Source organism: Planococcus citri, chromosome 4 (assembly GCF_950023065.1).
Source record: "Planococcus citri chromosome 4, ihPlaCitr1.1, whole genome shotgun sequence".
NCBI classification, from domain to species: Eukaryota; Metazoa; Arthropoda; class Insecta; order Hemiptera; family Pseudococcidae; genus Planococcus; species Planococcus citri.
In genome coordinates this window covers 69065951-69210129 of record NC_088680.1, presented here as the reverse complement: position 1 = coordinate 69210129, position 144179 = coordinate 69065951, and the positions used below count along the sequence as shown (strand labels likewise).

The following is a 144179-nucleotide window of genomic DNA, read 5'->3' as shown; positions in this document are numbered from 1 at the left end:
CCAATTTTGATGATATTTTTGCCCTCAGATGAAATGGGGTCCCAGGAAGGGAGGGGCTAAACTAGAAATTTTGAACATTTTCGAGTGGAGTATCAAAATATATGTTTTTTGACCACCCAGAATTCAATTCATCTGATGATATTTTTGTTTTCAGATGAGAAGGAGCCCCCGAGGGGAGGAGTAAACTGAAATTTTTGAAAATTTTTGAATGGAGTATCAAATTATAATATGTTTTTTGACCACCTAAAAACTCAATTCTGATGACATTTTTGCTCTCAACTAAAAAGAGGTCCCAAGGGGAGGAGGTAAACCTAAAATTTTTAAAATATTTTTGAGGGAGGGGAATCGAAATCTAAGAATATTTTTTAAATATTACCTACTTCTAATTTTTGGTTCATAGGTCATCTGATGGGAAATTTTACGTTGAACAACTTTTATAGACCCCATTTTTGGGCTATAGGACTGCAATTTGGGGATGTATGGGTGAAGAACCCTGCGAAGCCTCATTTGGGAGGCTAAAGTCCACATTTAAGGGACAGTTAACTAGGGACAGGTGGGAACTCCACGGATTTATTGTGTTCAGGGTACTAAAATAGACCAGTATACCAAAATTCAGCTTCCCCTCATGCGCGCGCGTTTCAGATTCAATGCTATAAATTTCACTGTATGGACCCTATTTTTGGTCTAGGACGGTAATTTGAAGAAGTACAGGGGAATACCCCAGAAACCTCTCATTTGGGGGCCTAAAATCCGCAATTGGGGGAAAGCAAACTAGGGACAAGTGGGCACACCGAGGATTCGTGTTCAGGGTACCTATACATACAGTGTGACACAAAAGTAGTGCTCAGTGGCTTTTATTTCTAAGTGGAAAGAGCTGGCGAAATGAATGGAGCGGCGCGGCGTTGAGTAGGGAAAAAAATAAGGACATTCAAAAGCGACATTGAAAATTTCAGGCCCATGCACAGTGTGTTCCACAAATTGAAAAACCAGTGTGGTCAACAAATTTGAACTGGTTTTTATTGGCTCAATGTATTCTACACAGTAAGGCGATAAAAATATGATATGAATTTTTTGAAACATTTACAATAACTTGCAACCTGTTACCAAAAAATACCCAAAAATTGTAGATAATGAAAAAAGCTTGAGACAAAAGTTGTAGAGCGTGAAAAATTACACAATTCCGTCTAATCACATTTTGAAACTGGTTCATTGGTTTGCATTTAGCAACCAGTTTTCCACAATTTCCTAAAAATTGTAGATAGAGAAAAAAGCTTGAACAAAAGTTGTAGAGCGTAAAAAATCGAACAATTTTAGCTGATCAGATGTTGAAATCGGTTCATTAATTTGCAACCAGTTATCAGAAATAACCGAAAAATTGGATATCGCGAAAAAAGCTTGAAACAAGAGTTGTAGGGCGTGAAAAATTACACAATTCTGTTCAAACACATTTTGAAACCGGTTCATTGGTTCGCATTTAGCAACCAGTTTTTGACAATCAACTAAAACTTGGAGATGGAAAAAAAATCTTGAAACAAAAGTTGTAGGGCGTGAAAAATTACACAATTCTATTCAATCAGATTTTGAAACCGGTTCGTTAATTTGCAACCATTTATCAAAAATTACCTAAAAATTATAAATCGAGGAAAAAGCTTGAAACAAAAGCTGTAGGAAGTGAAAAATTACACAATTCTGTCTTACCACATTTTAAAACCGGTTCATTGGTTGCTTCGCATTTAGCAACCAGTTTTTGACAATCAACTAAAAGTTGGAGATGGAGAAAAAAGCTTGAAACAAAAGTTGTAGAGCGTGAAAAATTGAGCCATTTTCACTGATCAGATTTTGAAACCTTTTCATTGATTGACAACCAGTTATCAAAAATCACCTAAAAATTGAATACTGAGGGAAAAAGCTTGAAACAAGAGTTGTAGGGCGAAAAAAATTAGACAATTCTGTCTAACCACATTTTGAAACCGGTTCATTAGTTTGCATTTAGCAACCAGTTTTCGACAATTACCTAAAAATTGTAAATAGAGAAAAAAGCTTGAAACAAAAGTTGTAGAGCGTGAAAAATTGAACCATTTCACTGATCATATGTATTTTGAAACCGCTTCATTAATTTGCAACCAGTTTTCAAAAAATACCTAAAAATTGGATATCGAGAAAAAAGCTTCAAACAAGAGTTGTAGGGCGTGAAAAATTACACAATTCTGTCTAACCACATTTTGAAACCGGTTCATTGGTTCGCATATGGCAACCAGTTTTCAACAATTACCTAAAAATTGTAAACAGAGAAAAAAACTTGAAACAAAAGTTGTAGAGCGTGAAAAATTGAACCATTTTCACTGATCAGATTTTGAAACCGGTTCATTAATTTGCAACCAATTATCAAAATTCTTCTAAAAATTGGATATCGAGAAAAAAGCTTGAAACAAAAGTTGTAGGGCGTGAAAAATTACACAATTCTGTCTAACCACATTTTGAAACCAGTTCATTGGTTCGCATTTAGTCAATATTTCGAAAACATTCAAAAAAATCTACACAAACACAATACTTTGTGATGTAATTTTTATTGCGAGTTCAATAGATACAAAATACATTTGGCCAATTTTCTGCGTACATTAGTACCTACATATTTTTATCAATGATAGTCTATCCTATACACGCAGCAAACACACGAATAGGTTATAAACTTAACGATCGAATTAAAGTTCAATTTTGTCTTGCTTTTTTATTCTAGTTTGAAACAGTGCCCTACGAGGTTGCATTGTGCCTAAAGCTGGGTTATTTACCAAACCGTACATCACAACGAATTTAGTTTTTTCATGGTAAATATACACAGCGAACGGTCTGTTCACGTAGAACGGTTTATAATCGATCTTATTAAATTCCTGGTTTTCTTGAGCCGCCGTCGGCCAGTCGCAACTAATCGTATCGTCGACGTATATAGCAGTGCCATTTTCATTTACCGTCAGCTGCGTCAAATTCATGAACGGGATCGCGTAATCGATGTTTTCGTAATTTTCACTAACCAGTTGCAAAATTAGTTTATGTTCGTTTCCTGTGAATTCACTGATGAATTTTAACGACCGATCTTGGTTAGGTAACACTACCATCATGGCGAATTCGCCTTTTTTGAAAGGCAATCTGATGGCTTCGTATTTTTGTTCGACGTTTTTGTAATAACCAATTGTTTCCTTCGCGTTGAACGTCTCGATTTCGAATTCGTCGTTCGAGTTTTTGAATTTCAATCTGTGGGCAAACGAATGAATGATGATTAGAAATTGAGGAAATACCTACATATAATTAAAGTCAAATTTATGGGTAGATTTTTATCGAAAGCTTACAATTTGATAAAGTTTGTCCAGGTTTTCGGAGTATCCCAACAACTTGTGTAATTTAGGGAGGGTCTCCATTTTAGGTATTCGTCCTTTTGTAACATTACTAAACCGTCTGAAATTAATGCAAACTAATTGTAGGCTAAGTGCAATAATTTACCATATTCATTTTTAAATGCTAGTAAATTGATCTCAATACTTACTCGTTCATTACGGCCAAAATGGCTGCTTCCGAATTGAACGATACTTCGTAGGCTTCAGCGTGATAGTAGGTTTTCAAGTCGTTCAAAAGCTGCTTCGATGTTTTGCTTTGATCGTAAAATACAGAATTCACGAATTTCAGCTTCGCATTGGACGTTGAAGACATTTTATCGAGTATACCCGCCAATGCGTAGGCTTTTTTCAAAAAACTGCAAACAAGTTGGAAAAATAGCTACGATGAGACTCGAAAAGATATCAGAATTTTCGAGTGGCTAGTTTTTTTAAAAGTGTGTACTTTTTTTAGATGCCCACTCGAGTAAAAATTTACATTATTTGTATAACAACGTAGGTACATTGGAAATACTCGTAATTTATACTTACTCGTTTTTATAACTGAATTTTCCTGGAGGACTTCCGTAGTAATGTTGCATTAGCATCATTTGCCAGCCCGCTGCTATTGATAGTGGAAGGAACTCGATGTTTTGATCTGAGGGGGTTCCACTCCATAAAGCTTTTGTTTGCATCTGTACAATTCCGAATATCTCATCTCGAATCTAAGTGATAATAGTAAAGAAGAAAACACACCAATTAATGATTCTCGTAGGTGTGAATATTTTTTCGCGATTTTTTTCCTACTTCAACCCTAAAAAATTGCTGGTTTTTTGAAGAAAAAAAATCCTCAAAAATTTTAGCTTTTCATAAAAAATTAAGAAACATCGAAATAGGTAATTGAAATTTTTACGTTTTCACATTCTAATTCTCATACGAGATATTTGGTCTATTTTCATTAGAAAAGCACTATTATAATGGTTTTGACTCCAACTCTCCCCTCTAGTTAAGTCCTCCTTAAAAATCAAAAAATCGTAAATTTTGGCATTTTCACGTTCTAATTCTTTATTTGGACTATTTTTATGATAGAAAAGCGTTATTTTGATCATTTCAAACCCTCCCCATTTTTTACGCAGAAAAAAAGCGGAACTCGTCGAGCCTCCTCTGAATGAAAATTAGGATAGTAGAAAAAAAAACTGAAATCTTCGTATTTTTATATTCTAACCCGTGGATTTGGTCTATTTTTATGAGCCTTGACTCCTCCTTCTTCCTGAATGTCACCAATTTTTAAAAAATTTTCATTTTTTTCAACACGGAGATCTTCTTTTTGAAACGACCAAAATTGTTTAGGGAACCGAAGGAGGTTTTTACAGGGAAGGAATGAGTGGTTTATGCAGAAAATTTTTAGTGAGGAATGGATTTTTGAAATATTTTTAGGTACCTCATAGTTTTTCGTTTTTTTTTTTTCAGCTCTGGAAGCTTTCACGTTAACACGCAAACATTTTTTGGGAAATCTAAGGAGATTTTTCTCCGAGAAAATTTCACGTTTTTTCATCAACTTTAAATTTTGATTTATTTTACAATTTTGCCAGGCTTTGTAGCTTGAAGGACCGCAGATGGCTTTAAATTTTTTTTCAAAAATCTAAAAATCAATGGGCAGTTTTGCTTTTTCCATGGATCCTGGTTTAGTTCAAATTAGATGGGTAGGTGTACGTGAAAAAAATTTGGGTGAAATTAGAAGGCCTAAATTGACATCGAAACCTTGAATTAATTGATTAATTTCTAGTAGAAAAAATTATACGTACGAATAAATAAGTATAGTAGGTATACCTAGGTCTACCCATGTATTTAAATATTGATTTTTTAAGATGAAAATCATTTTACCCTTTCTTTCATAGATGGTTCCGCGATGTGGCTCTGCGATTTAACGAATACGAATTGTCCCACGACAAATAAGAACGTCGCTGTTCGAAACATCCCCATATTGTAGATTTTGTATGTATCTATTTTTTCACAAACTCGATGAATTAACAACAAAATATTCAATATTATTGTAAACTCCTAACATTTGGGAAACTGATCACGAAATGGTCATTTCACCAACGAATCGTTACGCTTATATTGAAATGTACCTGAACCAAGTATAGACATTTTGCGTATATTGTAGGAGTGGGGAAATTGAAACAAAAGGAACGAGGGTATTTTGAAAAAAATCAGGTTTAAGGAAATAGATCAGATAATGAAAGTAAGAATCGCGTTGAAAGTGAAGCAGATGGTGTACTGATAAATACATACAATACATATAAATAATCATAATAGGGACAGAGCTGTTAGTAAACAAAAGCACATCCGTGTCGAAGATAAAAAGACGTGACGTTGAGCGAGCACAAGAATTTTAAATAAAGAAATAAAAACATCGTTTAGTGTTGTTATAGACCCTATCGTGATTTAAAATGGCTGGAAATGGCGAAATTCGCCCTCGTGGGATTAGTTCATGATAAAATACTGCAATTCGCCCAAATTTAAAATTTTCTCGCAAACGGGAAATTTTTGATTTTTGAATTTTTATAACATTGATCAGTGCTTAATGGGCTTCTTCCGAACCATTTGAGGCGGTTTTTGAGGCATTCTACAGCCTCCAGCGATTATTGGATTTTCTCCAGGAATTTCGAATTGTTCTGGAAGGGTCAAAAATGAACTTAGGTCCCTATAAAATTGGCCATTACTTATTGCGCACTCTTTCGGCCGTGTTAGGTGGTTTTTGGACCATTCTGGAGGCTCCAGCAATTTTGGGATTTTCTCCAGGAATTTCGAATTATTCTAGAATGGTTAAAGGTGAACTTAGGCTCCTATAATATTGACCAATGCTTATTAAGACACCCTCTCGACCGTGTTAGGTGGTTTTTGCACCATTCTGGAGCTTCCAGAGATTTTTGGATTTTCTCCAGGAATTTCAAATCGTTCTAGAATGGTCAAAAATGAACTTAGACTTCTATAACATTGGCAAAGGCTTATCAAGGCACCCTCTCGACCTTGTTAGGTTTTTGGACCATTCTGGAGGCTCCAGAGATTTTTGGATTTTCTCCAGGAATTTCGAATTACTCAAGAATGGTTAAAAATGAACATAGACTCCTATAATATTGACCAATGCTTATTAAGACACCCTCTCGACCGTGTTAGGTGGGTTTTGCACCATTCTGGAGCCTCCAGCGATTTTTTGATCATCTCCAGAAATTTTGAACCGTTCAGGAATGGTCAAAAATACATTTCGGCACCCATAATTTGGATTGGTGCTGTTGGGTACCCTATCGACAGTTTTAGGTGTTTTTTTTTGGGCTATTTTGGTGCCTCCAGTAATTTTTTGGATTTTCTGCAGGAATTTCAAATCGACCGAGAAACGTTAAAAATGAACTTTATATATTTATAACATTGAGGTGCTAAATGGTCTCCCTCCGGACCATTTGAGGCGGTTTTTGAGGCATTCCACAGCCTCCAGCGATTATTGGTTTTTCTCCAGGAACTTCGAATTATTCTGGAAGAGCCAAAAATGAACTTAGGCTGCTATAACATTAACCAATGCTTATCAAGACACCCTCTCGACCGTGTTAGGTAGTTTATGAAATTTTGAACCATTCTGGAGCCTCTAGCGATTTTTTGGATTTTCTCCAGGAATTTCAAATTTTTCTGGAATGGTCAAAAATGAACTTAGGCCCCTATACTGGTCAAAAAACCACTCTTGAGGTGTCCCCTCCAGAATCGGCTCAAATGTGGATAAATTCGTTAAACAGGTCGAGTATAACACACAACTCGATTTTTAGCTGCCCAACTGCATATTCACGCCTTCTGAAGCAAATTGAAAATTCTGGAGTAATTGAAAAATCGCGCTGGAGGCTCCAAAATGACTGGAAATGGCGAAATTTGGATTTGGGGAATTAATACCAGTTTTAGGACTTATTTTGAACATTTTTACTGATCAAGTACGTACTTTTTTTTTGAAAAAGCATAAATCACCAAAATGGTCAATTTTAGATTTTCAAAAATTCGCCAAAAATCGAAAAATGAAGTTGAGCAGCTGAAAATTTGGATTTGGGGGTTTTAGACCATGTTCTTTCCAAAAATCGCGGTCCCGTTCAAATCGGAGGCGGACAGCTCAAGAGGTTCCCTTGTCAGAACAAAGCATTTTATAGGGCTCACCAACTGACTCGAGAGGTCGAAAATACTCGTACCTAGGTCAAACGCCAAATTTTAGCCTTTTATTTCAATTTTATGTTTTTTTTCATGAGAAATGTGCCTTTGAATTTTTAAAAATTTGATAAATATTGAAAAATGAGTTTCAGTGCTTGACATTTTTGCTAGTGGTGTATTTTGGGATCCTTTTTCGATTCCGTTTTATCCAATTTCGAAATATTTTATGTCGGTTAGGATGCTTAATTGTTTAAGCATATAGTACCTAGGTTTTTACTGCAAAACAGTGAAAAATTCACTGAATAGGTCAGTAAAAAATCTTTTTGACTGACCAGTTCAGTAGATTTTCTACTGTTTTTCAGTCAAAAACTACTGCTTTCAAAAAGGCAAAATGTCGTGACTGCTAAGCAGTGAAATTTCACTGTTTCAAATTTAGAGAGATAATCGGTCTGAAAATTTTTCATCCAGATCCGCCCTTTGTCACATGCCACTGTTTGACATGTAGAATCATACTGTATTTGTCTCTTTCAAAATTAGGTATCTTCTATGAGCCCGTAGCTTTTCAATCGAGTGTTGAGGTATTTTGTATGAGTGCTTATAGTCAAGTTTTGGCCTCGAAATTCTTCAAAACTGTTCAAAATAAGACGTTTCGATAGAAATTTTTTGATTTTCTGTCTAAATTGTAATCCATTTTGATGGGTCACGTGACACCTTTTCAAAGTTTTCAAAAATCATGACCCCATTTTGAGGCTCGAAAAATGCTCAAAATTAATTTTTGTCGAAATGATTCAATTTTTCGTGAAATTTTAATTAATTTCGATTAATCACGTGACACATTTTCAAAGTGATCCCAACAACCATGATCATATTTTGAGGCACAAATCGGTTTAAAAATGCTCAAAATGAATTTTTGTCAAAATACCTATTTGAAATTCTCGCGAAATTCTAATCCATTTTGATAGGTCACATGACCGTTTTCAAAAATCACAAAAATCATATTACCCAATTTTGAGGCTCAAAATGGCTCAAAAATGCCCAAAATACTTTTCTGTCGAAATATTTCAATTTCTCGCGAAATTTTAACACATTCTGATAGGTCACCTGACCGTTTTCAAAAAGCACGAAAATCATTATCTAGGTACCCAATTTTGAGCTTAATGAGATCAGCATTTTTTTATGATTGAGGTACAGTATAACTGCAGTCATATCGACTTTACTGGATCGTTAAAATCATTTTTGCAGTCACTATTATCGCAATGGGACAGCTGAGCTACAGCTGGCCAAATTTATGATTTATGTCAGTAAAGAGGTTTTTGAAGTCGCTGAATCCAATTTTGATGATATTTTTGCCCTCAGATGAAATGGGGTTCCAGGAGGGAAGGGGCTAAACTCAAAATTTTGAAAATTTCCGAGTGGAGTATTAGACTATATTCTAACCCTCAAAAAAGCGATTCTGTAAATCAAATCGGGAATGTGAAATGTTTTGGGCGGAAAATGGGCTTACGGACGAGCTCTTGCTAAAAATGCAATTTCCCCAGCGCTGGACCCGCTTATTTTCGAGATTGGGGCCCAAATGGGGCCAATTTTGGGTCCGTAAATCATTCGAGGAATGTGTGGGGAAATTGCATTTTTGGGTAGTGTTGGTATCGTAGATGAGAAATGTGCAATTTCCCCACCCCCCAGGCGCTTATTTTGGGCTCACCCCCCTTTCAAAATTTCGACTTTCCAATAAAAATTCATTGAAATACGAGAAATTTACACTTTCGGATGAAATTTTGTATACTAACTAAGGAAGGCATGAAGAAATCATATCTGGCGAGTTTTGGTTTTTGCAGGCCCCAATTGGGGTTGCAGGAGCACCCCCACCCCCAATTTTGAAGTTGGGGTAAAATGTCGATATTGGTGTCGTTTTCGTATGAAACGACCACGCCGATGACGAATATGAAGTCAGATTTGAGACTGCACCTCTCAGTACCCGCAATGAGTGGATATAATACTTGTGAAAATGTAATCGAGTCATTCGTCATTCCACATCAATTCGACCAAGAAGTTGGAAGGGGGGGTGGTCGGCGATTTTCTTGTAATTTTTCCTGATAATCGATTGTAATGTTCAAAATTGAAAATTTCTGAAAAAAGAAACGTAAAAATGTCAATTAATTGACTGTTGAATAATGAAAAATGACAGAAATGTGATTATTTCGGAGAAAATTTTGAAGTTACAGGATGAGTCAGTCAATATTTCATTTTTTACATTTTTAAAAATCATCCTAATATTCAATTGAAATCTACACAATTTGCCCTACATACTCGTATGTAAAAATAATTGATTATTCAAAAAAAAAACAATAATCGCCAAACGATTATTTTTCAGGCCGATTAATAACCGCCCATCACTAATACCTACAAAAATGGAACTTTTTCTAATAGTTTGGGGTTTTGAAAGGCTTTTTAGTGTTCAGGTGATATCATAAAAATCAGTGTTGCCACTTTTTTCATACGAAAAATTAGCTGGAAAAGTTTCAAAACGTAGTTTTCATATCGTTCCGACTCTCAAAAATTCAGAAAAAAATATATTATGGACATTTGGACAACTTTTCATGGTAAGCAACATATCAAAAAATGGGACGGCATCATTTGAAGTCGACTTATTTGACCCCTATTTTTACGTATCTGCTAAAAAAAATTGAAAAAATCCTTTCACTCAATGAAATGAACTCATCACAAAAAAATCAAAATTTGAAAAAATTCAATTTTCTGATAAAATAATATAATTGCACGTATGAAAGGTATGACGAATAAAGCAAGTTGGCATAAAATAAGTACTTACCCCAGCTCACCTACACAGTACCGAAAAGTACCTTACACACGACGAATATAATAAATTAACAAAGAGTACACGAATACGTGACGAAATTCGTTATATTTGAGTTTAATCACACAGAAATACACGTCAATAATCGATAATTATTCATAAAATGCACCACGAACTCGTGCGAAATAGGGAAAATATTGTACAAATTTGGAGGGATCACTTAAATACACTAATTAATTCTACGAAATAACTTTTAACTTGGACCCGGAGGACACAAAGACTAAAAGGCACATTAACTTGGCGATTCGCGGACAACCGTTGATGAACTGCGAATTGGTCCAGTCGCAAAAGATGCTGCTAAACCTCTTTCGCGACTGTACCAATCAGTGTTACCCGAAATAGAAGGGTTAAATACTCTAATATTACGAGTTTCCGGACATAGGCATAAGTCTCAGTCTAACATATGCCCCAGCGTGAGTTTACTTAGCGGTCGGTGAACCAGCTGAGCAAATCACGGTAGAACAAAGGCTCGACTATGCCTTACCGGTAACTCGTCCATAGTGGACAGCCAATTGTCCGCTACGGACCTATCAGCTGCCCCCCATGGTTTCTCGGGTGAGAACAAAAGGAGCAGAGTAAACTCACTAAAATTTCAATCCCACGAGCGTGGTAGGTATCCAGGTAGTCGAAACTGCGAACCACTGGATCACTGAACGACGGACGAGGTTCAATAAACCCAGTATGAATGTAGTTCAAAAACCTTTCTATCTACCAGCTAAAACAAATCCAAACATATGACGAATACTGAACTGGTACCTTTTTTGATTTCAGCAAATACCTCCCAACGGATCGAAACATGACCAAAACGCAAGTTCTTAAAGATATCTACGATACGTAGTCAAGATGAAGAATTGCCAAGCTAAATCGTGCACGAAAGGTAGGAAATTTGTTGAACTATTGCATATTATTATGTCGGTAGAAATATTGTCAGCATTATTCTATTTCATCTTATATTCGTATATTTGAAATTAATTCAATATTCTATTTCTTTGTTATGTTCTAGATACGTATACAGCTGATAACTTGAGAAGAATATTTGCATCGAGTTCGTGGTTTAATTATATGTCACTATAGTTAAGTAATATTACTTAAAGCTGGTTGTGAACTGTTAAAATTCAATAAATATTAGTCTATCTTGAACTGTCTTTTTTATTTTAGGTATGGCACAAATTCATTTATCATGATGGATTACATACAGTTTACACAAAATTATTGTCGAGTACATTTAACAAAAAATTCAAAAACTACATAACAGAGAAAAATCAGTTCACACATAACATAATGCGTAACGTATATACAGGGTATCGAATAGTTGGTCATTAAGACCAAAGAAGCGTAACAAATAACGTTCAAAATTCGTAATTAAACAATAAAAAACATGCCAAAATCGTTCGATACCAAAAAAAAAAAAAAAATTTTGATTATAAAATAAGTGAGTAAATACTCTTATAACGATAGAGATAAACTATAATTCGTACTGAATAATTCGAGAAAGCTCTGTAGAATACTTAAAAAAAAAAAATTCAGTCTTAACAATTAGGAACGCTTAACTAAGAGTAGTTTAATGAGTATCTCGATATAAAAATATGAAATCGGTACGATTATTTAACATAATTTGAGATCTTCGATATACATTAATATTTTCCTCAAATAAACAACATGTAACCGTATTTTTCCAATTCTAGGTGGTATATCGCGAGTAACGAACATTAGAATAATTTAATTTACGAATTTTTATCTGTAGCTAAATGAGCAGAATTGGAAAAAATAATTACTCACAGCGTTACTCCATAACGGTATCGTCGTCATTACGGTTGTCATCGCTATGCATACTCGCGTCGGAATTTAGTAATTCTTCTTCGGTGCGCGATGGCTGGCGAATGATCTCGTTATCGGGGATGCTGTGGTCCGTAGGGATTGGCGATGTCGATGATATTTGCTCAGGGATCGATGCAACGTTAGATGTTGACGCAGTGTCGGTCGGCAGTGGCGATACCGTTGCGATGGGGACGTATTTGGACAATGGTACAGTGCCAGCTGATGATTTCCGTTTAGGTTTCGTTGGAGTTGGTGGCTTTTCTTCCTTAGCTTTTTCAGTTTTTTCGGTTGGCGTATCGCTATCAGATTGTTGCGGATCGATAATCACAGGTGACAATATTGATAACAGAGAACGTATCGAAGGCTAAGAAAAACAACTAATGATGGTCGATGCTAAAACTCGGTGGTGAGTTGAGTTAGATTTAGTCAAAATTGCCCCACTCCTGCGTTTATATGGTCTTTGTTTCTTATCAGCTAGCCTGTCGGTATGCTGAAAAATTTCGTAGAAAAAGAAAGACGAAGCTGGCACATTATGCGCATAAAATTAAGCGACCAGTCTGCTAGTCTTTTTGAAATCTGACGCTGAGTGACTGTTTTATTGCTTTTTAGGCTTCTTTTATTTTACTCGTAGCGAGTTTTTGTCCCTTTGGACAAAGGTGGTTGGTCTTTTTTCATCGTTAAAACTTAACCTTGAATTTCTTTTTGTTTCTCAGGCATATTTTAACTGCCTTTGAAACGTTCTGCGACGTAGAAGTGTCGTATTTTACGAGTCGTAGACGAGTCTCAGCTTGCTTTAATCACCGAAACGATATTTTTATTTTTTGTTCAATTTTGAAACCATTTCGGTTTTTGTCCAGCTCGTAAAAATATCCCTTTAAGGGTCCTTTTCCAAGGTGACGAGTAAAATCGAGCGCGCAACTGATTTACAGATGGTGGTGCGCTGGATTTTTGTCAAAAGAATCGATAATTATACGACCGTCTCTAGAAAAAACACTTGCATGTGTACGCTTTTCTATTTGAAGTTGAAAATGTCGAAAAAAAAATACCCGTCCATATGCGGATGAATTATGTATGAGTACTAAGTGTACTTGAAAGCTGTAGGGGGTGTCGATTTGAAATCGATTTGAATGAAAATTTGGTGGTAAATTTATTGAACAGCATGTATGTCTAGTCAAATACATTGCAGGTGTCGATGTAGTTACTATGGGTTCGACGTGGAGATGTCGACATATCACGAGATATGAAAAAAGTATTAAAGAAAAAATCACTTACCTGGCTGATTTTCAGCTGTACGGTAATCTTTGTTTTCATCTTTACACCGGCCTGGCGTCGTATTTTTTTTTTGTTTACCTACCTATTTAATTGGTTACCAATAAATTTTCTTATTTTCTAGTCATTTTATGTTGTTTTTATTTATTTAAGCTTACCTGACTCGATTTTGAGTATGTTGATTTTAATTGTTTTAGTTACCATTTCTAGTCGAAAATTTTAGTATTGTTTGTCTTTTTGGTTTTATTTTTACCTAGCTCACTTGTATTCTTGCCTACCTAGTACTTACCAATCTAGGTAGGTCAAGTTTTAGTTCTTACCCGTCTACCTAGTACTTACCATTCTAGGTAGGTAGGGTTTCTATTGTTTACCTACTTACTTGTATATGTTTTTATTATATACCGTTTATGGTAAATAAAGTACACGAGGCATGTAGAGGAACGGTTTATTCTGATTGGTTTAACATCATACGGTCGTATTATTAGTTTACATTAAGTAATCTAAAATTAAAGTTAGCTTTAAAATCTACGTTTTTAGGGTACTATTGGTCGCGAAAAGACGACAAGCTATCGAAAATTTGTACATTGTTTTAATCCACTTCCATTGGTATCACGAAATCAAGTGGATTTACCTCAAAATCGCCGGGGTTGAACCGAAACTTACGTAGCATATCGTTGATGGTTTCTACCGGTACCATCGTATCACTCCATTCATTTTGGAGGCGGCGGGCAACGAGACGGCGGTTCGATTCATCGTACAGATCGTGGAGTTCCATGGTTAATCGTAGTCTGGCGTTTGCACGTAGGAGAGCTTTTGCCGGTTGGTGAAAGTGCCTTATGCAAAATTGATCGAAGTCGTCAGCTCGGAACGAGCGCTGGTGTTTGCGGCCAAGGGCTGTGCATTGAATGCGAATGAGGCGATGATTCGAGCTGGACAACGTACCGATGACGGAAAAATGGACCGGTATATGGCCAAAACGAAGATGATCGGGTCGGAAATCCATTATTACGATGCGTAAATTTGAAAAAATTGAAAAGTTTGAACGCTCAGCGTACACGCATTCGAAACTTATCCCGATTATCGGATCACTCGCGTCTTTATTTGCGATATTCTTCTTTGTGTACACGAAAATTTAGTATTAGAACGACGGTTCGGCGTAATACCCGGTATGGCTTATTTCGATACGAAAAATGTACGTTAACAGTACGAGTTATATAAGGTCATCTCGGAGATGAGATGATGTGAAAAACACCACGAGTCGAAAACACGTATTTTACATAGAAAAGCGGCTGTTTGTAGTGGATTATTCGAACGTGCGAGTTCAAGATGTTCTTGAGTAATTTGACAGGTAGAAAATTCGTATCGAATTATCGTGTTTAAAATTTGAAACTAAGCGCACGAAGTGAAAATTGAACGAAATTTTGGAGTAACTCGGTTGTGAGTATTTACCGCATTACCTTTTATGGTAAACAGACGTAAGCCGAAAAGTCGAACCAAATTGCAAACCGAGACGGATTAATCGTGGTGGTTAGTCTATCCTGTGAGAAAAAAAAAGAAGATCGCGATTGTGCTCAGTAATACGTATGAAGTTTGTATGTGGAAAAACCAGGAATGAGATGAATTTTTTCAAATTGATCATAAGCGAGGTTCAGTATTACAAAGTGTAAAATTTTTGCAGCAATGACTGATTAGTCTTTTTAAATACCGTTTTCAGTATCAATGTAATACGATCGTGTATTTCGCTGTTCGGTATCGATGTGTTATTCGTTACAAAGGTTGGGTATCTATGTGTGAAACTAAATACGATAGTAATCTTACGCAACGTATATTCGCCATATAGAAATACAATAGTATATAACAAGTACATAATTAGTCACAAATTATATTACATTCACAGGGTACTTAGATATTAAATAACGAAAGAAAATGGTAATAAATCGTTACAAACGATAAATATTCATACTCAAGGATTCACGAATAACGAAAAAGAAACAAAATTTACTTATGGAAAAAATAACAGTTAGAATAAATAGATAACAGAAATAACGTTACAAATATTTGCACGATGCGGGCCAAATTTGCATAGGAGTACGTACTCCGTACAAACCGTCGAGGTTTTTAGTAATTAATTTTATTTACGTTGCATGTTGAAAATCTTGTGGTCGATAACCAAACCTCTCCAGCGTATCGTTGATAATTGAATTGCGAACCAAAATTTGATATGCTTGTTTATCGATGTGAAGTACCATTAATCGGTGTTTATCCCAATATAAGTCGTGGAGCTCGACACGAAATGCTGTTTTAGGAGAGTAGGTAAAGTCTGTGATTGGATTTAGCTGCAAAAATTCGCGTACCCAGGACTCATACTCAAAGCGTGGGAATGTGCGTCGACGTACGCGGCGGCGGTGCGTCAATTGGACTTTCACCGCATCTTCATAGCCATCTGTGTCTTTACCTGGACCGTTAAATCGAAAGGAGAGAGTTGTATGCCCAAGACGAAGGTATGGTGGGCGTTGGTTGTAATTGTGAGGTACTCGAAACTCAGGATTCATGATCTCTGGAACACAGAACGCGTACTTTTGCGATTTGCTTATACTTTCGCACCGGAACGGCGATAACACACAAAGGCAGGGCGAAACACGCACAAATCACCGGTAATACGCACTATCTAGTCCTTTATGGGTATTTTAACGAGAAAAGAATGACATACGATGCGTAGAGTTCGACGGTTGTAGGTGGTATGAATATTTGGCGAAATAAATTTATCTTGATACCTGCAAAAATACCTCTTGTTATCGCCTATTTCTGATTGGTCGAGAGTACATGCATTTCCTGAATGTACTTGTACTCGTTCAATGAGTTTATCGTTATTCTTCTCCATTATTTGTGTGTATTTTAGGATTTTATTCTTATCTCAGCGATGCTGATAGATACGAGTGCGTTGTGATGGTTGATACGTAGGTAGGTACCTATTGTCGGTAAATTTGTAGGTAGGTTCGTCTTTTTATATTTCTTCCATTTGTCTTGTACTACATATTAATGTGTTGATGTACGTATTTACACACTGCCCTTAATTGGACTCATCGTACTTAAGTACTCGCTTCGAGAAATTTTTGTTCAAATAATGAAAGAAATGTTAGATAGATAACATGATATTTTATTCAATAGAATAGGAACACATATGACATTAAAAAATAGAAATATATCAAAAAGTTACACAAAAACGAAATTAAGTATAATATCAGCAAACGGAACTAAAAATGGGTTGGTAACAAAGGAAGTAACTAGGTAGGTCTATTGTTATGTATTTTTCGGGTTTGAATTTTTATTACGAATCGTATTTGTATTCGGTGTGAAGTATGTGAACAGAGTTGTAGAAATTTTTACGGTAGCATAATAATAAAAATGGAGTAGGAAATTGATTAATTATTGGCTATCTTAATTTGAGCAAAAACTTATATCTAAATTCACGAACGAATAATTGGCCGGTAAATGGCATACTTAGAATTTATACTTATTTCGATAGAAACATTGAAAAGTTTTGAGGATTAATACTAATCGTAACGTATTTACATGAAAGTTATATTAAAGCGTAGTCGATAGTATCTACGAGTCTGGAATTCGGAAATGAGTCACGATTCGTCATTTCAATTTCTCCATTGCAGAGTCGTAGGGTCGAAATCAAAGGCTAATAAAGTTTCATTGAAGATTGCCGTTTGAATAGGTACTTGAAAACTATTACCGTCAAAATGGAGTACCGTCAATTGATGCTGGTTCGTAATTACCGGATGTATTTCGATGCGTAGGGTTTTCTTCGGCGAGTACGTGAAGTCTTTTATTGGGTTTAATCGTAAAAATAATCGCACCCAGTTGTTAAAATCGCCTCGTGTATAGTTGATTGTTTTGGTTCGATGTTGAAAAAGTAACTGGACTTTTACCGAATCCATATTTCCTTCTTTATCTTTGCAAACTCCTTGTAGTTTAAAGGTGATCGTTTGGTGACCAAGCTGCAAGTATGGTGGACGTTGATTAAAGCGGCGAGGTACGAGTAATAGCTGGTTCATTATGTCGTTTGTTTGTCCAATAAATTATCACTTTTTTATAATTCGAAACGAATAGTTGTCACCGTATCGGTGTATATCTTCGTCATGTACGAATAATTACATTAAACGTCACTAAAAAGTTTTGGATAGTTGAACGCACCGCACCTTAACCCTTTTCGGGTACTCACTTGTTAAATTGGACTGTTCACTACGATATCATAGGATGTTATGAATTCGCAATCGAGTGTCGATCATCTTCGGGTGCAAAGAAAGGAGAATATAAAAAACAACAACAAAAAAAAAAAAAAAAAAAAATATGACAACACAGCCAGTGCTGTTTATCGGACGTTGGTGATTGGTTGAGCTCGGGTATGAGCAGCGTTGCTAAATTCCTGGAAACGGATGATCGAGAGAGTTTTTGTCTCGTATGCGAGTGTGTTTGTGTAAGTGAGGGTGTATGTAAATAAACCGCTGTATTCACTGTCGATGGAATGTTTTCTTCTTCGTAGCCCATCGAATCAGTTTTTGTAATTTATTCTTTTTTCCGAGTTTAGGTGTTGCAGTGATTGAAGTATTACTTGTCGTAATTATTCTCTGGGATTGAGTGTTCTCCTCATTACCAGTATTTGATTCAGTAGTTACACTCGAGTTTTCATTTTGTTGATGAATGGATGTTTTAGCAGTGTCACTGACGTCATCGTTATCGTATTCGGTACTAATATCGCTATCTTTACCATAATAATTTCGATAAAAAACTGCTTCGAAATCACGACCGTGAATTGAATTTACTTCAATTGCCTTCTGTTTTGATGCTGGGCTTTGCCCCATACGTAACAAAGTCGCCGCTAGGCGTTCAGAACGTCTGGTTTTCTTTGCATTTTGCTCGTCTCGAGCTATCGACGAAGTGGAGGGTATAGGGTTTTTGACTTCCTTTGGAATGGTAGGGTTTTCAGCATCCTTGGGTTTCTTCTTCTTTTTCTTCTCCTTATCCCGCGTCAGGTCAATGATTTCGGGTGTTTGCTCGGGTAAATTTGGTGAGCTGTCTATTTTGGTTTTTTGTTGTAAAATTTTATCACGTTTTTGTGCACGAAAAACTCTACGTTGTTCGCGAGCAATTTCTTGCAATTTAACGAGTACTGATCTGGCAGCTGCTTTGGTATTCTCATCCTGTATGTTAGAACGCGGTACGCGTATTTTCTGAATTTTTTCTACCGTTTGGAGTTCGTCTTCGTCAGACGTAATCTCGTTATCTTCGATGAGGTGTGTGTTTAAAAATTCAGAAATTTTTTCTTTGAATGAGCGTTTATCGAGCCATGAACGTAGGCAGGGGTCATTTTCCAATTCAGCAAGCTCAGCCTTCTTTAAAAATAAAGTCAGCTGTCGAACATTTGCTATTCTATTCGTTTGAGAGTTATCAGTCGGTTCGATTAAGTATGAATTTGTACCAGTACGTTTCAAAATTTTGAACGGTCCAATACGTTTCTGATACAATTTGGCCGCGGTCATTTTATCTGAACTAGATAATTTATGATTCGTCAGCAAAACCATGTCACCTTCTTTCAACGTATCGGGATCTTTGTGTTCTTTATTGAATTTGTACTCTTCTTCAATGCGTTTCAATCTGCGTCGCTCTCGAATATACGTTTCAATTATTTGTCAATCCGACATTTTTTCAACTTGGAATTTTGCTAATTCCAGCGTGTACACGGCCTTTTTGGCCAAATGGTCGGCGATTATATTCGTATATTCGTACTTGCGGGCGTATACGTGATGGAATTCAACATTGTCGAATGCTTTTCTTAATTCCAAAATTCGTTCGAATAGCGTACGATGATGGACGGGTTTTTTACGCGCATTGAGCCATTTATTCTTTAGCCAGTTATGTACAGTATGATTTAACGCTTTAACTACGTAATTTGAATCAGAGAAGATTTTCACTTTCTTGACGTTGTTGAATTTGAGAATTTCCAGCGCCTGGATTATTGCTGTCAATTCTGCAAAATTATTCGATAATTGGAATTCGTCGGTAGGTATTATCCTATCTGATACGTTTCGTATAGAATCTGGCGCAAAGCAGATGCCAATACCTGCAATAGCGTCTAAATCTCCGTTCTTGGAGCAAGCACCATCAGCAGTTACGCGCGCGTAATTATCCATGTCCAGAATTAAATCCTTGTTAGGGTCTAACTTTTCGGAAAAACTGTCGGCGAGTGTTACAGATGGAGCTTTGACCTTACTCAAATTTTCACGTAATTCGAGCAATTTAAATTGAAAATCAAATTTCTTTCTTCGGTGAGGCATCCCTGTGTTAATATCGTCTCGCTTGCCCCATGCCTCGTTGGGGGTAAAACCGAAGGAGGTAGGAGTATTATTAATTTCGGTCTGAATTTGTTGAATAAAATATTGCCATCCCGTATGAGGTTGATGAGGGTTGTGAATTTTATTCAATTTCACACGTAATTTGTCGCCAATTACTCGCATAGTTCGCTCTACCGAAGAGGATTGCGGGTTGTATGCGTTAGTATGAGCGACTTTTATATCGTTGTGTTCGAGTAATTTATACCAAGATTCACTTATGAATTGCGAACCATTATCGGTAATTACTTTCTTGACATTTATTTCGCTACGTTCGATGTCAGCCAACACCGTTTTCATAGCGTTACAAACGTCCATTTGTCGAATATGGTGCATCGTTTGCAACCATACACGCCCAGTAAAAATGTCTTTTACTACAAGTAGGTATTTTGGGTATCCCGTGATGGCGGGAATAGGACCATAAATGTCAACTGACAAAACGTCTCCTATTGCATAAGCTTCGATTTGCCCATATTCCAACACTTTATGATTCGTGTAATTTTTGTTAACCTTACACACGATACATGTGTTGCAGATTTCTCTTATATAGTGCATAGAGTTAGGGTGGTAATACATCCTACGAAACACCATTTCTAGTTTGGCCGCTCCTAGGTGGCCATATGCGTGATGCAAATAGTCGACGGTATCGTAAAAGAGCGAGTCAGGTAGGTATGGCACGAAAGAGCCATTTTCTAAACGCTTCATTAGCATAGGCTTTTTAATAGGTTTCATCGCTGCGATGTCCTCACCATCCATTTCCATTGGTTCAACTCGTTCTTCGAATACTTGTGTATCGTGTATTGCGAATTTCTTCGCACGGCGCATTTTTATTTCAATTTCCTTTTTCTCATCGTCGTTATAATGAGTAGTTAGGATTTTAAAAAGCGCTGCGCAAGTATCATCACCGTGTTGGTATTTAGGAATGTCATTGAGCTTGTTATATAGCAAGGAAATATTTTCTTCGACAAAATATACTTCATATGGTGGAATTTCGGTGGAAAAATTTTTAATTTCGAGCTCTTTAGCTTTTACATCGTATAAACGTTTATTTGATTTATCCATCGACCATTCGAGATCGAAACAATTAAGCCAAGTTATCCAACTCGCAGCTTTGCGATGAGATTGAGCCATATCGCGATATTTATTAACAATTGCCATTAAATTCTTACGTACGTGTATTTTTCGACCAATAACCCACATCTGAACTTTTTTCAAAACTTGAACGAGAGCCATTGTTTCGCGATCGAACAGCGTAAATTTCTTTTGATGTGGCTCGAATAAAATGGATATGAATAAACAGATTTGTTTTTCCTTTGTATCTTTATCTTTGTAGAATAATACTGCATTCATAGCATCTTCAGATACACTCGTGTCGAGGTATAAATCGCCTTCTTGAGGTGGTGGTTTCAATTTGAATTCTTTGCAGTATTCTGCTTTTAATAATTCAAAAGCTTTCGCCTGTTCGGCTCCCCAAGTGACCTTATCGGAGTTACCTTTGGTAAGGTCGTAGATGGGTCGTAGAATCTGCATATAATTCGGTATGAAATTTCGATAAAGACCAGTTAGGCCAACTAAGGTAAGTATTTCCTTGACCGTTTTAAGTTCGAACTTTCCTTTCTTCGTGTGTTTTTGAACAAATTCCAAAAACTTCGTTATTTTCTCGTTTTGCTTCGCGACTTCGTCTTTTGAAATTACAAAGCCAAGGTGCTCGGCGTATTCGCGAAAAAATTGAGTTTTATTCGGATTCAGTTTAAGTCCAGCTTTTCGAATCGCTTCAAAAACTTTCTTCAATCGATCCAAAGTTTCTCGGAACGTTGCGCCCGATACCTTTACATCATCGACGAATTTCGTGACACCTTTCATATCAGGTAGTACCTGATTTATCATATGCACGAATTCGCCACTCGATATTTTCAGGCCGTAGGGCAATCTGCAAAATTCGTAGACTTGCCCGCATACCTGAAAAGCGGTAAATTCCCGCGATGCTTCGTCTAAAACGAGCTGCCAAAAACCGGCAGTAAAATCCAACGTACAAAAAAGTTCATCGCCCTTATTCTCGAAAATTATCCATTCGACAGGATTCGGTTCGGTAAGTACTTGTTGAAGTTTTTTATTGAGTTCGTCGGCGTCTAGGCACAAACGTATATCGCCATTTTTCTTTATTACCGGTGCCATGGTATTTATGTATTTAGACCTAGACGGTCGTATAATCCCTTCGCGTAACATTTTAGCTATCGTTCGTCGTAAAGCCTCCATGATTTTTTGCGATGGGCGGAATTTCTCTCCTCGCCATGGTCCCAGTTTGGGATCGACGTCGAACTTAAAATTTACCTTTTCACCGATATAGCGTCCAGGGGAATTGCTGAATATGTCGCAATATTCTTCGACCTCTTTGAACGCATTTTCAGCCGTTTCGGCTGTAATTCGACCTTTAATTACCAAATTATTTAGATCATTTTTCATGTTCTTTTTGTACAATTCTTGCGCTAAAATTTGTTCATTCGCGAACTCTTGGTCAAAGTACCCAGTTTGTCGATGTAAATGATGAATCATCTCGTGTCGATAATTAGGGTCTTCTTCGATATGATAGACAGACAAAGCATCCCTATATTCGTCTTCACGTAGGTAGGGTATTTTAAAAGGTACCCCGTTGCGAGGTTTGCAATTTGCATAATCGTGCCCCTTTTCGAGCTTAGGCTCGATACCTAAATATCGCATCGATATTCTACCTAATATACACGATTTAGCAGGTGTATCTAGTATGAAGAATGGCGCATAGATTAAGTGTGTACCTATACGCATACATATCTCGACGATATGAGTCATTGTTTTGACTATAGAATTATCTGCCATTTTCAGCATCACTGGTCGTCGTAATTGTATGTATTTAATCCATTGTGGATGTTGACGTGTGATGTATTCGACTACTGGTTTCGAGATGACATTAGGTAGAGCACCGCTATCTAATTGAATAGCAAGTGGTTGTAACCCTATCATTACGGGTATTACGCATATTGGGTCTACGGTGGAATGATCGATAAATTGATCTTTTGTCATCGGTTGCATTTGAGTTTCATTCGTAGGTGGATCTTTCTTTGTATGCGCATAGTCGATCGAATCTACATAATTGACACCTAAAACTTTAGGCCCGATTTTGTCAATTGTTTCTGTAGTTTTGATTGTGTCCTCATCGGACTCGTCATCTGACATCGTTACGTCACCGTTAGTACCTTTTATATGTACACGTTTCTTGATTTGAATATTTTCCATATTCACAGGTTTTGATAATTTACCAGATTTCGCCGGTGGATCGTAGATTATTTTCACAAACAGTGAACTACCATCAGGGGAAACCATACGACGCGTATATTCACCTGTTACTTGATCACATTCGATTTTTTGCGATAAAATCTGGACCAATTTACGCATCATTAAGTTGCTGATAGGCATTTTCTCGTCCATTGGGTTTTCATGCAGTTTTAGATTCGTAGCGAATAACTTCTTCAATGGTCCTTTACTTTCTTCTCGATATAACGGTTTGTTAGCATTTTGATTATCGAGAGTAACTTTTTCATACTTATTGAGTGCCGCGGTCATCATTTCTAATAAATATGAATAAGTCGACATTTCAGGATAGTACCTATCAAATTCTTTCGCATAGTAGAATTTGTCGAGTCGAGGTATTATGTTATTTTTATCGTCGACCGCAGGTCTGGTAAAAACTACACCTGTGTCGGATGTAACCACTTCTTGCTTTAGAAATTCATACGCCGGCTGGCGCCAAAAAGTGATGCGTTTATCATCGAGAAGTCTAATGAACATATCGCGGTATGCAATGTACCGATTTAAGCTAACAGGCTTGTCGGTACGTTTACGTGGTTTTACTAAAGGCATTAGTAAAAAGATGTGTTCGACTTTTTTCGTGTCGAGTAAGAGATTAATGATGTTATCGATTTGGCGTGCGACGACCGCGTATGGTTTTTTAGAAAAATTTAGCTCCATCTGACCCATTGATAATACCACTTTTGTTCCTGGGTATATTCGAATAGGTTCTATACGTTTGTATAGTTCTTCTAAACTTAATTGATCGCGCAGATGTTCGTCCATTATCACTTTGTGTGAAATCGATCCTCGTTTAAGGTAATGAACTAAACTGTCTCCAAGCCAGGTATATTCGTCGAATATCGCACTGGGGGGTGAGACATTACTAGGTGACTCCCCCGCAGTCCCTAGCTTCGTTGGTTTCCCGCGGGCGTAGCGGCGGGTGGCGGGGTATTCGTAGAATTATTCGCCGCGTTCGGTGTGTTTGTTTGACTCGTTGATGGTTGGGTGGTGGACGCGGTAGCGGGGGGATTGTTTACATGCGAATCCACGTGTGTTGCGGTAGGTTGGGGAAATTGTAACGTAGCGTATTGAACTTGTAACGCATCATTTTGTTTTTGTGTTGATTCAGGTAATTCACTTATCGTAGCCGGTTGGCTATTTTGATTCGTCGCTAATTGTTGGTAATAGTTATATAGGTATTGACAGTATTCGTCGTAATATGGGCTAGTTGCATCGATGTTTAGATTATTATCTTCGTAGTATTGACCCGATGTTGGTACCTGAAAATTTTGAACGAGCTGAGTCGACCCGTCAGGGCCCATCGTTACAAATTGTGCAGGCATGATTGCCGGCGGTGGGGGTGGCAATGCTATGACTGCTGGAGGGGTAGATACGTTTTGCGTGTTATTATTATTGTTGTTATTGTTAGCCGCGTAATTATTCCGATTAGGGTGGTTCTGAAATCGAAAATTTGGCTGCAATCGTGCGTTTTGCGGGAATCTAGGTCTCTGTCCCTGTTGCTGATTTCCATTGTTTCCTTGGACGGATTGTCCTATAGCTTGGGGGGTTGGAAACGTCGGTGGTTGTTGTCCAGGGGGTGGCATTAGCATTGGTAATAATGGTCTTGTATGAACCAAGTTCGGTTGCATCCAGCGTGGTACTGGTCCTTGCATGAATATGTGTCGTTGCATTTGCCATTCTGGAAATGGTTTGGGTTTCGCTTGCATCGGTACGATACGTACACGTCGATGTTTCGCGAAATCGACTTTAATGCCAGCCAATTCACGTAGTTTTGCAATGAATTGCTCCAACGTTTGGTTTTGATCTTGTACCATCATTTGATAGGCGGGTGGTAGTTTTACCGAAATTGCGCGAATGATGTATTGCATGCCACGACGATCAGTGTGGCTCAATGCAATTGTAAACCGAATTAGTTGACCGATTAAATCTTGTAGACTTGTCGCACAGTCGTAATTATTACACGCCATTTCAAGTCTATCTTGAGCCCGTTCGTTCCAATAAAATTGGAGGAAACTCTTCTTCGTATTATCATACGAATCATTTGGGCAGAGAGTAGTCATCCACGCTTCGCGGTCATACGTAGTTACTACCGTTGTAAATACGTGTGCTTTATGCGCATCGGGCGCATTAGTTGCATCAGTGAAATGCTCAAAACGTTGTATGAAATCGTGAGGAAATAAACGGTTTTGTTCCGAGAATATGATATTCGATGCTTTGAGCAACATAACATCGATCTTATTCGGCTGACGACTACCTCCTGGCGCATTCGGTGCGTTGTTGACTCTTTGTTCGAGTGTATTGACCTTTTGCGCGACGTGTTCAGTGGTTTGCGTTTCTTCCGCGAGTACTTGCACGTGCTCAGCTAATTGGCCACGAATACCACGTACATCAGTTTCTAGTGTATCGATGTCTCTTTCATGATCATCCGTTTTTCTTCTTAGTGATCGAAACCGATTTTCGTTTCGGGTGGCCTGTTCGTCTTGCCGTGCCTTGATTGTTTGGATTTCATCATTGTTCGATTCGGCTCTACGCTGAGCTTTTCCTGCAATTTGTAATGCATTAGCTGCCATGTTATTGGCTTGTTGCGCTGATGCGTCGATGTCGTTGATTTTATCCTTCATCATTTCTTGATTTTTTAGGGTTTTCCTAAAATGGCCATCGATATATCGCCAGGTATATTTCAATCTTTCAGTAATGTGGTCGACTTCTACCTCGCTGGGTGGCATTGTGGGAGGGTCCATTAACTCTTCCTCACTCACAGGTAGATCGCTTCCATCGTCGGTGAACGGATCGTCCAATTCGTGAAGCGTACTTAAGTTTATTATCGAGGGTGCGGCAGTTACCTTTTTCTTGTTTTTGGTTTGCGGCTTCGAGCTACTAGGCGGTGGTCGTTGCAAATCCTTTTCATTTAGGCTACGCCGCGGCTGATTTCTCAAACGATCTTTTAGGGTCGACATGTCGTTAAATTCCAAAGAATTTACTTGACAAACGATTTTACGACTTTTTTAATTGCTCTAAACGAGCTACTGTAAGAAAAAATAAAGGGTTTGAATGGAATGTGCCGGCAAACTCCACTCGGTTCGCGAATGCGCGTTTTTACGACTTGTTCAAGGGCAAGTCTACCTCGTAGCAACCGCGAAGGGTTGGCAATCAAGCGTGACGAGGTGAATCGAGTTCAGACGAGCGGTTTCCCGCGCTTTTTCAAACTCGACGATTCGCGCCTTAAAATGCACAAAATTTACGCGAATTTCCGGGATTTGCCCTGAAATACACGTAGATAACAAATGCAACGTATTATAAAAAGCGCTTCGCGGATATAAGTTTAAAAATTAAACACTTTAACAGGCGCAAATTCCGTAATGGAAAGCACTTGAACTTTTTGCATGCAAGAAAAAATTCTCGTCAGGCGCCAATGATAAAATAATATAATTGCACGTATGAAAGGTATGACGAATAAAGCAAGTTGGCATAAAATAAGTACTTACCCCAGCTCACCTACACAGTACCGAAAAGTACCTTACACACGACGAATATAATAAATTAACAAAGAGTACACGAATACGTGACGAAATTCGTTATATTTGAGTTTAATCACACAGAAATACACGTCAATAATCGATAATTATTCATAAAATGCACCACGAACTCGTGCGAAATAGGGAAAATATTGTACAAATTTGGAGGGATCACTTAAATACACTAATTAATTCTACGAAATAACTTTTAACTTGGACCCGGAGGACACAAAGACTAAAAGGCACATTAACTTGGCGATTCGCGGACAACCGTTGATGAACTGCGAATTGGTCCAGTCGCAAAAGATGCTGCTAAACCTCTTTCGCGACTGTACCAATCAGTGTTACCCGAAATAGAAGGGTTAAATACTCTAATATTACGAGTTTCCGGACATAGGCATAAGTCTCAGTCTAACATTTCAATTCCAAACATCAAACAAAGTTTTTAAGTTAAAATTCATTTAGTTGTCTTATAGTGACCTCTTTCCGACGTATTTCATGAAAAATTTGATAAAAATTACACTCATAGCAAAAATAATGATTTTTTTAAATGGATGTGTAAATAAAGGTCAAATGGGTCCACTTCACCAATCAAAACTTTTTTTCATGTTTCAAATCAAAAAATCGATCGCATTTTTCACAAACTTTCAATTTTTTAAAATCGACTTTACGAAATAATGCCATCCCAATTTCTTAATATGTTGTTCAGCATGAAAAGTTGTCCATAATATATATTTTTTTCCCTAATTTTTGAGAGTCAGAACGATAAGAAAACTACGTTTTGAAACTTTTCGAGCTAATCTTTCGTATGAAAAAAATTGGCAACACTGATTTTTATGATATCACTCAAACACCAAAAAACCTTTCAAAACCTCTTAACTATTGGGAAAAGTTCCATTTTAGTAAGTATCGTGGTTACCTAGTAATCCACTGCTGAAATGGATGATATTTCAAGTTCACTGAAATTTTTTACACCCCCTAGCAGCCATTGAACAAGGGGTAGAGGGCTGCAATTTGCGCCATTGGTCATCCCTTCGGAAGGTATTTCCACAGGAACATTTTCAAAGAAATCGCCGACCCCCCCCCCTTTCAACTTCTTGGTCGAATTGATGTGGAATGACGAATGACTCGATTACATTTTCACAAGTATTATATCCACTCATTGCGGGTACTGAGAGGTGCAGTCTCAAATCTGACTTCATATTCGTCATCGGCGTGGTCGTTTCATACGAAAACGACACCAATATCGACATTTTACCCCAACTTCAAAATTGGGGGTGGGGGTGCTCCTGCAACCCCAATTGGGGCCTGCAAAAACCAAAACTCGCCAGATATGATTTCTTCATGCCTTCCTTAGTTAGTATACAAAATTTCATCCGAAAGTGTAAATTTCTCGTATTTCAATGAATTTTTATTGGAAAGTCGAAATTTTGAAAGGGGGGTGAGCCCAAAATAAGCGCCTGGGGGGTTGGGGAAATTGCACATTTCTCATCTACGATACCAACACTACCCAAAAATGCAATTTCCCCACACATTCCTCGAATGATTTACGGACCCAAAATTGGCCCCAAATCTCGAAAATAAGCGGGTCCAGCGCTGGGGAAATTGCATTTTTAGCAAGAGCTCGTCCGTAAGCCCATTTTCCGCCCAAAACATTTCACATTCCCGATTTGATTTACAGAATCGCTTTTTTGAGGGTTAGAATATAGTCTATATCAAAATATACCTATGTTTTTTGACCACCCAGAATTCAATTCTGATGATATTTTTGTTCTCAGATGAGAAGGGCCCCCCCGGGGGGAGGAGTAAACTGAAAATTTTGAAAGTTTTTGTATGGAGTATCAAATTATAATACTTACGTTTTTTGACCACCTAAACTCAATTCTGATGACATTTTTGCTCTCAAATAAAAAGAGGTCCCAAGTGGAGGACGTAAACCAAAAATTTTGAAAATTTCTGAGGGAGGGGAATTGAAAGCTAAGAATATTTTTAAAATATCATTTCTAATTTTTGGTTCATAGGTCATCTGATGGGAAATTTTACGTAGAACAACTTTCATGGACCCCATTTTTGGGCTATAGGATTGCAATTTGGGGAGGTATGGGTGAAGAACCCTACGAAGCCTCATTGGGAGGCTAAAATCCACATTTAGGGGACAGTTAACTGGGGACAGGTGGGAACTCCACGGATTTATTGTGTTCAGGGTACTAAAATAGACCAGCATACAAAAATTCAGCTTCCCCTCATGCGCGCGCGTTTCAGATTCAATTCTAATTTCACTGTAGGTCCATCCCTCTAAGGGGGACGAAGTTGGTTCATGGGTCATTTGATGGGAAATTTGACATAGAACAACTTATGGACCCTATTTTTGGTCTGGGACCGTAATTTGGAGAAGTACAGGGGAATACCCCAGAAACCTCTAATTTGGAGTTCTAAAATCCGCAATTAGGGGAACACCGAGGATTCGTGTTCAGGGTATACATACCTACAGTGTGACACAAAAGTAGTGCTCAGTGGCTTTTATTTCTAAGTGGAAAGAGCTGGCGAAATGAATGGAGCGGCGTTGAGTAGGGAAAAATAAAGGCATTCAAAAGGGAAATTGGAAATTTCAGGCCCATGCACAGTGTGTTCCACAAATTGAAAAACCAGTTTGGCCAAAAAAATTAGAACCGGTTTTTATTGGCGCAATGTATTCTACACACTAAGCCGACAAAAATTTGATATGAATTTTTTGAAACAAGTTCAATAATTTGCAACCAGTTACCAAAAAATGCCCAAAAATTGTATATAATGAAAAAAGCTTTGAACAAAAGTTGTATGAGCGTGAAAAATCGAACCTTTTTGCTTTGAAACCGGTTCATTAATTTGCAACCAGTTATCAAAAATTACTTAAAAATTGGAGATCGAGAAAAAAGCTTGAAACAAAAGTTGTGGGGCATGAAAAATTACACAATTCTGTTCAATCACATTTTGAAAATGGTTCATTGGTTCGCATTTAGCAACCAGTTTTTGACAATCAAATAAAAGTTGAAGATGGAGAAAAAAGTTAGAAGTCAAAAGTTGTAGAGCGTGAAAAATTGAACCATTTTCACTGATCAGATTTTGAAACCGGTTCATTAATTTTCAACCAGTTATCAAAAATCACGCAGAAATAGGATATCGAGAAAAAAGCTTGAAACAAGAGTTGTAGGGCATGAAAAATTACACAATTCTGTCTTACCACATTTTGAAACCGGTTCATTGGTTTGCATTTAGCAACCAGTTTTCGACAATTTCATAAAAATTGTAAATAGAGAAAAAACTTGAAACAAAAGTTGTAGAGCGTGAAAAATTGAACCATTTTCACTGATCAGATTTTGAAACTGGTTCATTGGTACGCATTCAGCAACCAGTTTTTGACAATTACCTAAAAGTTTGAGATGGAGAAAAAAAGTTTGAAACATGAGTTTTAGAGCGAACCTTTTCGCTGATTGGATTTTGAAACCGGTTCATTAATTTGCAACCAGTTGACAAAAATTAGCTGAAAATTGGAGATCGAGAAAAAAGCTTGAAACGAAAGTTGTGGAGCATGAAAAATTGCAAAATTCTGTCTAACCACATTTTGAAACCGGTTCATTTGTTTGCATTTATAGCAACCAGTTTTCAACAATTACCTAAAAATTGTAGATAGCGAAAAAAGCTGGAAACAACAGTTGTAGAGTGTGAAAAACTCAAACCTTTTCAGAGATCGCATTTTGAAACTGGTTCATTAATTTGCAACCAGTTAGCAAAAATTAGCTAAAAATTAAAAATTGAGAAAAAGCTTGAAACGAAAGTTGTAGAGCGTGAAAAATTACACAATTCTGTCTAACCACATTTTGAAACCGGTTCATTGGTTTACATTTAGCAACCAGTTTTTGACAATTACTTAAAAATTGTAGATAGAGAAAAAAGCTTGAAACAAAAGTTGTAGAGCGTAAAAATTGTACCATTTTAGCTGATCTGATTTTGAAACCGGTTCATTGGTTCCTTCGCGTTTAGCAACCAGTTTTTGACAATGAACTAAAAGTTGGAGATGGAGAAAAAATCTTGAAACAAAAGTTGTAGAGTGTGAAAAATCAAGCCATTTTCACTGATCAGATTTTGAAACCGGTTCATTAAATGGCAACCAGTTATCAAAAATTACCCAAAAATAGGATATCGAGGAAAAAGCTTGAAACAAAAGTTGTATTAGAGCGTGAAAAATTACACAATTCTGTCTAACCACATTTTGAAACCGGTTCATTGGTTTGCATTTAGCAACCAGTTTTTGACAATTACCTATGTAGCGTATTCAGTGAGAGTACAAAGTAGGAATGATGTATTTGAGATAAGATACATACATGTACGATACATTACCTATAGGTAGGTAAGCAGTGTTGCCACACTCCTCCCCTCTAATTACAAAATTAAATTTTACAATACTATACAATTACATTTTACATTACATACATCAATTTAATACAATTAACAATACATTACATTCGTTGAATCGTTTATACGTAATCATTGTATTTGGCAGGTTTCTGCCTAGTTCTATTAGGTAAAACTTTTGCAGAAGAATTATTCGGAACATTACTAGTACTAGGACTCGTTACAGGATTAGACACGATCGGTTTAATTACAATAGTTTTTCGTTTACAACGAGCTTGGCTCGGTTTATCTTCGATACTTGGTGATTTTACGTTTACATTAACATTCGATTCAGCTTCGTTTTTATCTAACTCTTGGGTACATTTTTTTATCTGATTTACGTGGCGAGTTACGTTAATGCCATTCTTGTCTCTTATTGCAAAAATAAATCTGCTAATTTGTGAAATTATTACACCTTTCACCCAATTGCGTTGACCAGAATAATTTCGAAAATAAACGACATCATTAATTTTAAATATACTACTCGATTTACCTTTGAAATTCTTCTTTTGTTTGGCCTGTTGCCTGATTACGTTACTTAAAACTTCATTTTTACACCTTATCTTTCTATTCAACTGTAAATCATTAGGCGTTTTGCCTGTGGTTTCATGAACCATGTTTCTATAATCGAATAGGAAACTATTTACAATCCTATTAATTTCACTATCGTTAGCATCAGATTTTGGGTGTAAAATTTTAACAAATTTATCTTTGAAAGTACGAACGAAATTTTCAGCAGCTCCGTTACTTTGCGGGTGATAAGGTGGAGAGAAAAGTTTCTTTACGTTATTTTTGGTACAAAATTCAATGAATTCGTTCGCGGTAAACTGAGTACCATTATCAGTTACTAAAAGCTTGGGAATACCCCAACGAGCAAAATAATCACGAAAGCACTGAATCGTAATATCAGTGGTAATATTAGAAATATAATAAATTTCAGGATGCTTAGAATATTCATCTATTACAATTAAAAAATTCTTACCTTTATAAAAACAAAAATCAGCATGTAATCTAACACCAGGTTTACTAGGATAAGGCCAAGATTCCATCTTATTTTTAGGCACATTTGTACCATTTTCGAGACAATTACTACAATTCTTAATTAAATTAACAATATCACTCGTCATATTAGGCCAATAATAATAATATCTAGCAGTACTTTTTAATTTACCGATACCAAAATGTGTACTATGCAATTCGTTCAGAACTTTGAGTTGCAATTTTTTAGGTACAATCAACTTGTTATTTTTATACAGCAACCCATTTTCAATATAAATTTCATCACGACACAAGTAGTAATTTCTCAAATCCCCTTCGATTTTATTTACTTTAAACTTAGGCCATTTGCCTTTTTTTACAAAATTATACACCTGTCTTAGAATACTATCGTTTTTAGATTCCTCAATGAACTCCTCAACGTTGAATACACTTTCGAAAAAATTGATAAATGGAGAATTGATATTATCGTCAGGATTATCAGTGTTTTTAGCATTCGAAGGTAATCTGCTTAAAGCATCAGCTACAGAATTGTTTTCAGAATTGGTGAATTGAATTTCGTAATTGTAATTTGACAAAAACATACTCCACCTCAAAACCCTATTGGCTGCCATCATACTCAATTCACTGTTTTTACTTTTATCAAATATAGCAGTTAACGGTTTGTGATCAGTAACAATAACGAACTTTTTTAGATATACAAACTGATGAAAGTACTTAACACCGAATATAATAGCTAACGCTTCCTTCATAAGTTGAGAATAGTTTTTCTCATGTTGGGATAAAGTGCGTGATGCGTATGCAATAGGACGGATGGACCCATCATCCATCTCATGAGATAGGACTGCACCTATACCATATTCTGAACTATCACAATTTAGAATTAATTTTCTATTCTCATCAAAATGCACTAAGAGTTTATCTGAAGCAATTTCTTTTTTAATTTTAGCAAATGCAGCATCACAATCTTTATCCCAATAAAATTTCTCACTATTTGACAATTCGTACAATGGTTTTAGCATATTGGCTCTCGCCTCAATAAATTTGGAATAATGGTTTACCATACCTAGAAATGCTTTAACTTGCCTCACTGTTTGAGGTTTCGGTTGATCAATGATAGCTTGAACACGTTTTTCAAGAGGTTTGATGCCTTCTTGGCTGACTCTATGGCCCAAATAAGTAACTTCTGAGACGAAAAATCGGCATTTATCTAGGTTGATTCGTAATCCAGCATTGGACAACCTGCGGAGGACTTCGTGAATTATTTTAAGATGTTCTTCCTCGTTCTCAGCAGCAATTAACCAGTCATCGAAGAATTTGAATAGCCCTTTGATACCAGCTAATAGTTTTTCCATCGTATTTTGAAATCTTGCTGGGCCAATGCTTATACCATGAGGTAGACTTCGATATTTAAAGTTGCCAATATGAGTTGTAATAGTTGTGAGGTCTTGCGACTGTAAATCAAGGCCCATTTGCTGATAAGCGAATTTTAAATCGAACTTGGAGAATTTACACCCTGGACGGATTTCCGCCAGAATATCATCTTTCCTCGGAATTGGAAAGTGCTCAGTAAGTATGTTTTTATTCACCGTAAGATTGTAAGCACCGCTAATTTTTACTGAGTTTTTATCCTTGAGCAGTGGGACAATCGGCGTGCCCCACTCACTGTACACCGTTGGTTCAATAATTTTCAATTTGAGCAAACGATCGATTTCTTCTTCTACCAGCTTTTTGAGGCCAAATGGTAATGGCCTTGGACCAATGTAAATTGGTTTTGCATCTACTTTCAATGGAATATGCAGGAGTTCTTTATTATACCTTCCAATATTATCACTAGTGGCTATGACATTTGGGTATTTTTCGCGGATCATTTTGACTATATCCGACTCTTCAATGTGGTTAATTTTACCACCTTGGGTCACTAAGTGACAACGGATACCCAGTAACTCCATCAGATCTCGACCTAATAATGGAGGACCGCCACTTTGGAAGATGTACAGCTTTGCCGGGCATTTTTCCCTCGAGTTGAGTCGAAGCTGAGCAATTATGTAGCCAACAGGCTCGATTTTATTGCCAATGTAATCCTTGAAACATCGAGAGGTTTTATGAACTTTATTGGAACGGAAGTATTTCGTTTTATCAGCTAGGCTCATGGCAGAGATCGTTGAGCCGGAGTCGATCTGCATAGTTAGGCTAATACCATCGAGTACAACATCTAATACCTCAGGATTTTTCTTCCCATCATTGATTGAATACAAGGACCATGGTTCAGTATCGATGTCGTCGTCGTCCTCTTGGAAATTGAGGTTAGAGCTTTTTGTTTTAGCAGACCTTGTTGCAACTTCCCTATCAGAGTTCCGCTCGGATGACTTATTTTTAGCTTTATCACGACACACATTTGCCAAGTGACCTTTACGTTTGCAGAAATTACAGCTGAGATCACGGTATCTGCATTTGTCACGCGTATGATTGCTTCGACCGCATACACTACAATCTTTTTTAAAATAGCAACGATTCGATTGGTGGTTGTTTTTACCGCAATAATCACATTTGGTTTTAGGAACACGACAATTAGCTGTTGAGTGGTTATTTCTGCCACAATTATTGCACTTATTTTGGCGGGAATTTGAGCCACTTGAAGATTGAAAATAAACGGTTGAGCTGGTACTCGGAGTTTCACCATTGACCTGTTTGGTATTTTGCTCGGCTGTCTCCGAACTTTTCACGATCTCAAGTGCTTGGCTTAATGTCAAGTCCTTCCCTTTTTCGAAGAGTTTTTTCTTAGTATCAGAGTTTCTTATGCCTCGGACTATCGCATCGCGAAGCTGATTATCGAGAGTAGTACCATAATCACAAGTGGTGGCTAACTTACGTAGTCGAGCGATGAAATCAGGAACTGACTCGTTGGTTTCTTGTTTGGCGATGTTAAAATTATGACGCTCGACGATCGGATTTGGTGTTGGGTCGAGGTGTTTATCCACGAGATCAACAATGTCTTTATACTTCTCATCGATAGGTTCCTTAGGCGAAACCAAAGTAGTAATCAACTGGAACATTTGACTATTGATGGAGTTGAGCAGAATATACGTTTTCTTATCATCTTCGATTGAGTTCATGCGAAAAAACACTTCGAGCTGTTTTTTGAACAAGCTCCACTTGCCTTCATATTTAGGCGGATCGCCGATAATCTGTACGATTTTAATTTCTTGAGGTTCCGCCGGCATTTTGGATGGTTTTTTTTAACTCATTACGATACGATTAAAAAATTTTCACGTAATTATTACCAATTTTCACGATGATAACGCGAACTCGGCACTTTTTAACATATACATTCACTTATTTTCATGACTTTTTTTCTCTCGTCGCCAATGTAGCGTGTTCAGTGAGAGTACAAAGTAGGAATGATGTATTTGAGATAAGATACATACATGTACGATACATTACCTATAGGTAGGTAAGCAGTGTTGCCACAACCTAAAAATTGTATAGATAGAGAAAAAAATCTTGAAACAAAAGTTGTACAGCGGGCAAAATTGAATCATTTTAGCTGATCAGGTTTTGAAACCAGTTCATTAATTTGCAACCAGTTATCAAAAATCGCATAAAAATTATAAATTGAGAAAAAAGCTTGAAACAAAAGTTGTAGAGCGTGAAAAATTGCACAATTCTTTCTTACCACATTTTGAAAACGGTTCATTGGTTCCTTCGCATTTTGCAACAAGTTTTTGACAATCAACAACTAAAAGTTGGAGATGGAGAAAAAAGCTTGAAACAAAAGGTGTAGATCGTGAAAAATTGAACCATTTTCACTGATCAGATTTTGAAACCGGTTCATTAATTTGCAACCAGTTATCAAAAATCACTTAGAAATTGGATATCAAGAAAATAAAAGCTTGAAACAGGAGTTGTAGGGCGTGAAAAGTTACACAATTCTGTTCAATCACATTTTGAAACCGGTTCATTGGTTCGCATTTATAGTCAATATTTCGAAAACATTAAAAAAATCCACGCAAACATAATACTTTGTGATGTAATTCTTATTACGTGTTCAATAGATAGGTACAAAATACATTTGGCCAATTTTTTACGTACAATTGGTATTTTTATCAATGATAGTCTATCCTATTTACACGCAGCAAACACACGAATAGGTTATAAACTTAACAATCGAATTAAAGTTCAGTTTTATCTTGCATTTTTATTCTAGTTTGAAACAGTACCCTACGATTTTGCATTGTGCCTAAAGCTGGGTTATTTACCAAACCGTACATTACAACAAATTTACTTTTTTCGTGGTAAATATACACAGCGAACGGTCTGTTCACGTAGAACGGTTTATAATCGATCTTATTAATTTCCTGGGTTTCTTCAGTCGCCGTCGGCCAGTCGCAAGTAATCGTATCGTCGACGTATATAGCAGTGCCATTTTCATTTACCATCAACTGCGTCAAATTCATGAAAGGGATCGCGTAATCGATGTTTTCGTAATTTTCACTAACACGTTGCAAAATTTGTTGATGATCGTTTGCGGTTAATTTGACGATCAATTCTAACGACTGATCTTGGTTAGGTAACACTACCATCATGGCAAATTCGCCTTTTTTGAAAGGTAATCTGATAGCTTCGTATTTTTGTTCGGCGTTTTTGTAATAACCGATTGTTTCCTTTGCGTTGAACGTTTCGATATCGAATTCGCCGTTCGAGTTTTTGAATTTCAATCTGTGGGCAATCGAATGAATGATGATTAGAAATCGAGGAAATACCGACGTATTATAATTAAAGTCGCATTTATCAGTAAATTTTTGTCGAAAGCTTACAATTTGACAAAGTTGGTCCAGATTTTCGGCGTATCCCAACAACTTGTGTAATTTAATAAGGAACTCGGCATGTTGGAAACTCCTTCAAGATTGAGGGTCTCCATTTGAGGTATTCGTCCTTTTGTAACATTACTAAACCGTCTAAAATGAATGCAAACATGCAAACTAATTGTAGGCTAAGTGCAATAATTTACCATATTCATTTTTAAATGCTAGTAAATTGATCTCAATACTTACTCGTTCACTACGGCCAAAACATCTGATTCCGAATCGAACGATACTTCGAAGGCTTCAGCGTGATAGTAGGTTTTCAAGTCGTTCAAAAGCTGCTTCGATATTTTGCTTTGATCGTAAAATACAGTGTTCACGAATTTCAGCTTGGCATTGGACGTTGAAGAGATTTTATCGAGTATACCCGCCAATGCGTACGCTTGTTTCAAAAAACTGCAAACAAGTTGGAAAAATTATAGCTACGATGAGATTTGAAAAGATATCGGAATTTTCGAGGGGCTAGTTTTTTAAAACGTTTTTAAGTAGGTACTTTTTTTAGATGCCCACTCGAGTAAAAATGTGTACGTATTTGAATAATTATAACAATGTACATTGGAAATACTCGTAATTTACTTACTCGTTTTTAGACTTAAATTTTCCTGGAGGACTTCCGTAGTAAAGTCTCATTAGTACCATTTGCCAGCCCGCTGCTATTGATAGTGGAAGGAACTCGATGTTTTGATCTGAGGGGGTTGTACTCCATAAAGCAGTTGTTTGCATCTGTAGAATTCCGAACATCTCATCTCGAATCTAAGTGATAACAGTACAGAAGAAAACACACTAATTAATGATTCTCGTATGTATGAATTTCAACTCTCTAAAATTGCTGGTTTTCTGAAGAAAAAAAATACTCAAAAACTTAAACCGCGTAATGTAACATTAAAATGATTAAAATCTGGAAGGTCTCCGAATTTTCAAAAAAAATCAAGAAAAACCGAAATAATTGAAATTTTTAGGTAAGTAAGTATATTTGTTTTTTTTTTCATTTCGAAAAGCACTACTTATTCAATAGTTTTGGCTCCCCCTCCTCTCCCCCCTCAAGTTGAGTCCTACTTAAAAATACGAAAAATCGTAAAATTTGGCATTTTTACTTTTTTACGTTCTAATTCTTGATTTGGACCATTTTTACAATAGAAAAGCGTTATTTGAGAATTTCTAACCCTCCCCCTTTTCAACGCCGAAAAAAGTGGAACTCGAGTCTCTTCTGAAAGAAAATTACGAAATTTAGGGGGGAAAAACCTGAAATGTTCATATTTTTATATTCTAACCCTCGGATTTAGTCCATTTTTATAAGTCTTGACTCCTCCTCCTTCCCGAATAAATGAAAAAAGTCAAACTTGTGCGTCCCAAAGTTGCAGAAATAATTGGATTTTGTGGTTTGCGCGTTATTTAAAAGAATTCTGACATGAATTTGTTCGTTAAAAAAAAAAACTGGGTTTTTCTCACCTTATTGGTATCAACTTTTCTGGGGCACCTACCGAGGGAGGTTCTTGAAAAAGAGCTTATTTTGATATTTGGGTCATTCCATGTCAATTCGACCAACGTTATTGAGTCATGTCTTTCGATTTCGCTCAATTTTTGTTTACAGTATCTACCCACTCGGTAAGTAAGAAACCCGCAATCAGCTTGGTCCCAGCCCCCTCAGGGGTCGGGTGGGGGGCTTCCATTATTTTCACATTGTCTCGAGGTACTCAACTTCAGCAGAGCGTATTCCTCCAAAACTATGATACTTTGATCAACATTGATTTCACAGATCAAAAGGGTATTGAATTTTGAACTTTTTAAGCATTTTGAAATTTTCAAAATTTGAAAGTTGAACTTTCAAATTTCAAAATGGCGCTGTATAAGTGGGAGCTACCATTTAAAATTCTGAAATAATTTCCATAGATGTACCTTTTGATGCTTTTTTGAAATATTCAAGTTTCGAGATGGGATCTCTTAATGGAAGGGGAGCACCCCACCCCCAATTTTGGGCAAAACTTTCAAAAAAAAATCTGGGGCATGTGATATATCGAATTGTATGTTTATGATAACGTTGAACACGAATATGACGTTAGATTTTTGATTGGGGCCCATCCACGGCCCCCAGCACCTCCCTAAATGGGGTAAAAGTTCAAAATAGGGGTTTTTCGTGCGACACATCAAATAGTAGGTATGTTTTTGGTGACGCTGAATACAAACATGACGTCAGATTTTTGATTGGACCCATCCACAGCCCCCAGCACATCCCCAAGTGGGGTAACCTAAAAAAAATGGTTTCAATCATGTGACACATGAAATAGTATGTTTTCAATATCGCTGAACACGAATATAGCCTTAGTTTTTTAAATTGACCTCACCCATGGCTCCGAGAACCTCCCCCAATTGGTAAAAGTCCAAAAAAAATGTTGGAAGCCGTGGATGTGGTCCAACCGAAAATCTGACGTCATATTCAGCGTCACCAAAAACATACTATTTCATGTGTCGCACGAAAAAACCCTATTTTGAACTTTTACCCCATTTGGAGCGGTGCTGGGGGCCATGGATGGCCCCAATCAAAAATCTAACGTCATATTCGTGTTCAGCGTTACCGAAAACATACCATTCGATGTATCACATGCCCCAGATTTTTTTTTGAAAGTTTTGCCCAAAATTGGGGATGGGGTGCTTCCATTCCATTAAGAGATCTCATCTCGAAACTTGAATATTTCGAAAAAGCATCTAAAGGAGCATGTATGGAAATTTTTTCAGAATCTTAAATGGTAGCTCCAACTTACAGCGCCATTTTGAAATTTGAGCTTTCAATTTGAAAGTTCAACTTTCAAATTTTGAAAATTTGAAAATGCTTAAAAAGTTTAAAATTCAATACCCTTTTGAACTGTGAAATCAGTGTTGATCAAAGTATCATAGTTTTGGAGGAATGGGCTGCTGAAGTTGAGTACCTCGAGACAATGTGAAAATAATGGAAGCCCCCCCCCCCCTGGGAAAGACATGACTTTCAAAATCGCACTTTTTTGGTCGAATTGACATGGAATGACCCATTTCTTGAATGGAGAGGAACATTTGAAAAAAAAAATCAACAAATAAAATTCTCAACTTTGGGATCGCGTTGTTTGTTGCACAAAGGGAAGTATTTTCTTGAAAAGGTCGGTAATTCAAAAAAAATTATTGGGAATGGAAAATTCTAAAAAAAAAAATTATGAAAGGAAACTTTAATTATTTTTATTCATTTTTTTCAACATTGAAGACCCTTCTTATTATATGAGGGACAAAATTGAAGTGATTTATTAGAACGTTTTTGACAAGAAATGAAAAATTTTCCAAAATTTTTTGAAAACGTCAGTTTTTCTTCTTTTTTTTCAAATTGTATTTTCCAACATTATTTGCCGCTTTATGTACGAATCCAAATTTTTTGGGAGTCCAAGGGAGGTATTTTCTTGAAAATCTCGTTTATTTGAGAACTGACCAAAAATGGAAAATTTTCAAAAAATATTTAGGTCATCAATTTAGAGATTTTTTCTAACACTGATATCCTCTTTCTGAAGCGACCAAAATTGTTTAGGGAACCGAAAGAGGTTTTTTAGAGGGAATGAGGGAGGGGGTTATCTAGAAAATGTTTAATGATGAATGGATTTTTGAAATATTTTTAGGGACCTTAGTTTTTCTTCTTTTTTTCAGCTCTGGATGCTTTCACTTTATCACGCAAACATTTTTTGGGAAATCGAAGGAGTTTTTCTTCGAGAAATTTTCATGTTTTTTCAACTACTTTGAATTTTGATTTATTTCATTTTTTCTCGATTTCACTAGGCAACGGCATATTTGTTTTCAGGTTGAAATTGGGCTTAATCGATAGTTTGGACCCTAAAACAAAAAACAGAGTGGGGTTTTTCAATTTGAGTTGTTTTTGTAGTCAGGAGAGATGATCAAAGTTGCAAAAATGGCCGTTTTTGCCCTATTTCACGAGTTTGTGGCGACATCAGTATTATGTTTTGAAAAAACCAAGGTCATATTCGGATTCTACGCACTTTTTTAAGTAAACATCTTTACCGGATTTTTGATTTTCGAAGGTTCAAGTGCATACGGAAGATTTTCGTTTGTAACACGAAACTTTTACTGCACGAGAGCCTCGTCCGCGCGAACATGGTTCCGCGCCACGATTACATGGTGGAGTAACGCCAGCGTCGCGCGCTCCGAGTTTTAAAATATGTTACAAACAAAAATCTTCCGTATGCGCTTGAAACTTCGAAAATCAAAAATCCGGTAAAGATGTTTACTTAAAAAAGTGCGTAGAATCCGAATATGACCTTGGTTTTTTTCAAAACATAATACTGATGTCGCCACAAACTCGTGAAATAGGGCAAAAACGGCCATTTTTGCAACTTTGATCATCTCTCCTGACTACAAAAACAACTCAAATTGAAAAACCCCACTCTGTTTTTTGTTTTAGGGTCCAAACTATCGATTAAGCCCATTTTCAACCTGAAAACAAAAAAAAGGTCAAAAATTGTTGCCTAGTGTTTTTTTTCAACAATTTTGCGAGGCTTCGTTGCTTGAAGGACCGGAGATGGCTTAAAAAATCTTCTGAAAAATCTAAAAATCAATGGGCAGCTTTGCTTTTTTCATGGATCGTGGGTTAGTTCACATTTAGATGGGTAGGTGTACGTGAAAAAAATTGGGCGAAATTAGAAGGCTTAAATTGACATCGAAACTGCGGATTAATTGAATGAAATAACCTAAGTATGTACGAGTATAGGTATTAATTTCTAGTAGAAAAAATTATACGTACGAGTAAATAAGTATAATATGTATACCTCGGCCTACCCCTGTATTTAATGTATTCATTTTTAAGATGAAAATCATTTTACCTTTTCTTCCATATGTGGTTCAGTGATGTGGCTCTGCGATTTAACGAATACGAATTGCCCCACGATAAATAAGAACGTCGCTGTTCGAAACATCTCCATAGTGTAGATTTATTATGTACCTATTTTTTCACAAACTAGATAAATCAACAACAAAATATTCAATATTATTGTAAACTCCTAACATTTGGTAAACTGATCACGAAATGGTCATTTCACCAACGAATCGTTACGCTTATATGTATTGAAATTTAGGTAGGTACCTGAACCAAGTAGATATTTTGGGTATTGCAGGAGTGGGGAAGTTGAAACAAAAGGAACGAGGGTATTTTGAAAACAATCAGGTTCAAGGGAATAGATAAGATAGTGAAAGGAAGAAAAGCGTTGAAAGTGAAGCAGATGTGCCAGATGTACGTATGAAATAATCATAATAGGGACAGAGCTGTTAGTAAACAAAAGTACATACATCCGTGTCGAAGATAGAAAGACGTGACGTTGAGCGAGCACAAGAATTTTAAATCAGGAAATAAAAACATTGTTTAGTGTTGTTATAGAACCTATCGTGATTTATGAAACAATTAAATATTATCAATGTTGATAATTATGTAGGTATTGGACGAATGGATGAACTTGGAAAAGAAAGAATACGAACATTCGAAGAAAATTTAGGTTTTTGAAAAGAGCAGCTCAATGGTGGAATTTGCAAGAATAAAATACTTCCTGGAAAATTTGAACCAGTTTTCGAAATATTTTACGCGAAAACTCACAGTAATGTTGACCACCTGCATTAGAGACTGTCAAAGTTGAAAAAAAAATTTTTTAATGAATAAATTGGTACCTGTTTATTCATTTTTTTTTTTTTTTTTTGAATTCAATCTCTCAAATACACAAACATGTGCGAAAATTATACTAAGAACAACAATACCTACCATGAGATTGAAATTCGTAGCCTTGGGAAACGATTCTAGTGTGAAATGATTAAAGATGGCTTCATTCACCTCAAATTTGTAGATCTCCAAACGGATCGACGCATCCGTTAATTGGAATAAAGTTTTAAACAACAGCCCATGAAAGCACAGAGAGCACGATTTGTTTCTCAAAATAAAAAACTCGAAATGGCACTACAAGGCCTTGGAAAAAAGTACCTACAAAAAAAACTGGTACAATACGAGAAACAAAAGCAAGTAACAAAAATAAGGCAATTAGTCGCTAAGGAGCATCAAAACGTAATGAAACCGTCCAAAACATTTCTCATTCCCCACTTCGACTAAATCGTTGAGCAACATTCTGACGTCAGAACGCCACCAGCGACCTTCGCGGAGCTTTTGAAAGCTCGAAACCAGTCGCTGATGACGTTCCGACGATTTCCGTCCAATCAGAGAGACAAGGATTGAACCAAGAGAAGTTTTTTTATTTTTATTTTTTAAATTAATTTTGACGCACTACGTAGATTTCTTATAAATGACCTCTGTCTCAGAACAAACATTGATCAAACACCAAATTCTAGCATTTTATTTGGATTTAATTGATTTTTTTTCATGAGAAATGTCTCTTTGAATTTTCAAAAATTTGACAAATATTGAAAAACGAGTTTCAGAGCTAGCTTGAAATTTTTGCTAGTAGTGTATTTTGGGATCCTTTTTTGATTCCCTTCTTTGCGATTTCAAAAAATTTTGTGTCGGTTAGGATGCTTCAAGTATATTCTTTGATGGCTCTAGAAAACTGGTCCGACTTAATCGTTGTAAGATTTTTTTTTCGAAAGACCTGGTCCAGAGCCCATCCAGATCCGTATTGTCTCTATCAATTTTTTCAATCGTATCGTTATACGTGAAAAGTTTCATCTGGTTTACTGATAAATTCAACGTCAAAATGTGACCACACATCCGCTTCTGGAATTTTTGCAATGCTTGGTATGAAAAATTTCGTCTAAAATTTGGTACCCTACCTAAAAATAATTCTTGACTATAATTTCTTATTGCTCATTTTGAACAATTATTTTTTTAATCAAAGTTTTAGTCGGAATATTGGCGTATTTTAGGGAAAATATCGCTTTTTTTCCTAAAAATTATAGGTAAAGCCAAAATTAAAAATTTCGAAAAATTGTGATTTTTTTCTAAATTTTTTTTTTTATTAAAGACCTTTAGGCGATGAATATTAGTTTTGGGATTAATTTTAATCATTTTATGTATCTGAATAAATTTTTATTTAAAAAAAATGTGTAAGTAAATCACCTTTCCAAGAGTTCGTCAAAATCAAAAAATCAACTTGAGTAGCTAAAATTTTAGTTATGTAAGTTTCTATCATACTCTTTTTAAAAAATCACGGTCCCGCTCAAATCAGAGGTGGGCACCTAGAGAGGTTCCCTTGTAAGAATATCTGCGATTAGAAAAACTGATACATCTAAGTTACCTACCTACTATTCTTACGTAAGTATACATATATTTTCAAAGCTCAAAAATCTATACTTGGAACTTTGGAGAGTGCTGTAATCTATAGATCGACTCCGGTAATGTGATAGCGTGGGTGTACTGCAGGGATACTCAATTTATATTATTTTGGATCCCGTATACTTTTTTTAAATGTTTGAAGCAGTCACTTTTTAAATTCCTGTATAGAGGTCACTACTGGTAAAGGTTTGCTGATATTTTTTCGGTACACTTTTTCCCTTGCCTCATAGCTCATTGGCCATCGATACTGGTAACTTTTTATTAGCATGCGCGTTGCATCGGTGTACTTCCTTGTGAAAATGTCAGAATATCAACAACATTTTGGAAGGAGAAAAAAGTTTTATACTTACCTATCGTGAGTATATAAATTTGAAACTCAATGAAAATTAATGAAATGTGATTAATGCTGAATGAAAAGGACTTTTTGTGTGATCATTTTACGCTACCTAGTTTACAATATCATTTGATTTAGGCAATTTCTTATGCGAAATTGAGAAAATCGAGGTATAGGTAATAAAAAAAAGCAAAGGCTTAAAATTTTACAAAATTCATGATACTCGTATTTATACGAAAGTTGAAAAATACTCTTGTTGATTTTTTTTTAATACAAAAACTTTTCAATAGGTATCGCATAATTCTTTTTTTCTTTTAGATAATGTTGAATCATAGAAAATTTGTTCAAAGAATGTGCTTGCGATTTATTATTTTTTTTCCTTCAACTCAAATCTTGATTCTGAAATCACCCACGTAAATGCTTCGTTGTTCCCCTTCCTTCCCCGACCTTTCTTTTTCATTTTTCACAGAATATAAGAAATCAAAGGGAAACGAAAAAAATGATCTGGAATGTGGAAAAATTACTTCATTACACATTTTACGAAAAAGTCGGAAAATTGCGTCGATTTCATTGTACATTGAGTAAGGTAATCTGAAGCAAAAATGTATTTTTTTTCTCTCATGACGAAAATTGGTCTCAAAACATAAGGGAGAAGGGGTGAAATACGATTATTTTAAGGAATAAAATTCGCGCTATTAAAAATCAACTTTTTCTCACACAAGTTGAAAGTGGGCCTCAAAGTACGGTTAAAGTGAAAAATCTTGAGAGAATGCAGCTATTCAATTATTAGATATATTTCTCGATATTTTACCGTTTACGTCATTTTATTTTGAAAAACTTGCAGTCCAAAAAGTACTTATATAAGTAACAAGTTTTTTTTTGGGTTGCTCTTCCTATCAGGCTACCACACTGGTGTGAGTACTTGACTTTTCTGTACGACCTGTAGAAAAAAATTATAGGTACGAATTAAAAGTGACTGAACAGTCTTGTCGGTGAAAATTTTGGAATTTTTTCACGAGAATGTTCTCTGGGTCGCTTCGTGCCCATCTAAAATTGATTCATTTTTCAGTGAATTGTTCGTATAAGAGTATCAATTCATTTAAGGTGGTCATTTACGAACGAATTGATTTATTTTTTGAAAGAACCATTCGAGTACATACGAATATATTCACTTTTAGCGAATTATTCGCCAACAAATTGATTAATTCATTATCTTATGAATCAATTCGTTCGCGAAGGAGTCACTTATACAAATCAATTCGTTCGCGAATGAACCAAAAATTATTCAATTCGTTTGCGAATGATTCACCAAAAATTGATTAAATGAGAATCGACTAGTTTGCAAATGAGTCACTTATATGAATCAATTCGTTCGCGAATGATTCACTAAAAATTGTCCAAATTTGTTCGTGAACTATTCACCAAAAATTAATCAATTGAATCGATTCGTTCGCGAACGAGTCATTTATACGAATCAATTCGTTCGCGAATGATTCACCAAAAATCATTCAATTCGTTCGCGAATGATTCACCAAAAATCATTCAATTCGTTCGCGAATGATTCACCAACAATTAATCAATTCGTTCGCGAATGATTCACCAAAAATAAATTAAATGAATCAATTCGTTCGCGAATGACTCACTAAAAATTAGTCAATTCGGTTGTGAGCGATTCATCGAAAACTAATAAAATGAATCGATTCGTTCGCGAATGATTCACTAAAAATCATTTAATTCGTTCACGAATGATTCACCAACAAATATGTAATCAATTCGTTCGCGAATGATTCACCAAAAGTTAATCAAATGAATCGATTCGTTCGCGAATGATTCACCAAAAATCATTCAATTCGTTCGCGAATGATTCACCAAAAATCATTCAATTCGTTCGCGAATGATTCACCAACAATTAATCAATTCGTTCGCGAATGATTCACTAAAAATTAGTCAATTCGGTTGTGAACGATTCATCAAAAACTAATCATATGAATCGATTCGTTCGCGAAAGATTTACTAAAAATTATTCAATTTGTTCGCGAATAAATTATTCAATTCGTTCGTGAACGATTCACTAAAAATCAATTATTCCGTTCGTGAACGATTCACCTAGAAATCAATCAATTATATTCGATAACCAATCGTTCGTGAAGGATTCGATTCGATTCGATTTGCTTCGATTGAAAACAGATCAAATTCATGTGTGAAAGTTTCACAAAAACCGAATCAATTCGTTCACTCTTTCTGCGAATGATTCACCGAGATACCAATCAATTTATTCAATCACCAATCGTTCGTAAAAATGATTCGATTCGAGTAGATTGTAAACAGATCAACTTCTATGCAAATGTTTATTACAAAAAGTGAATCCGGTTGTTTATTAGTACTTGTGTAAAAGATTTTTATTTGACGAATACGCGAGTGTTTTTTATGTTTAAAATAATTAAGTATGTAATAATATTTGAAATTTATTCCCAGAAAGTTAAAATACTGTTTTTAGTTTTATTCATTTTTGGTAAATTTGTTCTTATTTCCTCAAAAATATGGGGCATCATCGCAATTTTTAGATATCTACGCTATTCTGCATTGCGAAGGTTATTATTGCTAATTTTCTTACAATTTTATCTCGCTGAAGTCGTACATTAATTTTTTCTATTACGAATTTTTATTCCGATTTTTTTTTTCATCATTAAAATGTGGAAACATACTGATTCTATCACCGTTCACAAATTGATCTTTAAATTTAGAACAAAATGAAAAAAAAAACTTTTGAAAATTTTCAAATACCTACCCTTCCTGGCCGCAAATAAATCAGAGATGTGAGGTTAGCTCCATTTGTCGGTGTTAACTATTGGTGATCTCCATCCATTCGCTATGAGAAAAAAATCAATGATTCATCAATCATCATGCACCGGAATGACTCAAAAAGATAAACCGTATATACCTACTTAATATACAAATATATCATAAAGTTATCTGATCAATGAACAAAAAATACTATGTTAATTGAAACCTACTTAATTACCTACCTTTAATTATCGGTTTGTTCTAAAGTACATATTTTTCATTTTGATACAGGTTCCTGCAAAGTCTTGAAGGGAGGATATTTCCTGTCCATTGGCGTTGAAAGAAAAATATGCGAGTCTGTGCTGCTAACGATCAACTTACCTGAACCGTGTAATTTTTGTGCCTGTGTTCAAATTTGAATGAATTCGAAGTGATGGGTAAGTAATGTAACGAATTTTCCCTTCAATACTTACATAGATTACTTTCGACTGCTCAGCTCAATTGCACGAAAAATACCATATCTGTTACAAATGAAATTACCTACTACCTCCCTACCTATATTAATTGTAAACTTGATCTACATTACGTTAAAATTTACCTACGTAAGGCCTACTTGTACATCGTACCCTTTACGCATTTAAATAACACTATGAAAGAGCAGTTATGATACGCATACGAGTATGAGCGTGGGTGATGATTTCAAAGGTCTCCGTTCTACGGTAGCTCCGTATAGTACACCTACGTACGAGCAGTATATATATTTCTTTATTATGCTAAAAGCTCGTCGTATACACGTAATCTGCATACTGGCACAGCAACTTGCGCGTTTAGGTATAGCACTAGGAAGGAACAGTGGAACACGTAACGCAGCAGCTGGTACAGTTTTTGCGATTTGCAATTTCGTAGGTACCTATCTTTTTAGATACTACTTTCCACTTTTCTCCCTAACATTATTCGCTATACACTACATAGGCCTATTCACATGCAGAACAGTTTCCAGAATGTAAATTTGGCGAAAGAATATATTACCATCGTGAATGTAAGAGATAGCGAAACTGCAATTATTATCGTATACTCGTACCTATGGAGAATGTGCTACTACTCGTATGGTTGAAACTCTCTATTAGCATACTCGTACACAACGTGGGGGTGTCATTGAATTAGGTACTTACTGGACTAGACTAGGTTAGAGACTGGGCATTTGGTAAAAGCCGGTAACTTTTGATATACCAGGTGTATGAGATATGTATATTAATTTCACTCTTTTACTACTTAGGTACTTTTGTATCTTTGGTTTGGTAAAGGTTTGCAAAAGTGTAGTTTGCGATGCCTTGGTTAGTTGATGTTTTTAACTTCAGTGGTCCAGTTTTGACGAGTCTCATGTCGTGTAACTCGTAATTCGTACCGATGTTTATGTGCTTTTACTCGTATTTTATGATTCGGTACCTCTATCGGATCATTCGTTCGTTCGTACATGCATCTCTTTGGGTAAGTGTTTCGAATAGCTTAAAAATGTTCAAATTTTTGTCCCTGAATTTATTCTCGAGATGTCAAATTTTTCGTTTCAAAAAAAGTATTCGAGTCATAACGAAATACCAAGTGTTTGAGTTTAGGTAACTACCTATAACCCTTATTTTGTTCCGAGTATACGGTGAATTTTAGCCTCAGGCCTCAGCTATCTCCATCCATGACTAACTTTTGGATTAAGTAGAAAGAAAGCTTTTATTTATAGCTACTTGTGGAAAAAAATCAGTTAACGTCCTAAAGTTACCAGATTTCATGAGAAAAATTTCCCTAACCATGTTGGTAAAAATTAGTCGTGCCTGAAAGCACCCCCCCCCCCCAACCAAATATCTCAAAAGAAATAAGAAATCCGAAAAATTGAAATTTTTACGTTTTTTACCTTTTTACCTTCTAATCCCAAAATTGGGTCCACTTTGATTAGAAATATTGTTAACTATTTTTCACCCCTTTACACGATGAAAAGCGTAAAACTTTTCCCCTTCCTGAAAAAAACAAAAGAACAAATTTCATTTTATTTTTTAAAAATCCTAATTCTTGGATTTGGCTTATCTTTATTAGAAAAACACTAAATAATGTTTTCGACCCCCCCCCCCACCACCCCCATCACCTGCACGATGAAAAAGTGGAACTTGGTCCCTCCTCAAGTTTCATAGAATTAATTTGACCTGTTGAAAAATGAATTCTACTGTAATAAAAGTACCCTATTTTGATTTTTAACATTTTATTGTACCATCTGAATGAATGAGTTGAACTTTATTACTTGGGCAAGGAAGAGATTGATTTCAGTAATTATTGATCAGTCACTTTTGGCGTTGATTGCCAATTGTCACATTGAAAATGAAACTTCAAACAAGAAAAGCAATCTGAGAGATTGAATTGGAAAAAAAAATATTACCTAATTTGTTCATTTTTTTTCTACTGTGGAGGTCTCTATATAGGTGGCCAACATTTTTGAGGGTTTTCTTGAAACAATAGTTCCAAAAATATCGAAAAGTTGTTATAAAAACTAAAAAAAAAATTGAAAGAGTTTGGCGGGAAAACGAAATTTGACAAAACGAATAAGCTTTTTAAGCAATTAGTTTGACGAACTTTGATACGAAAAGAGAACTTTTTAGGCATGCAAGGCAAAAATTAATGCTTTTTGGACGTTTTGGCAAAAAAGCACAAATTTCTGATCAATTTTGGTAAAAAATACGATTATTTGACTGTTTTATCTAAAAATTACTTCCCTGAGAATTTTGACGAAAAAACTTTTTACAACTTTTTGTCAACTCGTCAAAAATAGGCTCTCTGTAACAATTTTGATACAAAACGAGAATTTTTTGACAATTTTGGCAAAAGCAGTGGTTTTTTGGACAATCTTGGCACGAACGGGGCTGTTTGACAATTTTGACAAAAATTGGCATCTTTGACAATTTCACCACGAATGGGCTCTTTTTGAAAATTTTAACAAAAATGCACACTTTTGGCTATTTTGCTAAAAATTAACGCTTTTGGACACTTCTTGACTGGTGCAAATTTTGCAGAAATAAAAACAGAACCTTAAAAGCAAGTTCGGCAAAAAACAGGAATTTTTAAGCAGATAATGCAAAAATCAATTTTTTTGACGTTTTAAGGTCAGGAGGGGGTACAAAAAATTACGGACTTGGAACTTTCGAGGATTAGCGTTCCCCCAAAAAAGAAGTAAAAAAGACCTATTCAGAAGTATTCTGCTCAGAAACGAAAAAGTTTTCAAATAATTTATATCTACAGACATACTTACATTATTTTACATATTTTTTGATATTTTTCAACTTGGGGAGGGGGGCTTGTATTAGGAGACCAACATCATTTGGAGTACCAAAGGGAAGGTTTTTCTTGAAAATTTGCTTATTTAGAAAGATTCTGCCCATTGAAAAATTTCCAAAAAATTTCTACAGACAATAATTTTCTATTGTTTTTTATTTTTTCGTAATTTCGAGGGCTTCATAATATAAAGGAGCCAACATCATTTGGGTGGTCCACCAAAGGTTTTTTCTCGAAAAGGGGGTTATGTAGAACAATTCTGGTGTGAAAATGAAATATTTTTAGAAATTTTTCCACGATTTTGATTTATTCTCATTTTTTGTGATTTTTTCAACTTTGAGGCGCTCCTTCTACTAGAGGGTCAATATGGTTTGAAGGGCCGGAGAGTGTTTTTTTTTTTGAAAAGGGGATTATATAGAAAAATTCTCACGCAGAAATAAAGAATTTTGATAAATTGAATTTTTATTGTCATTTTTAAAAAAATGTCAACTTGAAGGTCATCTGTACCACTTTTTTTGCAGGTAGGGGGAAAATAAATAGGGAATTATTTTCTCACCCGACGTAACAACTTTAGTAGGTGGAAAGTGGAAGAAAAAAATTTCCGTTGATCTAACTTTATTAGGTATCTTGGGACTCAAAACTTCTGCTTTACTCGTAAATCACCTGTGACGTAATATCTACCTATGATTTTTATTTTCAATAGCGAATCGAATGTAGGTTTAGCCCTTAGACAAGAGGAATCAGTCTTTTCAAAAGTATAGACTATTCGAAAGTTAATTTTTTCATGATACAAGACTTACAGCCGATTAGAATTATTCCGTTATTAATTAATATAATATGTAAATATCTCAAGTTTATTTTTGAGACAAACGAACACGAACTTAGGTATTTTTATTTATTAAATTTGAAATTTTATAAATTAGAAAAAAAGACAAACAATATTCAGATACGCTTACCCTAATTTTGAAACCCAACTCCATTCTTTTAAAAACATCGCCATTTTGTCTCTCCTAACGCAGCGTTCGGTCTGTTCTACTCGTATGTACAATATTATTCGTTTACCTATTGCTTATTTGCAAAAATAAATGTAATCTCTCGCATTTTTTATTGATTCCTGAGCTCCTCAGTTATACCTACAATGTAATGTCGTAAGGATGATGGGGAGGGGGGATTTATTTCGATAGCGATGATGCTTTAAAAGAAAATGTTTATAGATAACACAAGGATGTTTTCATTATTCATTTTTTCTCAAATTCATCTTTTCATTTTTACACCATTCGTTGATTCGTTTAATTACCTACGCATCGTTTGTTTCGATAATTCTATAGGTAGATATTACATACTTTTTTCAATAGAAGCGAAAACGACGAGTTTGATGAAGTAGATTTTAATAGAATTCCCTCTACATTTTTGTCTTGATTAATTGGTTATTTCAGAGTGGGAATTTCTGTAGGGTGGAGATTTAAAAAAAAATGGTTCTACACTAGTTAAATGCGTAGGTATATTTGAAGTATCATTCTTCGTTTCAAAAAATCTTTGCTAAAATAAATTCTGTTTTTTGAGCATATTTTTAAAATTCGTGGATGCCTATTTTTGGACTTAAAAAAAAATACTCGTGCTTATAGCTTTAACTCGTTTATAGAGTTCGTTTGATTACCTATCGTCTTCTTATGTTTTCATTACCAAAGATAAATTTAAGAAAATTTATAAATTTTTAAGACGAAGAATGATGTCTAGATAAATTTATTGTGATTCTTCTTTCTCGGTTCAGGTATTAGTAAATTTTTATCAAAAGAGCAAAAAATAATGAATTACGTAGAGAAAAGGAATGAGATACTCCACCTAAAAAAAAATCAACTCAGAAAATTTGAAATTTGATGATTTTATAGAAATTTTTGATTTGGTGAAAAACTAATTTAGATATGAATTTTTTCACAAACGCAAAAATCTAAAAGTTGCTTGATTTTTGCCAATTTTTCTGAAAAATAATTTCGAGCTTTAGAGAATTTTTTCGGTTTATTTTAAGCGTGAAAAATCACCCAATCTTTTCCTCATTTTTAGGTGTAATTTTTATGTTTTTTTTCCTTCGACCTGTAGGTACTTCTTGGAAAATCAAGTAAAAAATGTCTCATTTTACTTTGCTTTCGAGCTCCCTATTTAGGACTTGAAAGGAATCAATTACCTGACTAAAATTATGTCAAAATCTCAAAAATCACAGTCTGCATTTCGTAAGATTTTTGAAAACTCGAAAAAATCTTGCCAAACTCCTGAAATTATGTCATATTTTCGAAAACTTGGAAAAAAAAACTCTTTCAAGTTCTTCTTCCAGCGACATTTGCATAGTTAAGTTTCAAGCAAAAAAATTCTCCATGATTCAAAACTTGTTTTGGAAAAGAAACCGACAGTTATTTATGTGTAAGAAAACCCTTTCTCAGATAATCCTATCGACGATCGTGAGGGAATTTTTTCCATTTTAAAAAAATTTTACAACAGAGCAAAAAATTGAGCAAGTTTTCCGAAAATTAAAACGAATGAAATTTAGCTAAAAATTCAAAATACATACAAATACATCGACGAAAATATTCTTGAACATTTCTGAGCAGTTCTGAGCCCAGAACTAACCTATCAAAAGCAGCTGAAATTTCGACGTAGAAAATCAAAAATTCATATCAACATTTTTTCTAGCACCAATTGAATAATATTTTTGAGGTTTCTGGTTTCTCGAATGTTTCAAATTTCAGAATGAACTTGATATAAAAAAATCGAAAATTTTCATCAAAATTTTATTTTTTGGACTTCTAAAGAATTTTGACCCCAAAACTGGATCATAATTTCGGGATTTTTAAAAATGGTACCTATCGTACAATCTATCAAAATGGGTCTCAAAAAATGTTTATCACAACTCTTTTGAGCTCTTTTGAAGAATGTTGAACCCAAACTTGAGTCATAGTCACGTAGCGATATAGGTATTCATTCTGTCGTTGAAAATTTGGGACATGAGTCCTCAAAATGGAGACTTTTTCGAAAAAATTGTGGGGTTTTTTCGCTCATAGCCCATACTCAACATCTTCCAAGAACCAGAAATGAATTGGTCAGTTTTCGGCTATTCTCAATTTTTTTAACTTGGAAATATAAACGACCAAAGAATTGGCACCACTTCATTTCAAAATACGTATCTATTTCCTCAGTTTTAGAAACGATATGTTTTCATGTCTTAGCATAATTAATACGAAATATTTGAGAAGAAAAAATTTCCAAAACACAAATTTATGCAAGAATAAGCATTGAAAACTTTCAATCCCTTAATAGAATTCTCAAAGAGGTCTTAGATTCTGATGGAGCTTGCCTGGGTCGACGCAGAATCTCAAATATCATCTCTTGGAGACTAGAACATTTTCCCTAAAATACCTTTGGTAGGCGCCAGAGCGAAAAAATACAATTTTTTGAAAATCCCCCCTGTTTGAAGACCCATATCCCTCCTCCAGTGGCTCCTCCGGAGCTCAAATTTTTTCGGAACAATTTCTAACTAAAAATGATGGTCTCCACCGAACATTCACAAAATCCTCCACAGTGTGTTTTTTTTTTTACTATTAGTCCGGCATATGACAATAGGAGTAATTGCACCCCACCACCCCCCCCCCTCCGATCATCCGGGACAACTTTTTTCTTAAAGGGGACATCCTAAGGAACATTTTAGAGCAAACTTGCCCAAAAAAAAGTTGGCCTTACTTATAAAATGGCGGCCATTTTGATTGGCAGGTCAGCCGAAATCGCAGATTTCGCGTTTCAACATAGGACTTGCACGAAATTTTTCAAACTTACAAAGGTAGATCGAAAGATCATGCAAAAATTTATCGCCTGTCTAAATTTCAAGTGCTAAAGTGAGTTTTTCGATTTTTGGTGAATTTTTGAAAATCGAATTTAGGCCAAAAATGAGGGGAAAAATCAAAATTTTACCAAATTGATCAAGAAAGCTGAAATTTGGTATATACACTATTTTCGGTATGCCAAATCGATTGGAAACAGTTTCAACCCGTTTTGAGTAGTTCTGGAGCCTCCAGTAGATTTTTAAAACTCAAAATTTCCATAAAATTCCATCAAATTGGAGTTGTAAAGCTGAAATTTATTCTAAAAACTAATTTCAATACGCTACGAAGTACTGCAGGTGAATTTCGAGTCGTTTTGGAGCCTCCAGCGACTTTTTTGAAAATTCCTGGAGCCTACAGTAGATTTTTGAAACTTGAAATTTCCCCGAAATTTCATCAAACTGAGATGGAAAGTCGAAATTTATTCTGCAAACTAATTTTAACACACTCTGAAGGCGACTTCAGGTGTGTTCAAGTCATTTTAGAGCCTCCAGCGATTTTTTTTGAAAATTGCTGGAGCCTCCAGCAGGTTTTTGAAACTAAAATTTCACAAAATTTCATCAAACTGAGATGGAAAGCTGAAATTTACTCCACACTCCAATTTTAACACCCTCTGAATACGACTTCAGGTGGGTTCAAGCCATTTTAGAGCCTCCATCGACTTTTTTGAAAATGGCTGGAACCTCCAGTAGATTTTCGAAACTTGAAATTTCCCCAACATTAAATTTATCAAATGGAGTAGGCAAGCTGAAATTTACTTCGCAGACTACATGGTGGTTTCAAATGGTTTTGAAGCTTCCAGCTACTTTTAGGAAATTTCAATTTTCCAAAAAAACGACATATAACCTTTCAAAAAGTCACTGGAGGCTCCAAAACGACTTGAAATCCACCAGCAGTCAACTTCGTAGCGTATTGAAATTAGTTTGCAGAATGCATTTCGACTCTCCATCTCAGTTTGACGAAATTTTGTGAAAATTTAAAGTTTCAAAAATCTGCTGGAGGCTCCAGGAATTTTCAAAACGTCGCTGGAGGCTCCAAAACGACTTGAAATTTACCTGCAGTACTTCGTAGCGTACTGAAATTAGTTTTCAGAATAAATTTCAGCTTTACAACTCCAATTTGATGGAATTTTGTGGGAATTTCGAGTTTCAAAAATCTGCTGGAGGCTCCAGAACTGCTCAAAACGGGTTGAAACTGTTTCCAATCGATTTGGCATGTCGAAAATAGGATATATCTCAAATTTCAGCTTTCTTGGTCAATTTGGTAAAATTTTGATTTTTCCCTCATTTTTGGCCTAAATTCGATTTTCAAAAATTCACTAAAAATCAAAAAACGCACTTTAGCACTTGAAATTTGGACAGGTGGTAAATTTTTGCATGATCTTTCGATCTACCTTTGTAAAGTTTGAAAAATTTCGTGTAAGTCCATATGTTGAAACACGAAATCTGCGATTTCGGCTGACCTGTCAATCAAAATGGCCGCCATTTTGTAAGTAAGGCCAACTTTTTTTTGGGCAAGTTTGCTTTAAAATGTTCCTTAGGATGTCGCCTTTAAGAAAAAAGTTGTCCCGGAGGATCGATGGGGGGGGGGTGCAATTACTCCTATTGTCATATGCCGGACTATATCCACCCTCATCATGAACGAGTTATTTTTCACGTTGTACAATAAACTGAAACTGAAACGAGGTCTCTTGTCAAACATATAAGTACGGAAAATGCGATTCGTACAAAGCTCGTACTAAAAAAAAAGAAACGTAAAAAAGAAAAATACCGAGTAAGGTCTTAGTTCGTGTAATAATTCATCGTCAAGGTACCTAAAGCAGGTACATACATACGGAACACATACGTACCTACATTTGAAAGGCAAAAGGCTACTCTGATGGTAGTCGTAGTCGCCGGCATTAGCCATTATACTCGTAGGCAGGCAGGGGGGTTGACATAGGGGTACTTTACGTTTACGTACGTACGTACAGGAAAAATACCTGCCAAGATTGGGCTGCGATGCGATTCCATGGTACCCTCTTTCGACCTATTCGCCTTGCTTTTTTTTCAGCCGTTTTTCCGTTCTCTCTACGTATATGGTCGTTGGTTGCTTGCGCGTCGAATAATAATAATGAAAATAAAGCAAAACCTTATTATAAATCCTTAGTGCATTCCGCTATATACTATGTGTAGGTATATATATAGTACAGTAAACGTAGCTTTAGAGTATAGTATAGGTACACTGGTGGGCAACAGAGAGAGAGAGAGAGAGAAAGAGGCAGGTAGGAAGGACGATCCGCGTAATATATGACCGAAGCTAGACACGGTTGGTGGTTGAGCCAGAGTGCGCCGTGTGTGCCAGACAGAGAAAGACAAGCTGAAGCCGGCCGAACTCCAAAGCACCTATTCGTTTCTCTTCTCGAACGGTATACGTACAAAGTAGAGGAAAAAAACCATCCCCCATTTAACATTTACGACCTTTTTGCAGCCGCTCTCCTCGCGCTCTCTTTGTGTAATCTGAGGACCTTTTTCAAAAGACCCCTCCTTTAGGGCGCACAACACGCCATTTCTCTTATCGCAGTTCACTGAATACGTTACTCCGCACCGCCTTACCTCATCTTCAACTTTAACTTTAGCAAAAAAGCTTTCCCGCTTTTTACGAAAAGTTTCGCGTTCTCTCGTTTATTTTACTCTTTTTTTTTTCACCAGTTTTTGGTCGATTTGCAACGTAGGAGGAAAAAAATACCCTTTCGAGGATGCGACAGCGACAGCGACAGCAGCAAGGCAGGCTATAGGTTTGCCGAAAGAAAAAGTAATTAGTCGAGTTGAAAAATATGGCTGCTAAATGTAATTTGGTGGTGAGATGGAAGCGTTGGGAGGGGGGTGGCGTGAAAATTCCGCATCTGTTCCCGGCGTGCGATGGCAACTTGCAAACAATATGACAAATTAAACGATTTTTTTTTCTCTCTGTTTTTAGTATATGGATAATCTAATCTTAGGTTGGTAGTTGCTCTCTGCGCCGAATAAAAAATTACTCGCGGTGAAGCGATGATCTGCGAGTTATCTGTGTCTCTCTTGTGGGCTCGGTGCTCTTTTGCCGAATGTCATACGCACGCATCGAACCTTCCAAATGACTTTGCTGTGAGTTTTGATGAAGAATTCGATGTAATTATAGATTCCCTTAATATTGTATTTTTTTTTTGTTTTGTTTTTAGCGTGCCTGCCAAAATTAACTTAATAATATTCCTAATGACGTAGTTTGGGATGAGGAAATGAATGAATTCATGTAGTGAAAACTTTGAGAAAAACGCTGCTGAAAACACACTAATAAAAAAATGAAACAATACATCCCAATAAATTAACAGAATGTATATTAAAATCGTGATTCAAGAATGAGAAAAATTGAAAAAGTCAAAACAAGCAAAAATAAAAATAGAATCATACTTACCTTAATTTATTATGTTAATCAAGATCAGATTTATGCGCCTCAGGAAAAAATAATTTTTCATGTCTCGTGATTTCAAGATTTTTTCAACCTAGAAATCTTCTATAACCTCACAATTTTATAGATCCCGAGTTCCAGACATCAAGATTTCTTTCGCAGCAAATTTTTCTTTTCAAGACTTCAAAATTTCTAAATTTTTCAATTTTCATCTTGAAGTTTTTCAGTCTCAAGATCCTTTTGATCTCAAAATTTTTCGTATCAAAGATTTTTATCTCAAGATTTTGAGATTTCCATATCTCAGAATGTCAACATCGTTGGCCCAGGTGCTTTTTGAGCTCAAGATTGATCTAAAGATTTTCTTTCAGTCTTGAGGTTTATGCGTCTCAAGATTTCAAGATTTTTTTCAATCACAAAATCTTTAAAACATCCGAAGATTTATTTTGTTGAATTTTAAAATTTCTCAAATTTCAAATATCGAGATTTTTTATGCCTATCATAATTTTTTTCTCTAAAAAGATTTTTCAATCTCTCAAGATTCATGTTCAAATTTAAACTATAAAATTTCAATAATTATTGTCTATGCCATTTTTTTATCTCATTGACGAAGTAATGTGTTGGTGAGGGGGGGATACTTGAAATTTCTTAACATTTTGTCGCTAGTTTTTTTCAATTTATTGCTCCCCCTCCCCCAGCCCCACCTATGATTTTTCATGCTAATTAGCCAGATGTGGTTGGAACAAATTTTGAAAAGGGAGAGTTGGAAACAAGTTCAAAAAAATCCTCTTTTTGACCCTGGAGAGGGTTCAAATGGGGTTGGAAGTTTGAAACCTTCAAAAGACACGTTGGGTACATGCTGCCATTGTACTGTTAAAATTTGGACCCTCTATGTCAATTTGGAGAAGCTGTAGGCTTTCCTAAACGTCGGTCGAAAGTCGAAAAACATGTAAAATAGCCCAAAAATTCACTTTGTTGACCGTGGAGAGTGTTCAGATGGGGTTGGAAGGCTGAAACCTTCAAAAGGCACTTTGGGTACATGCTCCCATTGTACTGTGAAAATTTTGATCCTGTAGGTCAATTTGGAGGAGCTGTAGGGTTTCCTAAACGTTGAAAAACACGTAAAATAGATCAAAAATCCACTTTTTTGATCCTGGAGAGAGATCAAATAGGGTTAGAAGGTTGAAACCTGCACTAAGTACTCATGGGGCACTTTCCCATTGTATGCTGAAAATTTAGACCCCCTAGATTAATTTTAGGGGCGAAGGGGTCAAAAATAGGGGTAAAATGTGGTTTTTCCCACCTTAAACGAGGTGGGGATGCTCTAGAAAGTTGAAATTTGGACATGTTGATTACAATAAAGGTACTGACCAATGGTATCATTTTGGATCCTTTTTGTTTATTCGGGGCTATATTATGCCCCTCCAAAAAAATGACCTTCCTGTTATTTTCAACTTTGACCCTCCCCACTGCAGGGGTCAACTCTAGCTCTCAAAAGAACTCCATTCCCCAAGTTTGATCTTATTTGATCAATCAGATCAGACTCCAGGTCATAAAATGTAAAAATCACCAGCGAGTGTGCTGAAACTTATAATCTATGTACAAAATAAAAACGGACACACCGGGAATCGTCTAGTTTGAGCTCAAAACGTCGAGAACTCTCAAAATTTTTGACCCCCGACCTTTTTATCCAAAGTTGGGCGTACCGCAATAGCCATCATTTTTTACAAAAATTTGGCTAATGATGCTTTTATGCGTGACAAAAAAAATTTGAATTGTTCTATCGGTTTTTTCTGATCTCAAGATTTTATAGATCCAGAGACATCGAGATTTTTTTCTCAGCAATACTTTTTTCGGCACTTTTAAATTTCTAGAATTTTCATCATGAAAATTTTCAATATCAAGATCCTTTTGAACTCGAAATTGTTTGTGTTAAACATTTTCATCCTGCAAGATTTTGTGACTTTTATATATCAAGACCGTTGGCCTTAAGGTATCTTCTGAGCTGAAGATTTATCAAAAGATTTCCTTTGATCTTGAGATTAAGACTTCAAAATTTCTCGATTTTTCATCTTGAAAAAAATTTTGATTTCAAGATTCTTTTGATCTCAAATTTATTTGTATCAAAGATTTTCATCTCTCAAGATTTCAAGATTTTCATATCTCAAAATATCGAGGTCATTGGCCTTTGGTATTTTTTGAGCTCGAGATTGATCTGAAAATGTCCATTTGATCTTGAGAAGCAGTTTTTAATCACGAGATTTTATATGTCTCAAGATTTCAAGATTTTTTTCAATCACAAAATCTTCTCATCCGAAGAATTATTTTGTTGATCTGAAAATTTTTTCAAGTTTGAAACATCAAGATTTGTCATTTCGTAACTTTTTTTCTCTAAAAAGATTTTTAAACTCGGAATTTTTCAATTTCTTGAGATTTATATTCAAACTACATACAAAATTTCAAGATTGTTTGTACCATTTTTTTCTCTCATTTCATTTTGAATGGAATCAAAGAAAGTTTTCTCAATAATTTGACAATGCAATTCAGCCACTGAAATTGAGGGGGAGAAACTCCCTCTTTAGTATCTTTTGATGTGTTGTCGTGGGGAGGAGGGAGGAATGGATGAGACCGAAATTGTCTCAACTTTTTTCGCCAGATTGTCCCATTTTTCTCACCCCAGATCCCCCTTCCCCCACCACCAGCATTTTTAATGATTCAATTAGCCAGATGTGGTTCGAACAAATTTTGGAAGGGGGAGTTGAAAACAAAATTGTTGAATAATTTCGTTCAAAAACAATGCTTTTTTACGTGACAAAAAATTTGAATTCTTTTATTTCGAGCTTGGTATACTGAAATCCAAAATCGAAATTCACAATTTTTTCGTGTTTTTTTTTTCTAATTTTAAGATTTTTTTTCATCAGGTAGCCGTACTTGAAAATTTACAGATTTTTCATCTTGAAATTTTTCAATTTCGAGATCCTTTTGATCTGAAAATTTTTGTATCAAAGATTTTTAGATTTTTATATCTCGAGCTTCCAGAATTTCAAGTTTTCAGCGTTTTTGATCTCGACGTTTCTCGATTTCCAAGTTTTTTTCTTGGATTTTTTTTTGAATTCGAGATTTTTCTCTCAAGATTTCAAGATTTTTTTCACCTCGAGTTTCTTTCGATTCCGAGATATTTCTAATCTCGTCATATTTTTGGCTCAAATTTGGAGTGAAAAAATATCTTTATTTGTGTCTTGAAATTTAAAGATTTATGTTTTCAAGTTGGAGATTTTTTTTTGAACTCGATCTTTCAAGATTTACGTGTGTTGAGATTTTTTTCAAGTCTTGAAATCAAAAACATCTTTACATCCTGTCCTAAAGATTTATATAATTTCGAGTTTTTCTCTGAAAGTTTTCATGTCTCAAAATCTTTCTGATCTCATAGTATCGAAATTGGGAATTTTAATCTCTTGAAACTTTCTGATTTTAGTGTCTCAAAATTTAAAGATTTTTTGCCTTCAGTTTTTTTGAGTTTGAGATTTTTGTGTCTGCAGAAATTTTGATCCAAGATTCTCAGATTTATATGTCTCGAAATTTCATGTTTTTTAGGAGATTTGCTGCAAGATTTTTTTATCTCTGCAAGATTTCAAGACTCAGGTCTCGAGGTATCAAAATCCTTTGATTTCAAGAATTTACTGATCTGAAAAAATTTTCAAGCTTCAGACATTAAGATTTTTCTTTTCGTAATATTTTCTCACAAAATTATCAAGATTACTTATAGACCAATTTTTTTAATCTAAATAACATTTTTGATATGGAGATTTGCAAGATTTTCATGTCTCGAGCGTCAAAAATTTCTTGTCACGATACTTCTTTAAATCAAATTTATTTATTTTTTTTAAATTTACACATTTTTTTGAGATGTCAAGGTTTTATATTTCTAAATTTTGAGATCGTTAATCATTGCTATTTTTGAATTCGAGTGATAAATTTTTTCAACTTGGGCATTTTTAATAAATAAATTAAAAATGAGATGACTAATTATTACACGATGGTTTGCATGTTTCGTTCTTTTGTTTGTCGCTGTGCACAGAAAATGGTAGAAAATCGAGTATAATCGAGTCCCTCTTATCTTTCCTCAATTTTTTTTTCACCCAAATACGACCACGACGAACCATTATGCCGGAAATTTGGAAATTCTTCTTGCTCTTCGCCATCGCCATCGCGACAGCAGCATTTGTATAAACTTCGCATATAGCATCGCACAATGTACATATATTTCCTATATTGCTTTTCTAATTACACGGTTGTTTATTGCCGCGCCAGAAAAGGGTTCTGCGTTTGGCATCGTAAAGCGCGCCGTTTAATTTGTACCGAGCCATCGACAACGACGACGAGGAGGAGGGGGCAGGGGACATGGGGAAGCCGACGAATACATATTAAGTAAACGTGCGTGGACTACGGAGCGAAATTCCTACGCGTAGAGTACGAGTAGCTTTAATGAGATGAGCGAACCCTGAAGCGAAACCTGCCTGGCCTGAGCAGTGAGCGGTGAGCACGCTATACGATCTGCTTGCTTGCTTGCTTGGTGCTGGTTAATTCGATCTTATCCCTCTTTAATAAGAATTAATTACCGCCTGCGTCGTCGTGTAAATAGCCCCAGCCGAGCTGAGCCGAGCCGAGGCCTTTAGCTCGCTTCGCTGAAAGTTATCGATGCGATGCGATACTGTTAGGGTATTTTTTTTTTCATTGGGGATTACCGCTTTTTTTCTCTTTCAACTTCGAGGTGGACGTGGTATATGGTAGGTACGATACGGTATCGTACAGTCCGGCGAATGTTAACGCCAGTCGCCATATTGGCTACGACTACGAGTAGATTACCAGATAAGGTATTTGTGTACTTTTTTCGGTTGATGGATTGTTTTTAAACGTGGGTACGAGTTTAGATTTGGGCTAGTAGGGGTTCAGTAGACAGGTCCTGCGACAAGACTTTATGAAATTTTGAAAAATTTCTTTATTTGGATCAAAAGTCTTATAATAAATTGAAAAACTCGACCAATTCTCAAACATTAAAAAACTTTAATTTTGTACGTTCCACAATACTTTTTCAATACTTTGGTGAGATGGCAAAAAAATGATAATCGAACTCAGATCCTTCAGCCTTCATTCAAAATAATAACGCTTAATATGTCACTTGATTTTTTAAATTTCTTAAAATTTGGATTTTTCAAGTTTTTTATGACATTTTCTGGCTAATTTGAGGTCGCTGAACCCGAAAATGACGTTAGTTTTGCGATCGAACTCGTATTCGGCGAAATAGTCGCAATTTCTCACTGAAGCAGCATTTCTCGACAAAAATGGACACCGGATTCAGACTCGGCGACCTCGAACTAGTTGAAAACGACCCTTTACTCGATTTTTTTGGAAATCAAAAAAATCCAAAAAATGCAAAGGGGTTCGTTCATACATTTTTTGGGGCAAAAAAACTTTTTGTCTCCAATCGAGCTGAGAATTTGGCTAGGGGGGTTTTTTGGGACGGCGAATTCATTTCCGGCATCAGTTTTCCACCAGAGTGCTCCATTCCTTCAGAAACGGACATTTCTTGAGCTAAAGATTGGGCAAAAAAAAGTTGTGGAATTTTGAATATTTTATGACGGATTCTGACGAATTTGAAGTCGCTGATTTCGAATATGACGTCAAAATTGAGGCAGGCTTCTTTGATTCCGAGATAAGCGCCAGTTTTCGATGAAGGAAGGATGAGTGCCCAAATAGGACAGCAGATTCGGACTCGGCGGCCTGAAATTAGTCGAAAACGATATTTCACTCGATTTTTTTGGAAATCAAAAAATTCCAAAAAATCCAAAGGGGTACGTTCATACATTTTTTTGGAAAAAAACTTTTGGTCGCCAATCGAGCTAAACTCGGGTTCGAGGGATTTATTGGGACGGCGAATTCATTGCCGGCGTCTGATTTTCACCAAAGCGTTGCATTCTGTCGGAAACGCCCTTTTTTGAACTTCAAAAATGGTCAAAAAAAAAGTTGTCAAATTTCGCAATTTTAATGTCGTTTTCTGACTAATTTGAGCACGCTGAATTCAAAAATAACGTTTGTTTTGCGATCGCACTCGTATTCGGCGAAATATTCGAAAATTCTCACTGAAGCAGCGTCCCACCACAAAAATGGGCCCCAGATTCAAACTCGGCATGCTCAAATTAGTCGAAAACGACCCTTTACTCGATTTTTTTGAAAATCAAAAAAATCCAAAAAAATCCAAAGGGGTATGTTCATACATTTTTTTGGGGAAAAAAACTTTTGGTCGCCAATCGAGCTGAAAATCTGGTTCAGGGGTTTTTTTGGGACGGCGAATTCATTTCCGGTGTCAGATTGTCGCCACGACGCTTCCTTCTACTAAAAATTTGTCATTTTTTGTTCTCAAAATGGGCTAGAAAAAAGTTGTCGAATTTTGCATTTTTAATGACGTTTTCTGATTAATTTGAACTCGCTGAATCCAAAAATGACGTTTGTTTTTCGATCGGACTTGTATTCAGCAAAATACTTGCAATTTCTTACTGAAGCAGCGTCCTACGACTCAAATGGACACCAGATTCGGACTCGGCGACCTCGAATTAGTGGAAAACGACCCTTTACTCGATTTTTTTGGAATTCGAAAAAATCCAAAAAATGCAAAGGGGTTAGTTCATTACATTTTTTTGGGAAAAAACTTTTTATCGCCAATCGAGCTGATAATCTGGTTCGGGGGGTTTTTTGGAACGGGGAATTCATTTCCGGTGTCAGTTTTTCACCAGAGCGCACCATTCTCTCGGGAACAGCCTTTTTTTGACCTCAAAAATGACCTGAAAAAAAGTTGTTGAATTTCGCAATTTTTGTGATCGATTCTTACTAATTCGAGGTCGCTAATTTCGAATATGACGTCAAAATTGATACAGGTGTCTTTGATTCCGAGATAAGCCCCCGTTTTCCGTGAAGGAAGGGTGAGCTCGCTCAAATCGGACAGCGGATTTGGACTCGGCGACCTCAAATTAGTCAAAAACAACCCTTTACTCGATTTTTTTGAAATTCCAAAAAATTCCAAAAAATTGAAAGAGGTGGTTTCATACTTTTTTTTGGATAATAAAAATTTTCAAGATTTTCATACCTCGACCATTCAAAATTTCTTGTCACGATGTTTTTTGATATCAAATATCTTAGTTTTTAGGGTTTTTAATTTCTCGAGATTTCGAGATTTTATGTATGAAAATTTTTAGTTCGTTCACCTTCGCTTCTTTTTGATCTCAAGAATTTTCAAGAGTTCTTTATCAAGAGATTCATGTGCAAAAAAAAAAACGATTTTCTGCTGTAAGATTTCTTCAACTCAAGTTTGTTTGCCTCAGTATTTTTTCAAACTCAAAATTTTTGATCCAAAGATGAGATTTCTTTCTACTTTTTTTCAACATCTCAAAATTTAATGATTTTCTTGTTTCGAGATTTCCAAGTTTTCTGCCTAAAAATTACCAATATTTTTACCTCATGATTATTTTCATGTCGAGATTTTCTTTCAACAAAAATTGAGAATGTTCATATCAAAATTTTTCATCTCAAAGCTTGGAGAAAGATACTGAAAAAATCGAAGAAATGTCTCAAATCAACTTTTTTCCTGTCACTGCCTGGTCGATTGCAAATTCTGCAAAAAAATATTTGGAATTTCTTTTTTTTTTTGCATTTTTGGGAATTTTCAGTCGAGTTGATGGGAAATTTTGAGAATTCTGTCATCATCTGCCCCCCTCTCAGAAGTAATTTCTAGCCATGCCCCTGATTAGTAATTAAGTATGTACCATACAGTTGAATCTCAATCGAGCCAAAATCCAAATCATGATTTCCGTTTTCCTACTTCCAATCCACTGACAAAAAACATTTGAAATAATTTTCAAACTTCTCCACTCCATATTTTTCTTTTCAAATATCTCTGCAGTCGCTTTGCCAAGGACGCCAACACAGCAGAAATAATTCGCGCAATTTCACGACAAACCTTTACCCTTAATACGCAAACCAAACGCCACCACGAAACTATGTCGTTAATTTGGAAACATTTGGCGTGTAAAAAAAAACCAGCACGCAGCTTAGTCAAATACAAATAATTTTTCACATTTCACAAGCTCGTAAGCCAGCGACCGCGGGTCAGGTCGGGTCGCCTCGCTCGCATTCTCGTTCAAGAATCATTCGTGGAATATTTTCGCTTCGTCGCACCTTTGCAGCGAAATTTCATCGTCATATTTCTGTCTTACGCAGCCAAAAGCAGTAGCAAAAAAAAAAAAATGAAACTGAAAAAAAAAAGGAGACAGCTTAAAAAATTAAATTAACGAGAAAAATCACGCGAAAAAGCGGCGAATTTTTTAGTCGGTCGCTCGTTACACAACCAAGTTATTTTCGCTAGCGCGCGAAAAAGTTAAAAAACAACTTTTTTAACTTTGGCATTTTTTTTTACACTTCCGACGAAAAGCTACACAAAAAATACCTCGGCAAACATTAATTATGTAAAAAAAGCACGCACGAAGGCGAGATAGAGAAACCGTGTAGCGAAAAAAAAAAATCCTCGTTTAAATGAGAAAGAAAAATATACAAAAAAGTTGCTCGTTTCCATGAAAAGAAGGGCGCGGTAGTAAAAGGGTTCGGAGAAAAAAGCTGCAAAAAAGGAAAAGAGCCCGTATAAAGTGGAAAGGGCTTAATGCATAATCCGTACCGAAATTCGCCGTTGGTTCGTACCCCTCCTGAACCCCCTTCACCCAGCTGTATAGCATGTCTCACCCTCGCTCGCACCTTTCGGAATTGCGAAAAAGCAAATGCTCTTATACAAGACGTGAATTTCAACGAAATGAAAAATAATCTCCAGTCTCGAATGACTTTGGGTGGAGCTGCCTTTTTCTCGAATACGTGGCCTGCAATGGAATAGTTTCCTGCAGTCCTTTTTCTATGATTAATTGCCAACATTTTTTTTTTTTTTTCGTTATACGAGTTGTTTTGTATCCTGGTGCTCAGTTGATCTAAGTTTTGTTTGATAGGAAGATAAGAAACTGGCTCGAGAGAGAAAAATATGTATTTATTCGGCTCAGAGTCTATAAACACTATACCTACACGAAGTGATCAATTTTGTATACAATAACAACGTGATACTTAAGAGGGTAGGCAAACATTTTTATAAAAACCTATGAATATAACGATGTAAAAGAATGATTATTTTATTGCATCAAAAAAGATCTTGAGGATTTTTATGTGTTTTAAGACGATTCATAAGATTTTTGCTAAGTAGGAATTCGAAGTCATCAAGCGATTCCAGAGTGAATCGGTATTTTTCAGTAAGTCTTTCAGAGAAGCCATCAATTGATTCTATTTGTGGTTCATTATGTAACTGATTGTTACGGAGGAACCATGGTGCGTTTGTAATGATTCACAGAACTTTGTTTTGTATAATTCGTAGCTTATGTTTGTTAGTTTTTGAAGCTGTTATCCATATTGGCGCTGCATATGTGAATGAGCTACGGATGAGGCTTTTGTAAAGAAGTAGACTACAAGATGTAGACAATCTGGAATGACTATTCAGTAAGGGGTAAAGTTTACGTAGTTTGAGGTAGGAATCACATGATTTGAGAACGATATGGTTTTTGAGAGATAGTTTCTGGTCCAAGTGTACGCCTAGATTAGGGTGACAATGAAAAATAATTTTCGGATTTTTGAATACAGCATACCTGAAAAATGTGCTATGAGGTGTCAAAAAATGATTCCCAAAGTTTCATCCCTCTAACTTAATTTTAACCCGTGCCGCAATGGCTCCAAAGTTTGAAACGTAACGTCCGAGCGTGACCTTACGAGTCTCACAGTGGCGCGTGGTACAGAAATCGTTGAGTACGCGCCACATGTATGAAGTGCAATAGAGTAAGGATACCCTGTATTTATTTTTCTGTTGGTAATTTTGATGTTTTTTATTCGTCACAAGCTAACTCTTAAACACTTTTAAAATTATATTTTCTACAAAAAAACCCTATTTTTTAATTTTTTTCTGCCCTGAGAAAAATTTGATATTCTAACGCAATTCTGTTCTCGTTTTTGAAGGTTTCTTCATACCAGAAGGTCACAATGATATAAAATTCACTTATTATATGTACTTATCCAATATTTCTTCACTCACCATCCACGTCCAATGGCCAACATTTACCTTATATACTAGCTAGAAACTAATTCCACGCACAAAAATGTGCGTTAAAGGCTCGATCTATTTCCACAGCAAAATAAAATAGAAAAATCAGGGTTTTTCGCCGAAAATATAATTTAACAAATGTTTTAAGAGTTAGCTTGTGACGAAAAAAAAACACATCAAATTATCACCAAAAAAAATTGGTGTGTGTCGTTAGTCTATTGCAGTTTGTACCTGTAGCACGTACTCAACGATTTCACCATCACGCGTCGCCGTGAGACTCGTAAGGTTGCGCTTGGACGTTAAGTTCCAAACTTTGGAGCCATTGCGGCACAGGTTAAAATCAAGTTGGAGGGATGAAACTTTGGGGATCATTTTTTGATACCTCATAGCACATTTTTCAGGTGTGCTGTAAAAAAAATAATGAGAAAATTTTTTCCCTGTGTATTTCATTGTCACCCTAGCCTAGATATTTAACTGATGATGTATTCCATGGTACCATAGTGTTATCGATTAAGATTTCTGGAGTTGGTGAGTTTTTGCAAAGTGTGAAGATTTTTGTTTCATTTTTAAGAGAATTTAGCTTAAGTTTCCAGCATTCAAACCATGGTCCCAATTCATTGATACCAGCTTGAAGTTGATTACAAGCAATTAGAAGATCATTATTTTGGCTGAGTAAACACATATCATCAGAAAACATTGCTATTTCGTTATCAGCTGGTTTAGGAATATCGTAACAGTATAAGATGAACAATGTTGGACTCAATACAGCGCCTTGTGGTACACCTTGGCTGATTCCTCGAAGCGAGGAGCTTTCATCTTCAGTTTGAACATAAAATTTCCTATTTTGAAGGAAGGAAGAAATGATTTTATGTAGAAAGGTGGGTGTTTCGATTGTAACTAATTTGTGAATTAAACCGCAATGCTATATAGAGTCGAAGGCCTTTTTCAGTGTTGTGGAGTGGAATGAATTTCATTCCAGGTTCAGGGTTCCGCTCCACCATAAAAAGTAATTCTGTTCAGGTTTCTTATATCGTTCCGCTCCGCTTAAAAATATTGTTCCGTTTTGGTTTGGCGTTCCATTTCGGTTTGGCGTTCCGTTCCGCTCCGACTTTTCTTTTTTGTTTTAGAGACGGTTGCATTCAAAGTAAGTACATCAGAATTTTTGTGTCCAGAGCAAAAATTGAAGTTGAAATACCCAAAATTTTGAAAAATGGACAAAATGGTTAAATTCAGAGTGTTTTAATGAAATTTATAAATTTAAAGTCCATCTCACATAAAAGAAGAACCAAAAACACACAATGAAATTTGGAAGGTTTTACTTGGTGTTTTGACACTTTTGACTGTTCTGGATTTGAATTTTTATGAGCTGAAAATGGTCTATTTCATGTCATTAACCATGTCTTGTTATAATTTTCTGGTTTATTGAGGTGAAATTTCAGCAAAAACACGTGTTGTTAACACTACAGTCTTGCAAAACGTTCATTAAAGGTCAAAAAATTCTGTGAGGTTGGAGTGTTAAAAGCCCATATTTTTATTCCAGTTCAGTTCCAGTTTGGCTTCAGTTAATTTTTTTGTAAGTTGCTCCAGGTTCCATTCTACTCCACAAAAATACTCCCAAAAGTTAAGGGTTTAGCGTTCCAGTTCGGTTCCGCTCTGCAACACTGGCCTTTTTGATGTTTATAAAAGCTGCAGTTGTGAATTGCTTCTTTTCATAGCCATTGTTAATAAATTGTACCATTTGATGCAACTGATGAACTGTGTCATTTTATTATGACGAAAACCATATACTGAAAAGATGGCAAAATCTGTTCCTGTTTCAGAAGGTACAAAAGACGTTTATGAATGATTTTTTCAAGGATTTTGAATAGAGAAGAGAGAAGACCGATAGGTCTATAATCATTAGGAGACGAAGAAGGAGATTCTTTTTTGGATAGCACAATTACTTTGGCAATTTTCCAGGCGTTAGAAAAGTAACCAATTCGAAGGCAAGAGTTGAAAAGTGTTTTGAAGCTCGTTAGGATATTTGTTGGAAGGTTTTTAAGCATAATGTTACTGATGTTATCCGAGCCTGGTGATTTCCGGATTTTGATTTTTTTTTGATGATATGTATAGCAAATTTCTTCAACTGAGGTTTGACAAAGCATTTTGCGAAAATAATGCGAATTTTACTATTTAAGAGGACTGTGGAGGGGAGGGAGGGTGTCGCGAACGCGAATTTATAATTATTTGACTGTTGTTTTGATTGTATTTTTATGTGTAAAGGGAGGGGTATTCAAATCCCTTTACACTTATTTTCCAAAAAAATAACATCACTGACTGAAGCTCTTTCATTCAAACTCATTCGAAGAAAAATGTCCAATATTGCAACATTTTGAAATTGTCAACCCATAACTACCTACTTGTATTTTTCCTTCTTATTCTCGTCCTCATACGAATTCCCCCACACACTAAAATCTTACCCAATCCATCTCCTGCTTTTGTAAAAAAAAAAATCATACACACGTGTGTTGTTGATACAGCCCAAGTATCAACGACGGATTTATGTTTTCCAGCCTTGAGCTGAAATTAATTTGCACCCTTTTTTTTTAAACTTTCACCAGACGATACTTTTGTTTATTATAAATTAGACTCTGTTTTTCTGCAGTATATACGAACGTTGAGCTGAATATAATTAAAAAACACTCGACGCTTTGGCTTGATGGGCTTTAGCCTCCTCGGGGGTTCTTGTTTCAAGTATTACATTTCATTTTCATACTAATTGAGTTGATTTCGGGTTCTCTTTGTTTTTTGCAGATCGCAATGCGGGCGTTTCTTCGCGGAAAACTGCACAGATCGAAAGTGCCACGTGGGCTAGAATAAGGAGGCTGCCATCTTGGATTTTTTCAACGTCGAATTTTGAACCAATCGCGGATGAGTTTGTTTTGAATGTTGGAATCTTCGCGGGGATGAAGTAGATGTAAATTTCGAATCGTTTCTCGAGGACTGGAAAAGGAGAACAGATTTCAAAATTTTGCAACATCGCGTATGTACCTATACTTATGAGTATTTTACCGGGGGAAAATAACTGCTAATATTAAGTATAAAAATACATTTTTTTAAAACTATTTTCTTTATAAATAGGCCCAGTGGTGTGGCGAAGTGATGTGCGGGGGGGTGAAATTTCCCAACTTTTGTCGCCAGGTTTTTCCAAGTTTTTTACCGAAGATTATTCGATCTGAAGATTCATTTCTACTCGTAGATTTACCCAGACATTTTAGTGTCTCAAGCTTCTCGGATTTCATGTTTTCAACGTTTTTAACCTCCAAGTTCATTCATTCCGAGAATTTGTCTCTAAATTTGTTTCAATTTCAATGCTTTTTTCCTTGCGATTTTTTTTTCGATTTCGAGATTTTTCACCTCGAGTTTGTTTTGATTTCGAGATACATGATTACTAATCTCGTGATATTTTTGGCTCTAATTTGAGATGAAAAAATCTCGCGATTCGTGTCTTAATCTTAAAATTTAAAGATTTATGTTTGTTGAGATTTTTCTTTTTAAAAAAATTTCATACATCAACATTTTTTGACCTTGAAAGTTCGAGATTTTCATCTCTTATAACATCCTAATTTTCATGTCTCAAAATTTGAGAGGGGTTTTGCGATAAGGGCCCTTGTGGTGATATTTCGATTTTTTCAGGAGAGAGAAAACATCGAATTGCTTCGATTTTTTCGATTTTTTTTTTTTTATTTTTGGGTGCAGTGTTGTCTTGCGCATAGGTTGGATGGGAAATTTTGACGAAATTCGTTCATCATCGCCTGATATCCGTGATTTAGAAAAGGGACCTTGTGGTGAAAAGGCGAATTTACACAACGTTACAGACTACCCCGCAAAAAAATACCGAGAAATTCGGATTCGCCATGAAATTTTACATAGGTAACAACAATAAAATAATTTTTCCATCGACCTTTTTTTTTAAAAAAAAAATCTAAAACAAACAAAAACTTTGTTTTTCGATTTCCCAAAAATGTGAGTTTTTGAGTATTCATGTTCAAGTAATTTTTAAACGAGAAGTTGATGAGATAGGCGAAATCTGATTGCACCATTTGATTTCTCGTGAAAAAGTAAGTCGGAATCGCCAATAAAAAAAAAAAAAACATCGAATCACCACAAGGACCCATATCGCGAAACGCCTCTCATTTCTAGATTTTTTTGAGCTTGAGATTTTTGTGTCTCCAGAAATGTTGATCTTAAGATTTCAAGACTAACACGTTTCGAAATTTCAAAATCATTTGATCTCAAGAATTTACTTATCTAAAAAAATTTTCAAGCTTCAGACATCGAAATTTTTTTAATTCGTTCGCGAATGATTCACAAAAAATGATTCGATTTGTTCGTGAAAGATTCACCAAAAGTTGAGAAAATGGATCGATTCTGTCGCGAATGATTCGCCAAGAATTATTCAATTCGTTCGTGAATGATTCATAAAAAATTGAGTGAATGAATCGATTCGTTCGCGAACGAGTCACTTATACGAATCAATTCGTTCGCAGACGATTCATCAAAACTGAGTAAATGAATCGATTCGTTAGCGAACAAGTCACTTATATGAATCAATTCGTTCGCGAATGATTCACAAAAAATGATTCAATTTTGTTCGTGAAAGATTAACCAAAAGTTGAGTAAATGAATCGATTCCTTCGCGAATGATTCGCCAAGAATTATTCAGTTCGTTCGTGAATGATTCATCGAAAATTGAGTGAATGAATCAATTCGTTCGTGAACGAGTCACTTGTACAAATCAATTCGTTCGCGAATGATTCACCATCAATTGAGTAAATGATTCGATTCGTTCGCGAACGAGTCACTAATACGAATCAATTCGTTCGTGAACGAGTCACTTATACGGATCAATTCGTTCGTAGATGATTCGTCAAAATTGAGTAAATGAATCAATTCGTAAGCGAATGATTCACTGAAAAGTTCAATTCGTTCGCGAATGATTCACCTAGAAATCCATCAATTTATTCAATCGCCAATCGGTTGTGAATGATTCGATTCAATTCGATTCACTTCGCTTGAAAACAGATCAATTCCTATACAATAATTTCACAAAAACCGAATCTATTGAAAATAATTGATCCGTTTTCAAATGATTCACCAAGGAATCAAACAATTTATTTAATCACCAATCATTTGTAAATGATTCGATTCGATTGTAAACATATCAATTGCTGTACAAATGTTTCAAAAAAAGTGAATCAATTCGTTCGTAAAAGATTTTACTTGAAAAAAAGTCGGTCTTCTCGAGTGTTTTTTTAGCTCAACAATTTTGAAGAGTTCTTAATCATGAGACCGATGCTTCTCAGGGTTGTAAAATTCTTTATTTGATGCCTTAAGACTTCATGATTTTCTGTTGCAAGATTTTTTCAACCTGAAACTCTGCTGATCTCAAAATTTTATTGTTCTTGACATCGAGATTTTTTTCTCAGCAATTTTTTTTCAACTTTTCAAAATTTTTAGATTTTTTATCTTGAAGAAAAAAAATGCAATCTTAAGATCCTTTCGATCTCAAAATTTTTTGCATCAAAGGATTTCATCTCTCAAGATTTTGCGATTTTCTTTAATCAAAGTGCCAAGACCGTTAACTTTGGTATTTTTTGAGCTCAAGATTGATTAAAAGATCTCCTTTTAATCTTGAGGACGTGTTTTTGATGACGAGATTTATGCATCATCAGATTTTCAGATATTTTCAATCACAAAATCTTTGCATCTGGAGAATTATTTTGTTGAGCAACAATTTTTCCAAGTTTCACTCATCATGATTTTTTATTTCATAATTTTTTTCTCCAATTCAAAGATTTTTATATTTCTCAAAATTAATGTCGGAACTATAATATTTCAAGAATTTTTTTGAGGGTGGGGGAGGAGAAAATAACTTCCACTTTATTATCATTACCATATTGCTTACATCATTTCTTCCGAACTTTCCCAAATTTTTCAACTTTTTCCAACGTGCCCAAATTTCCCTTCAAAATTCCTAACTTTTCGCCTAAATTCTTCTGTCGGGTTTCTGACGTGGGGGGGGGGGGTCTGGGACCGTTTGGCACGTCTCTGCAAATTCCTAATTAGCTTTACATTTTTGAATGTCCATTTTGCAGTTTTATTTTACAAGCGAATAAAATCGTAGCAATTTTACAGGAAGCCAGTATATGCACATTGGTGTCGTAAACCAGCATCACGAAGTCAATTACCGAATACACGAGCCATATAGCGATACAGCGAAATTGGCAGCAGTTACGATGGTGGCTCTGGTGTGGACTGTGCAGCCGCAGCATTGGTCGCAGCAGCAGCAGCAGCAGCAGCAGCGTGGCGATTCATTACTACAGAAAATGATTACGCGAAAATAACGTTACAGTAGGTAGTTTTTTTTAATGCGAATTTTTTTGTGGCCGAACGACGTTAAATCTTTATCTGGTAACCCCTGTCGTCGTACCTACTCATCTGTAACTAACAAAAGTCGCTTTTCCTTCCTGGTTTTAAAATTTACGTTTTCCAGAGCATCGAAAAGAGACAAAGACAGAGAGTAAAACGTCGGCCATGGAGAAAGAGCCGGGCAAGGCAAAAAAAAAAGGAGAGTTGCACATCGCGCAGAGAGCTAAACAAACAAAAGGGGATTCGAGTTTTTTTAAAGTGGCCTGGGTTTTATCTCTGCAGAAAAAAGGTCCCGTAAACGTAAAAATAAAAAAAAAATGAGTTCGTGGAAAAAAGAGATCTAATTTAGTACGTCGCTGAATCTGAGGCAACGAAGCGTGAGAAGCGTCGAAAAACGAAATTCTTTTATCTTTTTTAGGGATACCGAGTTGCTTTTTCATTATATTTCGCAAACTGGCTGCTGCTTTTTTTTCGTGTCCCCGAATACCTCGGCTGCGTTTCGTCCCAGCGATATAAAGTAGATTCAAATTTATTTTTACGGATTACTTTTCCGTGCATGGGAAGGAGTATGGCTCGAGTAATCCTGCATTTATACGTTCAAGTTACTATCTACGAGTATGTATGTGTAGTATACGTTACTCCTACTCTACGACTCGTATCTCGAATTAAGGGATTTTTTGCCCAGAGCTGCGCGTATAAAAAACGGAAACCAAACCGCAGAGTGTAACTTAGATATGCTCGTCGGTCTGCGTATCCGTATTCTAATCTGGATTTTGTGTGTTTTATTTCGCAGGTTACGTTACCTATTTTTTTATTAAAATTATTGCTGGTTATATGGTTGAGATGAAAAAAGAAATAGAAGCAGCGTTCCAGATTTATTCATTTGAAGAAAGGACGTTCGTCGTGGATTTCATCCAGCTCCATTTATCTATTAATGATTTATGGGTATGGACGATTGATTATAGTTGCTTATGGTTGTAGGAGGTTCAATATGTCTCTCATTTGAAATTTCCAGTAGCAAAAGTCAGCAAAAATGTAGAAGAGAAGGTTAAGAATATTGGTCCTTAAATCCGCACATGGAAGAAAATATCAGGACTAAACTCTTTAATAGGATTAGGATTCTTTTGTCTTCGAAGGATAATAATTTTCGGTTTTCTTAGTTGACGAATCTTGCTCAAGTAATCTCAAAACCAAACAAAAATCTTCACACCAAAAACCTTGACTCTTGAGCTTGAAAAATATGTCTAGATCTTCAAGTTTTGAATTTGAGGCCTGAAAACCTCAGAATCTGAGGAAATGGAAATCAAGAAATCTAGAAATTTTGCAAATCAAAGAAAACTCGAGACATAAAAATCTTGAAATCTTGAGACATGAAAAAGAATTTTAAAATCCTGAGAAGCCTAAATCTCTTGATTAAGAATTCTTCAAGATTCTCTAGCTAAAAAAAATTTCTCGCACAGAATCGCCTTGACTGTCATTGTTGGAATTATTGTTAGTGTCATCAAACTCGTCATTCCCAAACAAGGAACATTTGATAATTTCAGTGAACTTTTCAGTGTCAATTTAGTCAACGATTTCGGTGTAACAGGTGATGACTTCAATGTAGAAGGTGCACTTTTCTTTGGAGTCAACGTAGTGCTTTTAGTTTCTTTCGCATCTCTGATTTCGGTATTGTTTTTAGTATCAATTGGATCTAACAAATTGTGATTGATCGGTATGGTAACTCGTTAGTCGCAATCTCAAAGTTTCTTGTTGAAAGTGAGATCTTTCGAATCAACAATGTCACTATTCTCTGGAATGTAAACTCGATACTGCTCGTCACCATCATATCTGACAAGGTAACCTTCGAGTACCTTTTTACCCAATTTTTGATGTAATTGGATCGGAACGTTGACGTAACACTTCAAACTCACTATTCAAAGGTGTTTTTTTGGGTGGTATTGGTATACCAAACCACAACTCATAAGGAGTTGAACCATTGATCGATGATTTGCCAACTCGATTTAGCAAATAAGCAGCAGTGGAATGAGTTCAGCCCAGGTTTTGACCGGGATATGTAATATCTGGTTTGGAATATTTGAGTGTTTGCACCATTCCAACAATTGCTGTACTCTCGCATTCAACAGCTTTGTTTTGTGGCGTTAACTGTTGACAAATGCCAAATTCTTGTAAAACTGAACGTACCCCCCCCCACACACAACAATTGTAGACGTCAACATTTACATCGACTACGTTTTTTTCCAACATATGATTGAAAAGTGATCAATTAATTATTTGGTGGGAATCTTCTGTCCATACAAAAGCCAGGTAAATTCATTATTTCTGATACCTCGACATGCCATCTCGACATGTAGATGTAAAATTCGATACTCGAAATTTACATCTACAACTATGTCGACCAATTTTTCAGAATTAAAATTTCTGTTTTGGTGTTTAAAATTTTAGTAAACATTCAAAAATATGATCTTGTTCAATGTGGAAAACAAATTTTTAGGGAATTGATGAAATTATTCCCTTTTCCGCAGTTTGGAGATGTAGATGATATGATGTTGATATTGTGGATGTATTTGTTGATGTCAAATTTCACATCAACATTAACATCGACATGTCGACATGAAAATGGATTAGTTTGGTACTCGCAGATAAAGTATTGCACCATCTTTGATATAAGGGATTTCTGTCGAACTTCTTGATTATACATACTTTTCGTCTGTACTTCTTCGGAAGTGGACTTTGCATCGATGCTGTTATCATCATGAGCAATAGCCACATCAGAGGAAATAATTTTTGGGAAAAAAATTGAAAATTTTTAAACTCATATTCTATAACTTAACGAAGCAGGAGGTTGACATAAATTTCGATGTGAATGTCGATCCATCCACATCCGTCACTTTTGGATGCCCCATGTCGATGTGAATTTTGACCCTATGTGGAGCCAATTGTCGACACAAATGTAGATTAACATCAGTCGACAATTACATCGACAATTAGCTCGACACAGGGTCGAAATTCACATCGACATGTGGCATCCAAAAGTGACGGATGTGGATGGGTCGACATTCACATCGAAATTAGCATGGTCAAACTGTTGTACGGGCCATTGTTATGGATTATGGAACTTGGTTTGGTTGTCAGACTGAAATTCCAAACACTCGATGACCAAGAGCACGAGCTTTGAATAATACCTGTAGAACCCAACGAGATACTATGGTGGCAGTTTTCTCCTTCTCTACAAATGTATGGTGATAATTTGAATAATTATCTTCAATCACAATGAGATATTTGCGACCACTGAAGGAGCAATCAAATGGCCTGCAAATATCACTAGATAGCAGCTCACCAACTGCTCTGGTCAATAAACGTTTTTCAAATGTTTTGCAATGAGATTTCTCAAACTGACCGCAATTGGTTTTAGTTTCCTTCAATTGTTTCTTCAGGCCCAATTCTGCAAGTTTAGCTCAAACGTGATTTTTATCGATGTGGCCCCATTGTTTGTGATAAAGCTGCACAATTTTGCTGCTCTCAACAGCATTCACCTGTGGTTCCAGCAAAATGGTCTCGAACGACGCTTTGAAAAGAGTACCACTTTTTGATCTCAAACCAGTGAACATGATGTGATTATCTGCTTTGAATTTGCAGAACTTTTTGAGACATGTATATCTCTTGCTCAAATGATCTTGAAATACATAGAAAAAAAATCTTCACAACATGAATCTCGAGCTTGAAAAATATGTCCATTGGTTAATAAGAGATGTGAAAACCTCAAAATTCAAGGAAATGGAAATCAATTAAAATCGAGAAATTTTGCTGAAATCTTGAGAAATCTCAAAATCAAAAATTATCATCAGATCAAAATTCTTCAGCTCAAAAGCACTAAAGCAAACTATATTGAAACTTTGAGGCATAAAAATCTCAAAATTTCAAAATCTTGAGACATATAAATTTTTAATTTCAAAAATTTTGAGATAAAAAATGTTGAAATTTTGTATCGTTTTTTGCCGTTGGCGATCTTTTTATACAATATTCTATTTTGGAGTAAATCGAAAAAGGGCAGGCGAAATGATGGAATTTTAGCAAAATTTGGTGGTGGGGGGACTGCAGGGTTACACAATTTTGATCAAAATTCTAAAAACTTTTGAAAGTTTGTTGCTTATTTGAGGGCACCGAATTCGAATATTCGCATATTTTTTCGACTTAACCCCCTCTGGCTCTCCTTCACATCAGTGCCCCACACACAGTTGAAAATTTGAAGTAATTTAAATGGCATGTGACGTGTCGTTTGTTAGGTTTTCGAGGGTGCCGTTGAACTCGCTTTTTTGACAAAAATGTAAAAAAATAGTTCTTTGCCGATGATTTCCCAAAATTATCAGATTATTGGCCTTTTTTGGCAAAAAATTTTCATCTTTAGCAAATTTGCCAAGAGTTCTTGTTTTTGATTTTTTTTTCAACATTTTTTCGCAAGTCTCGCTTTTTTGCCAAAAAATTTACCCAAAAACGTCCTTTTTCTAAAATTATTGACGTCTTGCTTTTTTCTAAAAATAATTGTCTTTTTTTGGCCCAAAATTGTGAACATTCTCACTTGAATGCCAAAAATTGTCAATTCGTAGGTTTGCAAGTTGCGACATTACGAACTAGTACATGAAGCGTTCGCAGGTTCGCAAATTGGCGAATGAAAGTTTTTACAAGCCCAAAGTACAATAATGCGAACATAGCAACAGAGTAATTTCAAGTTCGCAAGTTACGAACCTGCGAACAAGGTGTGGTAGTATTCGTAGGGTCGCAAGTTGCGACACTACGAACCTGTATATGAAACGTTTGCAAGTTCGCAAATTGGCACCAGGTTACGAAGTAAAAATTTTTACTGGCCAATTTGCGTACCTGCGAACCCTTCATATACAGGTTCGTAAGTTCGTAATTTGCGAACCTGTGAACCAGTATATGAAGCGTTCGCAGGTTCGAAATTGGCAAGTAAAAATTTTTACAAGCCCAACTTACGATAATGCGAACACAGCAACAGTGTAATTTCAAGTTCGCAAGTTACGAACCTGCGAACAAGGGTTAGTACTGTTCGCAGGTTCGCAAATTAGCGAGTGAAAATTTTTACGAGGGGGGGGGCTCATTCCATGCCAATTCGACCAACGTTTTTGAGTCATGGCTTTCGATTTCGCTCGAATTTTTTTTACAATACCTACCCACCCACTAGATAAGAAACCCGCAATCAGTTTGGTCCCAGCCCTCTCATGGGGCGAGTGGGGGGGCTTCCATTATTTTCACATTGTCTCGAGGTACTCAACTTTAGCAGCGCATTCCTCCAAAACTATGATACTTTGATCAAAACTGATTTCACAGTTCAAAAGGGTATTAAATTTTGAACTTTTTAAGCATTTTGAAATGTTCAAAATTTGAAAGTTGAACTTTCAAATTGCGAGTTCAAATTTCAAAATGGCACTATAAGTGAGAGCTATACCATTTAAAATTCTGAAAAAATTTCCATAGATGTACCTTTGGTTGTTTTTTCGAAATATCTAAGTTTCGAGATGAGATATCTTAATGGAGAGGGGGCACACCCACCCCCAATTTGGGGCAAAACTTTCGAAAAAAAATCTGGGGCATGTGATATATCGAATTGTATGTTTTTGGTAACGCTGCACGAATATGACGTTAGATTTTTGATTCGACCCCATCCACGGCCCCCAGCACCTTCCCAAATCGGGTAAAAGTTCAAAATAGGGTTTTTCCGTGGGACACATCAAATAGCATGTTTTTGGTAACGCTGAACACGAATATGACGTCAGATTTTTGATTGGACCCATCCACGGCCCCCAGCACCTTCCAAAAGGGGGTAACTTTTAAAAAAATGGTTTCAATCATGTGACACATGAAATAGTACGTTTTCGATACCGCTGAACACGAATATAGCCATAGTGTTTCAAATTGATTTCACCCATGGCTCCCAGAAACCTCCCCCAATTTTCTTTGGAGGCCGTAGATGGGGTTCAATCAAAAATCTGGCGTCATATTCGTGTTCAGCATCACCAAAAACATGCTACTTGATGTGTCGCACAAAAAAACCCCTATTTTGAACTTTTACCCCATTTGTGGAGGTTCTGGGGGCGGGGCCGTGGGTGGGGTCGCATCAAAAATCTAACGTCATATTCGTGTTCAGCGTTACCAAAAACATACAATTCGATATATCACATGCCCCAGATTTTTTTTGAAAGTTTTGCCCCAAATTGGGGGTGGGAGTGCTCCCTCTCCATTAAAAGATCCCATCTCGAAACATAAATATTTCAAAAAAGCATCAAATGGTACATCTATGGAAATCTTTTCAGAATTTTAAATGGTATAGCTCCCACTTACAACGCCATTTTGAAATTTGAACTCGCCATTTAAAAGTTCAACTTTCAAATTTTGAACATTTCAAAATGCTTAAAAAGTTCAAAATTCAATACCCCTTTGAACTGTGAAATCAGTTTTGATCAAAGTATCATAGTTTTGGAGGAATGCGCTGCTGATGTTGAGTACCTCGAGACAATGTGAACATAATGGAAGCCCCCCCACTCATCCCCCTGAGGGGGCTGGAACCAAACTGATTGCGGGTTTCTTATCTAGTGGGTGGGTAGATATTGTAAAAAAAATTCGAGCGAAATCGAAAGACATGACTTTCAAAATCGCATTTTTTTGATTGAATTGAGGTGGAATGGCCCAGTCCAAAGTTCGATAATGCAAACACAGCAACAGTGTAATTTCAAGTTCGCAAGTTACGAACCTGCGAACAAGGTGTGGTAGTATTCGTAGATTCGCAAGTTGCAACACTACGAACCTGTATATGAAGCGTTCGCAGGTTCGCAAATTGGCACCAAGTTACGAATTAAAAATTTTTACTGGTCAATTTGCGTACCTGCGAACGCTTCATATACAGGCTTGTAGGTTCGTAATTTGCAAACCTTGGAACCAGTGCATGAAGCGTTCGCAGGTTCGCAAATTGGTAAGTAGAAATTTTTACAAGTCCAAAGTACGATAATGCGAACACAGCATACAGTGTAATTTCAAGTTCGCAAGTTACGAACCTGCAAACAAGGTATGGTACTATTCGTAGGTTCAAATTGCGACACTAAAATTTTAATGTCTATCTTGAGATTGGATGACTTTCAGATTGAATAAACCTTAAGGTCAAAAATCTTGAAATTTCCAGAAATGAAAAAAAAATATATAAGAAACCTTCAAATCTAAATTCCTGAGCTATAAAAAAACGGAGGTGAACGATCCACAAAATTTTGAGTCAAAAAATCTTGAAATCTCGAGAGATGGAAATCTTGAAAACAAAGGAATTTGATATCGAACAATATTATTAAAAAATTTTGAAATCTCCAGAAATGAAAATGTCAATGTTAGAAATGATGATTCTGATGTAAAAAATTAGTATAAATAATCTTGAAATTTTATAGCTCAAACAATATGAATCTTAAGAAATTGAAAAGCCCCGAGTTGAAAATTTATTAAATTAATTTTAGAGAAAAAAATGAAATGAAAAATCTTGATATCTGAAACTTGAAAACAAACTTGGATCAACAAAATAATTCTTCGGGTCAAAAGATTTTATGATTGAAAAAAGCTTGAAATCTCGTGATCAGAAACACCTCCTCAAAATCGAAAGGAAATCATTAAATCAGTCTTGAACTCAGATGAAAATCTTTGATACATTCAAAAAATTTCGAGATCAAAAAGATCTCAAGATTAAAAAATTTCAAAATAAAAAATCTAGAAATTTTGAAGTCTCCAAAAAAATTGCTGAGAGAAAAAAATCTCGATGTCTGTATCAATAAAATTTTGAGATCAGAAGATTTTGAGGTTGAAAAAATCTTGAAACAGAAAATCTCAAAATCTCGAGAAATGAAAAAAAAAATTTCTCTTGGAAGAGAGCAAGGTCGAAAATCATACTCGTAAACGTTTTGATTAAAAATCTCATCACAATTTTCAAGCTCAAAAAAAAGTCAAGGTGATCAATATGAAATTTTTTTAAATAACTATTGAAAGTGGTTTCAAAAATTCACCAAAAATTTCAAAAGTTCAAGTTTGAGTTGATTTTTGAAAGCTCAATTTTTGAATAACTCGCCAAATTTTAGAGCTGTAATTCAAAAATTTCTGAAAGAAATCTGTAATCGTACATTTTTATGACGTTTGCAACTATGAACTTTTCGTGATGGAATTTTCAAAACCATTGGGAAGTAAGGGGAGGGGGGGGGGGCAAAGCTCCAAAATTTTGATCAAAATGTTTAAAAAATGTCAAATATCTTGTGACATATCGTGTTATATGTTTTCGAGAGTGCTGAAAACGATCATCGACTTATTTTTTTGATTCAATCCCTCCAGCCCCTCTTTCTCCCTCAATTGATGCCCAAAATTTTATAAAAATTGAAAAAATCGTGTGACATAACATGTGGTTTTCTAGGTATTTGAAATCGCCAAATACGAATATCAACTTATTTTTTCGATTTGACCCCTCCAGCGCCCTTCCCCCTCCCCCCCTTTGGCGCGCCAAATTTCGTGAAAATTGAAAAAAATCGTGTAACATATGGCTTACGAGGTTTTTGGGAGTGCTGAATGCGAATATCGACTTATTTTTTTGATTCGAATCATTAAAAGCCTCCTCCCCTCCCCCACTGGTGCTCAAAATCTCATGAAAATTGAAACAAATAACTTTCAATAATTTGGAAAAAAAATTGATGAATGCTAAAATTGTTGTCAATTTATAAATGACTTTCTGATATTTCGTCAAACTATCTTGTTCTATTTGGAATTCCTGGCATTGAGTTATCTCGGGCACAAAAACATCCAGGATTCAAAAATTTTCCAAAAGGTGCGACTTTTCACAATTTTTTTTGCTTTTCAAGTTCCTGCAGGACCTCTTTTGTAAAAAATTGAATTTCCTATTCGGACATTTGAGATATTTTCAACATTGAAGGGTCTAAAATAATATGTGAAAGGAAAAATAGGAAAATATTCCATTATTTTTTATATTACATATTTACTCATTTTAAATCGGTGCAGCTCTTCTAGTTTTTAAAATACTTTAAATGTGCAACAGACCTTTTGAAAAAAAAAAAAACTTATGTAGCACAATCTCAAAACAATATTTTCAAAATTGCATTTTTTGATCAAGTTGATAATATGAAATTACATGCTGAAAATAAGACTTAGCCAAAGTCTTAGATCTGAAAATGCCTACGTCACTTGAGTATTTTCAGATTTTTAAATCACCCCCCTCTTTCCTCTTGGAAAATATTTTTTCTTATGTGTGTAGAGAGTTGAATATAAAATTATGAATTATTTTAAGAAGTTTTGGGAGAAATTTCCTTTTATTATTTTGCATAAAAACATCAACGACAGTAGGATTAGTAAATTTGCAAAGAATAATAATTCTCAAAAAACATTTACCTACGTATGTGAATACGAATTTATAATGCAATTTGTAACACAGATAGAAAAAAACTTTAAAAAAAAACAGGAGTAAGTACTCGTCAACTCGACGTATTTTATTAGATTTTTTCACCGATAACTTCGAAGTCTGTTTGCTAATGCAACTGGGAATTCCATTAACGAGATTTTTGAATTACACAGATGACAGAAGCGACGAAAATTCAAGTTAAAATTGAAATCTTGTGTATTTGTACCTACTATGGAGTTTGTTGCAGTATATGTATATTTTGTACGTAGCATCAGTCGAGCTTTATATATATACGAGAATGTTCAAGTATCTATAACGAAACGTTGTACGTACATACAACACATAGTACATATAAAAAAGCTTGAAACTTGGTCGTACTCGTATAAGAGAAAGAGGGTTGATTTTATACTGTTAACGCGCTCCCCACCCTTTTCCGCCGCCATAATTCCCGCCATTTTAAACTACTGAAAAGACCCGCCGAAGAATGTAGCCGTTTAAAAGCTGAGTTTTTTCGTGCCCGATCGATACTTAAAAAAGCATTTAACGTAGGTACTTATACTTACAGCAGCATCTCTCATCGTCCGACTCGGACGCCATCTTTTTTTTGTACTTTATCGAGTGCTTGGCCGGTGACCTGTGAAGAAAATCTATAAACGAGGGTTGGCTTTTTTCGTGAGTGTGTGTATGTGTTTTGTTGTGAAGATTGGTATACTTAGGAGCTTTGGCGTGTGTGTGTTTTTTTTTCAGGAGTTTTGTACGAATAATTTAGTGTGTTCTTGAAGTTGTTGTTGTTGTGATGAGGGTTAGCGTTTGTGTGAAGGAATGTGGGTTTGAGATGAAATTAGGGAAATATTTTATGCAATTGTTGAGAAACTGTTTTGACTTTTGAGGGATGAAAAAATTGTAAACGAAATGGTGAAATACAATTTCAAAATTCTGGAACATTTTCCAAAAAAAAAAAGTTTGCAATTTTATTGATAGGTAATACGAGTATTTCAAAATTTTTTAAACGAACTTGTTCAATAGAAATATTCTAGTCTTTTTTATAATTTTAATTAATTATAAGTGCGATGTATTTATTTATAAGATTATTACCTGTGTTAAATATACCAAACTTACCTACAGAAGATAATAGTGTTCATTTTTTCAAAGTTTCCAATAAATTGCGCAGAAATAAAAGAAGAACATTAAATCTGCTGAGTCGACTGAGTTCTGAAACTCCCTTCGCACCTTTGATCTGAAATTTGGATCCCATAATATTTCGCTATTAAACTCGTTTTAAATCTCATGTTTGAGTTCAGCAACCTCAAATTATGGATAAAACACATTTCAGACTTCACATTTGAAACCACCTTCTTAAAATTAATTTTGATCAAAAATTTAAGCTCAGGGGCCTCAAATTAGATATGAAACTCATTGTGAACTTTGAATTCGAGTTCAGTGACCTTAAATTCGCAATAAATTTTTCTTCTGACTTTAAATTTGAGTTAGGGTCCTTAAAATTGATATTTGAATAAATTTTTCGTCTGATATTAGAATAATTTTGGATCTTCAGTTTGAGTTTAGTGTTCTCAAAATAACCAATATTGATCTCAAATTCGAGCCTCAGCATCCTGAAATCAGTCATGAACTCAATTTTGAACTCGACGCTTAAATTTGTGCTACCTCGAGTAAGTAATACAATTTGTTTTTGAACCTTGAATTCCAGCTCAGCGCACTCAATTTAAGATAAATTAATTTGAGCTTGAAGTCTAAATTCAAGTTCAGTCATCTCAAGTAAGTAATAAAACACAATGTGGACCTCGAATTGGAGCTCAGCGGTCTGGAAGCGGTAAGTAACTCATATTTGAGCTCGATACTCACGTTTAAGTTCAGCTCACTCAAGTAAGTAATAAAACTCAAATTGTACCTACCTAAAATTATGGCATTAACTTTCATCGATTATGAGAGATGAACTCATCCTATTTGAGCTTGAGATTCAAATTTGAGTTTTTTTTACCTAGACCTCGAAGAAATAGGTAATTAAACTCAATTTGTACCTCAAATTTGAGTTCAACATCGTTGCCCTTTATTTTGATTTGATCAAATACAACTGAGACGACTACATGAAAGTGGGTTTTTAGATAAAAAACTTGATTATTCAAGAAACATTGAACTTTGGAGTGAAACTAACGCTGGAAATGGATTCTCCGTGTCCGGAAACCCCACCAACGATGGCTCGTAGATCTACGAAAACTCTCTAGAGCTCATTAACAAATTATAAAAGCTCAGCTTTTCAATAAAAATATCAGTATCAAAGCAACATTGAACTTTGAGGGTAAACAAATATCGAAAATGGATTCTCTAAGCCCAAAAACCTCCCTTACGACAGTTCGCACGGCTGCAAAAGCTCCCTAGGGCTAATAAAACAAAAAAATCTCTTTTTACATTACAGATAGCGCCACAGTGATATTCCAAATATCGAGCTTTTTGCATTAATGAAAAAGTAATACTTAGCGTGTACGAATAGTCGATTATCGTTTATTAAGCATCGCTGATCACTTCGATCTCGTTAATTTTAAACGATCGAGCTTTTTTCTACATGAAAGTTCGACTTTTTTGGGAAAAAGCTTCATTTCACACGGAACTTTGAGCTTTTTGGCCAAACTAGTACTGGAAACGGATTCGCCGTACCCAAAAACCCCCCTACTCGTTCGGTTCGTACAGTCTAAAAAGCTCTCTAAAGCTCGCAAAATTGATTCAAAAGTTCAAAATTTATGATGCAGCGCTGCAGGCGGTAAAAACGAGAAGTTCTTTAGAAATCATGATTTTTGGGATATGGAATGGTGTAGTTAGAACGAATTTTTGACGATACAAAAGAAGTTCCATGTTCCACCGCCTGAAGCGATGCATCAGTTTTTTAAAAATTTGTTGTCTTCAAAATTGAGCTTTTCAGCCGAATGAAAGCCAAATAGCGTGTACGAATAGTCGATTATCACTAATTCAGCATCGCTGATAACGTCAAGCTCGTTAGATTCTGTCGATAGAGCTTTTTTCTACCTGAAAGTTCAACTTTTTTGAAGAAAAGCTTCATTTGAGCGGGAACTTTGAGCTTTTTGGCAGAACCAACACCAGAATCGGATTCTCCGAGTGCGAAAACCCCCCTATTCGAACTGTTGGTACAGTCTAAAAAGCTCTCTAAAGCTCGCAAAATTGATTCAAAAGTACAAGTATTAGGAGCATCGAACCTTCTAATACTCTATATTCTCCTAGTGAAATTGGTATCATTTAAAAATTGGCAAATTTGTACTTTTTCAAAAATTGAGCTTTTTAGCCGAATGAAAGTCAAATAGCCTGTCTGCGAATAGTCGAATATCACTAATACAACACCGCTGATCACGTCAATCTGGTTTATTTTAATCGATCGAGCTTCTTTCTACCTGAAAGTTCAACTTTTATGAAAAAAAGCTTCATTTGAGAGGGAACTTTGAGCTTTTTGGCCAAACTAACACCGGAAACGGATTCTGCGCTTGTCAAAACCCCCTATTCGTATGGTTCGTACGGTCTAAAAAGCTCTCTAAAGCTCACAAAACTGATTCGAAAGTTCAAAATTTATGATACAGCGCTGCAGGCGGTGAAAACGAGAAGTTCTTTACAAATCATGATTTTGGGATATAGAAAGGTGTATTTTCATCGTATTTTTGACGATACAAAAGAAGTTCAATTTTCTGCCGCCTGAAGCGCTGCATTATTTTTTTCAAAATTTGTTGTCTTCATAATTGAGCTTTTCAGCCGAATAATAAAAGCCAAATAGGGTGTACGAATAGTCGATTATAACTAATTCAGCATCGCTGATCACGTCAATTTCGTTTATTTTAATCGATCGAGCTTTTTTCTATCTGAAAGTTCAGCTTTTATGAAAAAAAGTTTGATTTCAGAGGAAACTTTGAGCTTTTTGGCAGAACCAACACCAGGAACGAATTCGCCGTACCCAAAAACTCCCCTATTCGTACTGTTGGTACAGTCTAAAAATCTCTCTAAAGCTCGCAAAATGGATTCAAAAGTTCAAGTATTAGGAGCATCGAACCTCCTAATACTCCATATTCCCCTAATGAAATTGGTCTCATTTAGCATCAAATATACTCAAAAATGACAAAAATTAGCAAATTTGTAATTTTCCAAAATTGAGCTTTTTAGCAAAATTAAAGCCAAATAGCCTGTACGAATATTCGATTATCACTAATTCAGCATCGCTGATCACGTCAAGCTCGATTAATTTTATCGATCAAGCTTTTTTCTAGCTGAAAGTTCAACTTTTTTGAAAAAAAGCTTGGTTTTTCAAGGAATTATGAGCTTTTTTACAGAACCAACGCCGGAATCGGATTCACCGTACCCAAAAACCCCCCTATTCGTACAGTTCGTACAGTCTAAAAAGCTCTTTAAAGCTCGCAAAATGGATTCCAAAGTTCAAGTATTAGGAGTATCGAACCTCCTAATACTCCATATTCTCCTAATGAAATTGGTCTCATTTAGCATTAAAATATACTCAAAAATGATGAAAAATGGAAAATATGCACTTTTCCAAAATTGAGCTTTTTGACGAAATAAAAGTCAAATAGAGTGTACAAATAGTCGATTACCACTAATTAGGCATCGCTGATCACGTCAATCTTATTTATTTTAATCGATCGAGCTTTTTTCTACCTGAAAGTTCAACTTTTTTGAAAAAAAGCTTCATTTGAGAGGGAACTTTGAGCTTTTTGGCAGAACCAACACCGGAATCGGATTCTCCGAGTGCGAAAACCCCCCTATTTGTACTGTTCGTACAGTCTAAAAAGCTTCGAAAGCTCACAAAACTGATTCGAAAGTTCAAAATTTATGATGCAGCGCTGCAGGCGGTGAAAAGGAGAAGTTCTTTTGAAATCATGATTTTGGGATATAGAAAGGTGTATTTTCATCGTATTTTTGACGACAACAAAAGAAGTTCCATTTTCTACCGCCTGAAGCGCTGCATTATTTTTTTCAAAATTTGTTGTCTTCATAATTGAGCTTTTCAGTCGAATGAAAGCCAAATAATAGGGTGTACGAATAGTCGATTATAACTAATTAAGCATCGCTGATCACGTCAATCTGGTTTATTTTAATCGATCGAGCTTCTTTCTACCTGAAAGTTCAACTTTTATGAAAAAAAGCTTCGTTTCACAGGGAACTTTGAGCTTTTTGGCTTCACCAACACCGGAAATGGATTCCCCGCCTGTCAAAACCCCCCTATTCGTACACTTCGTACAGTGTAAAAAGCTCTCTAAAGCTCGCAAAATTGATTCAAAAGTTCTAAATTTATGATGCAGCGCTGCAGGCGGTGAAAACTAGAAGTTCTTTAGAAATCTCAATTTTGGGATATAGAAAGGTGTATTTTCATCGCATTTTTGAGGACAACAAAAGAATTTCCGTTTTCTGCCGCCTGAAGCGCTGCATCATTTTTTTCAAAATTTGTTGTCTTCAAAGTTGAGCTTTTCAGCTGAATAAAAGCCAAATAGGGTGTACGAATAGTCGGTTATCGTTAATTAAACATCGCTGATCACGTCAATCTTATTTATTTCAATCGATCGAGCTTCTTTCTACCTGAAAGTTCAACTTTTATGAAAAAAAGCTTCGTTTCACAGGGAACTTTGAGCTTTTTGGCTGCACCAACACCGGAAATGGACTCCCCGCCTGTCAAAACCCCCCTATTCGTACAGTTCGTACAGTCTAAAAAGCTCTCTAAAGCTCGAAAAATTGATTCAAAAGTTCAGAATTTATGATGCAGCGCTGCAGGCGGTGAAAACGAGAAGTTCTTTAGAGATCATGATTTTGGTATATAGCGTTGCTTTATTAGGAAAAGGTCGTAACTACATGAAAGTTGATTTCTCAGAAAACGAATTTTAATTTTTAAAGAGCATTCTATCAAGTACACTTGATAGTTTTAGATGAGGTAAGAGAACATTTGGTTATTGCAATCATTTTCCTGCTAATTTTCAAAATAAACATCCTGGTAGCACTGATTTTTCATTTTTTTATTTGAGGAACTCTGAACTGAAAAAAGTAAAATTCGACAAAGGAACTTTCACCTTAAGTCAAGCTTTTTTCATCAAAAGCCCATAAGAAATACACAGGAAAGATATCCTTAAGGTGATGAGGTTAATTTTCTGCAATTACACAGTGAAATTACGTGAAATTATGTGTTTATAATGACTTTTCTTACCAACAAATAACAAAAATCAAAAGAAATAGGTTCAATCTGAGAAACAATATCATTTAGAACCTTTTCATTGTAACGGTTTTGAAAACGTGTATTTAAAACCATTTGTTTTCGGCTATTACGAGAACAAAAAACATCGAAATTCAATTGAACGTGTCACTTCAAAAAGGACATAAGAGAAAAATGGCGGTTTTGGGAAATCGCGTTTGAAGTTTCAAGTGCAATTTTTTTCGTATTTACGTTGGGAATTCAGCCGGAAACGTTTTGTATTCTAAAAATTTCATGTCTTCGCTACAAGAAAACACCTCGCTCATCACACAAAATAAATTTCTCTTTTCTCCAGAGCAATTTTAAAACTCAAAGTTATATGTCCTTTTTGAAGTGACTTTCTGTATTTTTGACATGTTCGCATTAATGACGTTAGAACTTCTGTGTATAGAAGGTAAATTTGAAAATTTTTATACGAAAATGTTTGTTGTTTCATCCTCTACAATTTTCGTCATGGTTATTTTTTTCGATACCCGCCCTGTGACGAAAAAATCACACGCCAAAAAATGACAAAATTTTTTCTCAAAAATTAAAAAAAATATCTACGGTGCCGATGTGGTGATGTCAAAATGGTCGAACATCGTGATTTTTAGGGACTTCGTGGTTTTAAAACGTCATTACTCTACGAGAAAATCATTTTGGAAAGTGGGCGGGGTCTCATTGTGTTGCCAAGGCTTCAGGGAACACGAATCCGTTGTCGCACCAAAAAGGACATAAGTGAACTTATGCCCCTCTTGAAGTGACACGTTCAATTTCAAGTGTTGCATCATGTAGAGGACAAAATTCTCTTTCCAATGATACCACTATCTCATTTTTTATAAAAATTGTAGTTACGACCTTTTCCTAATAAAGCAACGATAGAAAGGTGTATTTACAACGTATTTTTGACGATAACAAAAGAAGTTCCATTTTCTACCGACTGAAGCGCTGCATCATTTTTTCAAAATTTGTTGTCTTCAAATTCAAAATTGAGCTTTTTGGTCAAATGAACGTCAAATAAAGTGTACGAATAGTCGCTTATGACTAATTCGGCATCGCTGATCACGTCAATCTCGTTTATTTTAATCGATCGAGCTTTTTTGTGCCTGAAAGTTCAACTTTTCTGAAAAAATGCAGCTAATTCAGTGTACGAAAGGTCGATTACTACTAATTAAGCATCGCTAATTAAGAATATTCCATCCATTATACCGCATAGAAAGTAGGACTCATCGTTCTTTCACTTTTTCATGAGTAATAAAATTTTTATAGCTGATAGTGAATGCGATAAAGTCGTACGAAGTGTCCTCGAATAGGCTTTCGATATCCAGCAATCGATTTATCGACCCCAATCAAACGAGAAAATCACGCGATCTCGAGATATCAATGTGTTTTAGTGTACAGTTACGTATATTTTCGTATTATTTTGGTGAGTTGATTTCAAATTTGAGGTCTCTTCAAATTAAGACATACAAAAATAATAAATAATGGGAGGCCAAAAAACATTCGTAATGTATTACGTACAAAAAATTGATCAATAAATAGATTTCATAAATACAAGGTACCTACGAATTTCAAAAACAGAAACATGAAAAAACTTTCATCGCATATTCTTAGGTCTTAATTTAGTTCGTTGACAATTTATTCGACCAATTCGAAAATTGAACACATAACAAAATAAAATTTACAAAAAACAAACACACAAACAAACAAAAAAGAAAAAAAGAAATGATTTAAAAATTTCAACGATACTCAAATTTATCAACGTAAAAAATTAGGTACTTTGATATATTTTTATTCAACCACTGTAGGCTAGGTACATATGTACTTTGGTACCTACGTATTTGAAGCACAATAAATGACAAAAATTCAATCACACGAATTACAAGGTACTAATTAATTAAACCAAATAAGTTCAAAACGTATGCAAAACAGAACAGGAGAAAATACGTAAGTATCTACAGCCAAAAGTAACAGCACTAATAATTAAACAAAAAGCCATACAAAATACTTTATAAATTATTTTTTAAAATCTTTCACAAATTGTTTTTTTTTTTTCATTCACTCGTAAAAACGACAAATAATCTTAGGCGAGTACACAAAATTATCACTATTTCGTTTCATTCTTTTACTAAAGACCTGGAAGAGAAAATCAAAATCTCAGCAAAATTACATAAAAAGCTTCTTCTCGAATGGAATTACGAATTTTTCGTTGCATCGACCACCTTCATCATCAGCAAAGAGCAAAACAAGCCAAGCATTCTGAAAACCTGAAAAAGCATCAAAAAGCAATATTTAGGTAAGCATCGCAATATAAATATAGCAATAAATGTGTAGGTAATAATATCTACGTATAAGCTGAGCTAAAATTATTAAAGTACAGCTACACATACGATAAGAGTACATAGAAATAATAACCGAAAATCCGAAATAGGCAAATCAGAGGAAAAAGAGGACCACTGCTACACTCTAGATTATCTTCAGTTGGCAATGTTTACAACTTTACGAGTTCTCTTACGTAATATAGTGGAGAAAATGTAGATAGCGTTACGTGGCAGTTTTTTATATTTACTGGACCACTCGTGTTCTTTTTTTCTTTCAAGTTTTTCACAATGTTTGATGAAAATATTTCAAACCAAAATTCATATTACCTATAGGAACGATAAATATTCATTTTCATAATGAGTAATACTTGATGAAAAACTTGAACATTTTCCGCAACAGACTCGAGAACTTATTCAAATAATGAATAACTTTCGAACAGATTTTTTTTTTCAATGAAAATTTAATGAAAAAAAAACAGCTTGTGAAAAATTTTAAAATGATGCGAAAGTGTATTAATATTTAGTTCAATAATAATATTCAACTGGCACAAAAATACGTTTCCTATCCCTTCACATGACGTCGCATTATGCAACTCAATGCACAGAAATTCATTACCCAGCTTACACTGCAGGCGGAAAAAAAGGGGAAGCTCTCTAGCGTTCTGCTCATTTGCATGCAATTTACTGATATTCCAAGAGATGGTGCCACGTACTCGTCAAATACTAAAATTCGAATTTTAAAAAAAGACGTTTAATGAAAAATCAGTTAAATGAATCCAAATAACAGATCTTTGAAAAAATAAAAAAAAATATATATCTTAAAATCGAAGACACGTTTTTTTGAATTAAAATTTTTCAAATTAGACAATAATACCTACCTATTATTCTCATTTTTTTTAAACAATGAATTTTTTGAATAAATTTTCGGATGTTTCAGCAAAAAGTCGATAAATATAAAAATTTGCCAAATTGAAGAAAAAAATGAGAAGTTTTGAGCACAATATAAATTAATTATTTATAATTGTGCACTTAATTAGATTTAATTTAATTTACTTCTCTTTAATTTATTTTATTTGATTCAGTTTATTTTATTTCAATTTTAAAAAGGTTTTCGAATCTACTTTAATGAAATTCATTTTAATTAAAAAGAATTTATACTTATTTCATATTCAATTTTATAATTTATTTTCAATTTATGTCAAGTTTTTTAAATATCAATATACTTTTAATTTACTTTATTTTTTAGGTTAATTTGATTTTGGTTATTATAATTCATTTTAAATTCATCCCAAGTTTTTCGAAATTTAATTTATAATCTACGTTAAATTTATGTACTTTTTCCAGTTCAGGAAGATTTTTTAATTTTTTCACCATTTTTTTAATTCAATTGATTTTTAATTTTAGTATTTTAACTACTTATAATTTTTTAAAATTCGATTTACTTTCAAGTTACTTCATTTCTAATTCAATTTCATTTTGGTTATTTTATACAAATTATTTTGAATTCATTTTACTTTGAATATTTTTAAATTTTTAGTTTATCTGAATTCAGTTATTAATTTTTTTTTTGATTTAATTGAAATTTGTACAATTCAATTCACTTTCAATTTATTTTATTTTTAGTCCCATTAAATTTTGGTTATTACAGTTTTGTGTCATTTATTTCAAATTTTTCAAATTCAGTCCACTTTTAATTTTGCTCAATTTTCAGTTCAATTCATTATAATTTCTTTTCAATAGTCACTTGAAATCTTAACGATTCGGTTTATTTTTGATTTACTTTACATCTTAATTCAAGTTAATTTTGGGTACCTACTACGATTTTTTTCAAATTTATTTCAAATTTTTTGCGTTTAATCCATTTTTAATTTATTTTATTTTTAGTTCAATTTATTATTGGTGAAGTATTATAATTTTTTCAAATTTATTTCAAATTTTTTGCGTTTAATCCATTTTTAATTCATTTTATTTTTAGTTCAATTTATTATTGGTTATTATAATTTTTTCAAATTTATTTCAAATTTCTTGAATTCAATCAATTTTTATTCTGCTTTATTTTTAGTTTAATTTGATTTTGGTTAAGTACAAATTACTTTTGATTTATTTAAAATTTTCACAATTCAACATGCTTTTTTAGTTAACTTTATTTTAGTCCAATTTAATTTTTTTCAAACTTTTTCAAAAATTCAATTTTGATTACCTACTCGACCCCCCTCCTCCTATCCCTTTCTCAGAAAGTTGAAACAAAAAGCTTGGAGAATGCAAATCTAAAAACTCGGTCCCATTTTCGTTCGAGTTCAAATAAGTACCTACATTGTGTGAATTAACGGCGAACTGGTTAGGCAACTTTATCAACGTGTTACTTCAACACATCAATAAAATTGCATAACCGGTTCGCCGTAAATCCATACTTCGTGGATAGACAAAATAATAAAGGGGAATTAGCTAAAAAATGAACGTTTAGGTACCTATTTCGATAAACTGATGGTAATTTTTTTTGGGTCATGGGGTAGTGTTTACACCGCACCCCTTCCCCTTCCCCCCACCTATGCCGCGATACCGAAACAAGCTTGTTCCATGGGCTAAGGGGTAAAATAAGGATGAAGGGAGTAAAATTCAATATTTTTGAAAAATTCGACCAATCAAAATCTACTTACATTTTTAAGAACGTCGAATTCGAGTTTGTAGGCCCTTTTTCATTTTTTGAATTCAAATTTACGCTGAGCGGGGAGGGGTGGGACTCAAATTTTTTGAAAAAATGACTACTATGTCAAAATTTACGTTTCTGAGGATGCTTAATTCGAATTTTGGGATCATTTTACTATCAAACTCAAATTTGACCCCAAGAGGCCGGGAAGGGGAGGGAGGGGGGGGGGGGGGGTAAAATCGAAAATTGTTGAAAAAATTGACTAAAAACGTATTGAAATCTACATTTTTTTCTGTGAGGTATAGCGCAGTATTAAAACATAAGAATAATTGATCACTACTTTCAAGAAGGGGTGGGGGAGGGAATTTTGAGTGGAGCTCGAAATGACAAGTAATGCCGTGTGACATATCGTTTGTAGGGTATTCAGAGGTGCTGAGTTCAAATATCAACTCGGTTTTGTGATCGGACCCTCCCAAGCCCTGCCACAGACACCTCAAGTAGGCCAAAAAATCAAAAAAAATGATAATGCCGTGTCACATATCGTTTGTTAGGGTTTCAAGGGCGTCAAGTCCGAATATCAACGTAGTTTCTTTATATGGCTATCCCAAACTCCCTTCCTATCTCCCCGCTCGCCTCATACCCCTTCAAAAATTACTTTTTTTTTGAGCCCCCAGGAAGAAATCGGTAATGAAAAAAATCTCCTTTTTTCAGAGTTCTGCAACTTTTATTTGAACATTTTTTGCATATCTGCGTTTTTTTCAAAATAATTACGACCAAAAAACCAAAATGCGGACCCCCTTTGACCCCCCCCCTCCCAAGGAGGACAAGATATGCGCGGATTTTAGAAACTTTATTGTACCTACCAATTTATCGTAAATTTTTTTTGATCTTTGCCCTTTTTTTGCTACCTAAAAATCCTGTACTTGTAGAGTGACTGTATTGTTAAAAATTGGCCACGAGTTTCTTCAAAAATTCAAGGAAAATTGTTCGAAGGATTCCTCCACCCCTCCATCGAACGTATACGAGTATTCTTTAATGGAGAAAGCACCATTTCTGATAATTTGGACAGGTACTAAAAACATGCATTTACCGAGAAATTATTATTGAATTAAAAATATGAAAAAGTTATATGTAATATTTATGTTTTGAAATGTCATCTTAAGTGTTCTTGAGATAAGACGTAGGTAATTGCCAAGTTGGAATACAGAAGTGCTGTTTTATATTTGTACTGATTTATTATGTCAAATGTACGATTTTATAAGTTGAAAACTTTAAAAACCTCGAGTCTATTTAACGATTATTTTTTCCCTGGGAATTTTTTTAGATAGTACGACAACCAATTTGAAACCTGTATTATTAACCACTCGACGTATAATCCATTTCACGAATGGCGAAATTTAATGTTTTGGAAAACATGATTGGATAGTATTTTAAAGAAAGAGAATTATTTTTTAACGTTTTAGTTCCTAGTAACCTACTTTCAAGTACACCTATTGTTTTATAGTCTGTAATAAACATATCAAAATTAGGGTCATATTTTTCAATAATTGCGAAACTAGTACAGTATAAAATGGGAGATCGCCCAGCAATAGAATCATCAGTTTTTACCATATTCAAACCTATTCGGAAATACTGTATTTTTGTGAATTTCAAACTCGAACGTGTTTTGAAACCATGAAGCCAATTGTTGCTCTTTTTTTCGGTAAGTTTTTACAAACATTGATTTTTAACAACTTCACATGTCAATAACCAACGTTCCTTACCTATCGTGTAACTTGGCGATATTTTGAGAAATTTTTGCTCAACAACATTACCTATATACCTTCCCAAAAAAAATCAACTCTTTCCTAATACAACTTATTCAATTTCCAATAATAATTTCTTTGGGTTTGAACAAAATCAAGGTTCATCAACTCATTGATCTTAAACAAGTTGACTTATGAATTTTTTTTCTCGAATTCCCAGTTCTAGCGGCTCTCTGTGTCGCGGTAAATTTCGTAGAATGTACAATTTGTGCCAAAGATCAACGTTCAGGTGGACCACAAAACTTTGATAGCATTTCCGCGATGAATGCTGCAAACCGCGCAGGTGGAAAATGTGAGTGTTTTTTTTCTATATTATTCAATGGCAATCAAAACATTTATTTTTGATTTTCTCATCTAAAAAAATCATTTTTATACTTTGATTGAGATTTTTAGAAAAAATTATCATAAATGATCTCTCTTTCGCAGATGTTTTCCAGCACAATGGAGCTTGCTAGAGGACGTTGGGAACTTTTCAGTATTTAATCAGTGATGCACCAAACAGCAAGTAAAAAAAAAAATTGATTAGAAAGCAAAACCCAAAACAATCAAATAGAATTTTTGCACTAAGTATGTAAAATAGAAATAATAATACACTTTATTATTCAAATTAATCTGTATTCAATTTTCAATACTGTTCTGATCTGGAGAAGGTATAATTTCCCAATGATTAGTTTTTGGGTATAAATGACACTTTCACTCCTGGAGCTATACTCTCGAGCTCTGTTTATTTATTGGATTTAGAATTGGATCATTCCTTGACAAATCATCTCGGTTTTGGGGTTGCTTCCTTCGATTTTGCTCACAATTTATTTTCCAAGTTCTTGATTCACATTTATTAGGGGGAAAAAAAAAGGAAATTGCCATCAATGGCGCCCCAACTCAAATACATGGAAAACACCTCAACTAGCACACAAATTTTGAACTGAGCAATGAGGGATTGACAAAGGATCATAAAACGTACCAATTGCTAAAATTTCAAATGCTGAAATTCATTTTTCAATTTTTTGAGAGATTTTGAAAGATTTTGAAAAAATTTAAATTCAGGTCAAAATATAAATGGGGAAAAAATTAAAATTTTACCAAATTGACTTGGAAAGTTGAAATTTGGTTTAAAGAGTATTTTTGACCTTTCTAGTCGATTGGTGATGGTTTCAACCATTCTGGAGTCTCCGGCGGATTTCCTCAAATTCCACTTTTTAAGAAACGCAATGAAAAAAAATGAAAATCCGCTGGAGGCTCCAGAATGGTTCGAAAACATGAACAATCCTTTCGGGAGGTTAAAAATAGTGTACAAAACGAATTTTAGATTTTTTTCGTCCAAGCATTCGCAAACAATAATTTTTTCATTTTAATTTTTATTTCATATTTTTTTTTTTTTTTTTTTTTTTGAAAACTAGAAAATCTGAAAATGCGCTAGAGGCTCCAGAATCACTTTAAACCACCACTAATCGACTCGAGAGAACAAAAATAGAGTATAAACCAAATTTCAGCTTTCTAGCTTAATTTGGAGAGATTCTATTTTTTTTCTATTTTATAGCCCAAATTTCAATTTTTAAAAATTCACCAAAAATTGATTTTTCAGCGTCTGAAATTTTGGCTGGTATGTGTATTTTGGGCTCCTCTATCTTTTCTCTTTTGCCCAGTTCAAAAATTTCTTATGCTGGTTGGGATAATTCCTTTCTTAGGGCAGGGGGGGTTCTTTTTTTTCAGCAGTTGAAATTTTGAATGGTGGTGTATTTTGAGGTCCCCTGTCGTTTCTGTTTTGGCCAGTTCAAAAATTTCTTATGCTGGTTGGTATAGTTCCTTTCTTAGGGCAGGAAGGAGGGGGGGTCTTTTTTTTCAGCAGTTGAAATTTCTCAGCTGTACCAAAAATTTGGAGACTATCTCTTTGTGAGGTTTAAAAGGTAATTCAGAGCAATTTAAAAAATATTCCAAGAAATAGCAAGTTCAAAGTTCAGTTTTTTTTTTTGGAAGTATTATGTACAATTTTCAAAAACTTGCTAAATTTTGAAGCAGCGACTAGAAAGTTTGAAAAAATCCAAGAAGCACATATTTTTATGATATTCACAACTACGAGCTTCTCGTGATGAGATTTGCAAAATCATTTAAAGTAAAAGGGGGAAAAGGGTGCAGAGCTCCGCAATGTTGGTAAAAATGCAAAAAAAAGTCAAATATCGTGTGACATATCGTTTCATACGTTTTCGATAGCGCTAAATACGAAAATATCGTACGATATGAACTCATTTTTTGATTCAACTCTGCAACTAACCCTCCCTTCCTCTTAAGGCCAAAACTTTCCCGAAAATTGAAAAAATCTTGTGACATATGGTTTACTAGGTTTTTGAAAGTGCTGAATACGAATATCAAGTTGTATTTTTGATTCATCGGTCCCTTCAATGCCCTGAATGCATCCCCCCCTTCTCATTAAAATTGAAAAAAATCATGTGACAATGGTTAATTAGGTTTTTGGAAGCGCTAAATACGAATATCAGCTTGTTTTTTTAATTTACCCTCCCCCCCATATCCTTAATGTCCCCCTCTAAATTTTCTGAAAATTGAAAAAATCGAGTGACATATGGTTTATTAGGTTCTTTAGGAGCGCTGAATACGAATACATATCAGCTTGTTTTTTCGATTCAGCGCTCGTGATGCCGAAATAGGGTCTCAAAATTCTCTGAAAATTGCCCCCAATTATAATTCATACCTCTACCTGTCCCGGGCGATTCAACTCCAAAATTGGGAATAATCACGAGGAAGGGCCAATGATAACGATTTTCTCCCAACGTGAGGAATCTAGAAACAAATTTTGAGGAAAAACGGAGAAAACAAATCCAAAACCTTTGGTATCATCTTCCAAAAGATACTAGCTCGATTGAAATTAAAATAACGACAAAAACACACAAAAATACTACAATTTGAACATTCTCGTTTCGAAAAAAAATCTGAATGACTCTTGAACTTATTTGAAAATATGTAGTTTGAAGACTGACCACGAGTTCTTTAAAAATGTATGGCAAAGTATACAATGAAGAAACTTCGAGTAATTCACGATGCAAAAAGGGACATTACTGATAATTCGGATACCGAGAAATAATTACGAATTAAAAATGTACGAAAAAGTATAATTTTCACGTTTTAATTGAAATGTCATCTTAGGGATAGGTATTCTAAAGATAAGACGTTACCAGAAATAATTACCACGTCGGAACGCAGAAGTACATGATTTATGTTTAAAAAGCTCAAGTCGACGATGATTTTTTCCAGAAAATTTACACCGATAGTGGCTCTCTACCGACCGGTTTTAAAAGCTACATATAATTACACATACAATTTATTTTACGAGTACGAATACCTATACTAAAATTTAATGTTTTGGAAGTGATCGGTTGACATTTTTTTAAAGCATTAAAATTACTTTTTCGAATTTCAATTCCTAATTACCTATATTTCTAGGTATTGTTTTATCATCTGTGATGGACATGTAGAAATTGAGGTGATAATTTTATATATAAAAGGGGACCAGCTAGCTTTAGCAATATTAGTTCTCACTTGTGCATTTAAACCTGTTCGGTTAGTTATTTTTGATACTTGAATATCAACCTAAACGTATTTCGAAATCATGAAGCCGATCGTTGCTCTTTTCTTCGGTAAGTTTTTACATTAATTTTTAATAACCCTACAACAACAGACGCTGCTTATAAATTTTGCAACAGTTGTATACATTTTTTGTAATTAATGATAGTAACCTAAAAATTGGCACCACTGCATTTCAAAATACTTCCGAAGTTTCCGAAATGATAATTTGATATTTTAGCATAATTATTTAACGAAAAAAAATTTAATAATATGAAATTACCCCAAAATAAGCGATTTTTCAAATTTTCCACCGCTTTTGGAACCCTAAAAGTGGCCTTTGAATCTGATGGCAATGTCCTAGGTCGACGTATGTAGAATCTCTAATATGTACTATCTTTTGGAACTAAGCCAATTTTTCCAGAACACGTTGGGTAAGGGCAAGAGCAATTTCTTCTCAGTGACTTTCAACTCAAAATGAACGTCTTCACTGAATTTTGTTGAAATCCGTCGAAAAAAATTACAATACATCAGCCTATTTTAAAATATGCATGACAGTTGAGTAGTGAACGAATCATGTTATGAATTTTTTTCTACACAAATTCCAGTTCTTGCGGCTCTCTGTGTCGCTGTCAATTTCGTAGAATGTACCATCTGCGCCGTGGATAATCGTTCTGGTAATCCCCAAAACTTTGCTAGCATTTCTGCGATGCAGAGGGAAAACCAAAAAGGCGGAGATTGTGAGTTTTTTTTTGTATCTTATTCGAAATATCGAATTTTGATTTTCTCGTCAAGAAAATCGTTGTAATAACGTTTTTTTTTTAGAAAAAATTATGATAAATTATCTCTTTTCCGCAGATTCTTTCGTGCACAATGGAGCTTGCTAGAGGTGGTTAAGAACACTCCACTAGGCTGCCATGTTGCGCCAATCAACAAGTGAAAAAAAAAATAGATTAGAAAACTGAAACCATGAATAGAAACTTTGCACCATGTAAAACTAAAATAATAATGCACTTAATCCTTCAATTAATCTGTATTTATTCAATTTTCTACTGTGCTGATGCCAAAAAAAGTAATTTCCTGATGATAAATGAATTTTGGAACATGAAGGAAATTTTATAGACCGAGAGGCACTCACATGCCTTCTCTCCTTGAAGGGCATGGCGGAACTCGCAATTTTGATGAAAATTCTAAAAACGAAGTTTGTGTTTAGAACTTGAAAACTTGTAAAAAAGTACAAAGGGCATACATTTTCATAGTGAAATTCACCAAGCAATCTGTGCAAGGGGGGGGGGTTGCGGCTAACATGATAAAAACTGACAAACATTATGTGACACATCGTTCCATACGTTTTCGAAGGTGCTGAATACGAATATCAACTCATTTTCCTGCTTTAACCACGGTAACATCCCCCCTCCCTTCCTCATTATGACCTAACTTTTCAGAAAATCGAAAAAATCGTGTGACTTATGGTTTCGTTTCATACGTTTTCGAAAGCGCTGAATACGAAAATACATAATATATGAACTAAAAGGATTAATAGACCAAACCAGCTGGTCAGGAGGGCAGACAATTTTCACAACTTTGGGAACCTCTGAAATGGTTTTGCAAGCCGATCTCAAGAATGTAATGGTGGTTTCGGGATCGAGGAAAGGTGTAATTTTGACCAAATATTGCCAAAATTTTATATCTTTTGGGTTGCACTCTTTTTGAAATTTTCGCTGTGGTACCCGTACTAATACATTTATCATTTCATACGTTTTCGAGAACGCTAAATACGACAATATATGAACTAATTTTTTTATTTACCCTGCAACTACCCCTCCATTTCCTTTTAAGGCCACAACTTCCCTGAAAATTGAAAAAAATCTTGTGACATTAATGGTTTACTAGGTTTTCGAAAGTGCTGAATACGAATATCATCTAATTTTTTTGATTCGACCCTTCGAATATCCCTAATGTCCCCACTCTAAATTTTCTGAAAATTGAAAAAACCAAGTAACACAATATGGTTTAGGGTAATTCTAAAAAAAACTGTCAATTTTGATGAGCATAATTTTGAAAAACAAAAATTATTTTTTGAAAAATTTCAAGTGGGAATCATTTGTAAAGGTATCCCAGATCCCTCTTTTAGTGCTGGCCTCAATTCAATCCCCCCACTGTTGGCCCTGACCCCCTCCCCCCCATAAAACGGAGATAATTAAGATTCGACCCTCATCGATGTGTAATGTGTCGATAGATATGTTTTCGAGATTGTAGAATACGAATCCGGAGTTATTTTTTTTATTGCTAGTTTCGTCGATTATGAGAAATCATTTCGCACCTCGGGAGTAATACGGTGACATCTCAAAAAAATTATTGATTTTGATATTTTTGCATTTTTGGGGCTTGTATGACCCCCCTCAACCAAAAATAACACTTTGAGTTGGGTACATTAACTAGATCATGTAAAAAACCCAAATGGCCTAACTCAGAATCCCAACAACATTGCAAGTTGTTTGGAGTTATAAGGTGACATCTCAAAAAACTCCACCGTTTTTGAGCAAATTTTGTACATACAAAGTGTTAACAAACAGTTTTGATTGTTTTGAATGTTTGTCAGTTAGAAAATAGTCACAAGGAGTGCATTTTTTATTGGTTTGTACTTTGTATGTACCAAATGGAAAAAAATTTTAAATTGAACATTTTTCAGAAAAATGAATTTGCACATACATATAATGAAATTTTAGTTTTTTGAGAAAAACTCAAAAACTAAGCACTCTAGAAAAAAACTAACGACATTTTAGCGATTGGAAATTTAATTCTCTACAACTTTGTTCACATGAAACTTTTTTTGGACGCTTCCTTCCGCCTCCACATCAACTTTAATGAAAGGTTCTAACTCAAAATGTTTTCCAAACATTGAAATATTTCCTCTTTAAGATTTTATTTTTCAAAGTGTTCTTATGCTAAATGAAGGTAGGATACCAGATCTTTAAAATGAGGTGCTATTCATTCCTCACAATTAATTATAAGTTGATAAAAATAATGAATCAAGTTTTAAAAAAAAAGAAAATCACTGTCCTGTGAAATTTCACTTTTTTGAGATGTCACCTTATTACTCCCGAGGTGCAATTTGATCGTGGCAACCATGAGAAGATGTTGGAGATCCTGAAAAAATACAATATTGATGACAAAGACCTGCAAATAATCATGAACCTGTACTGGGAGCAAAGCGCTAACATTAAGATTGGAACTGAGTACTCGGAGAACGGATGTAAAATAAAGAGAGGTGTGTGGCAAGGATGCCCCCTCTCACCCAGGTTGTTCAACGTGTACTTATGCAGAAGAAATACTGAGGGAAGCGCGAATAGAAGTGCAGATGCAGAAGATGATCGACGGAATTAACAGCGCAGGATTAAAAAATACAGAATGAAAATAAACACAGGCAAGTCCAAGGTGATGAGATTTACAAAAAGAGATGATAAAGAGGTCAAAATCAACATCGGAGCACAAGAAATTGAAAATGTAAACCAATTCAGATACCTTGGGGCGCTGATGAACAACAATGGTAGAGATCATAAAGAAATTAAATCACGGATTGGAATGGCAAAAACTGATTTCAACAACGTGCTAATGCGCTGGGAAATCAAACGATGAGTGTAGATCTGAGGAAGAGAATTATGCGACGCTACATATGGACCATTCTGAAGTATTCCTGTGAAACATGGACTATGAGTGCAGAATGCGAGTAAAAAGTATATGCTTTTGAGATGTGGTGCTATCGAAGGCTACTACGGATCTCATGGAAGGACTTCATTACCAACAAGGAAGTATTAGCAAGAATAGGAGAGGAGCGGAAAGTCATAGTTGAAGATATCAAAAACAGAAAGCTAAAGTATATAGCTCATAAAATATGAGAAAACGGTATTTTCATGCTAGCGGTACACGGGAAAATCCAAGGAAGATTGACGAGAGGCAGGAAACAATCAGAGCTGTTACCTGTACAACAATGACCATGCTAATTTTGATGTGAATGTCGACCCATCCACATCCGTCACTTTTGGATGCCACATGTCAATGTGAATTTCAACCCTGTGTCGAGCCAATTGTCCATGTAATTGTTGACTGATGTTGATCTGCATTTGTGTCGACAATTGGCTTGACACATGGTCGAAATTCACATCGACATGTGGCATCCAAAAGTGACGGATGTGGATGGATCAACATTCACATCAAAATTTATGTCGACCTCCTGCTTCATAAAATTATAAAATTTGAGTTTAAAAATTTTAAATTTTTTTCCAAAAATTATTTCCTCTGATGTAGCTATTGCTCATGTTGAAAACAGCATCGATGCAAAGTCCACTTCCAAACAAGTACAGACAAAAAGTCTGTATACTCAAAAAGTTGAACAGAAATTCCTTATATCAAAGATGGTGCAATACTTTATCTAAGAGTACTAAACTAATCCATTTTTTCATGTCGACGTTAATGTTGATGTGAAATTCGACATCAACAAAATACATCCACAATATCAACATCATATCATCTACAACTCCAAACTGTGGAAAAGTGAATAATTTCATCAATGCCCTAAAAAATTTGTTTTCCTCATTGAACAAGATCATATTTTTGAATGTTTACCAAACTTTTAAACACTAAAACAGAAATTTTAATTCTGAAAAATTGGTGGACATAGTTGTAGATGTAAATTTCAAGCATCAAATTTTACATCTACTTGTCGAGATGGCATGTCGAGGTATCAGAAATAATGAGAAAATTTTGAAAATTCTCATTTACCTGGCTTTTGTATGGACAGAAGATTCCTAATAAATAATTAATTGATCACTTTTCCATCATTATGTTGGAAAAAAACGTAGTTGATATAGTGCAGGAGAATTAGCATTCCATATTAGGGAAAAGTTTGATAACAAGCTGAATTCTGGTATAGGGGGGTTTCTTGATACGCTGAACACAAATTTTGGGTGTCCGGGTGAATCCGGTGTACGCTTCCCCCTTTTTGGTGGACCCTAAGCCCCCAATTTGGTTTTTGGCGTATTACTCCGAAAATATGCATTTTTGCGAAAAAAATCCATGTATAAATTTTGTTCTCCATCTCCTCTAAATTCCGCGTCAAATGAGGGGGTCAGCGAAGTTTCCAACCCCAAGGGGGGTGGGGCTAGAACCATTCAAAAAAGGGGGTTTCCTGAAAAATACATAAAGGCTATAGGGACCTAACAGGGGTGAAATGGTCCCCAAAAGCGTTTCAGTTGATATTAGCATGGAAGATGGGTACCATTGAGAAACTTCCACGTGAAAAATTTCAGATGCACGCCACCTCCCCTTTTTTGGGAACCCTCCCCCCTTTTCTGAAATTTCAATAACACTTTTCTCAGCACCATTTTTAGTCCAGTCATTAAAGAAATTTTTACAGGAAAAATGAATATCAAACAGATCTTTCGCAGATATTGTTCACAGTGGTCCCCTCAACAACATACTAAAAGTCCCCGCCCCTACGGGGTCCGGAACCCCCTTAAAGGGGGGTGGGACCTCCCCCAATTTCAGTTTTTTGCCATTTTCTCCCCCCGCATTGCATTTTAGCGAAAAATATGCAATACATAAAAGAATCTACGTCAAATTTCCGATCTAATGACGTATCAACTTTCCTTGTAGGTTCAAGGGGGGTGGAACCACAACCATTTAAAAAAGGGGGGTTTCCTGAAAAATACATGAAGGATATAGGCGCCTATGGAGGGGTGAAATGGTCTCCGAAAGCGTTCGAGTTGATATTAGCATGGAAGTTGTATACCATTGAGAAACTTCCGCGTGAAAAATTTCAGATCCACACCCCCTCCCCTTTTTGGTGGACCCCCCTTTTTTGACACTTCAATAACACTTTTCTCAGCCCCATTTTAACCGATTTTGAAAATTTTTCAGTATGTTATGTATATCCTTAAGGATATACATAACATACTGAAAAATACCGGGGAACTGAAAAAATTAATAAAATAAAAAAAACCTGTCCCGAGTGGGAATAATCATGAGAAACGGTCACTGATAGCGATTTTCTCCCAATGTGAGGAACTTCCAAACAAAATTTCGAGGAAAATCAGAGAAACCAAATCCAAAACCCCAATGTTTTGACATGGTACGTCTAATTTAGCATTAACATCCTTTCCCATTGTTATCATCTTCCAAAAAATACTGGCCCAATTGAAACTAAAATAACGACACAAACACACAAAAATACTACAATTTGAACATTCATCGTTTCGCAAAATATTCGAATGACTCTTGAACTTATTTGAAAATAGTTAAGTAAAGACTGCCCACGAGCTCTTCAAGAATTTATGGCAAAGCATACTTGTACAATGAAGCAACTTTGAGTAATTCAGGATGCAAAAACGGACATTTCTGATAATTCGGATACCAAGAAATAATTACGAATTAAAAATGTACGAAAAAGTAATTTTCACGTTACCAGATATACGAGTAATTACCAAGTTGGAATGCAGAAATACACGATTTACGTTAAAAAGCTCAAGTCAACGATGATTTTTTCCAGAAAATTTACACCGATAGTGACCCCAACGACCAATTTAAAAGCTCTAATTACACCTACAATTTATTTTACGAGTACCTATACTGGGATTTAATGTTTTGGAAGTGATTGGTTGACATTTTTTCAAAGCATTAAAATTACTTTTTCGAATTTTAATTCCTAATTACCTATATTTCTAGGTATTGTTTTATCATCTGTGATGGACATATAGAAATTGAGGTGATAATTTTAAAATTATTTCATGTCCTGTAGTATATACATATAATAGGGGACTAGCTAGCATTAGCATTATTAGTTCTCACTTGTACATTTGAACCTGTTCGGTTTTAGTTATTTTTGATACTTTATATCAACCTAAACGTATTTCGAAATCATGAAGCCAATCGTTGCTCTTTTCTTCGGTAAGTTTTTACGTTTATTTTTAATAACCCTGCAACAAACAGACGCTGCTTATAAATTTTGCAATAGTCGTATCTCTCTAAATTTGAAACAGTCAATTTCACTGCTTAGCAGTCACGACATTTTGCCTTTTTAAAGCAGTAGTTTTTTTTACTGCAAAACAGTGAAAAATTACTGAATTGGTCAGTAAAAAATCATTTTGACTGACCAATTCAGTAATTTTTCACTGTTTTGCAGTAAAAAAAACTACTGCTTTAAAAAGGCAAAATGTCGTGACTGCTAAGCAGTGAAATTTGACTGCTTTAAATTTAGAGAGTAGATTTCTTGAAATTAACGACAATGAACTAAAAACTGGCACCATTGCGTTTCAAAATATTTCATAAATTTCCAAAATGATCATTTAATATCAATTTTAGCTTAATTAATTGGCGAACAATTTTTTTTTCAAGTACGAATTCGCCCTAAAATAAGCGATTTGCAAATTTTCGACTGCTAAGTGGAACCCTAAAACTGGACTTTGAATTTGATGGAAGTGACCAAATTCGACGCACAATTTCTAATACTTACTATCTTTTAAAACTGAGTCAATTTTCTCAGAACATGTTGGGTAGGAGCTGAAGCAAAAAAACACGATTTTTATCGAAAATGCCCTCTCTTTGAGGACCCTACCTCTTAGTTACTTTTAACACAAAATGAACATTTTCACTGAATTTTGTCAAAATCGCTCGAAAAAATCGCAATTACTCAGTCCATTTAAAATAAATGCATTATAGATCAGTAGTGAACAAATTACGTTATACATTTTTTACACAAATTTCAGTTCTAGCGGCTCTCTGTGTCGCAGTCAATTTCGTAGAATGTACAATCTGTGCCAGGGATCAACGTTCTGGTGGACCCCAAAACTTTGCTAGTCTTGCTGAGATGAGGAGGGCAAACGCAGCAGGCGGAAGATGTGAGTATTTTTCTTGTATTCTATTCAAAATATTAAACTTTGATTTTCCCTCCAAAAAATCGTTGCAATAAGTAAGGTTTCTAAGAAAAAATTATAATATATTGTAAATTATCTCTTTTCCGCAGATGTTTTCGTGCACAATGGAGCTTGCTGAAGGTGGTTAGAAACACCCCACTAGGCTGTCATGTAGCGCCAATCAACAAATGAAAAAAAATAGGTAGATTAGAAAACTGAAACCATGAATAGAAACTTTGCACCATGTTAAACTAAAATAATAATGCACTTAATCCTTCAATTAATCTGTATTTATTCAATTTTGTACTGTTCTGATGCCAAAAAAAGTAATTTTCCAATGATAGATGAATTTTGGGACATGACAGAAATTTTTATAGTCCGAGAGCATCTCACATGCCTTGTCTCTATGAAGGGCAAGGCGGAGCTCGCAATTTTGATGAAAATTCCGAAAACAAGTTTGTGGTTAGAACTTGAAAACTTGTAAAAAAGTACAAGAGGCATACAATTTCATAGTAAAATTCACCAAACCATCTGTGCAAGGAAGGGGGGGAACTTGCGGCTAACATCATAAAAACTGACAAACATTATATGACACATCGTTCCATACGTTTTCGAAGGTGCTGAATACGAATATCAACTAATTTTTTTAAATTATTATTTAACCCCTGTAATACCTCCCTCCCTTCCTCTTTAGGCCCTAACTTTTCTGAAAATTGAAAAAATCTCCCGAGATAATAAGGTTCATTGGGTTTTTGGAAGCGTTGGATACGAATATCAACTTGCTTTTGATTCGGCTCCTTCAATTCCACGAATGCATCCCTCCCACCATTTTATGAAAATTGAAAAAAATTGAGTAACATATTACGATTTAATAGGTTTTTAGGTGCTCTTCACAAAAATCAACTCATTTTTTTTTGAATCAACCCCGCCAATGCCCTCTTGAATTTCTAGAAAAAAATTTAAAAATTCTGCGAGGTGTGGTTTAATAGGTTTTAAGGCACTACATACAAATATCCCCCCGTGTAGGGACGGGTCAGGAATATCCTTATGGTACCCACTGCCTGTCGTAAAAGGCGACTAAAAGAGGACCAGGCAACCGCGGAGGCCTAGATAGCAGCCCTATCACCGTGATATATCTGGCATGGCTGGTAACCAAGTCAGACGAAAATCAACCTTACTCAAAACTCACAAAAACAACAGAAAACGGATGGAACTATAGGATCCCAGATGGAGGTGAACCCCTGGTTAAAATAAAAACGCACGCTAACGAAAGGAAATACAAATTCGGAAACTGGAATAATTTAACAAAGACATCAGAAAAGTATGATATGAGAATATCATCAGAGAAAACAAAAACAATGGCCTTCAAAGGAAAGGAGCTAGTATGAAGCAAGATTGTAATAAATGGAAAAATCATTGAACAGGTCAGTAATTTCAAATACCTGGGAAACACGATATCATACCAGGGAGAAGTAGATGTTGGTGGAAAGATTGCAAAGTTCCTGAGAGTCACAGGACTGATAAATAGGACCCTGAGAAGCAGTAAGGTGCGAAAAGTAACAAGATTGAAGGTGTACAATACCTTAGCAATACCAATGATGACTTATGGAAGCGAGGTATGGGCACTGAAGAAATCTGATAAAAGAAGAATAGCGGCAGCAGAGATGAAGTTCATGAGGAAAACGGCAGGGGTGACTCTCAGAGACAGAGTCCCATCTGAGAAAATAACAGCAGATCATCAGTGGCGTGCACTCTAATACTTTACCGGGCAAATGCCCGGTAAAATTTTTTGGGGGGGGGGGGGGGTGGTGGTGGTGGCGGCGATGATGGTGGTAGTAGGCAAATATTTAATGAGTTAGTTAGGAAAAAAAAAACAGACAAAAAATCTACTGTGAAATAAATTGTTAAATCAAAGTAGAAATGAAATAATACATATTAAACTGCTTAATACTGCTATCAAAGTAGTACCCACCGGCCACCTATGTCCTCCTATTATGACTTGAATGAAGAATGGCGATGAAGTGTTGTGTTACGTGATCAGTTGATATGTTTAAAAGCAGGCAATGGCAAATGTCGTTTCACAAAGTGATCAAAAACTAGTGCCGCCATTGAAATGCCATAAATTAACCCTATTATAAATAATATTCAATTCTACTCAACAAAATTCATTTTTTATACCTTAACCTATCAGTACAAGACCAGCGGTAGAAATATGATTTGGGAACATTTCTAGGAATGAAAATATATAGCGGTTTGAGGGCGGGGGGGGGGAGGGGGTTGACTGAAAATTTTCCAACTGATGTAGGGAAATAATAACAATTTAGCCGATTGATATCGTATTTATATGAGATTTTCTGTTTTGGATTTTTTAGGACCCAAATGTGAATTTTTTATTTTAAAACAAGAAACAAAGTGGCCTCAGCAAGCAAGGGCGAAAGTTTTTGAAAATTTGTGTTTTGAAAAAAGCAAAAAACGATGTTTTTGTATGTATATGTATGCGAGGAGTTTGTTTCGCTTTTAAATTTTTAGGATTTGAAAGATCTTTTCAGGATGTTAATTTTGGAAAAGAAAAGAAAACAAGTCCGAACAAAGCGAGGGCAACAGCTTTTGAAAATTTGTGTTTCGAGAATTTAAGGAAATGTTTTTTTTTTCATAGCGGGCCCTTCTTTTGACGGGCTCTCCAGAAAGCGTGGGCTCGAGGCGATCTGCCCCTTTGCACCCTTCTCCCCTCGAACCGCCCTGTTTTCAACTCTAAACTATTCCATAATATTGTTGACTTCACTAAACACAGCGAGTTGATAATTGCTGCACACACTCACCATAGAATAGTACCTATAGGTATTAGGTACTTCTCTATACGTACTACATTAAATAAGTTATAGCTAACTTGAATGAAAAAAAATAATGGGTAGGTAAATGTCGTATTTCACAAATATTTTGAAACATGATCAGAAAGTCTGGGGGCGAATTTAAGGGGGTTTAGGAGGTATTATATCCCTCTCATTCATATTTTAAAAATTCTGAATTTATTGGCAAAATCGTTAATTTGCGGACAAAATCACTAATCTATTCTCAAAATTCTCATTTTTTCAGACGCTTTGCTCGGGCTGAATTTGTTATCTTCCATTTCTCAAATTATTCATAATTGTGAGGGGTCTTGAAACAACAAGCGGCCCCCCGCACCGGGGCCATGTTCAAACCAAAAAAAGATGATATTTGGACTTTCTCCAACGAAAAATTTTGTGAGATTTTTTCTTCAAAAATCTAAATTTTCAATTTTAGTAAATTCAAGTTCTGAAATTGTGTGATCAAAAGAATAAACTCATCAGTCACCACAAAAAACATTGTTTTTTTCCACTCAAAATACAAATTTTTGAAATTTTCTGTCCTCATGCATTTCACTTGGGCCTGTGTGTTTTTTTTTCAAATTGAGATCGAACTTTTATAAAAATCTATTGAGTAGGTATTCAAATTTCAAGGAATTTTTCAACAAAAAAAAAACACTTCTCGCCTATAAAAAAACGTTGTTTTTCTATTTCTCGAAATTAGATTTTGCTCTCACTCCACTCAGAGCCTGTTTGCTTTTCATTTTCAAATTTGAAAATTTTCAAATTCTAAAATTTTGTGCTAAAAAAGTGAACAAATTTTTCAAAACCATCGTTTTTTACCTTTTGAAATGAAAATTTTTAAAAGCTTTTGCCCTCGCTTTGCTCGGGTCAATTTCTATCACTTTTCTAAATCGAAAAAAATACATTTTTTGAAACTTTCATAAATTCAGAAGGGAAATTAGAATTTTTCATTAGCCCAAATATGAATTACATAATATGTATATCAATTGACAAAATTGACAATTTATCTTCTATTTCATTTTTAAAAAGTTCATTTAATTCGGCATACTCGATATTTTTTTCTTATGGCAAATTTCTCCTTCATCCTCCCTCTTCAAAAAAAAAATCGGTTCTTTCTGCTATTAGGTACCTACTATACCTACATAATAAATATTGAATAAAAAGACAAAAGTAAAAATCAATCGCACAACTTACATTCAAGTATCCAAACCTGAGAAAAAAACAGAACGAGAAAGATTCTTAAGGGGAAGGAAAAAATTTTGGGGGCCTCATTCGGTGCATCCACCAGGGGGCCCAAACCGACCCAGTCCGCCACTGAGTGAGTGATGGAAAAACTAGAATTTCGTATCAAAATTACAGTAGTTTTGCTTCTTCAAACTAAAAATTTTGAAGAGCGTTTGCCCTCGCTTCGCTCGGGCCCTTCATGATGATACTTTCAAAAATTTTAAGAATAAAACTAAAATATGAAAATTAACAGAAAAATTCCAGAAATAGGTACTCATATTGAACATTTGAAAAATGCAAAATTTTGTGCTAAGCTGGTTAAATTTTAATTATTTAATAATTTCAAAAAAAAAAACTGATTTTTCATTCTATACTCAAAATTTTCAAAACACTTTGAATGCTTGATTTGCAAAAAAAAAAACAAACTTCAATAAACTGAAAAGTTTTCAAATTAAAAAATGTTTACAAGTTGAAAATTTTTAAAAAATAAATCAAATTAAAAATCTGGAAAAATTTTTAAAAAATGAAGGAGTAGATACATATAAGATCTTCAGTGACAAGCTGATAATCTACTTCTGGCATGGACGAAATCAATCGCAAGATTTATCATGGGTAAATTAACAAAGAAACCTAATTTTTTGGAACTTGAATAAGACATTTTTGAAAGCTTTTGCCCTCGCTTCGCTCGGGCTAAATAATTTTTATGTTTTTTCACCTTTTGAAGAGCCCAAGATAGAAAAATTTACTTTTTGTTCAAAAAAATACCAAATAATTTACTTCACCCCTCACTTTGTTCGGGTCCGTTCACTTGGTTTTCCTTTTTAAAATTGAATTAAAAAAACATTTATTCAAATTCTAGAATATTTTAAAGCCAAAAAAATGAACTCGTCAATGTTTTTCCACATCTCAAAATACAAATTTTCAAATGCTTTTGCCCTCGCTTCGCTTGGGTCTATTGTTTCTCTTTTCCACAATACAACATTCCATATGAAGCTTCTAATTTTGTTGTTTTTTTTAAAGATAACTTTCATCAACAGTCATAAATCTGAATTGAATACTACTTCAATCAGCAAAATTCTTAAAATTGACTGTTTTCTTGGTAAAATAAGTATTTTTTCCAAATCAGTTGGAAAATTTCCGTTTTACCCTATCCCTTCCTAAAATAAAACGTCTAGTTTCGTCTTTGACTTGAAAAAAATTTTGGCCTGGGGGGGGGGGGTGGTGGTGGTGGTATCGTCATGAATGAAAAATGCCCGGTAATCTTTCAACTCTGTGCACGCCACTGATCTCGGAGTGAAGCCAGTCATGAAGAAGATAAAACAGTATAGGAAAGATTGGAGAAATCATGTCAAAAGGATGGAGGAAACAAGATCACCAAAACAGGTCCTCCAATATACACCAACGGGGAAGAGAAGCAGAGGGAGACCAAGGAGGAAACTCACGGATACCTCAGGCTCATCCTCAACAGGTTCCACACCGCAGCAGACAGGCCAACAGGCCTACCGCTTATAAGGAAACGACGACGACATACAAATATCGGCTTGTTTTTTTGATTCGGTGCTTGTGATGTCCACATAGGCTTCCAAATTTCTCCACATTACCTACAAGAGTCCTGAACAATCCAACTTCAAAATTGGGTATTACGACGAGGAAGAGCCATATGATGATGGCGATTTTCTCCCAACTTCTAGAAAATACCGGTTCAATTTAAATTAAAATAATGGCACAAATACACAAAAATTCTAAAATTTTAACATTCACCATTTTGCAAAATAATCAAATAACTCTTGAACTTATTTGAAAATAGTAAAAGACTGACCAAAAGTTCAAGAATTTGTGATCCACTGGCTAACAACATTGAAGAAAGGGAACCTTGTATCCTTTACAAAGAGGCTGCAAAAAATATGGACTGAGTCTTTGGAAAGAATTCATCTAATCTGCAACCACATGAGGCAAAGTGGAGAGTGGCCAGATAATTAGATCCAGTCCACTTACATCACTTTACACAAAAAAGCCTCGCCAGAAAACTGTGAGAATTATCACACCATATCACTGATCTCACACACTAGTAAGGTACATCTAAAGATCATCTATGACTGTTTGTATCCACACATGCAGGCTCAAATCCCTCAAGAACAGGCAGAATTTACCAAAGGAAGAGGCACAAAATTGCAAATCCTCAACCCCCCTGTAACACCCCCTCCCTTCCTCTTCAAGCCCTAACTTTTCTGAAAATTGAAAAAATCTTGCGAAATTGTATATAGTACAACGTGCTGCATTTTGAACATACATTGTTTTGCAAAAATTTTTAATGACTCTTGAACTTACAGAAATAGAAAATAGTAAAAGACTGACCACAATTATTAGTTCTTCAAGAATTTATGGCAAAAAGTGTGAACCTTCAATTTTATTTAAAAATTTCTTAAAATCAATGGACCATCTGAGGTCACCCAAAGAATTCATCTCTTCTGAAATTGCATGTGGCAAACCTGGACTCTGGAGTGGCCAAATAATTGGACTCAGTCAACTTACATCACTGTGTACAAAAATAGTTCGCCAGAGAACTGTGAGAATTATCACACCCATGATGCAAAAAGGAATATTTGTGATAATTTGGATATCAAGAAATCATCATGAATTATAATAATGTATGAAAAAGTCATTTTCATGTTTTGATTGAAATGCCATCTCCGAGATGGGAACCTATTCTAAAGATGAAACATTACCAGAAATAATTAACAAGTCGGAATACAGAAGTGCACTTATTATGTTTAAAAAGCTCAAGTCAACAATGATTTTTTTTCCTGAAAATTTTTGCAGAATATAAATGTAGTGCCTCCAATGACTGATTTTAAAAGCTATAATTTACAAGTACAATTTATTTTACGAATATCTATACTGGAATTTAATGTTTTGGAAGTGATCGGTTGACATCTTTTCAAACCTCAAAGCATTAAAATTACTTTTCCGAATTTTAATTCCTAATTACCTATATTTCTAGGTATTACTTTATCATCTGTGATGGACATATAGAAATTGAGGTGATAATTATAAAATTGGGTACTCATTTCAAGTCCGGTAGTATATATAACCAGGAACCAGCTAGCTTTAGCATCATTAGTCCTCATTTGTACTTACATTTAAACCTGTTAGGTTTTAGTTATTTTTGATAATATCAAACCAAACGTATTTTGAAATCATGAAGCCGATCATTGCTCTTTTCTTCGGTAAGTTTTTACATCAATTTTTAATAACCCTATACAACAGACCGAGGCTGCATATGAATTTTGCAACAATTGCATGCATTTTTTGACTGAAAATTGGCACCATTGGGTTTTACGAGTCAAACATTTCCCAAACCGAAGCAATATCATTTGATATTTTAGCATAATTAATGCAGAATATTAACGGAGAAAAAATTTTCTAAACACAAATTTACCCTAAAATGAGCAATTTGCAAATTTGCCACTGCTTATGGCACCCTAAAAGTAATTTTTGAATTCTATGGCAATGGCCTAGGTCGACATAGAATCTCAAATACTACATTTTGGGACTGAGTCAAGTTTTCCACAACATGTTGGATAGGGGCCACAGCAAGAAAAAACGCGATTTTTTTGAAAATGCCCTCTCTTTGAGGATCATACGTACCTCCACAGCTAAAATTTTGCAATTCATCAGCATGTTTAAAATACATGTGACAGTTGAGTAGAGAACGAATCACGTTATGAATTTTTCAAAATAAATTCCAGTTCTAGCAGCTCTCTGTGCATCCGTCAATTTCGTAGAATGTACAATTTGCGCCATAGATGCTCGTTCTAATAAGCCCCAAAACTTTGATAACCGTGATGCGTTGGATGCTGCGAACAAAGCAGGCGGAGAATGTGAGTGCTTTTTTTTTGCATCTTATTTGAAATATTAAATTTTCATTTTCTTGTCAAACAAATCTTTGCAATAAGGTTTTTCAAAAAAAAAAAAATTATAATAAAGTATCTCTTTTCTGCAGATGTTTTCCAGCACAATGGAGCTTGCTAGAGATGGTTAGAAACACCCCACTAGGCTGTCATATGTTGTGCCAATCAGCAAATTGAAAAAAATAGAAATTAAAACTGTAACCGTCGATAGAAACATTGCACCATGTAAAACTAGAATTATAATGCACTTAATCCTTCAATGGATCCGTATTTATTCAATTTTCAATACTGTTCTCACGCCAGGAAGGTTAATTTTCCAACAATGAATGGATTTTGGGAAATGACGGAAATTTTCTAGAATGCCTTCTCTCCCTGAAGGGGACAGAGCTGAAAACTTGTAAAAAGTACAAGGGGTATACATTTTCATGGTAAAATTCACCAAGCAATCGATGTGAGAGGGGGGAGGATTGCCTTCAGGATTTAAAAAAAACTGAGGAATATCGTGTGACACATCGTTTTATACGTTTTCAAAGGTGCTGAATACGAATATCAACTCATTTTTTGATTTAACCTCTGTAACACCCCCTCCCTTCCTCTTCAGATCCTAACTTTTCTAAAAATTGAAAAAATCTCGCGAAATTGTATAAGTGCAACGTGCTGCAACTTGGACTTTCATTGTTTCACAAAATTTTCTAATGACTCTGGAACTTATATGAAAATAGGAAAAGACTGACCACAATCAGTTCTTCAAGAATTTATGGCAAAAAGTGTGAACCTTCAATCTTATAATACATATAAAGATTTCTTAAAATCTATGGACTATCTGAAGAACAATAAAGCTCCTGAATGTGACAACATCCCCGCCAAAGTCTTGAAAACTGGAAATATTGAAGTCATCCAAAAAATTCATCTCTTCTGAAATAACATGTGGCAAACCTGGAGTGGCCAAATAATTGGACCCAGTCAACATACATCACTGTGTACAAAAATAGTTTGCCAGAGAGCTGTGAGAATTATCGCACCATATTACTGATCGCACACACTAACAAGGTGCATCTAAAGATTATGTATGACTGTTTGTATCCACACATGCAGTCTCAAATACCTCAAGAATATGCAGAATTTATCAAAGGAAGGCGCACAAAACAGCAAATCCTCAACCTCAGAATGCTCATTGAGAAAATCTTATGAGTTCTAGGTATGTTTGTGCAGTGTTATGCTTTGTGGACTACAAAAAAGCATTCGATTGTGTTCAGTGGCAGAAGTTGTGATGAATCCTGCTGGAGATAGGTGCTCCAAAGCATCTAGTGTGGCTGATCAAACACCTGTATGAGAAGGGATCAGGCGATGTCTGGGTCAACAAGAGAACATCAGGAAAATTTCATCCAGCAAAAGGAGTGTGCCAACGTTGCATATTGTCTCCTATTCTATTCCACATCTATGAAGAATACATCATTGGGAAAACGCTGCAAAAGATCATAGATGACCTAGATGTAGCTGATGAATGGCAAGGAGGTGTCTTGATAGGTGGTAGATGGATCACCAACCTCCAGTATGCTAATGACACAACTTTGGTGGTCTCAAGTGTGGAGTACATGTCTGTGCTGCTCAAGTGCCTAGAAGAAGTTGGTGCAATATACAGCTTACAGATCAACAGGAGCAGGACAAAAACAAAATATGATAATTGAGAGACCATACCAACAACTCACCAAAGATCCAGGAAACTAACAGAATTAAAGTCGTAAAGCAATTGTCCTACCTTAGGTCCATCATTGAGAACAACAGCTGATATGAAGCTGAGGTACATCACCACCACCAGCTCACTAGAGCTGCAATGACTCCATTGAGAAGAATATGTGTATGCAGGGATTCAGCAATAAGTATGACCCTTACAATTTGACTAGTGAACACATTGGTCTTTTCACATCACTGTTCCAGTGTTTCTGTACACATTAGAAACATGAACTATTCACAAAAGTGATTGGCATTGGATCAACATAAGTAATGGAAATGTGAAGCTGGAGCTGGCTGCTGGGAGTCCTGTGGACACCAAAAAGAACTAATGCATCAACGCTGAGAAAAATTGGTGTGACCAAACGACTATCTACAGTGCTCTTTAGTTAGATACTCAAATACTTCAGACGGGTCACAAGAGCGGATGCAATGGAGACAATATTTGGGTAAGGCAAAGTGGAAGGAGCCAGAGTAAGAGGACAATCATCAAACTGGGGGACTGACTCCATTTGCAAAGCAATGGGCCCCAGCCTTGGCGAATTCTTGAGAAGCGCACAGGACAAGGGACAATGTCAAGCTCTTACCCGAAGGATTATGTAACTCCCTGCATGGGATGATACATCATAAATTCATAATGATGAAGATGATTGTGATGTAACAATGAAGCAACTTTGAGTAATTTCATGATGCAAAAAGGGACATCTGTTATGATTTGGATATCAAGAAATCATTATGAATTAAAAAGGTATGAAAAATTAATTCATGTTTTGATTGAAATGTCATCTCAGAAATGGGTACCTATTTTAAATATTTATTGAACATTGCCAGAAATAATATTACCAAGTCGGAATGCAGAAATGCAATTCATGTTTGAAAAGGTCAAGGCAACAATGATTTTTTTCCTGAAAATTTTCACAGATAGTGCCTCCAATGACTGATTTTGAAAGCTATAATTACACAAACAATTTATTTTACAAATATGTACCTAGGTACCTTATACTAGAATTCAATGTTTTGGAAATGAACAGTTGTCATTTTTTCAATGCATGAAAATTACTTTTTAGAATTTTTTCCTAATTACCTATATTTTTCTAGGTATTGCTTTATCATCTGTGATAAACATGTCAAAATTAAGGTGATAGTTTTAAAATTATTTCAAGTTTAATAGTATAATGTACATACAACACGGGACTAGCTAGCTTTAGCATCATTAGTCCTCACTTTATTGTACATTTAAACCTGTTTGGTTTTAGTTATTTTTTATAATATCAAACAAATCATGAAGCCGATCGTTGTTCTTTTCTTTGGTACGTTTTTACATTAATTTTTAATAACCCTACATCCCTACAACAGACCGAAGCTGCTTATAAATTTTGCCACAATTGCATAGTCTACATTTTTTTAGATTAACGATAATAACCCGAAAATTGGCACCACTGCGTTTTAAAACATTTTCCAAATTTCCGAAGCAATATCAATTGATATTTTATTTTAGCATAGGTACTTAATTCATGCAAAATATAAAAAAATTTCAAAATACAAATTTATCATAAAATGAGCGATTTGCAAATTTTTGACTGCTTAGTGGCACCCAAGTGGTCTTTGAATTTGATGGCAGTGACCTAGGTCGATGCGACGTAGAACCTCAAATACTATATTTTGGGACTGATTCAATTTTTCCACAACTTGTTAGATATGAGCCACAGCAAAAAAACACGATTTTTTCGAAAATGCCCTCTCTTTGAATATCATATAGGTACCTCGACAGCGAAAATTTTTCAATTCATTAGATTATTTGAAATATGCGTGACAGTTGAGTATAGAACGAATCACGTTATGAATTTTTTTAGTTCTAGCGGTTCTCTGCCTCGCTGTCAATTTCGTAGAATGTGAGATTTGCGCCATAGATTCCGATACGGGTCAACCCCAGAACTTCCCTAACCGTCCTGCGATGAATGAGTCAAACCAAGCAGGCAAACATTGTGAGTTTTTATATTTGTACCTTATCTTACTCGAAATATTGAATTTTTATTTCCTCGTCAAAAAATCTTCGCAATAAGGTGTTAAAAAAATCCTAAAGTACATATATATTTTCCACAGATGTTTTCCAGCACAATGGACCTTGCAGGTCAGAAAAACCATACTAGGTTGTCTTGTTGCGCCAATCAGCAAATGAAAAAAAAAACAGATCAGAAAACTGGCACAATGAATGGAAACTTTGCACTATGTAAAATTAAAATAATAATGCACTCAATTCTTCAACTAAAATCTGTATTTATTCAATTTTCTACTGTGTTCTGATATCAAGAAAAAGTAATTTTCCAATAGTGAATGAATTTTGGGACATGAAGAAAATTTTGTAGACTGAGAGCCACGCACATGTCTCCTCTCTCTGAAGGGGACGGAGCTCGCGATTTTGATTTAATTAATCAAACCAGATAGGTATTTGTGTAGAAGATATTACCATAAAATTTTGGCACGACGAATCTACTGAATATATTAATAAAAACTGGAAGTGATTCTTAAACGAACGATTTGCTCAGAAACGCTGAATAACTCTAGAACTAGAGAATCACTTGTAAATCAAATCAGCTTCAACAAGACAAGACAACAAAGAAACACTATTCAGTAAGTTGAACCAACAATAATAGCGAATGATCGTTCGCGAACGATTCACTGAGTAACGATGAATCTTTTTAGAAGCACCGAATCACTAAGAAATCGATTCTTCAGCCAACCGATCAAAATTACAAACGATTCGTTCGTTAACGATTTCCTCACAGATGATGAATCATTTGAGAACGTCTGAATCACTTTCATTTGGAAATCAAAGCAGAGTCAGAAACAAAACGAAAATTCTTCAGTCAACCAATAAAAATTTGCGAACGATTCTTTCGCGAACGATTTGCTCATAAGAGGAAAATCGTTCGCGAACGGGTGAATCATTGAAAAATCCTATACCGAATAGACGACCTACTCAAAGTTCACAGATTTAATCATGTAATTAAAAAAATTGACACAACTCGTTCGCGAACGATTCGCTCGGAAACGATGTTAGTCAACCGATCAAAATTACTAATGATTCGTTCGCGAACGATTCGCTCAGAAATAATGAATCATTTGAGAACGTCTGAATGACTAAATCGAATCAAAGTCAGACACAAGACAAAACGACGGAAAATTCTTCAATCAACCAATAAAAATTACGAACGATTCTTTCGTGAACGATTTGCTCATAATGAGGAAAATCGTTCGCGAACGAATAAATCATTGAAAAATCCTATTCTGTACAGACGACCTACCAACAGTTCACAGATTCAATCCATCATTAAAAAATGGGACTCAGATCGTTCGCGAACGATTTGCTCGGAATCGATCAATTATTCAAAAATTACAAAATCAATAGGTACTTGTATTTAATCAAATCTATGTAGTGAAAGGGAATGTGGAAAAATCTCACTTTTTCAAATCGATCAATAAGAATTGAAGATGATTTGGTCGTGAATGATTTACTCAGATATAGTGGAAAAAATCATTCACTAATGAATGAATCACTAAGTAGACGAAAAAATAATTTACCGAGGAAAATAACAATTTTAATACTTCATTCTCGAGGTAGACGTATGTACCATCTATAAACACCAATCCCTTCCGAAGGACAGTACACTGCTATAGTTTAGATATGAGTAATTTATGATGCAGCGTTTGTGACAATTCGGATAATAAAAAGTAAAAACACGTACCTACCTACTAAGAAATGAGAGAAAAATAAATTTTTATGCCTTGAAACGTCATCTCAACTCTAAGATAAAACGTTACCGAGAAATATGGCAATTTGAAACGCAATAGTACAATTTAGGAAGCACTTATTAACCAACCCATGTCAAATTATGATAAAATTTACAGGTTGGTTCAGAATTCTAAAAAGCTCAAATCTATTTTACGATGATTTTCTCCTGAAATTTTTTTGACATAGGGCCCCCAACGACCAATTTGAAAGCTATCATTACACACACCTACCTACCCTACGATCTATTTTACGAATACGAGTGCTGTAATTTAATATTTTGGAAATGATCGGATGACATATTTCAAAGTAATGAACATTACTTTCTCACATTTCTCTAAATAATTCCTAATTACCTACTTCTGGGTATTGTTTACATCATCTGTAATAAACACATCAACATTGCATTAATTTTTTATTATAATGTAGTTTCAAGACCAGCACCTGTAGTATAAAATAGGAGACTATCTGGCTTTGGCATCATAAGTCATCATTACACTTACTGAAACCTGTTCGGTGATATTTATTTTTGTTAATTTCAAAATAAACGTTTTTTGAAATTATGAAGCCAATTGTTGCTGTTTTTTTCGGTAAGTTTTTATATTAATTTTTAACGAACGTTGTTCATAAATTTTGAAATGGTGACATCACATCACCAGATGCGAATATTTTGAGGAATTTTCATTGTGATTACATTTTAGAACTCACTGGGCAGACCCAAAATAATTTTACCATAAAATAAGTTCACTTCGGTAGTCCTCCAACCTGTCTTCAAACGAGTTGGAAGAATTGGGTTAGGTATTAATTTGGCTTTTTTTTTGCACAATTTCCAGCTCTAGCGGCTCTCTGTGCCACTATCAATTTCGTAGAATCGACAATTTGCGCTTATGACCAACGTTCTGGCAATGGCCAAAACTTTGATAACATTGACGCGATGAACGCAGAAAACGCCAGAGGTGGACGTTGTAAGTGTTTTTTTGTGCAATAGCAATGATTTTCTCAATAAAAAATCTTTAAAATGAGATTTCCTTTGAATAAAATCATGCCTAATAAATTACTATCTCTCTTCCGCAGATCTTTTCTGGTACAACGGACCTTGCTAAAGGCTGTTAAAAACGCTCCGCTACGTTATCAATGTTACAACTAACTGCAAGTAATGAAAAAAATTAATAGATTAGAAAACCAAACTCGAAACTATCAATAGAAATCATGTATTATGTGAAATTGTAATAATAATAAACTTAATTCTTCAATTTCAATTAGTCTGTATCACAGTATTCAAGTTTCAATACTATTCTGATGCGAAAGAAGGTAGAAGAGACTTCCATCGAGGAAACTGAAAATTTTCCGAGGCGTCGACACGAAAAAACGAATTTGATTTGAGGAGGAGGAGGAGGAGGGGGGGTGTTAACGAGACCCAAATTTGCTTCAAATATTGAAACCATGTATGGTAATAAAACAATTTGTCAAAAAAATCAATTGATCAAAAATATTGATTTTTGAGGGGAAAAAACGTAAAGTCAACTTTTTCCGAACAAAAACGAAAAGCGCGAATTCAGAAAAAAAATATCGATCACATTTGATCGAAATTGAAAATTGAAAAAAATCGATGATCACTTCGTGAGACTGAAAATAAAAACGTGCAGTTTTGGTAAAATCGGTATTACTATAATTAATTTCGATCAAGATCGATCGTACGAGATCGAAAATCGAAAACATCGATTTTTAGAGTTCGATTATGAAATCGATTTTTAATCGGAAGAATGGAAGATCTATTTTTAAAGTTCAAATTAAGGTTTTATTTCGAACACGCTCCTTCATTCGATATTGAAAATCAAAGATGAATCGATCTTTGAGATTCGATTAATCGATTTTATATAATAATCGATTTTAATCGAGAAATCCATTTTTGAGAATAAAATTCATTTTTCATTTCGATCACGATTGATCATAATATGTACATATTAGGTATATCAAAAAATCGAAAATAAATCGATTTTTGGTCCCTGATTAATCGATTTTTATGAGGATCGGTTTTTTCTTGAGATCTATTTTTGAGGCTAAAACTGAATTCTTACTTCAAAAATAATCGATCACATGCAGAAATCGAAAATCGAAAATGAATCGATTTTCGGGACTCGAATTTATCGATTTTAGAAAATTATTTGATTTGAATTGGGAATTCTATTCTCGAGTCGAAAAATGATTTTATATTAATATTAGCCCATTCAAATTTGTACAATTAATCATATGGGATTAAAATTCAAAAATAAATCGATTTTAGAATTCGATTAATCGATTTTAATAGAGGTAGGGACTCTTCATGAGGCAAAAATTGACTTTTCTAATTGGAAAATAATCGATCACAGGAGATCTAAAATGGAAACTGAAGCGATTTTTTGGATACGATTATTGCTTGATTTTCGATATCGATCGATTTTGAATCAGTTATGGGTTCGATTATTCGATTTTTGATCAAGAAGTCTATTTCCAGTATAAAATTGAATTTTCATTTAGAACACGATCGATCATAATATTACATCGAAAATCGAAAATGAATCGATTTTAAGTGATTGATTAATCGATTTTCTATAGGGATCGATTTTTTTTTTGAGAAGTAGGTATATTTTCGATTTCGAGCCTATAATTCATAATTCACGAAGTTTATTTTTGATGCCAAAACTGAATTTTCAATTTGAAAATAATCGATCGCATGAGATCGAAAATCGAAAATGAATCGATTTTGGAAAACCATTGATTTTTATTGGGAATGCTACTACTTTTGAGTCTAACATTGATTTTACATTTAGTACACAATCGATCGTATGAGATAAAAATTCGATAGGTAATGAATCGATTTCAGAATTCGATTAATCGATTTTAGAATTTTATTAATCGATTTTTGATTGGGATAGGGTCTATTCTTGATGCAAAAATTGAATTTTATTTTCGAAAATAATCGATCACAAGAGATCTAAAATCGAATCTGAAGCGATTTTCTCTGCATTCGAATAATCGATTTTTCATAGTGATCGATAAATCATGATTTTTATTAAGAATTTCATTTTCGTGTCTAAAATTGATTTTAAATTTCAAACACAATCGATCATATAGAATTACAATTCGAAAATGAATCGACTTTAGAATTCGATTAATCGATTTTCGATTGGAATATAATCTATTCATGAGGCAAAAATTGAGTTTTTTCCCTCAAAAAAAGCGATCACGAGAGATCTGAAATCGAAATTGAATCAATTTTCTGGGTTCGATTACGTAATCGATTTTCGATTATGATCGATATTAATCAATTTTAAGGTTCGATTTAGTTGATTTTTGATCAAGAAGTATGTTTTTAAGGCTAAAACTGAATTTATATTCCGAAAAAGATCGGTCATGTCAGATTAAAAAATCAAAAATTGTCAAGCCTGTGAAAAAGTTATGTTTTTTTTCATCAAAAAGACCTGTTTTTCGGCAACATTGTTGAAACACAACTTTTCTGCAACGTTGTTGGCCAAAAAAAAATACCCACCTTTTTAGCAATTTTGGCAAAAAAAAACAAAATAAATTTTATGGCAAAATTTAGGACTTTTTTTACAATTTGAAACAAAATTGAGAAACTATGGCAATTTTTGCAAAAAAACAGGACTTGTTTGACAGAAATTAGAATTTTTTCAACTTTAGGGGAATTATTGCGAAAATGGGTCTTCTCTTTGGCAATTTTGGCAGAATATTGAATTTTCCCTTGGTTTAGGTAAAAAAAACTGAATTATGTTACATAAAAAATAACGACCTTTTGGACAGATAAGACAAAAATCAATGCTTTAATTTGATTTTGAGGCAAAAAAGCAGGAAAGTGTTTAAGCAATTTGGGATAAAGTTGAGATTTTTTTGACAACTTATACAAAAAGTGAGACTTTCTATAAATTTAGACAAAAAGTGACTTTTTTACAAATTTAGAAAAATTTGACATTTTTTTTGTCAACTTTGGCTAAAAAAAAACTTTTTGACAATTTTATCAAAAAACAAAACTTTTTTGATAATTTTGGAAAAAAAGGGTAAGAATTAATATTTTTTGACTAATTTGACAAAAAAGCAGGACATACGACCAAAAAAGGAAGAGTTTACTAAAAACACTACTCATAATAATTGCAGTAAAATAAATCCCACAGCATCGAGTTAAAACCGATCAAAATAATTTGAGAAAAGAGACCATGAAGAGTACTCTCACAGGACACAGGAGACACCATCTCATGTACCCACATACGTACAACATCGCAATCATTACACAGAGCAAAGCACATCTAAAAGTACACAACCGCACATTACAGCCATCAAATAATCGTTTTATTACACGCTGCTCCGTACCGGATAAAGATAATGTTGGTAAAAAGGTAATGTTACTCGTAGGTACAGAAAAGGCATATACCAGCCGTAGGCCATGCTTTGTTTGGTAAGTATCCCGTAACGCACACACACACGGGTCGATGAAACCACAACCACACGCACCCATCTAAAATGCTTTCGTTTGAATAAAACATAAGAATTACCTGTACTGGGGCTAGAAAGGCCGACGAGCACGAGTTCAAATTTCTATTACTAAAAATACTTGTATGTATTAACACATCAAAGGTCCCGTTTCGGGATCCGGTTCATATAGTGGCACGCGCCCAATATCCGGACTTGGGTTAAGTACTAGCGCCATCCACCTGAGCAACTCTTTAGGACTCATTCTCTAAATGGGACAGCAGCAGGTGTACCACGAGTCACAATATAAACTACACCATTGCGCCAGATCACTAAGAGTAGGTAAGTAATACGTTACACAACCACACAGTTCGACCTTTCTGACTACGATGGATCAACTCTGTAAAGAGTCCACTCGGTGAACTAAACCTTTGCCCAGGTCAAAACAGCCAAGTAATCTACTCTTAACGAGAACGTGGGAATAGACGTGAAAGTGCGATCTCAAAAAATCAAAAGAAAACGTTCCACTGACTCAGACAAGAAAAACTAGTTTCGCACCCTCTTCTTTTTTTAATGAAAACCAGACGATACCATCATCGTCGCTCTACGTAACTACACAGGGCGATGAAAATATGCAGAGGTTACATTGTAGTGAATGGTACATAGGTCAGCAACATTGCGTGTAAAACCGGATTCCTGACGCACCCTTATACGCGATGCGATGGTAATTGCGCGATAATCCTAGTCTATTTTTATTACCTATACATGTAAATTTACCTACTGGACTTTGGTCGCCGAGATGAAAGATGATGCTGGATTCTCACACACGCATCTCTGAGTCTCTTGCTCGCATTTTTTCGGGTAGGGATTGAAGTAATTTCTCGAATCTTCGTGGCATGTATTCTTCGAGGAGAACATTTCGTCGGTGATCTGGACTCTGAATTTCCGAGCATGTTGTAGAGTTGATGATTCCAACCATTACGATGAGGTACAATCTACATATAAACAGTCAAAGAAAGTAAAATATGAGTGATTTATTAAATTCATTCCACAATTTTGTATCATTATTAAATATTACAAAAAGAAACGAATATCTCATGGGTGGAGGGAGGGGGCAAATTTTGACCTCTTGGATGTTGGATTTTTTCAAGAAGTACGCCACAGTAACTTGAGCAAGATTGTTTCGATTTTCACCACAAACTTTCAAAATCCCCCCCCCCCTCCAATAGAGATTTGATCGGGCAGCTGAAAAATTGATGAGATACGAGGAAGTGCTGAAGTTAGCAAACGATGGTATAAAACCCAATTTGGCCATATTTCTCGATAAGTCAAGTCGAAACACTTTGAAATTTTTAGTTAGAATTTGCTGAAAAAATATATTTTTAGCTCAAATAACTTAAAAATAATTTGAAAACGCACATTTGAAATTTCCAAATTAATTTGGGCATTTGAGATTTTGGAAAAGGAGATTTTTAAACATGATATTCTTAAAAATCAATCTAAGGATCCTGTAAAAGATTTAGATGCTAAAATTAAAAACTTCGAGTAACGAAGTTTTCAAAAGACCTGAATTAATTTCTAATTCTAAGGTCATTATTTCAGATCAAAACTTCAAACCAAAGTGGGTGGGAGGGGAGGGGAGAGAAGGGTAGTGAAAAAAAAATTAAAAATATTTTGTAGCACCAAAATGCAATTTTCCAAAAGCGTAAAATAAGAAAAAATATTTTTGAATCATTCGTGGAGGAGGAGGGAAAAGGGAGGGTAAAATTCAAAACTCGAATCAAAAAATCTCGATTTCGCTAAATTTGTACTTATAAGTTCTCCTCGATGGCCTTGTATAAAATAACTCAGCCTAATCCTCCAGTAGTTTGCAAGGGAGGGAGAGAAGGGGTGCAAATCCAGGGAATTTTTACGTATTGGCAAATTTTTTCAAAACTGCCAATCTTTGATGGAAATGAAATCTCGAGAATCGAGATTGATTGAGCTTAGAGAAAATCTTATTGGAGGAAGGGGAGGGGGAGGGAGTATGAATTAAATAAACTAAAAATCAGAAATTGCGATGAATAAAATCAGGAAAACTCGAATAGGAACTTCCATTATAAAAGTTCAAATTTTCACGATGAATACGAAAGTTGAAGTCTACAATTTGAAAATTTGAAAAAATTCCCAGATATTTTTCAACTCCATTTTTAAGAAACTTGTTTTCAAAACAGAATAATTCCAATGCAATTGACCAGGGAAGTATCCCAATTGGCACAAAATTTTTGATTCTGACAAAGAGGAGCCTAAAAGGACTCTCCAAATATAGGTACCATCAGCCAAAATTTCAGGTGCTGATAATCACTGGCGAATTTTTTAAAATTCAAATTTGGGCCAAAAATGGAAAAAATTAAAATTTTATCAAACTGACCTGGAAAGTTGAAATTTAGTTTATATCCTATTTTTGACCTCCGGAGTAGATTGATGACATGAAATCTTCAACTTTTTTCATTCACGCTTCTCAAGGTCTATTTTTGTGGCTAAAATTGAATTTTCATATTGAAAATAATCGATCATATGAGATCGAAAATCGAAAATGAATCGATTTTTGGGACTCAATGGATCGATGTTAGAAAATGATTTTTGATTTTAGATCATTCGAGTATAATAATTGATCGTAGGGGATCAAAATTAAAAAATGAATCGATTTCAGAATTCGATTAGGGTAAAGTCGCCAGTAGTTGAACAGATTTTTGATACTTTTTGATAAAAAACAATCTATAGCTCAAGTTGATATTTTTTTGAAAACTTTGGTAAGTACATCTAAAAGAACACAGTTTTCCTTACATTTTGATTTGTGTTTCACATTCGTAAGTGGATTTTTGAGATTTTTATGATCATTTCAAAAAGTGTCCAAAAAACCCCAGTAATTGACACGACATTCCAATAATTGACACCCCAGTAGTTGACAATGTATTTTACAATTTTCATCCAAAAATTTTCAACATTTTGAGGTTGTTATTATACCATTTGAAAGCTAATGCGATACACTTTCTTTCTAACTGCTTTTGATTGAATCAGAATCACATTTTCAAGAATGTGAAAAATTCCAATAATTTACGCCATGTAAATAGATGTAATTTCTAATTCACTTTACAGCACTTATCGCTTCTTGAATATTCATCTCGTACTTTAATCAGACTATTTTGAATAAATCGGTAAAATAATGGTGAAAAAACATTAGAAAATACATCTTTTTATATGGTGTCAATTATTGGAATTTTTCATTTTTTAGCGCCAGTAATTGACACCCGGCTTATCGAGCATGAAAATGTGATTATGAATCAATCAAAAGTAGTTAGAAAGAAAGTGTATCTCATTAGCTTTCAAATGGTATAATAACATTAATAACCATCTCAAAATGTTCAAAATTGTTGGATATAGAAAAATAATTGTAAAACACTTACCATTAAAATTCAGCAAAAAAAATTCGCAAAATTTTCGTGGTGAAAATAAAAGTTGATAAAACGCAAAAAGTATGACTGATAATCATCACCTAACTCACGGCCAATAATAAGCGAGGTATGAATTAATTTTTAGTGCAATCAGTGTTTTCAATAATCACACAGGGACACCAAAATGGCGATTTTTGTGACGTAAGTGTCAACTACTGGATCATGTCAACTACTGGTGACTTTACCCTAATCGATTTTAGAATTCAATCAATCGATTTTAGAATTCGATTAATCGATTTTTGATTTGGATAAGGTCTCAAAAATACCTTATAAAATGGAAACAGAAACTATTTTTTGGATACGATTAATCGATACTCGATAACGATCGATCTTAATCGATTTTGGTTTCGATCAGTCGATTTTTGATCAAGAAGTCTATTTTGAGTTCAAAATTGAATTTTCATTTCGAACACGATCGATCATAATATCACATCGAAAATCGAAAATGAATCGATTTCAGGTGTTTAATTAATCGATTTTCTACATAGGGATCGATTTTTTTTTTTTTTTTAGAAGTACATTTTCGATTTCGAGCCTATAAATTAATATTTCACGAAATTTACTTTTGTGGCTAAAACTGAATTTTAATCGCTTTGAAAATAATCGATCACATGAAATCGAAAATCGAACATGACTCGATTTCGGGGTTCAATTTATTGATTGTAGAAAAATAGATGATTTCTTCATTTCTCTCAAAAATACTTAAGCACTGGCGAAAATTTTGAATTTGAACCGACACAAAAAGAATTTTATAATACGTGCCTGAATCTATCGAAAAGATCGCAAATATGGTAAATCTGAGTTTATAGGTGCTGAATTTCATTTTCACCCTGTTTACAGTGTTTTTTCGAAAACTGGAGAAACTAAAAATCCGTTCGAGGCTCCAGAACGGTTCGAAACCATCACCAGTCGACTCGGGAGGTCAAAAATAGGGTATAAACCAAATTTCAGCTTTATAGCTCAATTTGATGAAAATTTGACTTTTTTCAAATTTTTGTGCCAAAAAAGAATTTTTAAAAATTTGCCAAAAATCTAAAAGTGAATTTCAGAACTTAAAATATTGGCTGATGGTACATTTTGGGGTCCTTTTTCGATTCCAATGTGTCCGGTTCAAAAATTTTGATGACCCCTATATGCTTCATTGCTCCCCAATTTTTTTTTAAAAAAGAAAAAAAATACAAAAATGAGCAAAAATGTGATGTTTACCCTACCTACTTGTACTTTGACTTTGGGGAGCCCAGATTCAACATCCTACCGCATCGCCACAATTGTGGCTAAAGCTACCCATAAATGTACATATTTCATCAAACGATTTCAAAATTAGTTGAAAAGTACATAAAAATTAGTTCAAAATTATTTAGAATTTGAAGTACCCTGCACTATGACTCCCAAGAGAGCATCCACTTCTAGAATTTTCATCAACATTTTCATTTTTTGATTGAAAAAAAAAACAAATTATGCTAATTTTGGTTGTTTTTCTAAATTTTAGAGCATCTCAAATGAGCTTCGGCTAGGTTAAAATTACTCTATGAATTTTACTTTTCGTGTATTTCGTCGGCTTAAAATAGTCAGTGTGATGCCAAAATGCCCGAAAAATACTGAAATAATGATTTTTTAAATTTTCAAATCTTTCAACTCGGCCCTCTTCCTTTTCAGTCTGTCTTAAGATCCTAATTTCAGCAAGTAGGGGCGATTTCCCCTACCACCTCATCGTACATTTTCCCCTCTAGTGGCTATTTTGTGTCCAGATAGTACCTTGAATATTATAGAAAATTGGAAAAAATCGTATAAGAAAATTGAGAAAAGTCAGCTGGAAAATTATTACTCCGAATTATTAGACAGAAGACACCCTGATCAAGTAACAAAAAATCTAGTACAAATGCTTTTTTAAAAAACATGTAAAGATTGCATGAATGGAGCGAGGAGAAGAAGAACAGAAAAAAAAGACCCCAGAACAAAAAAAATTCTCAAACTTTCTCAGTCACAAAAAATACTTTTTGGCACCTAGTAGTATTTTTTTCTCACCAACATCCCGATACAATTTTTTCCGCCAAAAGAAACCAGTAGTCGTACACGCAGAATACAATAACGAAAGAAGGACAAAATATAACTCAAAGGAGCAGAAATAGGTTGGGAAGGGAGACGAGAGGAGAAGAAAAAAACAAGGTGAAAAACGACAAAGACGAACACACCGCACAGAAGAAAATCCCTAAAACTAATTTAAAACTGCTCGGCGACGCGCCGATAAATAAAAAAGTGTTTTTAATTTGGCCCCGAAAGTTTTTCGAGTCGGTTGGCGATGGCGATGGCGGCGGGGCCATGCCAGGGCTCGTTGGCAGCGAAGGCGAGATTGCCATAGCGAGAGAGCCGGATCGGGGACTTAATAAGAGAAAAAGCGAGACATAAAGTACGACTTTTGCTTTAGGAAAAAGCACCGCGAGCAGGCGGGGGTGCGAGGGGTACTGTGGGCGTGCTTGGTGTGCGGTTAAAACTTTAAATTACTAACGGCGGTTCGTGTGTTGGTCCTTAAGAGAGAGCGGACATGTAAGAGAAGATTAGAAGAAAAGTTGAAAATGGTTTGCACGACGATGCTGTGAGGCGGTGGAGTTGGCTTTTTCTCTTTGTGTATCGCACAGCGAGTAGCTCTCGCTTTATACCTATTTACAATATACGTTGGTGTTAGTGTGTGTGTGTGTGTGTGTGTGTGTGTTCGTATTTTGGGAAGGCGAAGGATTGGAGAGTGTGCTGCCAGCGTCGTCGACGTCGTCTCCTTCGGTTTCAGATTCGACTCCGACTCCGGCTCCGGCCACCATATTTCTCTATACATATATTTTGCGTACGTGTACGTGTTGTATGTGTGTATACTCTTACCCTCTCATTTTCCACTATACAGCTGCATCGCCACCGCCACCGCTGCTGCTTTCGTGTATACACATATAGCGAATAGCTTGAATAATAAATGACCCCTTAACTAGGACGATGCGGCGCGGCGCACCCACCTACTTGTCTTCGTCCATCGGTGCTTACTGCTTACTCGGTCTTATAGTACCCGAAAATCGCGGCTTCTCTTATGTACGATTCGTAGACCTTTACCTCGACCCTCTCTACCTTCCATCGTGTTTACGTGAGTGAGTGCGTGTGTGTGTGTGTGAACGTAAAAACTTAATTTTTAATGGAAACTCAAATATACGGTCTAAAAACGGCATGTTTCTACTTCATTTTGGTTGTAAAAGAATTTTTGTAAACATTTTTCTCTCAGAGTAATAAGAAAAACAAATGTGAAAGGTTATTCTGGAACACCCTGTATCTTCTTTCTGAAAGAACTTTTAAATGATATGTTCGTAGATAGCTATATAGAGATACCCCTTTATCGATCTGATGAAATCTTCTTCTACTATTATAAATGCACCTAATATGTTTAGCTTTGGTGTGTAAAGCTTTGATAAGATGTAGGGTACAACTACAAGTATAGGATGCACATCTATCATGAGAAGTAGGTACGAGTATGGCTGTGTGTTATGTCACACATACCTACGAGTACATTGTGATGATTCAGGCCTTGTAATTTATCTACTCGTGTTGGAGTGTGAGTAGGGGGAGGAGGAGGAGGAGAGTGTCTTCATCTCAACTATTATTTTACAACCAAAACACCAACCAGCACCATTGCTCGAATGGCCTCAGATCGTTGTGCAAACAAAGTTTTACCGGATGCCAGAGTTTGAACGTAACATATGTTGGAAACAGACACCATTTTCCAACATTTCTGTTACTCGTATAAAATAATGAACGACGACAAAATTCCCAACTTGCAAGTTTCCTTCTCTACACTTCGTCCTTCGTGTTTTCTGTACCTATATTGCATGATTGCTATATCTATCACAAATCTGTGTCGTTTACGATGATGAAAACTTTAAAAAGCTCAATATGTTAATAATGATATTTCCAGAAAAAACGTTGATCTTACTAACAAAATGGCGACCATTTTGATCGATAGGTCATCCGAAATCGCAGATTTTGCTTTCCAATTCCAACATAGGACTCGTACGAAATTTTTTCAATTGGACGATGCTAGATCAAAAGAGCAAGCAAAAATACATCACCAGCCAAAATTTCAAGCGCTAAAGTGAATTTTTCGATTTTTGGTGAATTTTTAAAAATCAAATTAAATGAGCCAAAAATGCGAAAAAAATCAAAATTTTACCAAATAGATCTGAAAAGCTGAAATTTGGAATAATCCCTATTTTCGACTTGACAACTCGATTGGAAACTGTTTCAACCCATTTTGAGCAGTTTTGGAGCCTCCAGCGGATTTTTGAAACTTGAAATTCCCACAAAATCTCATCAAATGAAATTGGAAATCTGGAATTCTCGCTGCACTTCAAATTAAACACGCTATTAAGTCGACTATTGATAATTGTATGTCATTTTGGAGTCTCCAGCGACCTTCTGAAAATTCTTTGAGCTTCCAGTTTACTTTTTAAACTTGAAATTTTCACAATATTTCATCAAAAGACAGTTAGAAAGCCGAAATTCATTCCATAAACTGATTTCAATACGGTATATGAAGTCGACTGTAGGTAGATTTCAAGTCGTTTTGGAGCCTCCAGCAACCTTTCAGAAATTACTGGAGCCTCCAGCAGATTTTTCAATTCTCGAAAATTTCCATAAAATTTCACCACACAGATGATAGTCCGGCATATGACAATAGGAGTAATTGCAACCCCCCGCCGATCCACCGGGACAACATTTTTCTTAAAGGGGACATCCTAAGGAACATTTTAATGCAAAGTTGCCAAAAAAAAAGTTGGCCTTACTTACAAAATGGCGGCCATTTTGATTGACAGGTCAGCCGAAATCGCAGATTTTGCGTTTTAACATAGGACTTGCACAAAATTTTTCAAACTTTACAAAGGTAGATCGAAAGATCATGCAAAATTTTATCACCTGTCAAAATTTCAAGTGCTATATAAAGTGCGTTTTTCGATTTTTGGTGAATTTTTGAAAATCGAATTTAGGCCAAAAATGAGGGAAAAAATCAAAATTTTACCAAATTGACCAAGAAAGCTGAAATTTGGGATATATCCTATTTTCGACATGCCAAATCGACTGGAAACGGTTTCAACCCGTTTTGAGCAGTTCTGGAGCCTCCAGCAGATTTTTGAATCTCGAAATTCCCACAAAATTCCATCAAATTGGAGTTGTAAAGCAAAAATTCATTCTAAAAACTAGTTTCAATACGCTACGAAGTACTGCAGGTGAATTTCAAGTTGTTTTGGAGCCTCCAGCGACTTTTTGAAAATTCCTGAAGCCTCCAGCAGATTTTTGAAACTTTAAATTTTCACAAAATTTCATCAAATAGAGATGGAAAGCTGACATTTACTCCACACTCCAATTTTAACACCCTCTGAAAACGAATTCTGGTGGATTTCAAGTCATTTTAGAGCCTTCAACGACTTTTTTGAAAATTACTGGAGCCTCCAGTAGATTTTTGAAATTTGAAATTTCCCCAAAATGTTATCAAACCAAGTTGGAGAGTCGAAATTCATTCTGCACACTAATTTCAATATGCTACGAAGTTGAATGCTGGTGAATTTCAAGTCTTTTTGGAGCCTCCAGCAACTTTTTGAAAGGTTGTATGACGTTTTTTTGGAAAATTGAAATTTCCTAAAAGTAGCTGGAAGCTTCAAAACCATTTGAAACCACCATGTAGTCTGCGAAGTAAATTTCAGCTTGCAAACTCCATTTGATAAATTAATGTTGGGGAAATTTCAAGTTTCAAAAATCTACTGGAGGCTCCAGTAATTTTCAAAAAAGTCGCTGGAGGCCCTAAAATGACTTGAACCCACCAGAAATCGTCTCAGAGGGTGTTAAAATTGAAGTGTGGAATAAACTTCAGCTTTCCATCTCCATTTGATGAAATTTTGTGAAAATTTAAAGTTCCAAAAATCTGCTAGAGGCTCCAGTAATTTTCAAAAAAAGTCGCTGGTGGCCCTAAAATTACTTGAACCCACCTAAAGTCGTCTTCCGAGGGTGTTAAAATTGGAGTGTAGAGTAAATGTCAGCTTTCCATCTTCATTTTGATGAAATTTTGTGAAAATTTAAAGTTTCAAAAATCTGCTGGAGGCTTCAGGAATTTTCAAAACGTCGCTGGAGGCTCCAAAACGACTTGAAATTCACCTGCAGTACTTCGTAGCGCATTGAAATTAGTTTTTAGAATAAATTTCAGCTTTACAACTCCAATTTGTTGAAATTTTGTGGGAATTTCAAGTTTCAAAAATCTGCTGGAGGCGCCAGAACTGCTCAAAACGGGGTTGAAACCGTTTTCAATCGATTTGGCATGTCGAAAATAGAGTATATCCCAAATTTCAGCTTTCTTGGTCAATTTGGTAAAATTTTGATTTTTTCCCCCATTTTTGGCCTAAATTCGATATTTAAAAATTCACCAAAAATCGAAAAACGCACTTTAGCGCATGAAATTTTGACAGGTGATAAATTTTTGCATGATCTTTCGATCTAGCTCAAAATCTGCAATTTCAGCTGACCTGTCGATCAAAATGGCCGCCATTTTGTAAGTAAGGCCAACTTTTATGGGGCAAGTTTGCTTTAAAATGTTCCTTAGGATGTCCCCTTTAAGAAAAAAATTGTTCTGGAAGATCGGCGGGGGGGGGGTGCAATTACTCCTATTGTGATATGCCAGATTAAATCGAAAACAGGCCATATCCCAAATTTCAACTTTCTAGGTCAGTATGGTAATTTTTTTTCTTATTTTTGGCTCAAATTCAATTTTCAAAAATTCACCAAAAATCGAAAAATGCACTTTTAATTACAATTTTTGGCAAAGACAAGATTTTTTTGAGATTTTGGTAGAAATAGCAGGACTTGTTGCAGTTTTCTCAGAAAAACATTGCACTTAATTTTGGCAAAAAAACGTGAATCTTCTTCATAATTTCGGGAGAAATCAGTTTTTTTTTCTTTTTTTGTAATTTTGGTGAAGAGAAGACACGTAAGATTTTGTGTGATTATGCATAAAAAAGGGTAGTTCTTTTGATTTTGTTCAAAAAGTGTTTTTTTCTTCTTCAATTTTGGCAAAAAATACAATTTTTTCAAAAATTTTGGCGGGAATACGCAATTTTTTGAAACTGTGGCAGAAATGAAAATTTTTTATAATTTTTCCAGAAAACTGCCACATTTTTTAGTAGATAATTTTAGCAAAAAAAAAAAGAAAAAAAATGTGATTTTGCAAAAACAGCAGTTGCAGCTTGAACAAAAAAATCCTGAAATTTTTGCAAAAAAAAATATTTTAAAAATTTGGTAAAAAATGCAAATTATTTCGACAAAACAGGGAGATTTTTACAGCTTTGTCAATTCATACAAAAAAAGAAAATTGTTTTCAATTCTGCTAAAAAAAAACGCATGATTTTACAAGAATAGATTTTTTACAAGTTTGAGTAAAAAACAATTTTATAGGTAAATTTGAAAGAATAATAGATTTTTTTAGCGATTTGTGGTTGAAAAGCACGATTTTTTGCAGTTGTGACAAAAAAGAAAATTTTTCAACGACTTATTTAGATGAAAAAAAAACAAGAAAAAAAACAATTTTTTGCCATTTTTGTAAAAACACTAAATTTAGGCAATTTTAGCCAGAAAATACAACTTTTTTGAACACACAAATCGTCAAAAAAAACCTTCAAAATCTACACCAAAAGCAAAAATACCAGGAAAACAAAATACTATAGAAAGACTTCGAAATCATCTCAACATTATAGCCACCGAATCATCCCACTACATAAAGGCAAAACAACCTCACACAATCTGGGTAAAAAAAAGAGACCTGAGAAAATGACAAATCCATCTCTCCCATTCCCATCCCTCATAGCTTACTCAATTTACGAAACCATTTCATTTATACGCTTCGAACAAGATTTAGCTTCGTTACGTACACAAAGTTGGTGGCAGTGGCACAGAAGGACAAGGAGTAGAAGACGGAGGTAGGAGGAGGGAAGAGTATGTAAAAATAATGTATGTACATAAACTGTCGGGAAAAAGAGCGAAAAAAACCTCGCAACGAACCTTTCTGGTAAATTTCCGGCGTTTAATTGGTTCAAAGATGAGGTTTTTTTCTACGTAGTTATACGTCTTTCGAGTTTCCATTAAATGGGAAAAACACGAGTGTAGGGTTGTGATATTCACGAGTATTACGTCGTCGTCGAGTCGAGCTCACGAGCTGTGTAGATGTGTATACGAAATGCGAAACGCTCAATAAAGAAAAACGAATTGAAGAATGTTTGCTAAAGGGTTTATAATGGGCGACGACCAGCGAAGCAGGCCAAAGAACAGAAATACACGCAACACGGAGATGGAGAAAGAGAAAAAGGAGAACCTGGAACTGTATACAGGAGTGTGGATGTGAAACATGTACCTACCTACTACAATTGTACATACGTGAACACAAACACATACACATGATGAATGACCATTTCAACACACAACTTTAATGAAATTCACGCTCCGAGTATCAGCTGGAATTCTAAAATTACTTTTCGCATTTCACAGAAAATACCTTTTACACTGCTGGTTGTTTCGAACGCAACTAGATACGGATGCTTGAATCCGGTCATCTCGCTTCTCTCGTTCGGCCATCGCGTCCAAAAGATGTTTCTTTAGATTAAGCCCTGGAAGATACAAACACGAATTGGATTAGAGAAGTTACACTCAATTTTATCACGTTTAGTTCAATGCTTTGAAAATAACTAGACCCAAATTGGGAACGTACAAATTAATAATGATTTGTCTAGAGAAACATGTCAAAAAAAAGGGGCAAGTCGTGTTTATGAAACAGGAACCGGATTGGCACAAGCGCTTTGAACTATGCACCGATTCGTGGAATGGGACAGACACTTTGATTCGAGTTTCAAGAGTGAAAGGTCCGACCTGCGTTACATGCCCCAATCAGGAAACAATAACTGGATATCTACCTGAACATTAACTGGATACCGGTTACCCCTCGGTAAGATCTAACTACCTATTCACCTGTCTGTGTGCGAGACTGGAACTGATTTGCCTCTACCTTCCTTTTTCAATTTATTCTACTCCATTTTTATATTTTTGTTCGCTCATTCGTTATCAAGGTATAGCTATGTACTTTTTTTTCCTCCTATTGATTGACTAATTTAATTATGAATACTGCAATCCACTACTTCGACATTTCATTCAGCCACTCAGCCAGGTAAACATAGTAGGTAGATAAATGTTCATCGAGTAATTTTGAAAAATGTCTCTGTTTTTTCACCAAAATTGCAAAAAACCTACTCTTGTGCCGAAATTACCCAATATTTGGGAGTTTTGCCAACATTGCTGAAAAAATATTGCATTTCCATCAAAGTTTCAAAAATTCTACTTTTATGTCAAAATTTCCAAACAATTTTGCAGTTTTGCCAAAATTTTGAAAAATTGCGGATTTCTGCCAAAATTTATTAAAAAAAAATTAATCCATTTAATTAACTGAAATTCTGAAAAAAAAATCTGCTTTTGCATCAAAATACCAAAAGGTTTGCTTTTATGTGCTAAAATTACCAAAAATTTTGTAGTCTGGCCAAAATCGTTAAAAATCTCTTTTCTTGTCAAAATAATCTAAAAATCCTGCTGTTTTACCAAATTCGCAATAATTTTTCGACTCTCCCAAAATTGCGAAAAATCATCTTTTTCTTCCCAAACATAAAAAATTTCCTGCTCTTTCACCAAAATAAGTTTTTTAAGATTTACAAAAATTTCACTGTAGTTGCTCAAAGCTTCGTACTTTGCTTCCGAAATTTCAAAAAAATCCTACTTTTCCCTCAAAAATTTATTAGTGTTCCTTTTCTGTAAAATTTACAAAAAATCATGCTTTTTTGTCAAAATATTGCAAAATTTCTGGTTTTTGCCAAAATCACCAAAAGTGCTGAGTCTTGCTTATTTGTCAAAATTGAAAAACAAAAATCAGGGTTTTCAGTCCAAAATTATTGAAAAATTCCTGATTTTTCATCAAAGTTGGAAAAATGTGTTCTTTTCTGTTTCGTTAAATTTAAAAAATCCTTTCCTGCCATCGCAAGATTCACCGACAGATTCTGCTTTTTTGTCAAAATTGCAAGAAAAAACAAACTCTGCTTTTTCAACAAGATTACAAAATAAATTATGCTTTTTCTGCCAAAATGTTGAAAAATCCTGATTTTCTATCAAAATTCCCTGAAATTTGCTTTTGAGCCACAATTGCAGAAAATCTTACAATCATGTCTGAATTGCTAAAAAAAAATCTTACATCCTGCCAACATAGGTTATTGCCAAAAATTCTGCTCTTCGTCAAAATTTCAAAAAAATTACGTTTTTTTGTCAAAATTGTTGAAAAAACTTCGTTTCTCATCAAAATTTCAAAAAGTTTGTAGTTGTGCCACAGTTGCAGAGAATCTTACAATTTTGACAGAATTGTGAAAAATTATGCTTTTTACTCAAAAAACTCAAAATCCTACTTTTATGTCAAAAACGAAACGCTGCTTTTTCCACATGTCTCTGAAAGTCCTGTTTTTTTTTTGCCAAAATTACTAAAAAATTCCTTTTTCAAACAATTGTAAAGTACCTATTATTTTTTGGACAAATTGCAAGAATTCGACTTTTCTATCAGAATTCTAAAGAACCTTCTTACAACATTTATTTTCTGGCGAAAATTGCAAAAAAAATTTATTGATGAAACTTCTCACTAAATTCACAAAGAATATATTTTTTTCCCCCCCCCCCAAAACTGCTATATAAATCAAAGTTGATCAAATATTCTTCTTTTTTCATCAAAATATGATATAGATATTTAATTAATGAATAAGTATTAAAAATTAATCCTCAAAATAGGTATCATGAACATTTTTGAACTGAATTTCAATAGGTACCTTGTAAAGGGAGGAATTGCGCCATTTTCTATCCCTTAGGCGAGAGAAAATTGTTCTCTTTTTATTCCTCTTCGGAAGTAGTACCACTTCTCTTACGTAACCACGCTATCTAGCGGTTTAGTTCGCGTCAGTGAAGTGTTTCACGTTATCCGATCAATTAGTCAGTCAATCACGGACTCACCAAGCGAGAGCTTGGTTTCCATTCAAGAGATAGGTCGAAGTGCGGAGCCCTATCTAGTACATTCTACGTATGGGTTGTGTACTTTCCACCTATCAATTACTTGAATATGAAGTATTCTCTTACGTAATATCAATCGGATCGGATGCTGTGATCATGGTTACTCAAGATGAACTGCAGTCATCTTTAAAATCTCATTTTGAGTCATCTATGACGGACCTGCCCTATCCGGCATAAATGCCCTTCTTCCCTGGGTGGTGTTTTACACAACTACACAAATACTGAGTATTCGATTCCTGTATTAAATCGTAATTCTATTACGTAAATTTAAATAATTAGACTATGTGAATACAAGTGCTTAATTAATAATAAAGCAAGTATCAATACATAGTCGTCCGAGTATTTATTTATTCTTATTCAGTGTGCATAAATATATTTTATACTCTTATATCCGAAGAGTAGGTATACGAGGTGGTAAATCGCCAGTGCCTACCTGTGTGTAGCACTAGGTATAGGTCCAACGCTTTCGTAGGGTAAAGTTGGACCATGTAAGCTTTTAGCACGAAAGTGCAGAATAACTGTCTTTACATTTCGAGCCCCACGTTGGGTGCCAAATGTAAAGACAGTTTTTACTTGCACCTGAGGTGCTACATGCTTACATGGTCTAACTTTACTCTACGACCTCGTTAGACCTATACCTAGTGCTACACAGTAGACAGGTAGGCACTGGCGATCTACCGCCTCGATATACCTACTCTTCGGATATATAGAGTATGAAATATTAATTATGCACACTGAATAATTATAAATAAATACTCTGACGACTATGTATTGATACTCGCTTTATTATTATTTAAGCACTTGTATTCACATAGTCTAATTATTTAAGATTACATAATAGAATTACGAATATAACAGGAATCGAATACTCAGTATTCGTATTTGCGTGTGAAAACACCACCCAGGGAATAAGGGCATTTATGCCGGATAGGGCAGGTCCGTCATAGATGACTCTTTGAGAGATTTTAAAGATGACTGCAGTTCATCTTGAGTAACCACGATCACAGCATCCGATCCAACTGATATTACGTAAGAGAATACTTCATATTCAAGTAATTGATAGGTGGAAAATACACAACCCATACGTAGAATGTACTGATAGGGCTCCGCACTTCAACCCAGTCAACCACAGACTCACCAAGCGAAAGCTTGGTTTCCATTCGATAGATAGGTCGAAGTGCGGAGCCCTATCAGTACATTCTACGTATGGGTTGTGTATTTTCCACCTATCAATTACTTGAATATGAAGTATTCTCTTACGTAATATCAGTCGGATCGGATGCTGTGATCGTGGTTACTCAAGATGAACTGCAGTCATCTTTAAAATCTCTCAAAGAGTCATCTATGACGGACCTGCCCTATCCGACATAAATGCCCTTATTCCCTGGGTGGTGTTTTTACACGCAAATACGAATACTGAGTATTCGATTCCTGTTATATTCGTAATTCTATTACGTAATCTTAAATAATTAGACTATGTGAATACAGGTGCTTAAATAATAATAAAGCGAGTATCAATACATAGTCGTTAGAGTATTTATTTATAATTATTCATTGTGCATAATTAATATTTCATACTCTTTATATCCGAAGAGTAGGTATATCTAGGCGGTAGATCGCCAGTGCCTACCTGTCTACTGTGTAGCACTAGGTATAGGTCTAACGAGGTCGTAGAGTAAAGTTAGACCATGTAAGCATGTAGTACCTCAGGTGCAAGTAAAAACTGTCTTTACAACCTATTTTTGGCCATACTCTGAAGTATCCAACGCAATAATTGATTCCTCCAAAAGGCTTCGAAATGAATGTCTATAAATTTTTATACCCCCTTGTCACCCTCCCCCTCACAGAATCAACCAAGAAGAATTAATTTTTTCCTTATTTCTTTAAAAAGTCCTCTTTTTGTTCCGAAAATGCCAAACGAAAGTTGTGTTTTTTTGCCAATCTTGCTTATAAGGTTTATTCCTCCCTCCAAAATTTTCCGAAGTCAGAAAGTGTCAATTTTTGGAAACGTTTTCGAAAAGCGTCGACTTTTGGCAAAATATTCCAAAAGAATGCATTTTTGGCATAATTTTCAAAAAGTATCCATTTTTGTCAAAATTGTCAAAAAGTGTAAATTTCTGGTAAAATTGTCAAAAAGTGCAAATTTTCGCCAAAATCGTCAAACAGTCCTGTTCTTGCCAAGATTGCCCAAAAAAATTCTGTTTTCTCCAAAATTACCAAAAAATTCCCGTTTCCAGTCAAAATTGTCAGTGAGTGTCAATTTTTGGCGAGTTGACTAAAACTTGTAATGTTTTTTCGTCAAAATTTTCAGGGAGTAGTTTTTTAAATAAATAGTCAAATAAGTAGTGTTAATTTTTACCAAAATTGATCAGAGATTTTTGCATTTTTGCCAATACGTTCAAAAAGCATAGATTTTTGCCTTCACTGCTTAAAAAGTCCTCTTTTTGTTTCACAGTTTGTCAAACAAAAGTCCTGTTTTTCACAACATTACTTCAAAGTTCCTTCCTTTGCCAACTTTCATCCCCGTCCACCTCTAAATTCTTTCTTTTTACAGCAATTTTCCGATATTTTCGAAATTTTTTCCCACGTGCCCCCGCTAAAAAAGCCTTTACGAGTTTAAATAAAAGCTCGAGCGTAGCGTTGTTTATGGTGTGGCGGCGTATTCATGCGAGATAATACAATTAGTATTCTTTGAATACGAAATCAAAATGCATTTTGTTTGTAAAGCGACTAATTAATAAGGACAGATTAAAACCATCAAGTTGCGGATCCTATTAGTTCGGCATACTTGCTTATGGCTCGGTCAACAAATTCATAGTACAACCCTTCTTACCTCACCCTGGCTTTACACTTAAGCTCCCGCAATAATTTCATTTCGATGGTGAAAAGCAAAGATGGGATGTTTTCGTGTTGTTTTAAATAAGATGCATATAGCTATTCTATCCCTGTCGATCCAGCTTGAGTTTTTT

The 144179-nt window shown here is 35.1% G+C and overlaps 3 protein-coding genes and 7 long non-coding RNA genes across 11 annotated transcripts; 6 read left to right on the top strand and 4 right to left on the bottom strand.

Moving 5' to 3' along the window:
* Window positions 1-2554: 2554 nt before the first annotated feature.
* On the bottom strand, window positions 2555-5499 carry LOC135845033 (uncharacterized). Its single transcript, XM_065363477.1, has 5 exons — window positions 5250-5499; window positions 3918-4090; window positions 3539-3745; window positions 3345-3450; window positions 2555-3249 (listed from the first exon to the last, which is right to left on the bottom strand). Exons 1-5 carry the CDS (start codon window positions 5346-5348, stop codon window positions 3097-3099), a joined length of 738 nt encoding a protein of 245 aa, XP_065219549.1. The 5' UTR covers window positions 5349-5499; the 3' UTR covers window positions 2555-3096.
* Window positions 5500-10330: 4831 nt separating this feature from the next.
* Window positions 10331-11562, top strand: LOC135844837 (uncharacterized). The gene is made up of 2 exons (XR_010558648.1): window positions 10331-11299; window positions 11426-11562. It is a non-coding gene; the product is annotated as an uncharacterized LOC135844837 (long non-coding RNA).
* Window positions 11563-31089: 19527 nt separating this feature from the next.
* On the bottom strand, window positions 31090-36100 carry LOC135843066 (uncharacterized protein K02A2.6-like). The gene has a single exon (XM_065360808.1). The coding sequence runs from the start codon at window positions 35416-35418 to the stop codon at window positions 31282-31284; it is 4137 nt and encodes a 1378-aa protein (XP_065216880.1). The 5' UTR covers window positions 35419-36100; the 3' UTR covers window positions 31090-31281.
* Window positions 36101-36206: 106 nt separating this feature from the next.
* On the bottom strand, window positions 36207-43134 carry LOC135843067 (uncharacterized). 2 transcript variants are annotated; one of them, XM_065360810.1, is made up of 6 exons: window positions 42833-43134; window positions 41907-42040; window positions 37640-37812; window positions 37249-37455; window positions 37012-37152; window positions 36207-36913 (listed from the first exon to the last, which is right to left on the bottom strand). In XM_065360810.1, the coding sequence occupies exons 2-6, from the start codon at window positions 42003-42005 to the stop codon at window positions 36367-36369; spliced, it is 1167 nt and encodes a 388-aa protein (XP_065216882.1). In that variant the 5' UTR covers window positions 42006-42040; window positions 42833-43134; the 3' UTR covers window positions 36207-36366. The 2 variants fall into 2 exon arrangements, with proteins under 2 accessions (XP_065216882.1, XP_065216883.1); XM_065360811.1 differs by having other exon boundaries at window positions 41907-42025.
* Window positions 43135-91837: 48703 nt separating this feature from the next.
* LOC135843099 (uncharacterized) lies at window positions 91838-100126 on the bottom strand. The gene is made up of 2 exons (XR_010558241.1): window positions 99818-100126; window positions 91838-92607 (listed from the first exon to the last, which is right to left on the bottom strand). It is a non-coding gene; the product is annotated as an uncharacterized LOC135843099 (long non-coding RNA).
* LOC135843098 (uncharacterized) lies at window positions 96850-97724 on the top strand. The gene is made up of 3 exons (XR_010558240.1): window positions 96850-97010; window positions 97274-97405; window positions 97540-97724. It is a non-coding gene; the product is annotated as an uncharacterized LOC135843098 (long non-coding RNA).
* A 473-nt stretch (window positions 100127-100599) lies between the features above and the next one.
* LOC135843096 (uncharacterized) lies at window positions 100600-101712 on the top strand. Its single transcript, XR_010558238.1, has 3 exons — window positions 100600-100760; window positions 101295-101426; window positions 101545-101712. It is a non-coding gene; the product is annotated as an uncharacterized LOC135843096 (long non-coding RNA).
* A 5758-nt stretch (window positions 101713-107470) lies between these two features.
* LOC135843097 (uncharacterized) lies at window positions 107471-108876 on the top strand. The gene is made up of 3 exons (XR_010558239.1): window positions 107471-107631; window positions 108450-108581; window positions 108707-108876. It is a non-coding gene; the product is annotated as an uncharacterized LOC135843097 (long non-coding RNA).
* Window positions 108877-115737: 6861 nt separating this feature from the next.
* LOC135843949 (uncharacterized) lies at window positions 115738-120582 on the top strand. The gene is made up of 5 exons (XR_010558417.1): window positions 115738-115896; window positions 116419-116550; window positions 116673-119621; window positions 120165-120296; window positions 120415-120582. It is a non-coding gene; the product is annotated as an uncharacterized LOC135843949 (long non-coding RNA).
* Window positions 120583-122395: 1813 nt separating this feature from the next.
* On the top strand, window positions 122396-123360 carry LOC135843950 (uncharacterized). Its single transcript, XR_010558418.1, has 4 exons — window positions 122396-122410; window positions 122531-122691; window positions 122935-123066; window positions 123176-123360. It is a non-coding gene; the product is annotated as an uncharacterized LOC135843950 (long non-coding RNA).
* Window positions 123361-144179: the final 20819 nt, after the last annotated feature.

Coding starts and splice junctions, on each gene's coding strand:
- LOC135843067 (XM_065360810.1), bottom strand. CDS start 42,005: ATGGAGATGTTTCGAACAGCGACGTTCTTATTTATCGTGGGGCAATTC. Junction 37,813..41,906: donor AACCACATATGGAAGAAAAG/GTAAAATGATTT, acceptor GTTATCACTTAG/ATTCGAGATGAGATGTTCGG. Junction 37,153..37,248: donor GTTTTGGCCGTAGTGAACGA/GTAAGTATTGAG, acceptor CATTCATTTTAG/ACGGTTTAGTAATGTTACAA.
- LOC135845033 (XM_065363477.1), bottom strand. CDS start 5,348: ATGGGGATGTTTCGAACAGCGACGTTCTTATTTGTCGTGGGACAATTC. Junction 4,091..5,249: donor AACCATCTATGAAAGAAAGG/GTAAAATGATTT, acceptor ATTATCACTTAG/ATTCGAGATGAGATATTCGG. Junction 3,746..3,917: donor AAATTCAGTTATAAAAACGA/GTAAGTATAAAT, acceptor ACTTGTTTGCAG/TTTTTTGAAAAAAGCCTACG.
- LOC135843066 (XM_065360808.1), bottom strand. CDS start 35,418: ATGCCGGCGGAACCTCAAGAAATTAAAATCGTACAGATTATCGGCGAT.